At 43.9% G+C, this 144179-nt stretch overlaps 5 protein-coding genes and 1 pseudogene across 6 annotated transcripts in view; 4 read left to right on the forward strand and 2 right to left on the reverse strand.

Annotated features, from left to right (window-relative positions):
* Positions 1–18416: 18416 nt before the first annotated feature.
* Positions 18417–19123, reverse strand: LOC142943730 (gamma-crystallin M3-like). The gene is made up of 2 exons (XM_076085424.1): positions 18781–19123; positions 18417–18695 (listed from the first exon to the last, which is right to left on the reverse strand). Exons 1-2 carry the CDS (start codon positions 19054–19056, stop codon positions 18417–18419), a joined length of 555 nt encoding a protein of 184 aa, XP_075941539.1. The 5' UTR covers positions 19057–19123.
* A 5891-nt stretch (positions 19124–25014) lies between these two features.
* Positions 25015–81387, forward strand: tgfbr1b (transforming growth factor, beta receptor 1 b). Its single transcript, XM_076085419.1, has 9 exons — positions 25015–25129; positions 55560–55811; positions 57074–57346; positions 59200–59430; positions 61880–62047; positions 62157–62313; positions 67218–67342; positions 67554–67684; positions 74677–81387. The coding sequence occupies exons 1-9, from the start codon at positions 25066–25068 to the stop codon at positions 74800–74802; spliced, it is 1527 nt and encodes a 508-aa protein (XP_075941534.1). The 5' UTR covers positions 25015–25065; the 3' UTR covers positions 74803–81387.
* A 5787-nt stretch (positions 81388–87174) lies between these two features.
* LOC142943737 (uncharacterized) lies at positions 87175–88209 on the forward strand (annotated as a pseudogene).
* LOC142943729 (uncharacterized) lies at positions 88078–89593 on the forward strand (the record flags this gene model as incomplete). Its single annotated transcript, XM_076085423.1, has 1 exon — positions 88078–89593. A coding segment is annotated over one exon (1374 nt), but the record flags the coding sequence as incomplete, so codon positions are not given.
* A 10729-nt stretch (positions 89594–100322) lies between these two features.
* Positions 100323–119452, reverse strand: lancl2 (LanC lantibiotic synthetase component C-like 2 (bacterial)). Of its 2 annotated transcripts, XM_076085442.1 has the most exons (10): positions 119251–119452; positions 113766–113883; positions 113477–113684; positions 111979–112126; positions 109876–110022; positions 108920–109102; positions 106346–106522; positions 105404–105476; positions 104878–104934; positions 100323–102492 (listed from the first exon to the last, which is right to left on the reverse strand). In XM_076085442.1, exons 1-9 carry the CDS (start codon positions 119413–119415, stop codon positions 104894–104896), a joined length of 1260 nt encoding a protein of 419 aa, XP_075941557.1. In that variant the 5' UTR covers positions 119416–119452; the 3' UTR covers positions 100323–102492; positions 104878–104893. The 2 variants fall into 2 exon arrangements, with proteins under 2 accessions (XP_075941557.1, XP_075941556.1); XM_076085441.1 differs by lacking the exon at positions 104878–104934.
* A 23836-nt stretch (positions 119453–143288) lies between these two features.
* The window catches only part of vopp1b (VOPP1 WW domain binding protein b), an 18196-nt gene continuing 17305 nt past the window's right edge, over positions 143289–144179 (forward strand). Inside the window, exon 1 of the mRNA XM_076085452.1 lies at positions 143289–143564. Within this exon, the coding sequence (XP_075941567.1) occupies positions 143514–143564 (51 nt within the window). The 5' untranslated portion in view covers positions 143289–143513. The remainder of the gene's footprint in view (positions 143565–144179) is intronic.

Genomic DNA, 144179 nt, shown 5'->3' on the forward strand with positions numbered 1-144179 from the left:
AATGATGGTGTAAATCCAGTCTGCACCTTGTTTCAAGTAATGTGTCAAAGTTAGAAAACAAGGTTGGTACAGGGGTAGTGGACACAAACGTGATGAGTGATCTTTTTAGGAACCTGGTTATTTCCACTATAGTATTTATATCTTATACTGTGCTGTATTTTAACCTCATTTTACCTCACCTTAGGACCTTTTGTAGATGTACCGGTGGATTGACAGTCTGCTAACAGCATTCTGACAACTGGAGGTAATGAAGTACTGGTATGTGTACACAGTAGACTATATGTGGAGTCTAACAGTTCTCTATACGATATTCAGAGCATTAATCTAGCAGTAAACAGCACTTTGCCATGTGTATATATATATATATATATATATATATATATATATATATTTTAGTGGAGTAATGCAGCAGATAGCAGAGAATGAAGTCACTCTGTTTATTGTAATCCGAGTTTCTTTGTGCTTTGTTTGTATAGACTTGTAGTGCACGTTAGTGCATGTCAGCATGCCCCATTGGCTAGCCTTATGGCTGCTCATATGGCGTTTACAGTTTTACGGTATCGACTGAAAATAGTAGTACCAAAAGTTCTCCAGTCAAATGAAGCCCACCACTGATCCTTTCTGTGCCCACTCGTGTTCTTTGATTTATCGTGACGTGTGATTGGCCCAGTACCGCAGCAGCTATAACCCATACCAGACGGGATTTCCTTCCCTTCACAGATCTGAACTATGGTAGTATCGATACATGTCATGCATATAGTCTCATTATATGTTAAAGCCTCATGTGTCATTCACACTTACAAACAACACACATCTCAAGGCTCACCGTCATGGTCAACAAGCCCTCTTCTCAGAAATGATCAACATGTTAGATAACATTTAGTTGAGCCAATGCAGCCAGACATCTCACCATATTGGGTCATATTTAGTGTGTGTGTCATCTCTTGTCGACTCTTGAATTTGCATCAGCTTCTGCCACTACAGAACATGGCGATGGCTGAGCCGACGGCTAGAAGCTAACGGTGCTAACTGCATGAACAGCGCTTAGTAAACACTGTTGGGTCAGGACGTTAGCTGCGGGCCGTCGCCGTGCTGTGAGCTGTGTGGAGGCAATGGAAATGCTCTGTATTTCAAATTAAGCGCCTTTCATTGTGTAATAATTATGAACCAAAATAATAATAAAATCCTAAAATGAAACGAGATGATCAATATTACTCTCATGTCAGTGCATTAAGTGTGGAGCTAGCTTAGCTTAGCATAGAGAGACAGAGACACATTTGTGTTGCTCGTTTTTCTCCCAGTGAGTTTGTGGTTTATTTCTTGTGCTTTACTTTTACCTGCCTGCTGGACCAGCTGCATTGTGGGACTCTGCTTTTCTGTTAGTAAATCATTGAGCTCTGGTTCGGGTCCAAACCTTTTATTTCAGATGCCTGACAGAGAGCAGGAATCTACCACTGCAACCAGCTGCTGAGGGAAAATCTGTCGACATGGCTCTGTCACATGTGACACATGCTGTATAGGTCGTGGGTGCTATTCTACAAGCCATATTCTTTAAGAGGAGTTTATGCCTGCTTTTAATTATTTACATTTCTTCAACTGCTATTGGGAATCAGTGCTGAGCCACAATGAATACTATTATTCCAGACTCAAACCTCGAATCTCTCAATTTCAAGTCATTCTCATCACACCTCTGAAAACTAAAATGGAAGACAGAGTATACAGTGTTCAGAAGGCTGTGGTGTAAAGGTCATTAGTTATATGTCATAGTGCTCTGGTGACAGCGAGAAGCCTCCACTGGAAATTGTACTCATTAATGTGTTATTGCCTATAGTTTGTAGTCTAAATGTTAACCTTTTAGGATATGAGAATCTAAGTGAGCTTCTATTTAGAGCCTGAGCACCGACGTAGTCAGAGTGGAGGACCTATTGTTCTTCTAATGTTTATTATTATTATTATCGTACCTGTTTCGTTGCAAAAAGGAGGTGCTTGGGATACTGGTAAGATTTTTTAATTTGGCATACAAGGCAGTCTGATTGAGGTGTCCAGCTGCGGTATGAAAAATTGGCTCGATAGCGCCCCCTTTTGAGTAGCCCCAACATTGGGTTTCACCTAGCTGTATGAAATTTTGTAGGTATGTGTAACTTGATGGGACGCACAAAAGATTCTCTTAGAAGTATGCCTTAAACCAAACCGGAAGTCAGCCATTTTAAATGTTATGACGTTTTTTGACCATTTCAAGCCTTCGTACTTTAACAAACTCCTAGAGATTTAACCCGATGACTTCAGATTCTGTCAGTATGCTCTTGAGACCTTGGCAGTGAAAAGTTCCTAAAAGATCAAAAAGTTATTGAACTATGTATCCGTGGCATAGCAGCAAAAAAACACCATTCGCCGTGAAACAGGAAGTTGTTGTAACTCGGCCGTACATTGTCTAATCTGCTCCAAATCTCTCATATGTCATAACATCCTGACCACATCTATATGACAATTTAGAATCATAGTAATAGCGCCACCTAGTGGCAACATGAAGTTATAGGTTGTGTACTTTGACATCCTGCTCCTCACAGATTAATCAGATCCCTCTCAAAAGTTGGCTCGATAGCGCCCCCTACAAAATTTCGACGATGCAGCCCTCGCAGTATGTTTCCCCTAGATGTTTAAAATTTGGTAAGCAGATGTATCACATGTAGATTTAAAAAAGTTGTTTTGCCATTTCCAGGTGCTGTACTTTAACGAACTCCTCCTAGCGAATTAATCAGGTCAACTTAGAATTTGGTCAGAACGATCTAAAGACCTTAGTGAATAAAAGTTACTAAAAGCTTGAGGTTTCATTAAACGACATGGACATGGACATGTGGCAGCCATTTTACATGGTTCGCCATCATCCATCAAGGTGTTGTAACTCGACTGTACTTTTTCAAAACTGTCCCAAACTTGACATGCTTGTTGACTGTCATGGCTTTAGGACTTCTGCATGCCAATATTAACTCATAGTCATAGCGCCACCTACTGATAACCATGGCCGTAAGCAGGATTCTATAATTGCAGCGGCCCAAACACTGAACTTATTGAAAGGGTTTGTGGGCACACCATGAGAAAAAGACTTCTCTGATCTAAATATGTGCAAACTAAGATGTTTAGAGAGCAGGAATTGGATAAAAAAGGTTTCCAAATCGCGTTTGTACGTGGAGTTTTCATTAATAGTGAATTTAATTGTTTTTGTTCATTTTGGAGCCAGGCCGTAATGTCAACTGCAAAAATGTTGTATCGGTATTAGATTATGAAAATGAAAAATGTTACAAAGCACAACAGAGTGACAGTTGAAGGTAAAGAAATAGCAGCAATGGCACTCAATGCTAACAACAGCTGAGACTGATGGGAGGATCAATAGTCCTGCCAGTATTTGGTCATGAACCAAAGTGTTGGACAAATGAAAATGTTGATCTGCTGGTGGTGCTAAGGGGAAATGTTAAGGAATCACCAACATTATTTTAATTCATCCTGAGGGTAGTCTGACTCAGCAGATTTAGTAGTCTACCATTGGACTCGCATCTCACTTGGCATTCTCCTCCCCTTCGCCTATCTATTTTACAAGGGCACTGCTGCTGCATCCTGTGCTTAGAGGAGCCCAAGACGACTATGCTTGGTTTTAGAAAATACAAACAAGTCGGTGTCATTTTCCAGTGTCAATGATAATATGTGGAGCCAGACCTTTCTTGTGGTGAACTTTGCAATCCCTTAGTGGCCAAAAACACAGATTAATGCTTCTTTAACTTTACCTTCAGCCAAACCAATGTGCCTGCAATACATATTATATTTCAACTCTGAGACCACAGATTATCCTCCAAATTACCAAAGGGCTCAACAGAGATAAGATTCACCAGTATGACGATGGACATTGACGGCCAAACTGCTAAACATTGACATTGACAAAATAGACATTGACGGCCAAACGGCCAAAGTTGTAGAACAAAAATGATAAGAGTTGTGGGTTCGGCACATGTCCTTCACCGTCGCTGCTGATTGACAGGACATGCATGCTGGGATTCTTCAAATCAAACAAGTCAAATTCCAAAACATTGTGGATAAAAACGTCTGAGTAAGACCAGCAACTTTGAACTTTGGTTCCTGGCTAAATGGGGATTTTGTGTGTCTGATGACGTGTCACAAGCCCACAAGCACACAAATACAAACAAGAACATGGGTCGTTCAATCAGAATTGAACATGATACATATGATGCATCAGAAAGTCAGTGGTCTGTGGACACCAATATTTATCCAGGAAATATCAGACTGCTGTTACCTAGAAACCTTGACAGAAAGAATCCTTGAGAAGACCATCGTCAGCTGCACTAAGCTGACCTAAGAACCTCATTTTTCAATCTTATGATGTCAGATGGAAATAAATGTCAATTTTGAATCGTTAAAGTGAAAAAGAAATGTGAAAAACCCAAACTCATGTTGTTGACTGACCCTCCAGTGGAGTCATATCAATCAGATAAGAATTGCGCAAAACTCCAGAGAATCAAAGCAAAGATAAAGTTTGCAGTTTAGCAACTTCACACTAATGTAAAACCCAGTATTTCTCCCTTTCCAGGATCGTCCCATTGTGATTCAGGGGGAGTCCTGGCCAAGACGGCAGCATATAGGTTTCACATAAATGCACTCATAACAGACTTTTGCATAAAAGCAAAAATAACAGACTGATATGAATGAATTATGAATGAAACACAACACTAAGACAAATGGGTATTTAAGTCCTTAAAGGATAATTCAGGTCTATTACAACTCTGGCTTTGTGGTTTTGGCCATCATTATGGTAACACAGCTCTCACCAAGTTAGCTGCTGATCTGGGATTCCTTTGCATTTTGTTGTAGCAATATCGTTTTTCCAGATCTCAAGAATTACTTTGATGAATATGTTGACATAGCCAATAGAAATGATGGTCCAAACTATAAAATAAGAGCAAAGTTGGAATAGACAAGAATGATCTTTTAAGCTGTGAACACGTTGGCCTTTGGGGCTGCCAGCAGTGTGCTTTAAATGATCATCAGCGTGTTCTCACATGTGCAGGCTGTTTTCTTTGGTGTGAACCACAGCATCTTACAAGGACTCACATGAAGCTTGTTCTCCGGACAGACTTTTAAGACTTTGGCAGCCATGAGGCAATTAGAATGTCACAGGATATTTTATACCAGCGAGACTGTCCGAACTGCGTCTTAGCGGGTCCAAAAAATACACAGTTCGATGAGTAACATGTCACAAAGAAAGCCAAGAAATGTTTATCTGTTTGTATTTGGCTAAACTGAGACAGGACTTCGATAGTGCAAACAGAGCACAGTCCATGTTTGCAGAGATAATCCACACACCTACATTATTCAGTGAGGATGAAGTCCAGCTCTCAAGCAGGCACTGTGACATCCTTGTTCAGAGTCCACCTTCAAATCCAGTTGGTTATGTTCACATTCTATTTTGCGCTAGTTGTGGGGAGAAAAAGGTTAAACAGTGGAACTCGGATGGGAGTAGAGGTAGAGAGCTGAACTGTATTATTAATGCGTTTTCTTTGATTTTGCTCTCTAAATAATGCATCCAGTTAATAATCGTGTAACGTGTCGGCCTTTATGAGAGAGCGATAGTGACAGTTTTCATCCTTCTGAGCGTGCCGTGTGATTTAAAAGCCCGTATGTTCACACCCACACACTGTAGTTGCCTGTATTAGTGTGGTTAACCTGATGATGTTCTACAGACGTGTGGACTAAACATGTCGTTTTCCATCGAAACAACAGAACAATAGCCAGGCTGTACTGAATACCTCCATAATATAGTGTTATATTTTGTATGGTCTAAAAAAAATGTCTATTTCATTATACAATTTAATTTCAATTATTCATTCATGGACAAGGTCTTCAATTTTCAAAGTGCACATCCCTCTCCCCAGCCAGGCCCTTCAACTCTTTCTGAGGCACTCGTACTCATTCACAGGCCATATGGTGCTCTGGGTCTGAGCAGGGCTGTCCTTGCATTTGTCTGTGCCCAGAAAAGCTTCAGAGGGAACCAGGACACATCCTTCACACATGCCCAAATCCCCTCCACTGGCTCCTTTTCATGCGAAGGAAGAGGTGGTTGATGAAAGAGAGCCCAGTACAAATACATGTACCATCTTACCCTCACTCGTGAACAGATTATTATTATACTACCCGATTCATCTTTACCTGACATGTGGACAAGACTTACCTGGTGCATCTTACCTTCACTCATGAACAAGACTTACATGTGCACAATGTCCACTTCACCCATGCTTTACCTTGCTTGCGATCTTTTTTTATAGTTGTACCTCTTCCATCTGAAATGAACAAGGAATTCAGTGGGATTTGAGGATCATAACACTGATAATCAAGCTTAGCACTACCAAATCCCAGTACTATGCCCGGTGACTTTAATTCTTTTAGGGGTTGTTTTTTTCCAATGTATTGCTTTTCCTGATTTGTTTTTGTATTTTGAAGGGAGAACATACAGTGTATCGGTCAGTAGAAGCACATTAATGGCCCTTTGAGAGAGCTACAGTACCTCTTGTACCTGTGTTGTAGCTGGCCTAGCAGCTCAACTGAGAGACGATCACCTATGTGTGTTGGTGTCTATGGGGCAGAGCTCGCTTGGCATTACTTTTCATCAGCCCTATGTACTAATCTATCTAGTATAGCACAGTTATCAGAGGGCCTGTTGGGGTAAGTGCCACTGCACATGATACAATGTCATTTTTCCACCACCGCTCATCAGGCTTGCTAATGCTAATGCAACCAGCATGTGTGAGAGGCACAAACAGTGGTCTGCTTTTTATCATTTGTGCAGCAGCTTCTACGACAGTTTGGTTGTCAAGATACGTCATAGGCCTTGGAATCTTGCCTAGAACAGCATGGTTAAGAAGGGGTGGGAGAATTCGGCTGAACCAATCATTAAAATCCAAGCAGACACATACAAGCTTACTTTAACAGGAAAGCAGTCTTCACTCACAGTATGTGTTTTGTCAGTTCTACCACCATATGCCTACAAGAAGCGCTGTGTGGAGTTCCCTTTGAAGTACATGCTTATTAAACTTCCTTGTCTTAGTCTTACCACCTACCTCAGGTTCAACCACGCCAAACTCTTCCACATTCTAGGACCAATCAGTTGCTACTCCCTCCGGCCCTGATCAGACAAAGCGTGTTTTAGCAGCCTGGGGCAGCTTTTTTAATTGTTTTGTAATCTGCTTTTGGGATTCTGAGAACCTCAGGTTGTCCTGCTCTATGCGCCTCATGTTTTCACAGGAGTTGAAAACACTTCAACCCACAGCAGAAAAGCTGCAGACACATTTTTCTAGATATCTGTAGCATGACTTTAACAACCGTAGTGATCTGAACAGCAGGAGGCAAATAAATGTGGTGGGCTTCTTGAGAGTTCGGCTAAATTATTTTCATTCATTTAAACTGCACTATTAATGAGGCAGCCTATCAGTTACGATAACGATGTAGAAATGGCTGAAATATGGGAACATGATAACCTTTGCAGATCTAAATCAGATGGGCCAAGATGTATCAGAACATTTCAGACTAGAATTATGCTTTCATAATTTATATGTAAATAAGTATTATAAGTATAAAAAAGAGCCCCCTTAATCTATTAAAAATGAAAGTACAAACAAACAACATTAGGGAATTAATACAAACCTTTTGTGTTTCGGGGCGCACATGGTCCATTTCATGTCTATTCATTACAATCAATGTCCTCAACATAATTTATCATCAGACATTTCTTTTCACCGTGCCACTCAACGCAAGACAGGAAGGACACCGTGAGCTGATAGTTAGACACATTCTTACAGGATAAGATGATTAAAATAACTCTTTGAATGAATGCAGTGAAGGGATTTAGGAAATTAAAGTTACTAAAAGTCTAATCAGAAGCTGGAGGACAGAGCTGTTCATGTACTCTGCGGTGGCCTTGGCTCTGGCCTTGGCTTTCACTCTGCTACAGCAACCTCAAATAATCTGCTCTTTCTGTACGCAGGCAGACATGGACTATCTGTGTCACGTCTATCTGTCTGTCATGCCAGGACACAAAAAGCACAAAGATCAGTGGAGCCATGTAACAAAACAATCAATCTTTAACCTACTAGCTGATGAACTCTTTACTTCGCTCAGCTGTTTGGGATTGCATTTTTAAACCCGAACCTTACCATGAACGGCAGTGAATGTCAGTCTGGTATAATGTTTTTCCTGTTTTAAAGGTTATAAGTTTATATTAGATTTTATATTTCAGCTTTTAGTATGTAGGCGTTGGTTTGAATTTAGTTTTCTATAATAGTGATTTGGTTGTTTCAGAGGCTTTTCCATCAGGTCTAGGACACAATTTAAGGAGAACACTGACCCGCAATGTAACATTTTCACTTCCTATCGCAATTGATGTAATACAGGGCAGCATAGTATAATATAAATAAATGTTTTCTGTTCCACCAGATTCAGGAATCTGCTAAATATTATTTCCTTGTGTTTGTTCCAGGAAAATGTATAGACCTCATGTGATAGTGAGTCACTGTAGCATCCAGTCTGACGTCCGTCAAACACAAGAGGATGAAGAAGCAGAGCTGCCCCGAGGGCCTGTCAATCACGCTGAAGATAGGCTACAGGGTGCGTTAAACGCTTAGATTGTTTGTTAATTGGATTTAATCCAAAGTGACAGGAGCGAGAAAATAACCAACATCCCGCCACCAGGAGACTACTTCGCCAGGAGGAGGATGTGCAGCGGCTCCGGGAGTGACCACTGTGACCCCTAGGGCTGGGGATTGCACTGGCTGAATGCTAGCTGCTACAGCTAACCGCTAACTGAAGGTCCCCTACTGGCCCTGAATAAATACTATGGTGCTGCTGTTACAGCCTTTAGAACAAAGCATGCAATAAAGTAACGTTTGTAAAAAACAGTCTGACAAGTCACAGAATGTTGTCTCCCACGTTTTCTGCTGATCGACCCTTCACTAAGTCCTGCCTCTCGTACGCTGACTGGCCAATCATAGTGCAGCATCAGCCAGCTTCGACAACTAACCAGCTGGCTGTGTTCCATAGACTTGTGCAATGATTTCAGATTTTCTTCAGTTTCAGGACTTAGCGGAGGGTCAATTATGAGAAGGCGACTCATCATTATGAGATACGGAAGTCGTAATTACAAGATGAGATCATAACATAACTTATCTTGTCTGACCCTGATGTTAAATCTCCCGAACAGTTGCAATACCTTCCCCTGACCTGAGGTGTTATTGATGTCCTATGGGCTCTTCTAGGTTTTGTCAGACTGCAGTCTGGACTTGGCTAGTCATCCAGGGCCGTGATACCTAAGACAAAGATGGTCCTGATTTTGCTTTCCAATAGAAGACAATAAAAGTATACGACTCAATACATCTCCAGTGCCCCCTCCCCTATTAGCTGCCTCATTACTCACATGTCATCGTTGCTGTATCGCATCTTGCTGCTGGCACGAGTCAACTCCCCCGTGTGGTCGCCACAGCTACATCTTATGACTCTTCCTCTTCCTCCAACATCTGCGATTGCCGTTTTTCCTTTCTCCTCTACCCGCCTGTGTGCCTACTATCGGTGCAGATGACTGGGCGAGGCGGCGGCCTGCCCTTCTGTGAGTGCTAATGGGACCAGCATCTCCATCTGTCCCATCAGGAGCCGCTTGTTCCTCCAGGACGCCATCTGTTGCCAACACATCCCTCACCATCACAGAGATGCACAGGACGGAGGGGAGGAAGGAGAGTTGAGGTAGAGAGAGGAGAAAAGAAGGAAATGAAAGAGAGGGAAGGTGAAAAAAGTGAACTAGTGAAAATAAGAATATACTCGACATTCTGTGGAGGACCATGTGATCTATGTCTCTATTAGTTCAAACATGACGATACCTGGAGCAGCAGTCAATTCACTTCACTACTACCACTGCATAATGTACATCTAGCCTTACCCACTAATGTTTTTACGCTTCTCGTTTTATAGAGGTTCCACTCTTTCATCAGTGGGATCAGAGCTCTTTCTTCATATTCTAGTCTGCCAAGAGACCTTTTAATTACAGACTGCATAAAGATGAGTTCTGCCTCATTAACCATGATTATCTGCTAGAGGCACTGGATATTTGTTTTGTAGCTAACTTCCAGGAAATTACATTTGAAATCTTGATGTGAAAAGTGTGAAATGACACGACACAGACAGCTGTTCATTTCAGCAGCAGAGATGTTGCTGCTTGTAAATGTGGGCAAAACAATCTACCTGCAAGGCAGTATAGAGCGCAGTTGAGTTTTTTATTTTCATTTATGTCATGTCATTGTGCCCTTGTAGCAAAAGAGCCTTAAAGAAGAAGACAAGGAATACGGTTTTTATTTTTTTTTAAAATAAAAAGCTGGGCATAATGTTATTTTACTGTTTCTTTTTATCTGCTTAATAATAAATTAATCAAAGTAATAATCAACACATTAGTGGCACACTCATGTCCTATTTATGATATGCTGCCCATGTGGCCTTGCTTAATAGGTCCGTTATTACAGGAGCAAAAGAGGAGTATCATCGTCTGGTACAGGAGGTAAAATGTAGCATGGGGGGCGCCAAGTTAGCTCAACTGGTAGGACCCCATGTACCAAGGGTGAGTCTTTACCACAGCGGCCTGGCTACATATCAGATCCGTAGCCCATTTCTGCATGTTGCCCCCCTCTCTCCCCTTTCTCAGCAGATGGCCTACGAACGTCACGACAACTTGTAAGTCATTTAGCGTGCAATAACAACGGCATTCTACCTTTCTGTGTCATTTTACATCACGTAGTCTGTAATGAATGCAATGTCAACACATTCGCATGAATATGCTACGATCAGAGCGTGGGGATAGTGTAGAAAGTACTTATAGCAGTTCAATCAGGAGAGACAAGTGAATGATTAGTAGTTAACATTTATTATGACAGATGCTGCGTTAATGAGTTGCACAGAAATTCTTTGGCGCTTGAACTCGACGAGGAGGTTTGTGATCGAGTTGTGATTGCCCAGAGCGGCAACAATATAAATCCCCCCGTTGAGTCCAGACACTGGTGGTGGTGATGGCTGATGAGGTTGATGGAATGATGAGTTGATGAATCTGATGAATCTGCGAAGACTTGGGGAGAAAGCATGAACGTACTGAAGGTAGAGAGGCAATCATATTTAAGAGAGACAGCAGCAAGATGATAGGCTAACCATGTAATTGTGTCGTTGTGCTATTGGATAGAGAGACCAGCTGATCTAGACAGCTGATATCATGATTGACAGCCCCGAAACATAACAGCAAGGAAATATTGAGTGTGCATGCATGAGGAGTGATTGGCAGATGTATGCTTCATGTGGGAGGGGAGGTGAATGGATCAAACAAACCCAGGACTTTCAACCAGGTGTAATGACCCCTCCCATCCACTAGAGGTCTGTGTCCTGTTTGCTGTCTACTCTGTCTTTCAGGATGTTGATTGGCAGCTAACGAGCCCCACCTGAGCCTGCTGGAAGTGGCAGCTATAAAGATGCACCACCTGAACATGATGAGGTGCCTCCCCTCCGACTCTTGTGTAGAGTGGCTGGCAGAATGGCTATTTGATTACTTTTATACTCGTCTTCCTTATGTTGCGGCCTTTTGAGCCGGGTCGTGACATATGGGGGCACGTCCATTTCTGGTTGACACGGTGTCTGCATTGACTTAAAATCAGTAGCAGCTGTAACCTGGTGGGCAGGTGCACCTCGTTTAAGTGAGTGAGATGTGCAGTCTGGTTGTTTGGGAGACATGGACGAGTGTGGTGAGTAGGCTGTTGTCCTGTGTTTGGTTATTGTAGCAGCTGTAGTGATCAGTGTTCCTGAGAGTGTTCGTGTCACTGAGCTGTGTTGTGCTGGTGGTTTTTGTGGAACAGAGTTTAGGTGGTCCTGTATACACTGAGTAAATTGCTGCTGGTCTGTCCCTGTTAGGCTGAAGAGCGGACTCCCTTTGGAGTTCGTTGGGGGGGTTTCTGTAGTGTGGTGTGAAAGAGGTTAGAGCAGTTGTCTCGGGGCACGTCCGAGGCTGCAGGTGGGTTGCCAGTTCATGGTTGCTTTACCGAGCCTGCGGGTTTTAGTGCGTAAGTACCACCACAAGTAGCACCTGAAGACTAGGGGGGAGCTTACTTAATCTCTGGTTAGGCAGTCAGAGGGTAAGCAAGTTGGTAATAAAGGAGGGATGTGGTGAACAGGTTTTTGTGTTTGTACGGTGACAGGCCAGTTGGTAGCTTGGCCTGTTACCTTTCAGGAAAATCAGCGCTACAGCTCATGCCTTGGTTGGGTGAGCTGAGTTGTAGTTGGGTTGCCTCTTTGCGTGTCTGTCAGAGGAACCTTTAGGAGGCTACAGCTTAGCGCTTGTGGTAGTTCTTTTCGGTGTTTTCTGTTAGCTGGTAATTAGGAAAATTCCAGTTCTGGGTGTTCATCACTCGTTCATGCAGCTCATTGCATGAACTGGCCCTCCCAGGAAACCCTGCTTCCCATCATGTGCTGTACCATAGCACTGTAATCTCTCTGGCCTTCCTTCCTTCTCTGCTCTCACTCTTAGATGCTTCTCCACATGTTGGAGTTGCAGAGTGGAGATTGATTGGTGGGCTGGGGAGATGCACTACAACCGGTAGTATGAAACCTGTAAATATGAAATCTGTATGTAGTTTGTCGGTATTCCTGGTGGGAACACCGTTTTTATGGAGGGGGGTGTGACGACCCCTCCCATCCACTAGGGGTCTGTGTCCTGTTTGCTGCCTACTCTGTCATTCAGGATGTTGATTGACAGCTAACAAGCCCCACCTGAGCCTGCTGGAAGTGGCAGCTATAAAGATGCAACACCTGAACATGGTGATGTGCCTCCCTCCTCTCTGACTATTGTGTAGAGGACCTGTTTGTTTAGTTCAGTTATTTGTTCTTAAATAAATGTCTATTTATTAATTTTATACTCTTGTCTCCCTCATGTTGCGGCCTTTTGAGCCAGGTCGTGACACAGGGGACCAGTGTTCGTGTCCAAAAGTGTTGTTTTATTACATTAGTGATTTCCATACTTGCATACATTTTACTTCGGTAGATTCCTTTACTACCACTGCTGGAAGTTACTGCAGAATTTCCGCTGTTGCAGGCATTGTGGCTGAGACTTGCAATGTCAGTTGGGCATGTCTGAGGGAGTCATATACCACGACACACTGATGAAGTTTGGCGAAGGGCTGCAAAAGCATTGCGGGAAAGATGGAACTTTCTTAACTGTCTGGGTGCAAACACATTGTCCTATCATTGTTAGTTGCGCTCTTGGCCCTTGTAGATGCAGACTACCGCTTCCTAGCAATTAATGTTTGAAGCTTTGGAAGCAACAGTGATGGGGGAATCTTCGGAGATTTATCTCTTGCCAAAGAAATGCATGACGGATACCTTAATGTCCCACCGCCAACTGTGCTGCCTGGTGCACCAGAGTCGGGGAAGGTGAATAATGTTGTAGAGGCAGATTCCTCACGAAGCCCTGTCTTCTACGGCCCAACCCAGGAAGACACCAGCCAGAGGACCAGGGGGTCTTAAATTGCTGACCCTCCAGAGCATGCAGAACTGTAGAGAACAGTGACAATTTCGAACGGCAGATCTGCTGGTTGCATTTTGTGCAAAGTGTTGTTTTGAGTAATTTTTCTTCAGTTTCTTCTGCACATAAACTGACACACCTAAACCAGTTCACATAGCTCTGCCATAAAACTGAATCGCTCAGCACTTATCACTAATAACTCACTCAGCACCGCCCGGGCCTGCCAGTCCGTTATCCGCTGTCTTCATCCTAAACACCAAAAAAGTAATTTCTTTTATGATACAGGTAGATTTGTGGCAGTGATGAGAAACATGATGTGACAGATTGTTCGGGTTCAAATCTAAAGTTTAAAGAATGTTATGTATTATTTGTCTCAATGAAAAAAAAAAAAGAAACTCATGTTCCTGTAAGAAGTGGCTGGGGACAGATGGGCAGCTGTGGTGGACGTTGTGACATCAGGTGCTAAAATGAACACTGTATGGACAGTATACGTTTATACATACAATATGTAACATATCAGGGATCTTGAATTGCATGCCATCATGGCCCAAACCTAGAGGCATTGCAACAGTCGTTTGCATGAGGAGGAATCTACAACCGCAATCAGCCGGGCTTTGGCAGTAAACCTGCTGACTCGGGTCTCTTCTTGGCAGATCTCTGCCTTGCGCATTGTTTGTGCATTCCATATTCTCTAATAAACTGCCAACAAGGAGGAACACATGATCGCAGTAGTAGCTGGCTGCAGGGCCGTGGGCGGAGGGCCTTCCTCTTATCAGCCTCCCACAAGGCTTGTCTCTGTGGGAAGCAAAACAAAACCTCGCTGCGAGATATTCTCATTACGGACAGTGATCCTATCCGCTTTTGTTTAATTGCTTTTGGATTCAAAAGGAACACATAGTACCGGCATTTTCCGGGCCAAGTTGACAAACTTTGAGATATCAGGGTCATGGCTAATAGCTGCCGAGCTCCTTCTGAAGGGTCTTTCCATGTGCTTTCTGCACTAGACTGGCCTCCAGGAGCTCTGTCAGTGTGATAATAAGTGATTCAGTTTGACTTAAATGGAAATACTGCTGGCTCCAAGTGGCAGAGAAGCTGTCACCTTAAAATCTGACACAGGCATTGTTGTTGCTGAAGGTAAATGAAAATGCTTTACAGGAGAAAATGAAGGTGTCTACCGTCATGGCAACAGCTCCTCCATCCTCCTGTCTTACCTTTTCTTCCTCTAGCTCATCTGATTAAAGCATAACTTCACCCCAGGTCTGAGCCTAAGTCCACCCACTGCAATCATTTTGAAAAAAAGCAAGAAAAAGGAAGTGGGCAAGGGGCTGAGAGGTAAAACCACCCAACTTCCCTCCACTGGGAAACTCTTCGCCCGGCAGGAGAGCGGGCGCCAGCTGTGGGGAGTACAGTCGCGGCTGTAACAACTCTGATTTAGCTAGAGCTAACGTCAGCGTCTCCGGAGCGGCAGTCTGCTCTCCTCCCGGCTGTGGTCTCCTCCCGGCTGTGGTCTCCTAGCAGCGAGGAGCAGGGACCCAGCGGTGCCCCCAGCCCTCTGATCTGCTCATTTTCTGGAACCAGCGTAACGTTAGCATGAAAACACGGCGGAATTAGCAATCTCACGTTAGCTAGCTAACTAGCCAGCCGCTTAATGGGTAAAATGAAACAACTCATTACATTCTTTTATTTCATGGTGAAACAGTTGGTGGCAATTGGAGACATTTTCAACCATGAAATTTAGATTTTTAGAGATATGGTAAGAAATATTAACACTAGCATTGATGTGCTTCATCACAATAGTCATAACATTTAGTTTACGGCTTTAAAAGCCTGTTTAAGTGTGCAGTAACTCTTAAATGTCTTTGTTGTGCACACTAACCAGACCATCACACCTGTCCAACAGCTCTCACTGTTTAAGTTCAAACCTTATCTCATCAGCTGACCTGCCCAGTGCCCCCCTTTTATCCAACCACTATCAACATACTGTACTATTAGTGATTTCTCTTTTTTCTCAGGGTTTTAGCGGTTATTCCGTTCAACCTGGTCCGATAACCTTTTTCACTGATACCATCTCATAATAGTCCTCTTCACCTGTGATCCAGATTTACAGTGCACACCATTTTGTTTCTCTGTAAATCTGCTGCTTATTTGATTATTTCTCTGATTTTACCCGTTCTGATTTCATCCCGTTCAAACCTCGGAGGAAACAGAGGCAGAGGAAGGGCCAGACTCCCTCTCCCGCTGGGCCGCAGCGAATCCCCGCTACCGCTGGGCCGCAGCCGACTCCAGCTCCCCGTGTCAGGTCGGCGGTTCGACCGACTCCAGCTCCCTGTGTCTGGTCGGCGATCCAGCCGACTCCAGCTGTCGCCTCAGAGCAGCAGCTATCCCCGGACCCGGCCGCCGCCGCCTCGGAGTAGCAGCGACCTCCAGCCCCGGCCGCCGCCGTCTTCGAACAGCAGCGACCTCCAGTCCCGGCCGCCGCCGTCTCCAAACCGCAGCGACCTCCAATCCCGGCCGCCGCCGTCTCCGAACCGCAGCGACCTCCAGTCCCGGCCGCTGCCGCCTCCGCGCTGCAACGACCTCCAGCCCCTTACCCCGCTGGGTCATCAGTCTATCCCCCTGAGCCCCAGTCTATGGACTCCGGTTGCCCGGAGCCCCATCTCCGAGAGTCGGAGACCTGTTCCCCGTCTGATCTCCAGCCCCTGGAGACCTGTTCCCCGTCTGATCTCCAGTCTCTAGAGCCCTGTTCCCAGTCTGATCTCCAGTCTCTAGAGCAGTGGTTCTTAACCTGGGTTCGATCGAACCCCAGGGGTTCGATGAGTCACTCTCAGGGGTTCGGCAGACACACACTGCGGTCAAGTGAGCCGCCGCTTTAAAAATTAATGACCGTCTATTCCTTATGCTGCGTTCACACCGAGCGCTCCGTTCGGTGTGAACGCAGCATAACGGTACGGTGGCTTGGATAGCCCTACGGTGGCTTGGGTAGCCCAAAAAGCACGGAGAAAGCTAAAACTTATGCTGCGTTCACACCGAACGGGTTCACACCGAACGGGTGACCATCTATTCCTTAATTAAGGAATAGATGGTCATTAATTTTTAAAGCGGCGGCTCACGTGACCGCAGTGTGTGTCTGCCGAACCCCTCGGCAGACACACACTGCGAGGTAGTTTACATGTAAAGTCAATGCACAGACGCGAATGGTTGCGAATGACGCGAATTTCCACCGGGCTGCGGGAATGACGCTGGAAGCGGCCGTCATTCAGACGCAGTTGTGCGACTACGGAAAATATCGCTCTCAACGTTTTGGTGTCACCAAATCGTACCATACCCTCGTATTGCCAAGAAAGCCCTTGAGATACTCACACCGTTTGTTACAACGTATCTTTGTGAGCAATCCTTTTCGAGGATGGTGGACATGAAAACTAAGAAAAGGAACACTTTGCTGCGAAAATGATATGAGAGTGGCACTTGCCAAGGTGAAGCCGCGCATTTCTGAACTTGTATCTGAAAGGCAAAAGTCATATTGATTTGCAGTAAATATTCACTGAGTTATGTTTTTGTGTGAAATTCATGTTTTGTTTGTCGACAAACCGATCCTCACAGCATCGTACGAAGTTGCGTACCTGATCGCAAATCATTCATTGAGCTATGTTTTTGTGTGAAATTCATGTTTTGTTCTTTGCACACAGTGATTTTGTGTGCAACTGATGCATGGTTCATTTTGTGCACTAACAAAATATATACCTATGATTTTGAAGAAATCATATTTTATTTTTCCAATTACGAAGGGTTCGGTGAATGCACTGATGAAGCTCGCAGGGTTCAGTACCTCCAATAAGGTTAAGAACCACTGCTCTAGAGCCCTGTTCCCCATCCGGTCCCCAGCTTCTAGAGCCCTGTTTCCCGTCCGGTCCCCAGCTTCTAGAGCCCTGTTTCCCATCCGGTCCCCAGTCTCTCGAGTGCAGTCTCCCTGATCTCCAGGCTCTCGAGTGCAGCCCCCCTGACCTCCAGGCTCTAGAGTTCCGTCCTCCAGTCTCTAGAGTCCTGACCCCCAGTCTCTAGAGTTCCGTCCCCCGGACCCCCAGTCTCTAGAGTTCCGTCCCCCTGACCCCCAGTCTCTAGAGTTCCGTCCCCCGGACCCCCAGTCTCTAGAGTTCCGTCCTCCGGACCCTCAGTCTTCCCAGTCTGGCAGTCTGGCCGTCCCTCCTCTGGACCCCCTCTACCCACCCGGTTGTGGACTCTGACTCTCGGCCTCGGAGGAGTTATTTCATCTGTCCCTAATCAGTTCATTCAGTGCACCTGCCAGTCACACTCACCTCGCCAGCTCATGACTCTCACTTGCTCGCTCTGCCTCCTTCACTATTTAAACTCCTGCCTCACACACACCCACTGCCAGATCATTGTTTTTTCCCTACCTACCCGCCCGTGTTACTCGTCCTGTTCCCGGTTTCCCAGTCTGCCTGTTCTGCCTTGTCTTTGGATTCCCTGATTGTTTTTGGTTTGTGCATTAAACCTTTTTTCACTTCACCTGACTGTCTGCTCTTGGGTCCTCATTATGTCCCGTGACAATTGGCGCCACTTTTCAGACCCAGAGGTTGCCTTCTGATCTCAGACATGCTCCTTTTAAAGATAATTTATCTTGCTCTTATTTCATCTTGCTAATTATTTTAAAGATGTTTTCTAACAGAGACTCAATGTTCCTGCAGTATGTCCATTTCCTTAACGACAAAGAAGAAATACTTATTGCTTTCCTTTTTTTGTTAATAATGCAAAAATGACTTTACTTCGTGACGTTTGATACATTCAGTGAACATTTGATATATGTTTAGTTGCAAGAGTCCATGATGCGCCTCATGCTCATGAACCTGGTGCCGCTCATGCCCATGTCCCTGAAGCTCCTGTACTCTCCGGGCCTCACGTACATCATCCTGCCTTGGTAGTGGGCCTGCTCGTACATCAGCCAGTGGCCGTCCATCACGCTGCAGGACATGCAGTCGGACATGCGGTAGCGGTCCATGGCGTTGTCGCAGTCGTCCATCAGCTCATGACTCTGACCACCGAAGTTCTCCCTCTCGTAGATCTTCATCCTGAACTGGCCCCTGTGCTGTTTTAAAAGAGAATACAAAGGATGCATTAATATCTATTTTTGTGTGCGGTGTCAGCAGCTATGTGCGCCGTTTGATACCTACCATGGGGATCATACGGCAAGACCTGATGCAGTCCCTCATCCCCATCATGCTCATGTAGTCGGCATACTCGCCCCTCCTCATGAAGTACTGGTTCCCCATGTAGTTGGGCCGGTCGTAGACCATGAAGCAGCCGCTCTCCACCCTGCACGAGTGGCACCTGCTCAGGTAGGAGGTCATGTCGGAGCAGTCGTTCATGCACTCGTAGGAGCGGCCCTGGAAGTTCTTCTCCTCATAGAAGATGATCTTGCCCCTCATGTTCATGCCGGTGTTGGTCATGTTGTCCGTGGGTGTGATGTAGCTCCCTGAACTGCCTTCCTCCCTGGTTTAACCCTTTCCTTTTATACCTGACCTCTCCCGCAGAGAACCCCCTTACTCAGCAACTCAGTCTTTAGAAAGACCTTTTTTCAGAAAGCACACAGTGCTCGTAACACGTGAAAGGTTTGTTTTGTTCGAGGGAAACTAAACGAATACGGGACAATGAACAAAGCTTTTTGTAGTTGTCGGGTGTTGTGTGTTGGTGTGTGTGTGAGAGAGTGTTCCACACTGTCAGATGAGGAGGAAGTCTTGAGGGTGAAGGAAGGTGAGGTGGTGAACTAAGGGACAGCAAGGCAAAAGGACATCAAAATAAATCAATGTACACTAATGCTGATACTTCTACCAATGATAAAAGATACGATAATGATGATAACTACGCCTTTACTGCCATGTTTCCAAAATAAAATATTATGGAGATTTGTGATTGTTTTTTGGGTTTATTCAGATTCAGCTCAGGTCCAGCCCCAAATTGAGCTCCAGCTGCTCGGGAAGAGACCAGGGCACGTGTGTGAAAATAGAATATGAATATGGAAGATCATATATTACTCTTAATCTATAATTATTGATTTGCTTTCATTTTGTGTTTAAAACTTTTATCTGCTTTCTTTCCTTTCTTTTCTACTTTTATCCGCTTTCTGTTTTCAGTTATTTTAAATGCAAATTGAATGTGTTCTTAAAGTCTGGTTTAATATATGTGTACCGCTGTGTATAGCACTTTAGATAACCTTGTGTCTGAATAGTGCTCTACATATACTATCGCCTTGCTCTAATCGGAGAGACCTATTTGCTGCATTGTTTTGAGAGTGAGCTTTGTTCTGTGCTTTACCTTGTACTGTACCTAGCATGAGTTGAAGGTTGGGTTGTCATTGAGAATTTATTTGCACAGATTTTGGTCTCAGATTCGTCAACACAAAATGAAAAGTCCTTGCAGGAGAACAAACACTCCATTATATTCAAAATTCTACTCCGGTAAAGGTACAGATGTCATATCAGAAAAATGCCTTTAAATAAAAATGCAAGTAGCGGTTCTGTAATAAAATGTCTCCAGTGACTGATAAAGTATTATATTTCATATTATTAGAAATACTGGAGAGTTAGTTAGGTAGTTTAGTCCAGTGGTTCCCAGCGTAGGCTCTCAAGATAAATCCAGGGTGCTCATGTGATGATTTAGGATTACGATTTCTACTGTTTATCTTCTGGACAGTTCTTTAATCAACCACTGGTTTCCTCTTTAACAGCCTGTTGTGTTTTATAATGTTATAGAATGTTTGTTTTAATACTAACTAGTAACTAAAGCTGTCACATCAATGTGGTGAAGTAAAATGTACAATATTTTCCTCTTAACTGAAGTGGAGTAAATCTATAAAGTAGCATCAAATGGAAATATCCAAGTACAGTACAGTACAAGTAAGCGTAATGAAGAGAGTAAGCTGATTATTGAAATCAAAAAAGCAGCAATAGTGACATAAAATGGCGACAAGCTAACATGCTGATATTTCATTCTTCCTTCTTAATGATAGTCCACTGACTCAACATATGGTAAAAGCATACAAATGTTTTCTAGACTCAAATAATCCAAACTCACTCCAGCATTCAAAAGACATAAAAGTAAAACAAGCCACAGTGTGAATATAAATATTCATGCCCTACCATGTGATTCACTAAACAGCTGTGAGTTGGAATCAAAGCGTCTCTCTTGAGCTGGCATACCCCCCCCCCCCCCCCTCGCCCTACTCACTGTTAAATACTTTTTACACTACGGCGTCTGAGAGCCATGCATAATGTAAATGAGTAGACTGATTACTGATTACCCCTGCTGCAGACCCATCCACGAAAAGAGGTGTTAGGCATAATATGCCACTTTTGGCTTCAGACGAAAAATGACATCTGGGGAATATTGAGATGCTTTTTAGTCTGCCCCCCCCCCCCCCCCCCCCCCCCCCCCCACCCTCCTACTTTGCCCCCCTGCCATCCATCCTCAGACTCTTAATATTCCTCTTCACAATCAGCACAGAGATCCCTCAGTGTGTCATCTAGCGGCAGCGAGGTTTCTAAAGTGTCCACCTCCCAGCGAGGTTATTAGTCATGAGGAGAAGTATGGAAGATGATTCCATATATCAGTTGCTCTTCAAAGCAAGTAACTGCAAAGGCAGCATACAAGGAACATGATCCCATAGGCAAGGACCGTGCCAAGGAATTAATGCCGTGCCATAAAAAGGTGTTAAATGCTCCGCCTGGAGGCTACTTTGGAAGAGGACCCCGTTGCTGCCCGGCAGAATATTACACAACACTGTTAGTTCGGATGTTATATTAATGAAATACTGCAAGAGCCGCAGTGTCTGATCAGAGCAGCGGTTAAAGATGCAAGATAAACAAATAAAGTCCTGCAAGCAGCTTATCATAATCATTATTCTGAGGAAATTGTATCAATCTTGAATTTTTGAAATGTATATATACTTATATTTTTATACATTTGATATTGTGTAAATGTGGAAGATCGGGACAGAAATGCTATACAACTAATATGCAACAGCAAATACATGTTGGAGGAAATGTATCGTAACATGTGAACTGACAACCAGCCTCCCTACTCTGTGGCCGTTCCTAAATGTAATGCCTAATTCACTCTTTCACTCGGGTTGCAAGTGCTCGTCAAGGGGAAAGTTTTGGCCCGATGGTGGCGACACCAATCCGCACCAAATCTCAAAGCAGTGTTGAAATTTCGGGAAAGAATGAATCATTTTTGTTATTAATTGTTGTCTTTCTAGTCATCTTCTTTTGAATCACAGCAATTTTCCAAAATGCTTTGACAGACAAAGCAAAGCAAAAGCAAGATACAAGGCGCTGTAAAGAAAACCAAACAGTGAGGACAACAACAGAGACAACATCACACAAAAGCAAGTCTATAAAGATGGGTTTTAAGAAGTGATTTCAAAAAGATTACTGATTCTGAGAGCCTCATCTCCTCAGGCAGGTCGTTCCAAAGCCGAGGGGTCCTGATGGTAAAAACACGGTCGCCTTTAGTTTGAAGCCTTCACTTTGGAACAACCAGAAGAGCCCCACCCGAGGATCTAAGGCTATGTTGGGGCCAGACCTATACGTGCGTTAAAGTGATCAGTAAAACCTTACAATCAATTCGAATCTATTCCACCTGATTGTTTCAACAGATTATCCGTTTCATGTACTACTGTCAGTACATAGTGACAGTTTGTGAAAATATGAGAATTCTTTTTTTTTTGTAAATTCTTTTTTGAAAATAAATTTCACCAACTGCAGCTTTAAACACAGTGCGCTGGAGGGCCGAATGACCTCAGTGTTCCTAAAATCGTAGTTGTCGTGTCAACGATACTTGGTCTATTTATCGTTTATCATTTATATTTGTAAAATATTGCAGATGTGTTTGAATACATTTTCTGTAGGATTGCAGGAAATAATGAATGGTGTGAGAGTTTTGAGTTCTTTATTCACTTGTGCAGCAATTACAGAGGAGCAGTCCTTGGCAATGAAAGTAGGCCTCAGGCACCCTCCAACAATGCTCATTAAATATGTACGAAGGGAAAATCCTGCAAGTAAAGGCAAAATCTGAACCTCAGACACAAAATAAAGAGCTAAAATATAAACAAATCAAATATATAAATCAAATAATATCAATTTGTTTGGACAAAATTGTGCCGGCAGAGTTGAGCAGTCTTATGGTCTGCAGTCTGAGGCTGTCCCTGAGCCTGGTGGTGTGGGACCGGATGCTGCGGTACTGACAGTGGTCCCATTGATGGAGATGGAGGACGGGTCCTTCTCCCTGTCTCTTCCTGTCCTCCACAATCAGCCCCTTGGTTTTGCTGACGTTGGGATGGAAGTTGTTGTCCTGGCAACAGGATGTCTGACCACCTCTCTTGTTCGTACCAGAATGTAAACATGTTTGTTTGAGCTGTAAAGTTGGACATTTTAACATTCCTCTGTGGGGATTGACTCGCTTATCGATGCCAGCCTCAAGTGGCCATTTGTGGAACTGCAGTTTGTGGCACTTCCGACTTGATTCAAAGCCCGGTCAAAGAATGCATTCCTCGGGAGCAAGACAGCAAAGTGTCCTGTTTCATTATTGTCCCCAAAGCATGATATATCAGGATTATCAATGTGCTCTTTGATATTTACTCTGGGTAAATTATTAGTATATTAATAGGGATTTCAAAGATTTGTCTTGAGCATAATCAATAAATTAGTTGTTAGACTAATTAGACATATTGAAAAAAAAATATCATTAGATGAATCAATGAAAAAATGATCATTAGGTGCAGCCCTAGATGCAGTAACTTATTGCTGGCTAGATAGCAATAGCTGTTTTTCATTGTGCAAGACTACAGTGACAGTACAGCAACAGATACCACGTTTTTTTTTCTCTTTATTTTTTGTCGGAGCATTTAATGAATCGATCGCTGTCGGTATGTAAAGAGAATTTCTACAAATATAATAAAAATAATACTTCTATATAAATCGCCTGCCCTGGCTTTAAGACGGCAGCGTTGAATTTGAATGACGGAGCGTTTTCTACTGTTCCACACATTGCAAGTCACCCTGGATGCACGCGTCAGCTAAATGCCAAAATTGTAAATGCAAATAAGACAGGTACAAGGCCTAAAACATGAGCAGTGTTTGATTACTGCTCAGAGCAGGTGCTGCCTTTGTGAGAGTGTGTGTCTTAGGGGGGTGGGGTGTTAGGGTTTCCTATGCAACATCTGTTTAAGTAAATATAATATTCAGGATTTGAAATAAGATTCTATTTATTTTCTCCTGTTTCTGTTGCTCTGTTCATTTGACCGGCAGCTTAATTCTTATTTCCCATCTTTTAGGCACAACAACAAAATATTTGTATGACAGCGTACCACATTTGTGTGTGTGTGTGTGTGTGTGTGTGTGTGTGTGTGCATGCAGGGCCGTGCAGGGCTCAGTTGGACATCAAATAATAGGCCATCATCAATCCCTGCCACACTCTCCAGGGACTAGGGAGGAGGGGGAATGGGGGCCAGGTCAAGAGCGAGAGTGTGTGTATGTGTGTGTGTGTCTACTCTAAGAGATGGAGTAAATGTGGACAAAACAAAGGAAGGGTTATAGGCTTTAGAACAATGACGAGGGATGTGTGTGTACGCTGCCGAGATAGAGCATCTGCCTCTGTATGTGTGTGTGTGTGTGTGTGTGTGAAAGACTGACATATGGACCATGCACACAGGCCTAGCCACAGCATGTCATTGAATCATATCTTATCTGCAGAGAGCGGCAGCAGTAAGAATGCTATCTCCGTTTTGCTGCTGATGTTGTTATTATGGTATGTTTCCTTCAGTGAGAGCCACTGTGACATGTTCTTTCTGTCTGACAAAACGCGTCATCTTCCTCGCTGACCCCCCCCCCCCACCCACACACACATCACAAAGACTACTTTTCTGTGGATGTTTCTATTTAAAGCAAGGCTGTGTGAGCAATAGTCAGAGAAACATACACATCCTGTATGTTGAGCCTTTGATATGTTGGAGTGTTTCCTATGTCTCCAGACTGAAAAGCAGTAAACCTCAGACTGAAATAGTTAAAAGTATTAAAATTATATATAATAATATTAGGAGTTATTTGTTTTGCTCACAACAAATAACTCCAGTCGTTAAACTAAACAAAACTAAACATGAATCAAAACATAGTGGATTCATGTTTATAGATATTATTATAGAGAAAGACTTTAATATGAATGTAACTTGATGAATGTATACTTTTGTCGTTACAGTGAATAGCAACAGTGTTTGTTTACAGCAGTGGTAGAGTTGCTAAAGTGGGGCGGGGTGTGGTAGGTCCCTCCGCCAATCAGCACTGTTCCTTCACCGAGCTCGCGCTAGGGAGGCGGAACTCGCGGCCCTTTTAGCCAATCAGCGTCTACCTTCCTCAACGCTGGGAGAAGTTAGCAGTCGGCTGCCAGTCCGGTCCGTAGCCACGATGGATGCAATACCATGCCTTCTGTTCGTCCTCCTGTTCGGGACAAGGATACAAGAAAACACCGGTAAGTGCCCCTTAAACGGACAATTTAGAGTTGTGCTTCGTTTTTTTTCTCGCGTCTTTCTCGGAAGTTGCACTCTCGGATCGGACCAGTTCTGCCAGAAAACGCTCTTTGTTCAAGAAGCCTGAAGAAGCGGAGAGTGTGCCTAACTAAGATGGCGCAGGGTCGGCGGCCAGCCTGCTGCTGCCTGTCTGAGGAATGTGTATTGTCTGGGGGGGGGGAGAAAAAGGAGCAGGCAGCTAAAAGTCACATTGGGCTTAAAAAGGGCGGACGGCTCCAGCCCGGGATCAAAGCTGGCCTCCCTTCGGCTGGATTCTGGCTCAGCTTTTGGGATTCTGCTTTGCCAACAAAGAGCACCGCAGCCCGTCCGGAGGAACAGTCCTCAGCTTTGCAACAACAAAGTTGGCAGAATCACAAAGTGGATGTTTGCTTTGTATTTGTTTGTCAAACACTGGTTGTTCAGTTACCTAGTTTTGGGAGCAAATTATCTCGGGGCACGTAGGTTAGTTGAACTGCGCAAGTTTGCGTTTCCTCGGGTCCGAGTGCCTCTTTGCAGGTTCCCGTTATCTCTGCAACATTGTTTCACTTCTCGTTTGCACCTCGGATGCCACGACAACGACGGCCTCGCTCGGCAACGTTTGTATCGATATCTGGACTCTTTCTGAGTAAAGTGGGCGCTTAAATTCCTCACTATGTCGCGAGCTAATGTCGAGAGTAGTTACACGTCTTCCGCCCCGCGTCCCCCCTCTTGTCTAATGAGTGAGTTAACGAGCTGTTCGCAGTGTGAACTGGTGGTTTCACTCGCTGTTCAACTTCACTTCTCTGCACCATCACGTTAGCCCGCTAGCTTTATCGCAGCGTTGAACTATAACGGAGTTTAGACGTTGTTGGTTTTTACATTCCATGTTTCGCTTTACGTTAAACGACCGTTCAGTTTCTCTGAGGTGATGGTGGCAACGGTTCCAACATGAGACCTGTGGACAGCCGCGGGTGAACAGTTTGATGTCGAAAGACGTGCTTCCGTTCCCCAAGTTTAACAATACACAACGACCGGGTGCGCCAAACTTCATTCAAAATGTACCAATTCTGCTTTGCACCATCGAAGTATCGTTTGACGTTTTCCATTGCACTCGGTTGACACCCTTCCAAACGGCACATCGTTTGACTAACCCGTCGTTGGACATAGCCCTACGTGTAGGTGGATGAGGGCTGCGGCTGGCGCGTTTACAGGAGACCCTTAACGCGCGTGGCCTCTTTCAATCATGCCGAATAGGCGAGTCTCCTAAAGGCGCTCGGAGGAGTGTTGAGCCGTGTGTGATGGGGTGTTTATGGTCGCCGATAAGCGCTATTCAATTACCCCCGCAAGGTTTGCGAATTGGACTCTGCATGTGTAGCTCCTCATTAGAGGACGGCACTGATGCAGCAACCACAGCCGCTGCTCCACAATAATGCTCGCGCTCTCATTACGCGGAGATTGCTTTTTTATTATTTTCATTTCGCAATGGAACCGCGTGCGCTTTTCTTTGTTCCAGCGGTCAGCGCATTGCACGAGAATTTCTCTCAGTACAAACAGCAGATAGTGTTTTTTTCTTTTTTCTTCTTCCTATTGACTCACGCGCTTCCTTTGTGTGACATTCCTTTGTGTGGAGAGAGAGAGAGACTCAGAGTGAGTGAAGGAGCATGCTTTTCAAACGGCATACATTAAGATCTTATGAGAACCTCCCCCCTTCTAAAAGCATGAGGTCGTGTCCTCATATACCCCATCGCTGCCTCAGACGGGAGGCTGCTTATGAAATTGGTATGTGGTCTCAAGGACACGTAGGGAGAGGAATGTTCATCAATGGGGATTGCCGTGGCGTGGGTCCACTGTCGAAGCCACATCATTTCCATCACAAAAGAATACGATATTTAAAAAAAAAAAAACGCAGATAATTTGACCCCACCGATGAGGACAATCGGTGGACATTTCAGATGCGCGTCGCGCGGGTCTCCAGGCTGCATATCGTCTTCGATATGTCCATTCACAGGAGGATTCATGTGATTTGAATCAGAGCACCTGGTGCCTTTGACACTTCGGCGTGTCACGTTGCTTTCCAGCGTTTCAGCACCACACCCTGCAGCTTCAGCGGCGTTCACACAAAAGCATCTGCACGTGCTCGCACACATCCTCTCGCTGGCAGCAGGGCTAAATTGGGTGGTGTCACTATTACTCTCCTCATCCCAGCAGCCTCAGTCATCCTCTCGCCTTATAGGCTCATCCTCGCTCTGTCACCAGCCTTTTTTTTTCAGATCTGAGCAGCAGCGTTGTTTGGAGTATCCCTGTTATGTGTGGATGGAAACATTATGTCCTTTTTTTACAGAAACCCACAGCGAGCCCTTATCCCACTTTGAGATATGCCACCTGTCAACATAGAACTAAAACGACAAAGCAATTCCTCGATTAGTCAGCTTTCCACTGCGAGGGTCCGGCTGGCCCACACCACTACCAAAAAACTACACAGTAACCATTGAAGCACCGGCCGGTTAGGTCTGAAACGGATCGGTCGCTCGGGAGGCTTCCCTAACGTCATGGCGGTTAATTGTGATCAGGTTTCCCTATCCATTAATTGAGAAACAAATGGACAGATTAATCTGTGGTGAAAATGATAATCAGCTGCAGCCCTGCTGCGATAGACAGCAGAATGATGTGGCATGTAAAACACACCATCCTGGTGTCTGATCGGTCTGTCTTTGTGGAGCTGCGTCATCAATTCAAGCAGTTAACCGATAAAACCCAAAATATTAGGGTAAATGATAGTCAGTGGATGAACAGGCTGAAAGGATTTGATAAGATACAGCTTCAATTGTGTTGACACTGTTTACTGGGGTCAGCCTGTTTATGAATCAGGTACCGCAGTCTGCGTATAATGAGTGTGTGAGACGTTGAATCAAGAACCTTAATGGTGATCAACAACCTTCACTGTTATGATTGTTCATACCGGTGTCTACTAGTGTCTAGGGATGAGCATCGTTAGGATTTTATCCATACTAGTACTATTAGCAATACTGCTTATCCGTTTGGTTCCTTATCGATACTCTTATTGGTACTTTTTGATTATTTTGTGAGGGAAAAAAAGACAATAATAAAAGAATCGATATTGCTTTATTATTCATACGTAGCCGCACCCGACAATCTACACAAAAAGTTCCCAAATCCTTAAAATACAATTGCCGCTAAAGATTTAGCTGAGTGATTTAGTTTTCATTTATTAGTCTGTACTTATTATCAAACTCTGTATGGCATCGCTAATGTTGCAGTGCACGAGGTAGACAGTAGAAAACTGAGCATTGATGTTCTGCTTGAGGACCATGTTTTGATAGACTCAAATAGACATTTGAGACGACAGTTCTCAGCATTTACTGGCATAAAATGTAGCCGCACTTTCAATCACGCGTGTGCGTGTGTGTGTGTGTGTGAAGCAGGACTCCGCCCCTCGTGCAAAGATTGTTCCACACATGGTCCTCCATGTGTAATGGAAAGCAAAGTGTTCACTCCTTTTGGCAAAGACGGGATGTTTTTGAGGAAGCAGTAGTCATGGGGTTTCTCATCGAGGCCAGTGGGAGCTCTGCTGCTCCTCTCTGCAGGGTAACACAGATATGTTGTGGTGTGTTTTATCTTGATACCGATACCGCAAAAAACTCCACAGAGACCGCTGGGAGTCAATATTTAGCACTTACTTTTCTGCTGCACCGTGCCTCCCTCCCCAACCGCTGGGGGCCATTTTTCTTTTCCCGCGTTCAGTGCTGCTGCTGTCGGTACCGGCAGCGGAGGAATGCCGGGTGACCCCGGATGCCCGTTGTCCTGGCCCAAGGAACCACGACTAATTGGAGGGGTTGCAGCCGTGCCAGCGGCCGGTCGGATTCAAAGGCACCAATGCATTAATGAACCCCCCCCCCCCCCCCCCCCCCCCACGCGGCTCTCCTTCATGGGGAGGCCCGGGAATCACAAGCTCCACTGCTGATTCTAGAGAGGCGAGCGTTATGCTTGTTCAAAAATAATTAGAAGCACTCATAAATGCAACATTACCCTGCTGAAGGCCCTCGTGGTCAGTTATATTTCACTTGGGTGAGGTGCTTTGAACTAAACGGAGGAGAGGCAGCAGCCAGAAATAGTCTTTGGAGCGTTTCTCAAACAGTTAGCCCAAAAACCTCATCTACCCAGAGTGCACCACATCACCCTGCCTGATCTCATCCGTGTGTGCTGAGTACTCAGTCAAGTGGCTGTATTTAAAAATAGAAACTAAAAAAAAAAAAACATTGTGTTAAGTCCCTGATGGTGTGGCTTCTCTGGTACTGTTTCACACGGTGGCCTTATTGAGAATCGGTGTGTTTACATGCACCGACAACCGCATAGTTTTGCAGGCGTGGTGGAGATTCAGCCCATTGTGTTGTCAGCGTTTTAGTTTTTTTTTCTGAGTATCGTATTTCTCGTAGGAGTGCAACGGATCACAAAACGCAAGCTTTGGATTGTGTGTGTGTGTGTGTGTGTGTGTGTGTGTGTGTGTGTGTGTGTGTGTGTGTGTGTGTGTGTGTGTGTGTGTGTGTGTGTGTGTGTGTGTGTGTGTGTGTGTGTGTGTGTGTGTGTGTGTTATTTTTTTGCAGCCGAATCTGATTGCTGATCATAAATGAGCCATGTTTGCTGATACAAATCAGTTCTTTTTCCATTTTTACAGCACTTGGTACAAGTGGCTCCAGACTTGTTCAGCAAACATCTCTTTCAACAGCACATTCTAAATGTTATTCTTTTACTTTATTGTCATCTAAAGCAGCTATTTGCTTAAAAACAAGCAAATAATACGGAAAGTAAAGATTGTATTTTTATTTAATTTGCATTATTAAAATCTTGTCATTAGTAGTTTAATAATTTAATGGGAATATAAACTTCTTATAGCTTATGTTAGGAAATGAAACGGGTCATAATTCCCTCTCTAATGTCTATTTTATTGTTATTATCCCAGATCAACTTCACGGCCCGTTACACCACTCATTTCTTTTGTTTAAGAGTTCAGAGAGGGAAAGCCTCACTGTGACAGCTGTGCATGGAGTTCAACCTCGTATACAAACTCGTTCAATTCAAAGTCTGACTAACGCGCAAATATAATCTAATCAGTGGACTTCCACAGCCGAACAATAGTTTATTTGTACCTCGGATACATGCTCAGTGTCTCCCGCTGTGCCATCAGGCCAAATGCTCTGATTTAATGCCTCAAAGCCAACGTAGAGGTTACAACTCAGTTAGAATGTGTTTTACCGGGTTGTGACAGTAAATTGATGCATTCTGTGATTTCTTCCAACGACATGTTGAATCAGCGGCGAGGGAGACGACTCTCAGTTTAGTATGTTTTAACGTTCATTGTTCACCTTTTCTTACCAGAAGTTGAAGGCACCAGTGAAGCGAAGCTCTGCTACCTTTTAGCAGAGCTGTCGTCACTCTGAACATGTATAACATGGGGAAACTGCAAATAATAGCCGTCTTCCTGCTGCGTCTAGAGATTCCGAATGCAGACATGTGGCTCGTTATTCCTTCTCACAGGGTCCAAGCAGACAGTCAGCCGGTTCACTCCGAGCTGTGACTCAGCTGCTTCAAACGGGCACCATCCTCTCTGGCTTCCATTAACTTCCATCCCACCATCCCTGCTTCAGGGTCTCTCTCTCTCTCTCTCTCTCTCTGTCTGTGTGTGTGTGTGTGTGTGTGTGTGTGTCTCTCTCTGTGTCTCTCTCTGTCTCTCCCTCTGTCTCTCTCTGTCTCTGTGTGTGTGTGTGTTTTCAGCTTTTCTCACACCGCTGTGTAAAAGGAGGGAGGATTATGTTGTGTTTTTAAGTTCAGGTGAAATGTTGTTGTTTCTAAGAACTTGTGCAAATACAATGAGTTGAAGACCCAAAACAATAATGTCCATATTCTGATCGGCCATGACAACAACCGGCCGCTGAGTCTCATATTTCTGAATTTTCTTTTTTTGCCGTGCACATTTACAAACATCTTATGATCGATTTAAGTAAAAAGACTAATATGGTGTTCAAATGTAATCCTGTTTACTCGAATGAATCCAGTTGTTTGAAGGAGTTTTTCACAGCAGCATACAATAGATATTAGAGATGGAATCATTGGAACTCAAATGTCACTAAAAGCAATATTTCACATTCTGGTGTCTTTTATTCGCCACGCTCCCAAAGGCCTGTGGGGTGTGTAACAATAACTGTTAAATGAATTATTAGCTAAGCACAACAGAACACACATCCCTGCATTAAACTTGAATTCTGTTGTTGTACTGCAGCAGTTTGCCTACGTTATAATATCTAACGACACCATGTTTCCAGAATCATCTACTTCGGTGAGTGTTTTCAGAAATGTCCAGTTTTTTTTATTTTTTATAGGCGGCGACACATTTCACTCCAACCTGTCTCCCCCCCCATGCGGACCGTACACGGGTATAAAACCCGTGTAGCTGGAGGCTTTATCAGAAGAGAGATCCTGTTTAGAGAAGTCATCTGCGTTAGGGGGCGTGCACTGTGCACGGTGTCCGGGGTCGGAGCAGCTGTCTAACCTTTTAGATGGAGCTGCTGCATATTTATAAGAGCAGCGGCTCAGACAGATGTCCTGCCTGCTCCTCCCCTCCCACTCGGTCTGCCTCCCGTTTATCTCTTTTATGAAGAAAAAGATGCAGGCTGCACGGCATAAGATGCAGTTGTCAGCAAATACCGCTTGTGTCCAAGTATTCTGCAAATGCAACGCAGGAGAAACGGCTCTACAACCGGTTTCTCTATTTTCCTCACGTTTTGGTCATTACCTGTATAATTTAGAGAATCTCCTCATGAAAGACACACGTCTGTCCCGTCCTACCGCTCTGAAACTCTCAAGTTAATGCCGATTGTTCTGAAAGTGTGGCGTGTCGCTTCACTTCTCTCTCCGGCTACCTCTAGCCAGGTTTCCTGTCCCCAAACTGGCAATCGATCTCACGTTCGCCCGTCGCCCGTGTGTTCCAGTGTGAGTCACAGCTTGGTTTACGCCACGTCACCGAGCTTTGGCTCCGGGTTCAAACAGTTCAGCGGGGCAGATAGCTGTGTGTGTGAGAGAGAGAGAGTGGGAGGCTCATCCGGGTCCGGGGGGCAGTGGGCCCCTTCGCCCAACACACAGAACACATCTGGTATGAACAAAGGGCTGGCCATAATGGAGGTGGATGGGGGTTGGGTAGATGGGGTGGGTGGGTTCATGACCTATGGAAATGACTGTGGGAGCCGAATAAGGGGGAATCAACTGGCTGTGTGTGTGTGCGTGTGCATGTACATTTGCTTTCCTTTTGACTGCGAGCGTTCACTAAATGGCGTTGAACATAAACGTGGTGTGATGTTTTATTGTGCAGACTGTTGCCCAAAAGGAGGGATCACATCTTCACTTAACTTACAGAAGTGAGATTTTCATAGTGTAAATTTGTTATAATATGCTTATATGGAGAAAAAACATGTCTCTTTCTCTCAACATATTAACACTTGGCTGTTGGTTACCACTGAAGTCTCCCTTTTTTGTTGGAAACACAGCTTCACTTTTTCATTTTAGTGACATAACTGCACTGACACAGTGAGGTTGCCAGCAGAGAAGAAGAGAAAGAGAGTCCGGCAAAACTGGTAAAAAAGAAACCAGGCTATCACCATTTAGATTTGCACTGAAATGGCCTTTCATATAGGAATGCATCATGTCGAATACATTTTAGCCGTTGCAATGTAGCTTTGTGCTAATATGTGGTTCACCTCGAGGACAAAATGATTGTGTGGTTGTGGTGACGGCCACACTGCACAAAACCCCCTCTCATCCGCCCTGACAGTTTCAGGACAGATGTTGCTTTATGTTTGTTCAAGGCCTCAGATGGCATGCACTGCTCTTATACCATATACATGTGTATATGTATATGTATAGATGTAGAGGTCTTCTCCTTAGTCTCATCAAAGGAGAAATGAAATGGCAGAAACCAAACCAGGCGCCGCTTCAGCAGCCGGCCTCCACAGTGTAATAATACAAGTCCAAATGAAGCTAAAGAAACAACAATACGGCGTCTGAGCTTCATGCCGTACAGCAGAGACCATCTCTTTGTGGAGATTGTGGTTGCTATGGTGATAAAAGCAATTAATTCAGCTCACGAGCAGGAGGAGGAGAGGTGTGATGCGCTCGTGTGACCGTTTGTAATCGCATGCCTTAGGTAAATGAATTAGTTGTTGCCCCCCCCCCTCAGTTTTATTAAAGACAGCATCAGGTTTCTGTCAGTGGGATCTTCATTAAAGCCACGTCCACACTAATATGTCCACACGGGCGCTCCAGCAGCGTTTTAGGAATGATTTCCGTCAGCAGAGATGGCCTCTTATGACTCCTCAAACAACTCTTCATGTTCATAAGCAGAGATTTGCCTCACTGTTTTATTTATGTGCGGGGAGAAGTTCCTGTGAAGTCCTGTCTCCGCTCTGCCTGTGTTTTATACTTTAGGAAAACAATCTGTCAGTTTGTGTTTATTTGTCCTCGTTTGGACAGACCTGACGGCAGCTTCGTCCACAGGGAGACGTGTTCCTCAAAAGGTTTGTCAGGTTCAGAGGCATCCTGGGTTTGATATGAGGCCAGGCTGTGATCTGAGCTGGGTGACAGTTCAGTAACTTCAGTTGGGACCGTTGTTTAATTCAGGACGGCCGTTAGAAATGGGATCTCACAGAGATCCAGTTGAAGCAAAGCACTGAACATTCTCAGTCAAAGTGACTCAAACTTTTATATTTGCGGGAGCTGAAGACGGGACTTTGTTCCAAACTGTCACCCCGCTTCCCTTTCGTATTTGCCTCACTGGGATGTTTTTGCTCTCATCCAGGTCACGCTGTGAAGTCGACACTATTGAAACGATGCTCACTTGACCTGACTCTGGAGTCTTTTGAGAACACTATAACAAATAAGAGAATACTCAACACTAGTCCATACGGTAATATATTGTATCACTTCACCTTGTGATACGATATCGATACACTGGTGCCAAATATCGATATCGTTGTTAGAGCATGTGGCTGGAAAGAAGCAACCTTGTGAGCTAGGCTAGCATCTTAGCGCGGAGGTGGAGGAGCTGCTCCAAGCCCAGAACCTCACGGGTCACGGGTCGGACTCCAGGGCCCATAAGCAATATATTACTGCCGTTTGCAGTCTCAGTGTTGGTGGGACTGTGACTTGCATTGCTCGATAAAGGTGAATTCAAACTCGTAACTATCTTGTGTAAACGGATGTTTTTATCACAGTTCTAATCCTGTGACTCTTTAAACGGACAGTGAGACACTCGTGGGCTCTCACACTGTTGTTTCAACGTGACGTCTCGCCGGGGTGATGACCTATTTCCCGTCTCCCGAGATTCACCGCTACTCAGGCTGGTTTCTATACCTGCATGGTAACCATGGCAACCGCTCACCACTTCCTCTCTTCCGCGTGCGACACAACCAGACCCGTGGTCTCGTCTCGGGCCTCGCACCACAGCACTCTGTAACAAAGCGCATTTAAGAAGCAGCACATTGTTTTGAAAACAGACTTTAGTGAGGCTCAGCGGTAGCCTACCCGTCAACAGTTTAACCCCTGAACTGTTCCACCGTCGCAAATAGTTCACTGATAAAAACACTATTTACATGTCTGGGGATTTGGTTTTTAGGAGGTCTTAAAAATCTTCTTTTAGAAGAATCAAATCAAACAGTTTACAGGATATTCAGCCTTTGTTTCTTTCTCATGCTTTTAATACTTGACTCGTGTCTTTACAGGACTTGTACAAAGGTAATAAAGTAGACCATGAATATGAGTTTACAGATAATTACAATCCCTCCTCGTCACTGTGAGGTTAGTTTGTTTTTTTCCCAGGCACACCTACAGTCTGTGTGTATGTATATCTATGAGTTACACTCGATGTCTCTGATTCCTCACAGTTCATTTTGTTTGGCCGCCCTCTGGCGTTTGGGAGAGTAATGCAGCACGTAGAGTATAAACGCCTCCGAGCATGCTGGGCGCTTGCACGCCGTCTACTGAGGCTCATGATACGGAGCCAAGCGCCAGTTATTCCTGCTTGTTGCCTAAGTTTTTGTTGTTGTTTTGTCTTCACTAACACAGATATAATGATGTATCACAATAGATGCTTGTCTGGCAGTATATCAAGTCTCGAAGAATCGCTGTATCGTGATACCATCGTTATTGTGGGCAACTGGTGATGGTATCGTGAGTCCCCCTAACCCTGCTGAACACACACTTCTATTACAGTGACTGACACACAGCATGAACGGACCGTGCCAGTAATTTAGTATGCCATTTTCAGAAGTTTTTTTTTTTTAATTGTCCAAACTGAAGCAGAAAAGCCTGAGGTGTCTTGACTTGTAGCCCCTAGTATGGATCAAATTTAAAAAAAAAAACAGGAGCCTACATTTCCCAGAATGCTCCTTTCCTCCACTTTGTAGCACAGACCATGACTCACTGCGTTGACACACGTTGGCATCAACGGGGTGATTGTAACAATCGCTGAGTCACTTCCTTAATTACCACTAGCAGACTGAAGACAGCCCGTGTGTACAGTAATGCTGACCAGACAGAAACATGGCATACCTTATAATTATGTGTCACACAAGGTGCCACTGATTGGGCTTCAGTCAACTGTCCAGGTGACGCTCAAGTTTACCACCCAGGTGATCTGTACCTCGTTGTTCCACCTGTGTTTTGGTCCTCTCTGACTAGTAATGAGCCACACCTGGACTCAGGTAGATACAGGCTCATCTGTCACTGACGAGTTAATGATGCAACACAAGTAAATGCACAATTTGAACGTGTGCAGAATCACGGAGCACGACGAGACGCGTGCAAAGCGCGCCTCTGACGCTGCGCCTCGGCTTCTGCTTTAGATGTTTCAGGAGCTTCTGCTGCAAACAAACCATTCAGCTCCAACTCCCACGCCGTCCAGCATTCAGTCTGGTCAGACCAGTAGACTGATTGGAGATCACACACACACACACACACACACACACCGGAGTGTGCGGGCTCTGTTCTGTGTCATTAACAGCCCATAATTGAGTGTTATTCACCACACAGAGCAAGGAGAACTCTTACTATTTCAGTCGTAAATAGCTGAATCCTGCAGAGAGAAAGAGAACGGGGAAAATAAAGAGTATTTTACTCTGCAGGGTATTTCAACAACAGCAGCGTGAATATCGTCAGTCAAAACCCACTTTTCGTAACGATAATTTCTTGTTTGCCGGACCCAGTGATGGATCATTTAACAGGCCAGTCGTGCTCAGGTTTGGGGAACACAAAGGGTCTGGGGCCCCTAAGGCCTCTGCATAAAGGACTTACTCTGAATCAAGGAGGTCCAGTTTATTTGCTCCTAAACCCAAACGGAGTCCCTCAGTATTGAGCATCTGCTGATGAAGAGTCCTGTCCAGTGAGTTTGGCAATCATTTACTGTCGTACATGTTCCTCTCCTTTCCTCTGAGCCCTGTTTGTCGGAGGGCGGGGCTTATTAAACACTCGGAACTCAGCAGTCTGCTAGCTTTTTGCTGCCTGTCGCTACCAATATTAGCTGCTTCGTTGTCAACAATGTTGGGCTGAAAATCAACCGTGGTGTTGTTCACCCTGTCGGGAGATGCAGTGACTCAAAGAAGGTAAAAGTAGAAGAGCCATAAGTAAGTAACTAGTTCATACAGTGTAAAACACCAAGGACATTCAGGAAGTGCCCTTGTTTCTGTAGATTACATCACACTTGTAATGCTTTAACTTCTCCTAACATATTGGTAAACTGTCTCTGCATTTGATTATTGTTTATTCAAGTGTAAAAATATTGTACATGCAGTTATATCAATGTAAAAATATATTTAAGCACATTTCTGTTATTATAACTTAAATCCTTTTAATTTAGGGTTAAGAAACCCACATTACTCTATCAAAGATCAAAATATTAAAGAAAATAGCAAACACAAATATCAAACAAGTTATTACATTAACTTTGTTCAAAGCTTAAAATCCTTTCAAGGGTGCATTTGCACAATCCCACGTGAAGTATTTCATGTGTTGTAAAGACACGTTTAAAGTAGTCTTCAATGTACTCACAATACATTTCCATGTCAAATACAGGGTAACGTATGAAGAGCTGCTTCTATGACTGTTGTGTTCAAGTATCTCATCACTATGACTTTCTATCTCATAATCATTTTTTTTTGTTGGCGGATTCGCGGCCCACATGAAATGACGTGGCGGGCCGGATTCAGCCCCAGGGGCCTTGCTTTTGACACCCCTGCTTTAGAGGGATTCATGTTTAGTGTTTGTAATGTTCATGTCCTCAGGTGGCTCACACAGATGCTGCTATTGAAAAGATGCAGATTGCTATATCATAGACTGGCTTCTGAAAGCACTTTCTGACTTAAATGGGAGTTTAGATGGATGTGACTGCTTGCATTCATTCTTGAGGAAGTAGCCATGTGCAGTAAAAAAGAAAGTTGAGGTTGAGATGCATCGAGAACCGTCGTCACGTAATCACATGGTGAGGCCAGTGAAGATCCACACCTCTACTCCAAGGTTGTGTAGTTTCTCTAACCTTCTGGGGCTCCAGTTAACTTCAAGCACTGATGATGAAAACGGTAACAGTTGCTTGCATATGATATTTTAAACTTTGGCCAAATTGTGCTAAACAACAGAGAGGAGAGGGAGAAGCTCAGAGCAGAGTTTAGATGGTGCTGGAAGGACTGTCCCTCTTTCTCTGCAGCACTCATCCTCTGAGCTGCAGAGAGCCGTGTGTGTGTGTGTGTGTGTGTGTGTGTGTGTGTGTGTGTGTGTGTGTGTGTGTGTGTGTGTGTGTGTGTGTGTGTGTGTGTGTGTGTGTGTGTGTGTGTGTGTGTGTGTGTGTGTGTGTGTGTGTGTGTGTGTGTGTGTGAGATTGTGATTTCTTAGCGAAGGGGTTGCGGAATTAAATTGCTATTGATCTGCGCGATGCCGTTGCCTGTTGCCGTTCCTCTCGCCCCCTGCAGTGAGTCGATGTATTAGATTGAACTTGGGTCTCCCTTTTCATCTGAAGCGTCTCCCGGGGCTTCCTCCACGCCGATCTGCAGCCATTAAAAGCCCAGCCACGGCAATCCGTCTTTATTCCTTCACGTTTTCTCTTCCCCCCCCCCCCGTCCGTCCGTCTCTGTCCCGGCCGTGTTAGAATAATGGCTTATTTAGCCATAATCGGATTGTCTGGAATGGCATCGGGTTCATTTAGAGGAATTACAGATGTTCAGTGACTGCGCACTACATGCCTCCCAGGACCATGTTTTTATATATTTTTTTTTAAACAACATTCAGCACTGAATACCATACAATTGTATTTTCATTTTTTTTTTTTTGTAAAATATATTGTCAATTTGCTGACTTTTTTTTTTCAGCTCTGGCTAACGTCACTCTCTCCGATAGCACCTGCACATGTGCAACTCTCAGCAGAAGCGACAAAGAGTGATGGAAGGAGTAAGCCATCTCGCTTCTTTCTCATCTCTGTCGAGAGCTGCACATGCGCAGTAGCACTCGGGTAGCAAGCGTCATGCGTCGTTGTCTAAACTCGGTGCACAGGCTATACTCGCCGATACCCGATCTAGCATTTGAGGGTGTGTCGGAGGCATTTCCAATATTGGTATGACAACTCTAGTCCTCATACTGTGTCCGAACTGCACAAAATAATTATCAGGGAGGATAAAAACTAGACTTTGGGACGGTCGCGGATACGGAAGGGAAACCTAGCAAAAGCACAACTTTGTACAGACTGTTGACTCTCCTCCCCCGTCATGGAGAGATTGTGCTTTTCACAAGTGTTAGGCCCTGTCCACATTACTCCGTTTCTCCTTGGATGCAGATTTGTCAAATAGAAACGATCTCCGTCCACACGGGAGTTTCAGCATCATTCTCGAGTTGATCTGCGTCCACACGGCAGCCTTCGAAGGCGGACAGCACGTGACCATTTACGTACACTGGGCATGCGCGTGACGGTGTAAACAGGAAGTGGATTGCTTGCTTAGTTAAAAAAAAAAAATACGACAGAGTAATAAAGTAGTTTTTAATAATGATGGGTTGTATTTGATACTTAAGATCTTCCTCTAAAATCTCCCTCTATAAACTCAAACAGACACAGTTCGTGGAAAGTTTTAGAAGTTTTATTTTTCAGACGTAGTTACAGCGCTGCGGGTCTCTCGCTCCTCTCTATCTCCAAATTTACTTTAACACCAACACTTACACATAAACATTTACTAGATTATGGGTCCATCAATGTGGTCAACACATGTCTCTCACTCGTTTCCTCCGTGTTGTTGATGTCTGTTCTCACTAGTAGCTCTGAAAGTCATGTCCGCCTAGCTAGCTTCTAAGCTAATTTTAACATTACCGCCAATGGAGAAATGCTAACCGCGATTAGCATTACAGCGCTGCGGGTCTCACTCTCTCTCACATCAAATTTACTATAAAAAATCAACCCTTACACGTAAACGTTTACTAGAATATGGGTCCATAAATGTGGTCAATACACGTCTCTCACTCTATTCTGCTCTTCCTTCGTGCAGGAAAGCTTAGCAGATCGCTAACAGTAGATCCGTGAAATAAAGACCATGGAATCCATAGAAGAGTTTCAAGACTTCAGTGTGAATCTTTCTTATTTGTAAAACTGTGGACACACAATATGAAATATGGCTTTACGAACTGTCCCTATACACATTACATGAATACAAAACAACAATCCATGATATAGCCAGCATGTAACATGTCCGCCTAGCTAGCTTCTAAGCTAATTTTAACATTACCGCCAATGGAGAAATGCTAACCGCGATTAGCATTTAATACAACACAAATGTTATACTAAACACGCGAATAGAATATATCTACGTACATCTTTTCATGCTCCATAAATACATACTTACAGACTAAGGTCTCTCAAGGCTACCAAACGGAAGAAGTAAAACGTTAGAGCAGCATGTCTTCTCATTAGAATCTAAAAACAACGAGCTGCTCCATAGGGCTGATGCCGGTCACGCCGCTCGCTAATCACTCCAATAACAGCTGCTTCCTCCACAGAAATGCAGACTTTTACTGCACAACAGCTGCTAACTGCTGCTAGCTGTTGTGCTAGCAGCAACATCATGTAGTTGTTGTGCTAGCAGCAACGCTTGCAATTAGTTATCCATGTTGAAATGAATCGCTGGTAGCCCAGTTTGTTTTCTTCCGGGTACGGGTCACGTGATAGTGAGTGTGACGAATCAGGGACTGAGACGTCATGGTTGCCAAGAACCAATCCAGTAGCGAACAGTAGTGGGCGTAATTTTTTCTAAGCACATCCGTATCCGACCGTCCACACGCAAACGCAACCCCGGAGTTCTCAAATACCTCCAACCTCGGCGGAGTTTTCAGATTCCTCCGTTTAGGGTGCTCCAAAACTCCGGCGTAGTGTGGCCGCTCAGTGTAAACATAGCAAATACGGAGTAAAAACGGCGTAATGTGGACAGGTCCTTAGTCTGTGATAGGAGCACCCTGATAGATGAGGCTTTGCTCCGGTTCCGCCTGGTCCGGTCCAAGGTCCTGGACTAAAGATAAATGGCTGCCTGTTGTCGTCATGCATCGTATGCTTTTATTTCTCACAAACAGAAGTCAAAGGAGTTGTTACTGCATTTGCTGCATCTATAGGACTTCATATCAAATTGTTATATTTTTTATTATACCGGATGTTTTTATGCCTTTTTTTATTTAAAATGCAATAGTGGCGAGATGACAGGAAATGGAGAGCTTAACTCTGCATTTGACCCATCCCTATGTAGGGAGCAGTGGGCTGCCAATGACAGGCGCCCGGGGAGCAGGTAGAGGTTCAGTGTCTTGCTCAGGTACACTTCGGCGTAGCAGCCAAGGATCGAACCGCTGACCTCGCGGTTACCGGACAACCCTCGCTACCCCATGAGCCACGGTCGCCCCATTTCTGAAGTCCGTGATGTGGAGCTGTGACAGGGGGGGGGGGGGGGGGGGGGTGTAGCAGCTCTGCTCATTAGTAACAACCGTTCAGGTTGTTACTAATGAGCAGAGTTACTGATGAGAAACGCAAGATTTCCAGTGGACGAGGATGGACCGAACAGTAGAAACCTGAGCATTTGTGCAGGTTGATGTTCTGCTTGCTGGTCCCATGTTGTGATAAACTGCTGGTGTTACCTCCATTACCCGTGAGAGTTTTATTGCACTTGACAACGAGAGTTCTCAGCCTCTACTGGAATCAAATGTAGCCACACTTTGGATCTTTTCCTTCTCTCTGGTTTTGGGGGGTCATCCCTGCTCTTACTGACCTGAGATCACTCAAGCTTGATGTGGTGAAGGAGACCTTTAGTAAACGGGATGTTAAAACAGGGCGGCTGGTCAGTATAGTATAGTAAGAGCATCGCTTCCAAGCAGCGCTTTACATCTCAATGGGCACTGCTCTCCATTTAGCCTGCTAAATATGTGCCATTTAAAAAAAACTTAAAATACATTGCACACAAAATTACTATTTTTATGTCAAAAAAACCCTCAAAAACAATTTTTCTTTTTCACAAATTCAAGGTACCTCAGGATGAGTAGGTGATATACAAAGGTGTGTATTTCACACGGTTGCTGGAGGACTCAAGGCCTTTTCGTGTTAACAGGAACAGAAATACCAAGCACAGGAAAGACGGGGGCCTCACTTGAAGGCAAAAAAGCAGCGTCTTTGTCAAAGCTCCGATGTGCTCAAAATATTTCAGTAATTAAAACATTCCTGACCCTCAGGTCGGCTGTAGGGAGGTCGATGGGCATTCCTCTGCTGTGCAGCCGTGAAATAGACAGGATTCACTGAGAAGGCGTGAAACTCCCGGTTCTGATCGTGTCGCGGGGTTTGAGTCCCAGATCTCGTGGTCTCTGTAAGGGGTTTACGCTGCACCTCTGTGCCGTAGAGAGTCCTGCTGCACCAAATACTCCCCAGAGCACCACACACCATTCATCCCATTCTAAACAAAAAGCCTCTTTCACTCTGCTTGCATAACGTTTGCTTAAAACTACAATGACCAGCTGATTTAGGAAATGGTAAATAAGAAAATGAAAAAGCCCTTTACAAATACGTTGTTTCATTATCTAAGGAACCAATGGGCTTGTAGACGGACTATCACTGTTGGTTTGGCTGAGTTATCTGAGGCTCTGTTCCCAGTGTGGACCCAGTGTTTGATGAAGATGAACACGTAGGATCGAAGGCTGTGGGGAAAGCTCAGTGTACCTCAGAGGACAGTCGTAGTGCTGCATGTTTAAGTGGTCTCCCAAATCCCTTATGATCACTTCCCCATTTTGATATGTTGGCCGTAGCTCAGGAGCCGGATTTGCAAACCAAAGTAGCAAATCTTTGCAGAAATGGAATTCTTTAATGACTTTTAGGTCTGAATGAATGCAGAAGTGGTTTCATCAGCGTTCTCATTCTGCCGATTGTGGTGTAGAAGTAAAAGACATCTGAACGAGGCTCACCTTGGGACACAGACAGAAGAGCTCCCATGGCAGCAGAAGAGATTCACTGACATGTTCTATCTACGCTGATTGGAATTCGTGAGGGGGGGTCACAGGTCTAGTTACTGCCATCAGAGCTCTTATGATTAATGTCGCATGGTGTATCGATACTGAAAAGGTACCGCGGTACCTGTACGTTAAAAACGATACGATTTTGCATATTTTAGTATCGATACTTCATTAAAATAGCGCGATCAGAGCGCACTCGCTGTTCCGCTCCCTGTCATGCTGCCAGCACGCATTGACTGCAAGGGGGCGGGGCTGCCCCGCGCTCACACAGCAACAGGCAGCGCTCACTCACAGCAGTGATAGCAGGGGAGACATGCATCAAGGTCCGTGTACGTTTTGATAGTCTGTTTTACCGTTCAGTCGAAAAAACGACAATACGGAAATACTATTGTCGTTTTTCGTTTCAAACCAAAAACGGAAGAACGGAAATGGTGGTCCGTGTACGGTCCCCACTGACATACAGAGACCCGTCTGAGAAACGTGTTTCAAAGCCACACAGACCAAGGGAGGCAACACGTCTAACATGGCAAAGCACCTTTCAGACAGACACCCCCAACTTTTCAAAGAACGACAGGTAAGCAAATGGAAAAATAATTATTCCATGAATTAAGATAAAATATGAAGTGAAAATATCAAACTCACTATGCAAGTAAATGAAGCATTGTTTACCCACCCACTCCCACAGACAGTCAGACAGATGCCAGCAGAGTCAGCAGCAACACAGAGACAGAGTTCCCTTCAGCTGTTTGAAAGCCAGCGGAAATATGAGAGAGGCTCAAAAGATGCGAAGAGGTTAAACATTAATATTAATGCCATTTGTTAAGTGTTCAAAAAGCTGGGCAGGAACAAGCTGGTAAAAAAGGGAACCGTACAGATGTTTTATTTATTACTATTATAGATGAATATACCAGTATCGTATCGTATTTGTGGTATCGAATTCTGATATCGTATCAAGTATCGGGTATCGTGATACTTATGGCAGGTATCGTATCGAAGTCATAATTTTGGTATCGCAACAACCCTACTTATGATATGACAAAAGAGTTTAAAGTGCAACAGGAAGAGACTTTTAAATCCAACGCTCCTCATTGTTAACTCATTCCTGCATCAAGACAGAATCCCATGGAGGACGAACTGCACTCCTGTGCATCCCTCTGCTAATGATGCAGCAGATAGCAGTGAACTGCACAGAGACATGATATTCTGTTATATTCACTGTTAGGACTACTGCAACATGGCTGAGTGAAAGAGGGAGGGAGGGCCAGTGGGTAAAAAAAAAAAGACTAGATAAGGACTGCTGTATTTAGGACAATTTGCTGTCAATTAATTGTCCCCAGACCAGGAAGTAGTTCCCATGATGTCATGTGTTTGTGTAGTCCAGGGGGCAATCTCCGGTTCTGAAGAGTGAAGCCGATTCGGGAGTTCCTTAAACCTGCATCCTCTCTAATGTCCACCAGGGGGCGACTCCTCTGGTTGTATAGAAGTCTATGAGAAAATGACTCTACTTCTCTCTTGATTTATTACCTCAGTAAACATTGTAAACATGAGTTTATGGTCTCAATCTCTAGTTTCAAGTCTTCTTCAATACAGCATGATGTTCATTTAGTACATTATGGTCCATTTAGAGTCAAACAGACCATAAAGCAGAGTACGCTGGGGGGGCAGCTACTGTGATTGACAGGTCACTCACTACCAGCGGCGTCTCCACGTCTCTCCTCAGTCAGAACATGATAACTTACGTTGACTGGTCGACGCCTGTAATCCAAGATGGCGACGACTACGTCCACTTCTATACAGTCTATGATGCAGTCTGAACGTGAACTGAATATTTTACGAAAAGCTTCATCAGCGGTTGTTGTAGATTTGGAGCTGGGCGATAATTCAAATGAATTAGATTATTCAGATGTTTGATTTAGCACGATGTACAAAGAGTGTCAGCAAAGTATTTTTGCAACTAACAATATCATACTTATATGATAGCTGGATATTAACGGTGTTCGCCATTCTGCTTGTGTCAAAGTGTTTGAGAAGTGGAGCTTCTGAAGCAGTCTGTTCTCTTTCAGCAGACACTGACGACGTTTACATATGCAAAATATGCAAATATTATATCCACTTAGCTGTTCCATGGCTAATGAAAATGCATATTCCACTAATATTGTGGTTTGTATGCAGCTCTTTATGCTCAGATGAATGTGAGACGGCCTCATTACATACGTCCTGCGGCTACGCCCTTTAATAACTTATATTTGTGCTATATGTCCTCGTCACCGCTCTGCTAATCTGTCGGGCTTTTCTTCTGGTTGTGCATCTCCGGAGACAAACGTCGTCCTCGTCGCCATGGAGTCGTGGACCATATGAATAGACGTCAATGGCAACGAGAAGATAACTACATCCTGTCCACCGGCGCAGACCTTCTCTCCTCAATCATAAAAGCTTTTCAGAGCAAATTGCACTTGTTATAAATGGAATGAATTACAGAGGATTTGAGAAATGTTGATGTCTCATCCTACCGGCAGATTTTAAGCTTTTAACTTCCAAAGTGTCTGCGACTGGCCCTGAAGCTGAATGTCCTTCTATTGTGTTTCCTCTTTATCTGTCGTACTCGTGTCTCACTTACAGAAGAGATCTTGGGCTCAATGAGACTACCTGATTAAATACCGGTTGTATAACTCTTTCTCTCCTGATACTTAACCCATGGTACGCGCCGATGACGGCCCGCTGAATGTAATGACGCCAACAAAGAGATTGTATTTAGTGTGGATCAACGTCTGGCCAATGCCAGTACTGCTTAACCCTCTGAGCCCCAAGCAGTTTAGTGGCGTGTTTTCTTTGCTCCCGTCACATTTTCCTCTCTTTGGCCTTGATTTTCACTCTCACATTAAAGTCCTGAACCTCTATGGAAACAACACAATCATGGCTAGAAGCGGAGAGAACTCAAACAGGTCTTTAGTGCAGTACAACACAGTTACAATGCCATAAATCATAAAAAAGAAAAAAGTTGAATTTCTTTGATTTTATTGTACAAAAATTGGGAAAAAATGTAAATCCAATCTTTTTCAAAGTGTTACCAATGTTGGAAAAAACAGATGCTACATGTGCTGTTTTTTTTTTACAGAATTTGTGGAATTTTCGGTGAGATTTAAACAAGACCTGTAGAATAAAATGTTTCTGATGAAATATCACAATTTTAAGCTTCGTTTTGGCTGCATTTTCGGACCAAAGCCTTTGTCACACATGATGCGCTCAAGGACCATCTGAAAGATGAAACTCTGATGACAATGGTGGTTTTTACAGCTTCTGGCTGTGTTAAATGGTGTAGTTTATGCAATTGTTGAAATATAACATGCGTTTCAAACCCGCCTACTCATAGACACACACTTCTCTCAGATTCCCCGGACCTTACTGATGGACCCAGCACCACCGTGGCCTTTACAAATCATCCCCAGCAGCAGTCCGCTGAAGGAAACATCCCATCTCTTCCCCTGAGCCCCGTCCACCTGGGACGGTGCTCTGCATGAACTTCTCAGGAGCTAGCGCAGCTTCTACAATAATGTCTCTGTGAGCACACACCGTTTCAATCCCACGCCGGGCTGGAAGCAAACGCTACCACAGCCCAGCAGATTACACCAAACTCATTTCATGCTTGTGTCTTGAAATATTGACTCGCAGCTTGTAAATTTATTTTATTTGTTCTTGACTCTCGTCTCTGCATTTTCCCTTCTATTGTTGTAAGACTGGGAGGGGGTAAAAAGGGAGGAGGGAGGGTGTTAATAAAGAGGGAGCGCTAGGCGGGGTGGAGAGATTAACGTGGTTCGGCCCCTGCCGACCGGCGGCTTTGTCATGTATTGTTCCTGCGTTGCCTGGCTACTGCGCAGCCAACAATGCACAGCTCGTTCCGCGGCTATAAAAAGGTGTTTCTAGGGTCCATGTGGTGGAGATGAAGCCAGAAGGATCCTGCACACACTGAACCTCCAGGTAGCTGCAGTTGATTTGCATTCATTTCCACGTTGACTCCAACGTTCTGGGATTCCTGGGCCACATGTAAAGAAGTGACGAGTCAATTAATATCAATTAATTCTGAAACATAAGTCAATAGATTAGTTCTACAACAGATTTGATCATTATTGTCATTTACCTTAAACAATCCAATCATTCTCTGCTTCCAGATTATTTGAAATTAATAAAAAAATAATAAACTGGATATAATCTTCTGCTATTTTATAGTGCAAATCATTACATTACATTACAGTCATTTAGCAGACGCTTTTATCCAAAGCGACTTACAATAAGTGTATTCAACGTAGGTATTCAAGAGAACTACTAGTCACCAGAAGTCATAAGTGCATCTCCTTTTATGAACAAGCATCTAAGACAGTGGTTCTTAACCTTATTGGAGGTACTGAACCCTGCGAGCTTCATCAGTGCATTCACCGAACCCTTCGTAATTGGAAAAATAAAATATGATTTCTTCAAAATCATAGGTATATATTTTGTTAGTGCACAAAATGAACCATGCATCAGTTGCACACAAAATCACTGTGTGCAAAGAACAAAACATGAATTTCACACAAAAACATAGCTCAATGAATGATTTGCGATCAGGTACGCAACTTCGTACGATGCTGTGAGGATCGGTTTGTCGACAAACAAAACATGAATTTCACACAAAAACATAACTCAGTGAATATTTACTGCAAATCAATGTGACTTTTGCTGTTGCCTTTCAGATACAAGTTCAGAAATGCGCGGCTTCACCTTGGCAAGTGCCACTCTCATATCATTTTCGCAGCAAAGTGTTCCTTTTCTTAGTTTTCATGTCCACCATCCTCGAAAAGGATTGCTCACAAAGATACGTTGTAACAAACGGTGTGAGTATCTCAAGGGCTTTCTTGGCAATACGAGGGTATGGTACGATTTGGTGACACCAAAACGTTGAGAGCGTTGTTGTTCCGAAGAGTTGCTGTTGAAGCTGGCTCTGCTGAAGTTCAATGATTTCGTCGAGGCATTCATCGTTGACATCTGCTGTCGCAACACTAAACGTGAATAATATTCATAATATTTTCCGTAGTCGCACAACTGCGTCTGAATGACGGTCGCTTCCAGCGTCATTCGCGCAGCCCGGTGGAAATTCGCGTCATTCGCAACCATTCGCGTCTGTGCATTGACTTTACATGTAAACTACCTCGCAGTGTGTGTCTGCCGAGGGGTTCGGCAGACACACACTGCGGTCAAGTGAGCCGCCGCTTTAAAAATGAATGACCATCTATTCCTTAAGGTGCGTTCACACCGAGCGCCCCGTTCGGTGTGAACGCAGCATAAGTTTTAGCTTTCTCCGTGCTTTTTGGGCTACCCAAGCCACCGTAGGGCTATCCAAGCCACCGTACCGTTATGCTGCGTTCACACCGAACGGGGCGCTCGGTGTGAACGCAGCATAAGGAATAGACGGTCATTAATTTTTAAAGCGGCGGCTCACTTGACCGCAGTGTGTGTCTGCCGAACCCCTGAGAGTGACTCATCGAACCCCTGGGGTTCGATCGAACCCAGGTTAAGAACCACTGATCTAAGAGCATAAACCAGAGCCAACGTACAGTGCAGAAACAAACTTATTAATTAAAGAACTTCAAGAACACTTAAAGAAAAGAACTTTGGACACAAATATTGAAGATGTCCAATTTAAAACAAAATGAAATAAAAAAAAATTAAAAAAAAACATTCAAGAATATTCAATTCTGTTAAGTTTAAGGCAACATGAGGTATGTTGATAGCCTCGTCCTTTGATCAATACTGAAAGAATTTAACAGCCAGTTAGCTAGCTTCCACTGTTTCAACTGAACTGAACTGCTGAATTTCCCCTTCCGGGATCAATATCTTAAAATAATAAATAAATAAATATTTTAAAATGTCACCATAAGCGCATTAAAATGCTTGTTTTCTTCAGAACCAGTGCTCTTGTGGGCTGCGAGGTGTTCAGAGAGCCTTTTCTCTGAATCATTGGAAACTCTCTGGATTAGACTTGAAGAATGAACAACTGGCCTACTTTCCCACTCCGCCCACTCCCATTCTTTCCCCCTATGGTCTATTTCACAGCCTAGTGCATTTAAAGCATGGAGGGGAGAGAGAAATAAAAAGGCTCAGCCTGGCCCGTTGTTGGCTTTAGGACTCGGTTCATGGTATTCAGCATGTTTTTCAAAGGCCAAATACCAGGTGGCTTGCTGTGGGCGGAGGTTTGACCCGCCCCAACAGAAAAGGTGGAGGTGGTTGAGATACGATGAAATCCAAACTCAAACTTCGCGTGCTTGCCTTTATTGTGAAATGGGGCTGAATACTGACAGCGTTGTTTTGTTTCTGTCAAATATCGGTAAGCATTTCAAACGCTGAGTTGTTTCATTTGTTCTCCAGCAGACAGATGTGTGCTGTGCTTTTTTCCATTGATATTAACTCAAGTACCAGTTGAAGGCCTTTTTTTGTGCGTTACTAAATCCACTTTCACAACTCATTTCTCATTGTTGTGGCTGCAGCTGTCTATTATTTTAGTGATAGAGTTCTACCCATTAATCCGCTTTATTAAGGAGCAATATTAAATATACAAAGGAGAAAAGATGTAACAACCAATTGGTTTCCTTTTTTAGGAAAATCTCCAATGGTATTGCTCAAACAGCATCCAAGCTGAACTCACTCGGTGCTAGGGTTGCACGGTGTATCGATACTAAAAAGGTACCGCGGTACCTGTACGTTAAAAACGATACGATTTTGCATATTTTTAGTATCGATACTAATAGTAACGATCAGAGCGCACTCGCTGCTCCGCTCCCTGTCATGCTGCCTGCAGGCATTGGCTGCCTGTTGCTGTCACACAGCAACAGGCAGCCTCACTCACAGCGAGTGATCACAGGGGAGACATGCAGGAGCTTTTGCCGACCGTCCTCGGCTTGTTGAAAAACAAGATGCCAGAAGTATCATCTGGAAGTACTTTGGCTATATTGCAGACAGTGAAGGAAAGCCCACTGACCTACAGAGACCCGTCTGCGGTGTTTCAAAGCCACACAGACCAAGGGAGGCAACACGTCTAACATGGCAAAGCACCTTTCAGACAGACACCCCGAACCTTTCAAAGAGTTCAAAGAACGACAGGTAAGAAAATGTGATTATAAACATGAACACCCCCAAGCTCACCCATATACAGCTAACAGGAGTACCTTAGCCTAGTTTGACAACAAGCCTATATGATGATGAGGTCACAATGCACACAGAAGTGTACTAAATGAAACACAATTGGTGCAAAATGGCTACATGCTGGTGGAGCCTGAGGGTGGATTTTGAGCTAATTCTTTTTATTTTTAGTTAAGGAAAAATAATTATTCCATGAATTAAGATAAAATATGAAGTGAAAATATCAAACTCACTATGCAAGTAAATGAAGCATTGTTTACCCACCAACTCCCACAGACAGTCAGACAGATGCCAGCAGAGTCAGCAGCAATCATGGCACCATGTAGTTTTCATTAATATCTTGCTGTAGGCTAATACTAATATTAATGCCATTTGTTAAGTGTTCAAAAAGCTGGGCAGGAACAAGCTGGTAAAAAAGGGAACCGTACAGATGTTTTATTTATTACTATTATAGATAAATATACCAGTATCGTATTTGTGGTATTGTATCGAATTCTGGTATCGTATCGTAAGTATCGGGTATCGTGATACTTATGGCAGGTATCGTATCGAAGTCATAATTTTGGTATCGTGACAACCCTACTCGGTGCATGTAAGTGCAACATTCAGTCGGGCTCCAAGCTGACCTTTTTCTTCTCCACCACCGTCCTGTTCCGTGGAAGTTTATTTCCCTGAAAAGAATGTTCCTGCTGATTTACAGACGTCTCTTGTCTATATATAAGTCCATGGGGAAGAACTCTTTTTGGGCTCAATGGCATCACATGACTGATCTGTTTTATCTGTCCACGGCGTGAAATGTGCTTTTAAAGCCCGGCTGAGGGCTCGGTCAGACCCCATTGTAAGAGCCTGGCCTTGTGTCCTCTATCATATCACACACTGTACTTAATACAGAGCCACACTTCTTCAACAAGCTGAGAATGCTTCTAGGTCCCTCCTGTCGTATTTCTTTCTCTGTGGCCTTACTTTCTCCAATACAAAAGTCCTGGGCCTCTATAGAAACAGCACAACCATGGCTAGAATTAGAGACGGCTAAAGAATGTCTTTTGTGCAGTGTAACATAATTACAATGCCATAAATCATAAAAAAGGAGAAATGCAAGTTGAATTTCTTTGATAATTTATTTTTTACGAAAATTGGCAAAAAATGGAATCTATTTTTCCAACATTAGTGTCCACAAGTGTTACCAATGTTGGATAAGAAATGGAGGCTTTACGTGCTATGAATATTGAGCTATTCATATTTGTACAGCCTCTCCTCTCTGCTCTGTGTTCAGCAGTTCAGTCATTCACTCAATTGTTGTCACATGACTTTTGGTCTCAGCTGAATTAATCATGGCTTCCTCGTTGAGCTGAGGAACTCAGAATTTAATGTTTTACAGGATCTGTTTAAAGTAAAAGTTTATTTGTGGCAAAATTTTAAATAAGACGTGTAGAATAAAAATGTTTTTGATGAAATATCACAGTTTTAAGCTCAGCTTTGGTTGCTCTCTCTAACGGAAGCGTTCGTCACACGTGATGTATTGAAAGTTACCATCATAAGCTGTATACCCTGGTGAAATGTCAGGGAGGTGTGAAAACAAATAACGAATACCGCGCGAGCCCAGTGTCTAAAGGGGTCGCTAACGCTCAGGGTTCTGGGTTCTCTGCAGGCGCCTCATGTGTAGAAGTGCTCTAATCTGCTGTGTTGGCAGGACTGCAGTCTTGATTAAACAGTGGGAGGGGACGTGTTATTGTTTGGATTATTGTTCAGTTGTTTTATTAAAGCATTCAGTTGTTTGTTGGGGGAAATTGGAAATCTCTGCAGGTGACTGCTTTTTTTAATAAAAAAATATTTCCTCAAAATCTGCTGCTCGGATCGAGCCAGCTGCACTCACGCTGTATGACGGAAGAAAACCAACGATTAGTTAATAAAAGAAGTACTGGGTTTGTTTGACTGTCACTGACTTAAAAGAACCAACAACCACGGTCTCATCTGGAGACCAGTCCGTCTGGTTGGACTCATAACCTGCGTCGGCACCAACTGAGCATCAACTCAGCAGGACACCGAAGCCCCACTTCCCGTCAGCAGGTTCCCTTCAAGACATTCGTGGAACATTCCAGTTGTTTTGTAGTCTAGACATCTGAGACACACGCAGTGTGTGTGTGTGTGTTTGTTTGTAGGGACAGACATATCTGACTGCTTCGAGGCTGAGTCAGAGGAGACAAGTGTCAGCTGGCTTTTATTTAGCCGTCTCCCATCGTCCACTGCTTGATCAGTCTTCTTTTTCCTGCTCCACAACTTGCATTATACACACACGAACACACACACACACACACACACACAGTCGCTGTTGTTTTGCTGTTGTTTTATTTAGTCCGTCTGGAATTCCCCTCCAGACTATTCCATGAATTCCACAAGTGAGAGAGCCTGTTCACTATGACTTTGATAATGCAATAACATTCTCCGGCTGGCAGTGAGTGTCTCTTCTTAGCAGCGTAATGCACTCGTTTTTACTGGCGTTTACTGAATAATTCATCGTCTTAAAACCCCGTGAAGACGCTGCACCGTCGGGGCACGTTCCCACCGGTGTGCATGTCGCACTGTGTCGATGTCAGACACTCTGCAGAGGTGTGCCCTGTTAATTAGTGTGTGTGTGTGTGTGTGTGTGTGTGTGTGTGTGTGTGTGTGTGTGTGTGTGTGTGTGTGTGTGTGTGTGTGTGTGTGTGTGTGTGTGTGTGTGTGTGTGTGTGTGTGTGTGTGTGTGTGTGTGTGTGTGTGTGTGTGTGTGTGTGTGTGTGTTGCTTTAACCTTCACAGCCTCGCAATGTGTCTGAATGACTTCCAGACGAGTTGAGTTGAAACAAGAAAAGGAGAAAGTACACGTAAAGAAACCCCAGAGCATCAAGTGTGTGGCTTATTTCTTCCTCCAGCTGTTTGTTAGCAGCAACACTCGCTGTTAGCGGTTAGCTTTAATTACAGATACACCGACTGCAATTTTCTTGCCCTATATATTCAGATTTCTCTAAAAGTCTGAACTACTGATTCTGTCCTCTGGAAAAATCATTTCAACTGTCCTGAAGATAAATATGTATCTTTTTACTTTAATATCGTCATCTAAAGGGGTTATTTGTAAGAAAATGCACAATTCAAATGAATGAAGAAAGAAATGTGGGCTTATTTCTATACTTAAAAAAAAAACGGGCATGAGCAGTTTTATTGATTTACCATAAGCTGCTTAGAGCTGGTGTTAGGAGTTATAATATATGTTTTATATTGCTGTGAAGACATCTTCAAACAACTGGATTTATTCAAGTTTCTCATCATAAATTACATTTTAGGAGATTTCATGGTCACGTTATAGTTCACCTTTGCCCAATACTCATTTTCACTGAGCATTGCTTGAACCATGGTCTACCTAGCTCCGTGCTAGCTCCGTGCTAGCTCCGTGCTAGCTCCGTGCTAGCTCCGTGCTAGCTCCGTGCTAGCTCCGTGCTAGCTCCGTGCTAGCTCCGTGCTAGCTCCGTCCGTGCTCTCAGACTAGCTGGGATGAATGACAGCATGATAATAGGCTGGTCCTCCCCGCTTATTTTGGACTTGCAGTTCTGACAAAGTGTGAGCTTTATGTCTTCTTCACTCCACGCCCACCGTGTGTGTGGGTGTGTGTGTGTGACGTTTCTGTCTGTGTGCCGATTTCGAACCATCATGTGGCACATGTGTGTAAATGCACAGGAAACAATCGGTATCTATATGAGACCGCCTGCTGATTGATTGGTGCATTAAATGGAAGTGTTTGAATATGACTTTAGACGGGAGCAGCGTTCCTGTGACAGGCCTCTTGTTTATAATATTATCATAATAACATTCACTGATTGGAGGATGTTTGTTGTTTTAGCTCCACACATCACATTTCCATGTATGTCTGCACATGGGACTTGTTGAGAATGAGAACAGCTTAGAATATCTCAACGCTTCCAATGTCTGTTCCTATTCTGTCATTTGCTCAAACATCAGATGTAACAGAGGAGACATATTCGTCTGTGTTAGTTGTTTTCCACAGCTGCCAGCAGATGTTGCCAAAGAGAAAGGATTTATTTTACTGATGCCGCATAGCGTGGTGTTGATTAAATGTAGTTCTTTAAATACGATATAATAAAGTTTAGCCTACACATTGGTAGGACTATGGCCGTCTGCTGGTCCATGGAAGTAGAGGTGTAAAGGTACACCGAGGCCACAGTTCACAACAAATACATAATAATAATTCTTCAAAACAGTGGTACACGTGTCATAGACAGACTGAGGTAGCTTTTTGCCCTCTGGCAACTTTGGTAAACTTGTTTTATGATAGTAATGAGGAACATTTCAAACACTTGTGTATTAACTGTGAACAAACACTTTCCCCAAAGGCAACGGGTCACAATAGGCTGCCAAACTGAGGAGCTTCTCTTATGCTATGAAAGTGAAAATACCAAATACCCAAACATGTAGGCCTATGTGACGATATTCTGTTTCATACGCTGGTGATCGGCACATCTGGGTGACGCCAGGATGCTCATTCCATTCTGGCTGTACGGCGGTGCGGAATGTCCCAATAACTCATAACATATAGCCTGTTTTGGTTCCCGCTATTGTATTCACTGGTAATAAATATTTGAAAAGAACTCGTGTGCTTCCAATCGATGTCCTTAGTGAGTGTGAATAAATCACCATGTAGACTAAGTTGCACTATCCATCAGAGCAGCATCTAGATACACTAGGCTTATTGGTCGGTGCCTCATCTGTATTTGGGTTTTAGTCGAGCACATTTAGATAAGTTAGAGAAGCCATTTTGTTTGTTGATTTCAGAGGTTAGTTAGTTAGGCCAAGTTCTGTTATCTTTGTTTCAATTGTTTGGCACGACCACACCTGTCCCATCCTCTCCCAAATCTTGTGTTGAGACTCGCTCATCTTTCACTGTCAGTGAGCATAATAAATATTGTTTATGGTACACGAGCTATTTGGTTTTCATTTGGGTTGTTTTGTGTTAGTCCCTAAATCCTTCCCCTGGACAACAGAGAAGGGACGTAACAAAGGCTAAATAACAACAACATAAGGCAACTGTGTTAACATCAAATAATACACTGATTAACTGGAATAGATTTAGAATTCATGAACCATTCTTCGCCAACATCAGCAGAGGAAGGCGCGTAGAAACAGCTGTTTGATCTCTCTCTCTCTCTCAGCCCCTCTAGGACGTCATTTCATGTTAATACATGATAATCAATGTCCTACTTTTGCGAGACAGTTTTGCGAAAAGGATGTTTACAAGGCCCGCCTGACCCTCTGGTTCTGTGTGTGTGTGTGTGTGTGTGTGTGTGTGTGTGTGTGTGTGTGCGCGTGTGCGTGTAATGATGTAACGTCTCACATGCCCTCAGCGAGAGTCCTTCCAAACGCCCACGCAAAACATACACACACATCGGGGAGGAGGCGGGGTTTGGTGGGGTTGAGAAATCTCTGATTGGCTTCCAGCCTTAGATTGAAATGTGTTGGAATTTAGTGACAAACAGAACTCAGGACAGTGAGGAAAAGCTTTTCACGTTTTCTCAAAAGTGAACTGCTGGTGTGAAAACTGAAGGCGGCCAAATAAATGTTGGAAGCCCCACGAGAGCTTTTGTTGGATTGTGTCCGTGTCTCAATCGGTCCTCTCTCTCCTCCCTCCCTCCAGCCCTCCAGTGTTACTGTGACCGCTGCAGCGCCAACTCCAGCTGCACCACGGACGGCGTCTGCTTCGTCGCCCTCCGCAAGACGGGCAGCCAGGTGACCACCGAGCAGCGGCAGTGCGTGCGCGACAACGAGCTGATCCCACGAGACCGGCCCTTCATCTGCGCCCCGTCCGTCAAGCATGACACGGGCATTTACCCGCAGTGCTGCAACACGGACTACTGTAACAAGGAGCCCAACCTGAAGATCTTGCCTGGTAAAACACACACACACACACACGGTTCTTTACATTGTGTCAGTTTTTCAGAAAGGCTTGGCTCCAACGTCAATAACAAGTGGCAAGAACCAGAGTATAGTCCCATGAAGAACAGACAGCCTGCAGGTTTTCATACCAACTGATCGCCTCTTTTTGAAGGAGATTTATAATTACATTTAGATGACTGTTGCCCCCCAAAAGCTATAGATTTATAATGTTTAGATATGAACAATATTGACTCACTATTCTAACTCATTGTACCCAGAAATAACTCACAAAATGCCCCCCAAGGCACTTAAAATATGCAACTCAGCTGTATACTACTTACTGTGCACTTCTACTTCATAAGGAAACATCGTAGCTCTACATTTACCTGACAGAGAAATGTTACTGGTGCCGTTGAAGATTCAGATTTGACTCACGAAAAACAAAAAATGTCTTGCATTATTATTCATTAGACTAATCTCCACCTTGAGAAATGCTAATGCACTGTGCTGAGAACTCCTCTCCTTTTCTCCTCACTTGAAGTAAACCTTTGACCGCAGGCCTTTCACTGTGTGGTATTAATAGTTTTACTATTGTAGTTTTGAGTAGCATTCGTCTTATACCACTGAAGACACCAACATTCCCAGTAAGAGAAAAGGTCAAAAGTGAGGCAAGACAGTGTTTTCCTGGGGTCCCCCAAACCACTAAATGTGGCCCTGACCTAGGTCAGGTTTATCTATCCCAGCATGCAATGGTAAAGACAGTAGTAACTGTGGAGGACTCAGGTTTTCTAGGTCATCTGGCCCTTCTGTCTTCAGGTGTATTTAATCTACATTGTCTTCAGTAGATGGATGAATGCATAGTTGCCTCTTTTGTGTGTGTGTGTGTGTGTGTGTGTGTGTGTGTGTGTGTGTGTGTGTGTGTGTGTGTGTGTGTGTGTGTGTGTGTGTGTGTGTGTGTGTGTGTGTGTGTGTGTGTGTGTGTGTGTGTGTGTGTGTGTGTGTGTGTGTGTGTGTGTGTGTGTGTGTGTGTGTGTGTTAGCTGCAGGCCAAATCTCCCATCAGTCTAGCAGATGGAGTGTCCCCCGCACCACTTGGCTCGTGGCTTCAGCCGTCAGTATGCTCAAAGTGAACCCTCCCAACAGTTAGCGGCCTCCTTTGATCTCTCACGCGTAGATCCCCGAGCCAGACGTAACCCTCCACGCTCACCAGGTCACAACTTTTGACCCGTCTCGCTTTCCTAACCTGCTCTGTGTGTCCCGTCTCCTGCCCGTCCAGAAGTCATCCCCGACAAGACTCCCCCTCTGGGGCCCGTGGCCCTCGCGGCGGTGATCGCCGGCCCCGTGTGCGTGCTCTGCCTGCTGCTGGTCCTGGCCTTCTACGTTTGCCACAGCCACAGGGGCCTGGGGGCCGGGGGCGCCGGGGCCCATCACCACCACCACCACCGGGTGCCCAACGAAGAGGACCCCTCCATGGACCACCCCTTCATCACCGTGGGAACAACGCTGAAGGACCTCATCTATGACATGACCACCTCTGGCTCTGGATCAGGTACGATCACAGTTAAATGATGAGGCAAATGTTTTGGGGAATATGCGTATGCACTTCCTTGAAGAGAGTGGGATGAGAAGATAGATGTCACTCTAATGTTTGTACGCTGGTTATGAAGTCGCATAGCTTAGCATAAAGAAAACAGCTAGCCGGGCTCTGACCAGCACCTCCACGCTGTCCCGTTTGTTTGATCCGTGTGAAAAACAGAAGTATAAAAGGTACTTGTGGTGTCTGTAGTCTCCACCGGTCGCCCGGCAACCTCGCGGTGACGTCAGGGCTCCAGGAAGTGACTGCACCCTGCCAGGAAATAGTCTGCGACTTGTGACGTGAGGCTTATTGAATACATTTTGATTGAGGTTGCAGTTTTTTTTTATGTGCTGTGGTTCATTCATGCTAAGATGTAAAGGTCAAACTGCAGCGCAGCACAGCAATGATTACACTCCGCTGCACGTCAGCTAAAGAAACAGCTTCAAGTGTGCAGAGATGTGTGCCTGCATTGATTCACAGAGCTGAGACTCACATTACAGCGTTGGTACCAGCTCAGTCTTCACAGCGCCACTTGTTTCTTCGTAACCAAAACAAACAAGATCCCTGTGACGCGGCCTCAGACGAGCAGACCATGATGGATCTGTGGATGTTTAAAACATCAATAATGTGATAACAGAATTACAGCATTACACATTGTTACATCCAATTGTTAGTTTGTTTGTGTAACTACATTTTTGTGTGTGTGTGTGTGTGTGTGTGTGTGTGTGTGTGTGTGTGTGTGTGTGTGTGTGCACACGCGCACAGACTCTGCAGCTGCACACATCTTAAAGTACAAGTCTATTAAAAAGGCTGGCTGGGCCAGATTCCGGCTTCATGTCTGCATAAACACACACAGACACACACACACACACACACTGTACTGGCAAAAGCTGTTCTCCATGCTAGCCATGAATTAGCACCTCTCTGTGGAGACTGGCACCTCCAACATGCTGCCAAGCAATGACTTGGATTCAGTTTTCTTTTTAGCTATTTGCACCATATTTCACAATATGCAAATGTGTGTGCGCCTGGTACTGTGTGTGTGTGTGTGTGTGTGTGTGTGTGTGTGTGTGTGCGCGTGTGCGTGCGCGCTGTGTGTTTTGGCAGAGCTGCGTGGGTTGTTTTAATCCCAGTGCTGAGTCAGAATCTGTGTGGTGCCTGTTGAAATCGGAGGAGGCTTTCTCCTCTGTCATTTCCTGTCATTTCCTCATCGGCAGTTTCTGGCGATCTGACAGAGTTCCATCTGTCGCAGTATTTCAACTTATTTGCTTGTTGGAAAATGTAACTGACCGAATGCATTTGCAAGATGAGCGAGCTCTACTGCACTTTTTTTTAAAGATTGGTGAACTGCAGCGGTAATACAGATTCATGCACATGACTTTGCACGACACAGGTCTGCTGACTTGTGCTTTTCTTGTTTTGTGGTTTCATTTTCATTTCCTGTTTTTCAGTCATGCAGCGGGGTAAAGTAATATTTGAGGTGAAACAGACATGCAAAGGCAACATTAAGTGTTAATGTATGAAATGTTGCGAGCAGAAAGCTATCCTCATTCTGACCTTTTTATTTTTCATAGTTTTATTGTTTTTGACATCTTCTCATGTTACTCCCACTTCATTCTGGAAATATTCCATCGGTGTTCTCTGAGTATTCGAGCCATGCTGATGCTGTAATTTTAGGTTTATTAACAGAAGTCGTTGAGTCTTCTGGCTCCTACACATCACCTCCCTCCTTTTGAGATGTTTACCAAAGCAAACCACGTGTTCCCTGTCCATCTCGCTGTCTGCTTTCTAAGCGTTTTCTTTCCGGGTCCTGCTTCTCCCTCCAGGCCTGCCGTTGCTGGTCCAGAGGACCATCGCCAGAACCATCATCCTCCAGGAGAGCATCGGGAAGGGCCGCTTCGGGGAGGTGTGGCGGGGCAAGTGGCGCGGCGAGGAGGTGGCCGTGAAGATCTTCTCCTCCCGCGAGGAGCGCTCCTGGTTCCGCGAGGCCGAGATCTACCAGACCGTGATGCTGAGACACGAGAACATCCTGGGCTTCATCGCCGCCGACAACAAAGGTGAGAACCCCCCCACATGGAAGAGCTGGCGAGAGGCTGGATTTTAACATCAGACCGCACACACAGAAGAAGAGAACATGAGTCAGAATAGAGCCAACAAGAATAACTTGAATGTTAACGGATTACTAAATTGTGCAGGCTAAAGTACCAACAAAGAAGAAGGTCGATTTGAGCGTTTTAAATTCCAAACCCTGTAAACAAGATCTTCATCAGGCCGATGAAGGTGAAGCTGGTGCAGGCGGACGTTCACCGTCAATGGACCGGCTGGTAGACAGTGTGGGGGAGTAACAGTCCTCAGCCAAGGCCAAGCACACATTACCACACAGTCTGACTGCTCTGGCACACACACACACACACACAGCCGTGTACCTATATCTTTGTGAGGACACTCATTGACATAAATCCTAACCTTAACCATCACAACTAATTGCCGAACCCTCACTTAAACCTAATTCTAACCTGAAATTTAAAACCAAGTCTGAATCCTCAAAGAGGCCTTTTAAAGGTCCGTCCCAAAAGCGTCCTCACTCCGGCGGTCTAACACTCAAACTCACATGTTTGAGTGTTCATTACAGCCTGACCAACGGGCTTTTTTTGCAGGTTGCTGTCTGTGGGAAAATGATGTAGTTCTGGTTGACACTGTGTATGGACACGTCTACACAAAACAACGCCCCCGTTAGAGCTCTATGGTGTGTGTAGACGAGACCTTTCATTTCAATACCGTCTTCGTGACTCAGTCAAGTCGGAACACAGTCATTTGTACGCAAAGTGCTGGAATCAGGGCCACTCGCTCTCTTCCTGTTTGATGTCCGCCTCAGATAAACATCTGTTGATCCGCTTAGAAATCATGGAATGAATGCGATCCATAGAACTCGTCTTCATCATGTTTAGACGTTTTGTTAATCACTGTCAGCTTAATATTAGTGGAGGCACAGACCCCTGTTTGGGCCCCTTAGAGTCGCCAGCACTCTCACGGACACCCACTGCTTTTGTGTTGCGTTTAGTCAAGCGTAATCTACACAGCTGTCTAAATCACAGAAATATCCCACTGTTTTCTGAACTTTTCAACCGCATCTAAATTGATTTAAGGGGGAAATAAAATCGATATGTTACTGTTGATTTTGTTGATTTCTGGAATCAGGGTGGATTTATTACCTCTCGACTCCGTTGGGGATCCCAGTGAGATCTGGTGCAGTGGGAGAAATAACCGTGGGGTTACATTGCTTTCTAATTTGTTGAGCTAGAAGAAACGGCAGGCGGCTGCACACGCTTGATATTATTATATATCGGATCTATTTACTTGTTAATCGAAGGTGCCTGAACGCTGTTCCGGATTGTTCCGTCCCACTTTAACCCCTGGTTATATCTGTAGAACATTCAATTATCTTCTGCCTCTGCCACTTCATAGACAGATATTTGTGTTGAAAACCTGCGAACACAGGCTAAAACATCCCAATAAGTTCAAACTGCACTCATAGTTCTTGAAAACTGTTCCAGAGCTCGTAGAGTACCACTTACAAACAATTGATGGCACATCTGAGCAACCTAAATTATTCTAATGGAAAGCAGTACTAAGGCTGTGGCTGCACTTTTAATCAGTCTTTGTCCTCCGATCACGCATTTACTTTCAAGTTTGTACCGTCTGAGATCGGACCGTGTTCCCCCTGGGATCCGATCAGCCAGACCACCTGCTGAGATGGTCTTTGAGTTAGGATCTCATTGAGGTATGGACAGCATGTGGTTACAATCCAGACAATTTATCAAACGAGTGGAAGGAACCATCACCTTCCTCCCACACTGGAGCTCCTCTACAGAGGAGAGCAAAGGGAAGAGAGGAGGAACCCCGGGGCTGGACGTCCTGTTGAGTTCCTGCTGATGAAAACACATTTCCTCAGTTTGCTGCTTCAAAATAACACAGCTTTTAATTGACAGAATCATGTGACTTTTATTTTGATGTATTCAAAAATGAGTTCATTAATGAATTAGCAGAGCTTTGTTAGCGGCTATTCTCCAATACAACAAGTCTGCTAATACTGCAGGGAGGAAGAGTGAGCAGCGAAAATAACGGGGCTTTTATTGTGAAATATTTCTATAAATGTGTATCTCCGAATGAGCGGAGCTTTGTTTGAGGCTATCTTTGAATAAAACAAATACTGTAAAGTAAGTGACAAAAATAACAAGGGGCTTTTATTGTGAAGGATTTATAGGAAATTAAATTGTATCCACCGTTTTACAGCCACACCGTTGACCATAAAATATATCCGATCAGGATGTGGACACACATACGCGGACACAACTGAGGCATCCGATCACAAAAGTCGCATGTCCATCGACATTTAAGCACTATATCATACCAGAAGATGAGTTCTTTGTGGGAGAGCAAAACCAGGAAGAAAGCAGCTTGTCGTTAACCCTTTGTCTCCTCGCTCGTCTCCCTGTCTGTGTGTAGATAACGGGACGTGGACTCAGCTGTGGCTGGTGTCAGATTACCACGAGCACGGCTCCCTGTTCGACTACCTGAACCGCTACACCGTCACCGTGGAGGGCATGATCAAGCTGTCCCTGTCCACAGCCAGCGGCCTCGCCCACCTCCACATGGAGATAGTGGGAACACAAGGTGAGACACACACACACTCTTCTATTTGTCCCATACACATATTGCACATCTTCCTACAAATCCGTGCAGTCAGCCGGCTTTTGTTGAACGCACAACCGTCTGTCTCCAGGGAAGCCGGCTATTGCGCACAGAGACCTGAAGTCAAAGAACATTCTGGTGAAGAAGAACGGGACCTGCTGCATCGCTGACCTGGGTCTCGCCGTCCGCCACGACTCGGCCACCGACACCATCGACATTGCTCCAAACCACAGAGTGGGAACCAAAAGGTACCTGCATGCCGCACAGAGCCCTTTGTCATGTTTCTTTAGAAGCAGTTAAGTTTGCGGTGGAAACCCTCTTCTGTATCCATCGTGGTTCTGTCAGGACGTACATGGAATTGTCCGGCTTGGTAATTTTGTCCTCCGTCGGGATGATTTCGTCGGGGTGATTTCTGTCGGCTAACCAGGATGTTGGGATGGAGCCAGTATCCGATGCAGTGCATGAAGAGACTAGGCATGTCCCAATCACGTTGATTTGCCCCTAATCCTGATAAGTCATTTCATACTAAGCATCTACCAGTGCCAAGCCCCGATCCGATTCTTCTTAGATAGATAATAATAAAAAAGATGTAGTGTAATGTCTACCTGAGCAGAGAATGAGGTCGTTCTCCCTCTGTGTGTGCTGTAATCAGAGCTTCTTCGTTCTTTGCTGACATAGCCGGGCCAGCCGTGTGTGCTTTAAGTGCATGTTCATGCCTGTGAGCGTGCCCCAACGGTCGGCTCACGGTCCCCACTCTGGACTGCTCTCATACGACGGTTACAGCCGATAGTCATCGCGGAATGCGTACCACCCACCTAGCTCTGTCAGCACTGATGTCGTGGTTTGCACTAAAAGCGCTGTTAGCAACGTTAGCTGCTAGCCGCAGACTCAGCTGTTGCCATGCCGAGAAGCAATAGAAATGCTCCCAATGTCCTGTATAGCACCTTTAAAGTTATTTAAATCAATCCAGCTTATCCGCTTTACAATTGGATAGCTCTGCATTGCATTAAGAAGAAACAAGCCTGTGTTCAAGCTGTTCATCATGATTTTTTATTAGAATTTTTTAAGAAAATAAACAAACCCTCTCTGTCACCCTTTTGCCCTGTCGCTGTCTAGAGGGAGTTTGTCTCTCTCTCCAGTCGTTGTTGTTCGGTGCAGCCTTTGCGAGTTACCTGAATAGACTGTAATCCGACGAGGGTTGTGATTGCATTAATGAATGACTAATTGTTTGCTTGCAGTGCTTTTGTTGCAGTGGCGTGGTGAATGTGGTTGAGACAGCATGCACCATAGGTGACGGCAACACGCGAGAGACTCACACTGAGCTGAAATGAAAAAACACGTTAACATACATAAACACTTGCAAAGTTCACTCTCTACAGGATAGTGAAAGAGTTGTTACACAAATAACCACTATAGATGACAATAAAAAGTGAAAGACATTTAGAATTTTTTTTATGTCCTATTGTTCAAATCCCTGTCGATTGTGTTCATCTTTTTAGTCGGCCTATATTTGCCATTTTGGACAAGTAAGTTTGGCAAGTGAAACATCTCAGCTACTTGCCCAAAGGGCCAGCTGATGGTGTGTGTTGCTCTGGAGCTCAGCGCTGTGGAAGAGAGACAGACGGCGTTGGAGAGTTGACGGTGGCTGCACTCGTTGCATTGCTGTGCACGAAAGCTTCGCGAATAAAAAGCCCCGCGTGACAGCTGACATAAAACAAAGCATGGGATCGGGCTCAATAGTTCAATATAGCCAACACGGTAAAAACAAATGCCTTCATCGGCCCCTAAAGAAATATTGTAAACCCAACAAAGTCACGTTTAAATAATGATAAAGTGCTACTGTGTTACAGTGACAAAACAAATAGCCATGCATCTCTTCCTCCCTTCTTACCCAGACTGCACTGCTCCAGACTACACGTGGCTTCTCACTTTCCGTGTGTGTCTGTCCACATGTCTCTTGTTGTATTATGTAGACTTGTCTAGCTGCAGGGTTGGAAAGTGAGCAGAACATTGAGGGCAGCACTCTCCTCCTGCCCACAGTGATATCAGCATAGCTTTCATCCAGCTCTGTTTTTCTCTCTGACTTTTTTTTATACTTGTTTATACTTGCCTTCGTGTCGGGGCCGATGGTTTGATGCTGCAGGCGTATTCCAGTGCCACTAAATGATTCAGTGGGCCTCCGGTCAGTGGAGACTAAAGCTCCGCCTTGGCTGAAATCCATGTTACACATTGATGATCTGATCCCACTAGAGTGTCTTTGTTTTATTCTTTTTGTTTTCTATCATCACGCCAAACTGCCAGCAAAGAATAAGTTCAACCCAAACGTGACTCTTTATTAGACGTGTCCTTTTGTGTAAAATGAACGCATATTGCTTTCATTATCTCCGCCAGGAGGATCATGCTGTCGGGTGAGTGAGTGAGTCTGTTCACGGATAATCTCTCATTCTGCTGCAGCAAACTGCATTATATTGTTGGTGGGCAGTTATTGCTGCACGCTGAAGGTGGTTGTGGTGACTCGCACTTTCTCTAAACACCTTTTTACTCTCTGTTTTATACTGCTGTTGTCTGGCTGCTGACTCCTCACTCAGTACTCTAAACTGGCTCCCGGCCACTAGTGATAACACTGCTGACCCAGGCGGCAACCTCAGGTTCTGCCGAGTGAAGCCGGTGCAGAAGTGTCTAAAAACCTGCATTCTCTCTAGTGTCCACCAGGGGGCGACTCCTCTGGTTGTATAGAAGTCTATGAGAAAATGACTCTACTTCTCTCTTGATTTATTACCTCAGTAAACATTGTAAACATGAGTTTATGATCTCAATCTCTAGTTTCAAGTCTTCTTCAATACAGCATGATGTTCATTTAGTACATTATGGTCCATTTAGAGTCAAACAGACCATAAAGCAGGGGACAGGCTTACTGTGATTAATGTGTCTCTGCACTTTGTGAGAAATAGTTAGAGGACTGCGTCTTGTTTGGTAGCTACTGAGGAGTCTGAATGTGTTGTAGATTACCGTCTTATCTACTGCATTAGCATCGACGTGTCACCTCCATTTCTCCTTTGCTTGGAAGTCCTTGACAGTTATTCTCAAATGACAAATTGAAAAGAGAGTAACTCAAGTTTGCTCCGATTCACAGGAATACACTCTACTTGATGATGTTCAAACACAATCTTGGATCAAAGCACAAATGCAGTGTGTGTGTGTGTTCTTTTAATACAGATGTAGATACAACCAGCTTTCTTTAGACATTGAATGAACTTCCTTGCTGCTCGCCACATAATTACACTTTCTCTGAAGCTTTTTAGAAAATATTGAATGTTTCTGTGTTGTCATTTTTGCGCCGCAGCAGTTTGCTTCCCGAGGCCCTCCATTCATTATGTGTTCACCGCTCAGTTCAAGCGTTAAATTAAGAGTTGCTCTCTCGTGCCCAGAGTGGGAGCTCTGTTGAATCCGGCTCTTACAGATCATCAGCGGCTCAGCAGTGCCCACAGGTTTAGCAGAGATAGAGACTCCACGGCACCCTGCTGTTACGTCCACATGATTCAATCAGGGCTCTGTGTAATTGGAGGCTGCGGAGTCATCGCTCACATCTGTCCTGCTGACTTCAGATGGCTGCAGGGATTTAATGAAGTGAGGGGAAGGATGCTATTCATGTCACGGATAAAGACTCTGATAATGAGCTGTTTATTTCTAGGTTGGTACTTCTAAACGTGTCCATGCTTTCACAGAGTTTATGAACATTTGAATTCACTTTAACATTTTTTACCTTAAGCCCCGCTTATTCCTTTCAAGTATGTTTTGCGCTTCTTGACAGAATTAGGAAAGACGTGGCTCCAGTTTCCCCTATAACCATTTAATATTGAGATAAAAGATGTTTTCAAACACCTGAGGATGAACAACGATGTGGAAACTGCAAAGGGAACACAGGAAGGTGGCATATCAGACCGAGGAGATTAGAACACAAGCATTCTTTACTCGTCAAGGAGAGTGAGGGCAGAATGATGTCGACCAACTGACCGATCTAAACCGGTCAGGTTACAGCCACATGGACAGTTTGGCACAAGTCATTCAACTCGTCCATTTTTTTAAGATTAAAAGGGTTTGTAGAAATGTACTTTATGATCAGATTCATCTTAAGAAGCTTTTGGCCCAATGTCTCACTGTACAAACGCAGTGGAAGCGTCTGACGCTGGCGTTCTGGCGTGTTTTTAACAGGCCGAACGTAAACCAAAAGCGTCATGAGGCGTCTCAAACTGCTTTGACGTCTTTGATGCGACCTTGTTTCGATTGTGGAGCGTCTAATGAGGACTCATCCAGCTGGGGTTTTACCTGTACCCGCTGTAGCTGTTTGGAGAGAGCTAAAGGGAATACAAATGGAGTGGATATGGATTTGTTTCCCCCCAGAGGACGACATTTTATTAAAGAAATCAATTGTTAGTTAATATTGATAATACTACTTTTGCTTTCAGTGGTTAAAATGACTCGGCCTACTACCGTTAAATCAGTTTGTACCTTGATGGCAGACCTAACTGAAGCTTTGTTGTTGGTTGCAAAGATTGTTTTTGAGGTAAGAGAAGCTCCCCACTGTACAACTGCTAGTGGAGTGTCTTTGTATGGTAAACAGACTTTATTTGCATTTGTATAGTGCCTTTCTAGTCTAGCGCTTTAAACTAAATGTCGTCATGCGGACTGGAGGAGCCAAGACTCGAACCACCCAACTCCCGATCTGAAGACGACACGCTCTACCTCTGAGCCACAATAACTCCCGTGATACGTTTTCCCACTAGTGGATATTTGTGATGCCGATTTCACATATATACAGTAGCTGAACTCTCATCCACATCACCTCTTTAGACTTCATAGTTCTCAACGTGTACCATCATTATTAAGATCAAGTCAAATAGATTAAGGGGTGTCTGTAAAATACAGCAATGTTGCCTGAATACAGACCTTTTGCTTAAATACTGCTGGTTCTGTGTTGGCGTTTCAAATCTGACGCCTTCAGTACAGGTTGGGTGGCTATTCCCTTCGTAAAGCGTATGCGTTTATTTGAGCAACACGTTCCATGAAATAACATCCTTTTTCTGCCATGGTACAAACAATGCCTGCGTAAGCAAGAACAACTTTGATAACGGTCTCTGGTCTTTCCGCTCAGGTATATGGCTCCGGAGGTCCTGGACGACTCCATAAACATGAAACACTTTGAGTCTTTCAAGCGGGCTGACATCTACGCCATGGGCCTGGTCTTCTGGGAGATCGCCAGCCGCTGCTCTATGGGAGGTGAGGATCCAATGACTATTCAATTCATTTTCTATAGCCCAAAATCACAAATCACAAATTAGCCTCAGAGGGCTTTACAATCTGCACACATGCGACATCCTCTGTCCCGGGACCCTCACATCGGACCCTCACTCTTAACAGTGAGAAAAAAAGAGGAAGAAACCTCTTTCTATTTTATTTAAAGCCACGTGTTTTGTTTTCTTCCTGTCAGGCATCCATGAGGACTACCAGCTGCCCTACTACGACCTGGTTCAGTCCGATCCGTCGGTGGAGGAGATGAGGAAGGTGGTTTGTGAGCAGAAGCTTCGGCCCAACATTCCCAACCGCTGGCAGAGCTGTGAGGTAGGACACGCACAGCTGCCTCTTTGTGAAGTCGGAGTAGATGGATTATATATATATATATATATATATATATATATATATATATATATATATATATATATATATATATATATATATATGCTACTACATGTCTGAAAATCACATGACGCATGTAAATAATTGAAAATAATTCCACAAAAGGAGAGCGCATGAACATAGTGGTTGCTTGCCGTCAATAGTGCGGTTCTGTAATATTGCGGTTGCTGTGACAGCGATACTCTGAGTCCTTCTCAGTACAAACACACGGGCAGGCCGGTTCCCACAGTCCCCAGAGAGGAAGCAACCACTCAGCTGAGACGGGGGAGAAAGTGTGTGTCTGTGATCAGTCTCTGGTTTCAGTTTTCACTGTATTGTACTCTCTCACACTCGCACCACTACACGGAGTTGCTTACTGCGCTGGGAGTCGTTGCCGTTTATTTCGAGCTTATTGAAGTGAATGAAAGCAGCAGCACTGTGAAGACGGATAGTGAGGGTTTGGAGAATGTCTGTCAAACATTCTAAATGTAATCCTTTGTTGTTGCCATCTGTCGGGGTTATTTCCATAAAACACAAATCTATTTTATATTGCTGTGAAAACATATCCTTCAAACAACTGTGTTTATTCAAGTTTCTTTCCAAAAATGTAGTTTTAAATAGATTACATTTGAACGCATCGTGATCGTGTTATAATTTACCTTCGACCAATACTCACTTTTACCGAATGGAGCTTTAAAGCATCGTAATGCAACCTGCGAAAGTTAGCTCTTAGCTAATGTTAGGGTTAGAACAAAGGATGAAGGAGCCTGCAGGCCACAGGTACTCTTCTGCTGCGAGCTTCTTACTGCGCACGGGCATCAGAAGAATGAGCTGGACCCGGTCCAAAATTAAAACAATATTTAATGTACTACACAAAGTTCACTTACAAACTGAATTAACTATCAATAGTAATGTTCTCGAGAGCAGAGACCACATACACGCATCTCCTCACAGTCCGGCGCGGCCAGTTAGCTGAAAATGAGAGCTGCAGTGATCTGAGGGAAACTCCCTAAAACATTGTCTTTTGTATCCCCTGAGAGTCGGAAAGTGTCCGATACTGTCATAAAACGTGTGAATGACCCTCCGTGGCGATTAGTGATTGGCTTCATTTGAATTCTGCCCCCTCCCATTATCGATCCCTTAGCAAAACATCTTGGCTCCTCGCAAAACATCTTGAACTCCTCCTCTCTGTCCTGCTGGTCAGCTTGGCATTTGACCGTCCCACTGGCCCCATCCTCCATCGATGAGGTCGCCTCCATTTGCTGCTGCATGTCTGACACCTCACTCAGAATCCCTATCTGACCCTCAAGACTATTCTTAGTGTTTTAATACCTACAGTGACTATACTTCTATGATTTAATACATTCAATGAGTTAATATACTGTAACATATAATATCCTCTATAAGTAAGAATATTGTAAACCTATAATACATTCCATATGGAAACATATTGTGACTAACATATTTATTATTGTGACACTTCTACTCACCACTAGGGGTGTTATTAAATCCTACTAATAATGCGTTTAATACTGAAATTCTCCACACTAGCAGGACTGTGCAGCCAACCGCCCGCTAAAGGCTAATGCTAACTAGCTCTCCTCCTGCTGATTTCAACACGGAGAGTGTTGTTCACAATGGTGTGTAGTGATAGTTTACACATGTGCAGTAGCGATCGGGCAGGATGTTCGGGTTGGGTGTGACAAGTGGCACGCGTTGTTGTTGTTGTTGTCGTTCTTTCTGTGTAACGTGAATGAGCTGATAAATGATATGATAACCCGATTCCTGATCCAGCTTTTTAAACTGTATCGGAGGCCTTTCTGCTAACCATCACTTGTGATTAATGGTTGGACACTATTAGGTAGGGTCCAGCGTAGGTCAGCACTAGCTCTGCTCCTCAGCTATTCCCCAAAACCAATGCTACATGATGACACGAGATGGTGATGATGATGACCCTGCTCCAGTGAGACGGGACCACAGAGTCTCCAACTCTCAGCTGTTCAAACCAGACGTCTTTGTAAACGCAGACTCTCTCATAAGCAGCCAACTCTCCTGCCCACACACACTCCTTAAAGCTGGAGCAGACACACTCCTTTTACCGTTATTGCAGAACTCACATTCTGCTGTGATGTTTGACGTCGGCCACCTTTTGTCTGGCAGCATCCAGACGGCCGTGATATTTGTGGATCTGGAATGAATCTGCCTTCTTTTTAGCGATAAACATTTTCATTTGTCTTCCATTTTAATCCCCAAGCCTGGCTAGTACCACAAGGATCATGTTCCCTCTGCTCCAAAGAAAGTCCTGGGAAACCCCTCTCTACGCGTGGGGTGACGAGACCTTTCTGAGCCAAGGGCAGCGTGGTGGTTTCCCCGCCCAGCTAGCTCAACAGAGACCTGATGACAAGCTACAGCACAATGCTGCTGTTCTGTCTATAATCCCAAATAAATTGTGGCGTAATAGAGCATTGATGCGTTCTAGACTAGGCAGTACCTTCTGTAGGTGTAAGCCCAGCTCCTCTGTTATCACCACACATGGTCCACGAGGAGTGCTGGTGGGGCTCTCTACCCTGCCTGTGAAGAACCACAGAGTTCGGCAGTTTTGGGTTTCCCTTTTCATTTCTTCAGATCACTATCGGCTATAGTGCCGTGTTGATTTACTTGTTTCTGCTACATATTGTTGGTTCACAAAACAAACAAGTGTGACCTTTTGCAAGAAGAACTATCTTAATGAGCTACCAGACTTTATCGAGGGTGCAGAAGTACAATCAGTGGCTGTCATGCAAAGTCATTCTGAGAATATCTTGTACCACATGTAGCAACGTTTCAACAAGTGAGAACTCTGTGAAGTACAAACACCAACGCTTTATAATCTCTGCACGTAGACATAGTTCACACAGTGCACAGCAGACCTGTTGCTCTATTAATCAATGGTGTCACAGACGAGCACACAGGGACCAACTCAAACTCGTGCTGCTTGCTGGAGGACATTATAGATTTGTGATCAAGCAGTATCAATGATTGTAGTAGCTAAACTTGGAGGAGCAGCTTGTTGCTAAGATGAGAATATAGCTGGTCCACCTCACCTTGCTAACTTTAGTGCTTACCTCCTTCACTTTAACCAGCAGGTAGCAACTCAGACACGGGGACTTGGACTTGCCAGTTGCCAGGTCGCATTGGCAACCAATTCTTTGCCTTTGGTTGCCATCAGTGGCAACCAGTTTAGATATGGTGATGCTACATGATGTGGTGTTGGCTCTCCCAGTCTCTGCAGCTGTATGTGAGAGAGGACTCAGCTGTCAATGGATCTGTGCTGGGAATCAGCACTACGGTCTGGGAAACCAACAAGTGATCCAGGATCTGTGAAGAACACTGCTGGTATTTGTGTATACCAGGAATTGAGGGTGGAGTCGTTGACTGATAAAACTTAAGATTCAAATTCTGTAAAGTATCGCATAAAGCACAAAGTAGATAGATTAAAAATAATAATAATAAACATCCCTGATGCTCAGAGAACTAGGTGCTAGTCCTTTCTTTCAAGATCCGTATAAACCAAAAACATGAACCATGTAGGACAGATTGTTGCTGTTGCTGAATAGCCACGGGTACAACTGTTACTTTCCCACATGGGTCCTTGTGACTAAACGTCATCAAATGGGACTCCATGGGGTCTAAAGTGGGTCTGTTTGAGGATCCTTGACAGAAAATGAAGACCCCGCCCCGAGTGTAAGAACCACTCATTCAGAGCCACGTCTTGTAGAGGTGTTGGTCTGTGTTATTGCCAGGCGCAAACTTTCTTTATTCAGTCAGCTCGCCATAAATCAGGATGACTGGTTAAAGCAAATTGAAGCGGCATCTGAAAGCATTTCAATGTGAAAGCCTCGACATAAGACATGAGCTTCAGCTAGCTCTGCTGAAGGAGACGGTGGTAATGTGAAGTGTGTGTGTGTGTGTGCGTGTGTGCGTGTGTGCGTGTGTGTCAGATTACGTGGCAGTGTAGAGTTGGCACTAATCCACCTGATGAATGGAGGACTGGAATGTGTCGGCCGCCATAATAAGCACTCTAGGAAGTTCCGCGGATGCGATCGATGTTGTCTCACCAGACGGACGCTGTGAGACACAGACAGACATATATATACAGGTGCTGGTCATATAATTAGAATATCATCAAAAAGTTAATTTATTTCACTAATTCCATTCAAAAAGTGAAACTTGTCTATTATATTCATTCATTACACACAGACTGATATATTTCAAATGTTTATTTCTTTTAATTTTGATGATTATAACTGACAACTAAGGAAAATCCCAAATTCAGTATCTCAGAAAATTAGAATATTACTTAAGACCAATACAAAGAAAGGATTTTTAGAAATCTTGGCCAACTGAAAAGTATGAACATGAAAAGTATGAGCATGTACAGCACTCAATACTTAGTTGGGGCTCCTTTTGCCTGAATTACTGCAGCAATGTGGCGTGGCATGGAGTCGATCAGTCTGTGGCACTGCTCAGGTGTTATGAGAGCCCAGGTTGCTCTGATAGTGGCCTTCAGCTCTTCTGCATTGTTGGGTCTGGCATTTCGCATCATCCTCTTCACAATACCCCATAGATTTTCTATGGGGTTAAGGTCAGGCGAGTTTGCTGGCCAATTAAGAACAGGGATACCATGGTCCTTAAACCAGGTACTGGTTGCTTTGGCACTGTGTGCAGGTGCCAAGTCCTGTTGGAAAATGAAATCTGCATCTCCATAAAGTTGGTCAGCAGCAGGAAGCATGAAGTGCTCTAAAACTTCCTGGTATACGGCTGCGTTGACCTTGGACCTCAGAAAACACAGTGGACCAACACCAGCAGATGACATGGCACCCCAAACCATCACTGACTGTGGAAACTTTACACTGGACCTCAAGCAACGTGGATTGTGTGTCTCTCCTCTCTTCCTCCAGACTCTGGGACCCTGATTTCCAAAGGAAATGCAAAATTGACTTTCATCAGAGAACATAACTTTGGACCACTCAGCAGCAGTCCAGTCCTTTTTGTCTTTAGCCCAGGCGAGACGCTTCTGACGCTGTCTGTTGTTCAAGAGTGGCTTGACACAAGGAATGCGACAGCTGAAACCCATGTCTTGCATACGTCTGTGCGTAGTGGTTCTTGAAGCACTGACTCCAGCTGCAGTCCACTCTTTCTGAATCTCCCCCACATTTTTGAATGGGTTTTGTTTCACAATCCTCTCCAGGGTGCGGTTATCCCTATTGCTTGTACACTTTTTTCGACCACATCTTTTCCTTCCCTTCGCCTCTCTATTAATGTGCTTGGACACAGAGCTCTGTGAACAGCCAGCCTCTTTTGCAATGACCTTTTGTGTCTTGCCCTCCTTGTGCAAGGTGTCAATGGTCGTCTTTTGGACAACTGTCAAGTCAGCAGTCTTCCCCATGATTGTGTAGCCTACAGAACTAGACTGAGAGACCATTTAAAGGCCTTTGCAGGTGTTTAGAGTTAATTAGCTGATTAGAGTGTGGCACCAGGTCTCTTCAATATTGAACCTTTTCACAATATTCAAATTTTCTGAGATACTGAATTTGGGATTTTCCTTAGTTGTCAGTTATAATCATCAAAATTAAAAGAAATAAACATTTGAAATATATCAGTCTGTGTGTAATGAATGAATATAATAGACAAGTTTCACTTTTTGAATGGAATTAGTGAAATAAATCAACTTTTTGATGATATTCTAATTATATGACCAGCACCTGTGTATATATATATCACCTCAAATATCCTGGTTTTACCGCAAAGTACAAAGGCTAAAAGAAATGCTGCTCACTGTCCAGATTAAGTGAACTGAACTCATCTTCTACATTTTAGATCCCTGTAACACCTGTTTTCTCAAGTCTTTGAGAAAACAGGGGTTACAGTGAAATGTAAAACACTCCAGGACCGTAGACGCTTGGGCACCACGAGTATTTTATGAGCGCCGACCAGCTGAGAGACCTAAAGGGACCAGTTAACTTGCACAGAATCACCGATTCCCCGACCTAGGAAAAGCAGCTCACGAGGATCCAGATAAATGAGTAAATCCAGCACAGACTAGTCGCTACATTAAGCCACATTTTCGCCAAGAAACGCCCGGTGATTTTAGTCCGGGGACTATTTTTCAAGGAAATAAAAGGTTTCTTCAGCGTATTTTCTGCGTTACCATAGACAACACTGACGAGGGCTGCTGGAGATCACAGAAGTATAAGCACACTCTGTAGCATCAGTGTTCCAGCTTCATCAACTAAAAAACAGGCTGAAGACAAAATGTAACTTGGGTTTTGTCTCACTGCAAAGATGTTCACTGCTGCTTTGTATTTACTGAAGCACGTTGGATGCAATGGATGAAATGCAGAGGGGCACGATGAAACATAAGAGCATCTGCTTCCACAGTTCTCTGCTGAGTGTTGGATGGTTATTTATTTGGGCTTTAGAACGTGACCGCCATGAAACAATCCGAAAATAACGACGCCTCACTTTGCTTTTAATGTCTACTAAACTGTGTATGTTTTATGAATGAAGCGGGACACCAGTTGAAGCAGCGGTGCTGTGTGTTTGACTGATCCAGCGACAGTCATCCCTGCAAACCTCTGCCTGAAAATGTCCTGTGCTTATGAGGGCTACCCCCTCCCCCCCCCCCTCCCCCGACCAGCTCCTGCCATCGAGAAGGGGCTTTAGAGCGATCACGAGGATTTAGAAATACATAAAGCTGGATGTCGTTAACTAACTGACGTGTGTTGATTGCAAATATGATGGGACCAAGAATAGAGCTCTAAAACAGAAATGTAGAGTTCAACAAGTCCTCAGCTGTCTGACTTTAGACGTACAACAGCAGATGGGTGTATTTCCCAAAACAGGAGCCTGTCCCAGCATGGTGTTTTATTGAACCTTTGTCTCCCTCTCCTCTGCAGGCCTTGCGGGTGATGGCGAAGATAATGAGGGAGTGTTGGTATGCCAACAGCGCCGCCCGACTCACCGCTCTCCGGATCAAGAAAACCCTGTCTCAGCTCAGCCAACAGGAGGGAATCAAGATGTAGACATAGCTACCAAACACACACACACACACACACACACACACCTCTGACTGGCATCCATATCCTTAGCATTATGAGCTTCATTACCATCATCGACTGTTCCTCCGCTTTTACTTTGAAGAGAAGTGAAGACGTCTTTTCCCCTTGTGCTCTTTTTCTTCTCATCGCGTTTCATTCATTGACAAACTGCTGAGTCGTGCACCTGGAAGTGAGGAGCCCTGTGTGTATGTGTGTGTTGCACTGGGCTGTCGTACACACGTGAACGGCTGGATGGTTGTGCCTAAACTTCATCTTCACACAAAGTCTCCGAAAAGACCAATCGGGACAACTGGTGTCCATCTCAAGTCCCGCCTCCACCACTCATCACGCAACAAAAAAACCCGATACACGCTCAGACCTCATCAGGTCAACAGCAGGCCAGCCAGGCTGCTGGGAATTAACCTGGGAGGCCTCTGAGGTGTCCTCACATCTTCATCATCTCCTCCATTTGTATATTATTATTTACTCTTCAGTAGGGCTGCAAGTTGCTCATTTAAATCTTTGATTAATGTTGTGAATCATAGAAACACTGTTATTGGGTGAATTATCACAGTCCTCGTTACAGAGAGGGATGCACTCTCATGGGGGTGAGTGAAGCATTTCAGGGGATGGACAGTTAAGACAGTTTGTCTTTTCTTTGGGTTCAAATCTAAAGACAAGCAAGCTTTTTTTTTCTTTGGAAGAAATGCTTTCCATTTTGCACACAATTAGTTTAAACGCTGCTTTGTGAAATCCACAGAGCGTTGGAGATTTGTCCTCCACTCACCTCTCGGCTGCCGGTCTCCTGCAGGAGCAGCAGAACAGATTCGCCCTCAATCTTCGGCCCCGATCGGGTTTATGTCAGAGAGTCGGGGCGATTCGACAGAACGGTTTTCGATGTGAGGCGGTTTGCAGCCCTACTCTGGAGGCGTGTTCCAGTAGCATTGGGAACTGAAGCTTGGACTTGGTGGGCGTTACGGGACAGGTCCGTAAGCCGCCGCCCCCCCGTCGGGTCCAGACAAACAATGGTCTTCAGCTCTTCTTCATCTAGTCGAGTTGTGAACAGAATCTCTCATCTCTGCAAAGACTTTTTTTCTTTTTCTTTTACTGTTATATAACCTCGTCTCCCTCCGTGTGGTCAGGGAGTCAGACGGGTCAATTTAATTTATTGTTTTGGTTTATCTTTCTGGTGTCAGGTTTTTTATTTTTTTTTGCAAAACAAAACTGGACACGATGACCTCATTCATTATTTTTTTTGGCGAACATGCTGCAACATATGCAATATACAGTAGATAGATGTGTATTTTCTATACTCTGCTCTGATAAACCACAAACCGCAAGAACAACAACACCGACAACAATCAGCTGCCACCATGCCTTCCAAAGCCAGCTGTAACCGGAAAGTGCCAGCGCTTTAACAACCCAAACTCCTCTCTTGTCAGCCGCTGTGGTCTGTGTGTGTGTGTGTGTGCGTGCGTCTGTGCGTGTGTGTGTCCGAGTGTCCGAGAACGGCGCGTACAGCAAGCTCGTACTATGTACACCCCAAGAAGTAGGGACAGAAAGCAAGGAGTGGCGCACACACACACACACACACACACACACACACACACACACACACACACACACACACTGCTGTCGCAGCACCCACAAGCGAGCCGACTCTCTGGTGCCATTTTGTCAACCCCCCCCCCCCCCCCCCCACACACACACACACATGGACACTCGACCACCTCAGCAACAACTCATCGTACAGCTTCTCCTCCCAGCGGGACTGAGTCTGGAAACTGAGCTCCAGCACCTCTGACTGTGTTCAGTTGGAAAAAATGATGCCACCAAAAAGCCCCCCTGTGGCTTTTGGGGGGGAAAAGAGAGAAAAAGGACACAAAGACGTGTAAGCATTACTGATGTTGCCCTATAAATGTAAACTCTTGGATCTCTGATTTTATTTTTTTGTTCTTCTCACGTGTTTGCCGCTGTCGCCGCAAATCGACCTTTTGAAGCGTTTCCTTCTTTGTCGGATAATCAACAACGATGAGGTGCATTCATTTAAAGATATAGCAAACGGAGATTTACTAAGCCATAGATTTTCCAGGTTGTGTATTTGTTCTGTTTGTTGTTGTGGCGAAGGACTTTTTCTACTAGAATGTACATTTACGCAAAACAAAAGATACACGTAAAAAAGACAATTTTATCATTTCAGCTTAGCAAGCCTTAAGGGACCAACGCATAGAGTCAGGATCTGCTCTTATGCTTTTCTTTATTTTATTTTTTAAATGAAAAAAAGATATATATATATATAATTGATTACTATGATAAAGGCAGTGTCATTATTCTATCTAAAGGACAAAAAAATGTATGTAGCACCTGATTTAACAGTTTGTTTCAGTCAAGTGTTCGTCCTGTTCCTACATTGCCACCCACCTAAACCCACTCGGTCTTATTCTACGGATTGTCTTGTGTCCGAGTTCCACTGAAAGCACTTGTCTTTTAGCACACAAGTCCACAATTAGATTCAGTTTGAATGCAGAAAGGGTTAAGCTTTCAATAACAAAGGCATCCAGTAAACAAACAGATGTGCCGGACAGTGATTTGCTCAGAGAGTCTCGATTGTTCAGTAATAAGTGCACTTCTGAACCACCGCGGGGGTTTACCTGTGTGGCAATTTGGATGTCTGTGTGGTCAGTCTGCCTCCCGTTGTTTTCTTTATGGATACATGATGTATTGATGTGCTGCTACTTGGTTGTCCGTCTCGCTCTGCTTGTGGAGGCGAGAGCTTCCGTTGGATGTAAACCCCCTCAGATCGCCCTGAATCTGATCATTCTGTGCCATGTCGCTCCGGCACAGGTCCGGCCCTCTCCGAGATCCGCTGGAGTCTGTCAGCTGCTCTAGTGTTGGCTGATAACGAACAGCACATTGAAAACCACTGTGCCAATCTATCGGTCCTGTTCCCGCTGAAATGCAGCGATACATGTTTTCAAGTGTAGCGGAGCGAGTCGGAGAAAAGTCCTCCCATTACTTTTACGGTAGTGATTTGTTCAGTCAAAAGTAGTTCCGTGCGCTTGTTGTAACTGTAAAAACAAATGCATAATGTCGTCATTTGTCAAAGTATACAAGGCTGACCTCTGAAAACCTTTTGAGCATTTAATGTCACATCAGTACTAATGAAGCTCAGTGCCCATTACTTTGCAGGCGGCACTTCTTTTTTCTTTTTTTTTTTTGTTCACAATTCATGGTTTCTTGCAGCCCATCTGGAATGATCAAAATCCTCTTTTCTTTTGTTTTAGTTCTTGCTTCAGTGGATTGACATTATAAAGCAGCACTGAAATCAAAGGAAACTCTTTCACATCAAATTGAAACAAACCCAAAGAGAGAAGTCATTTGAGCGCAACGCGTTCATTTTGAGTCTCCACTTGGGGTTCACTTTCTTCTGTTCTCTGAGCTTTCAACTGTATCACATGGTCTTCATCAAAGTTTGCTCAGTTAACATGAAACTGTTGATGGCCAAACTTTCCATTATTAAGGCCGTCAGGGTCTCAACATGTACGGTTCCATGTTGACTAAGGAAGCTTCAGCTTCTGATGAAGGCTGAGTGAGTGGACCTTGAGTACAGATTGCTAAAAGTGAAAACATCCTGAAATTACGTTACAAAATCTGCATTTATCGTTGGCTGAAACCGTAGCCTTTTAAACTGTACAAAACATTTCTAATGTTGCATATCTATTTTCATGAAAATAACTGTTTATTCAGTGATTCCCTCGTCATCCTTCTAGAAAATTGAGATTTGTTTTCAGAAAAAAACCCAACAAAGAGTAGACGCGTTGTGATGTACCCACCTGTGTACTTCCACTGTAAATGAAGTGTCTTTAAATGTGTAGAAACGGTCAGCAGTGGCAGTACAGTAACATATTGTAAATATCTTGCAGAGTAAACAAAAGAACGCTGTTTGAAGAATTGAATGTTGCTGCTATATTAAATACAAAAAGGGTGACAAGCTATGCTGAATTCAGTGTTAAATGTGTACAAAAGTGGCCAAACTAGTAGAGAAAACAGGCTGAGATCTGACGAAGCCATGTGAGGTTTGGGTTTGGGGGGGGGGGTCAGGCTAGCTCTGCTGGGCCTCTTGTATGTGTATTCCATTAGAAACATTAGCCCAACAGCACCTCTGGTATGCCTCTACTAGGACAACTTCATTCTGTCTTAAAGTCACCAGCAGCCTTGTACTTTTCTTTTCTTTTTCAGAAAACCAAGATGACTTAACTGTAAAGAAAAGAGCAACCTTTGTCCTCGATGCTATCTTGCCTTTTATTTTCTCTCGCCATTCCATGTTCTCTAATTGATTAAACAGACGTCTCCTCGCCACAAGGGCCACACTTCACTGCAGCCGGCTTCACAGCTCCACACCGGGTCAACCAACCTCGCATCCATCCTGCCTACTTTAAATCTCTCCAAACTGGCATCTTGAAATCAAACCAGTGTGCTCCACGCAATGAATCTTACTAATGGGGATAACATGGATAAATACATGGCGTTGCACTCGGCTCTACACGGAGCAAGTGACGCAAAGTAGTTAGCGTGGAGAATGGACCGGCACATCGGTTGAAGTGCGCTAATGATCAGACTTCACACAACTCCTAAAGGCAGTTTACTGCTTATTCACAAATCCAATAGAAACACTTTGATTTGAGTGAAAGTGGACTTTACGTCCCGGCTCTGCTTGTCCGGGGCGCTTGTTGGATGGCAAAATGCGCGCGCTCTCCGAAATAGTTTGTACATTTCTGAAACCACCAATTGGACAAAGACGGTAAACACCATGAAAGTGCGCTCTGTTATCTCCGTATGTGAACCATTGCCGCATCTTCTCCTCCTGGCAGTATGCAACGGACGGAGCCGGGCGACATGTGGTACAAATCGGTCTGTTTGAAACGTATGTTGGCCTGGAACCCGTAGATCCTGTCTTATGCTGGTCATTTGGGTTTGGTCAACGTTTTTTTTTTTTGCTTAAGTATTTAGATTACACTCGGGGGCGTGGCCTATTACCTCATCTTTGAGAATCTTACCTTGCCTTCTCTCTCCTTAGCTCGGGTCAAAGAGGGTTGGGAGGCCACTGTTGACATGCAGCCACCGTGCAATTTCAAAAACCTCGCTTCACTGGTCAACACGGCTGACGGTAGCAGCGGTGTGGCTGAGCCGTTTCCTGACTCGAACCCAAATCAGCGAGTTCGTTAGGTCTGGTCCAATATGCAGCCTTTTTCATGCTTTTTTTGTTGTTTTTTTACGCCCAGTGTGCGATGATGGAGGGCCGAAACAGGGAGGTAACACAAACTATGCCAGCAGCTCTACGGCTCCAAACCACGCACTGAGAAATCCCCACAGCTGTGAATGTACCGAGTTTCCAACCGATCCGAGCACAACTCGAAAGTCGCAACTTCGCGAGCATGCAAACACCCCGGGTTCCTATCCGCGTCTCTCTCTCTCGTTATGCAACATGCGGGCCGACCGCGTCCGCCCGCTCAGTCCCTCTGGATCACACGGGTCCAACCGGCCTACCTATGCTAGCGCGATCCACACACTGACGAAGAACGCCTCCGGGCCGAAGGATCGGCAGGTTCCCCCTTTCACGGTTAGCCCTCCATCGTCTCGGAGACCCCGCTGCATGCCGCCGAAGCACCCGCAGCGCCTCAAGTGTTCAGGTGGAGGTGACGGGTGGTTTGGGTGTCCCCGCTCCGGTCCCATGCTCCGGCCAAGCCCTCTGTGGCAAGAAAGCTTTATCATGTTTTATTTGGTGCCTAAGTTTGACGAGACTTCTTTTCGCCGTTCACCTCGAATGACAAGACCGCATGCGATTGTGTCTGCGTTACCTGCTCTATAGATGTCATCCAGAAGCTGAGAAGTATCTTTAAAAAAAAAAAAAAAAGAAGCATAATTACCATATTCAAAAGGTCACTTAAAGAAGAAAATACCTCCTTTCAAAGACCACCAATGTGTTTTACCTCACTGTGTATATATTCTCGATTTGTTTACTCCGAGTTTGCAATTTATCTTTCTCTTTTGTTTCTATGAAATGCTTACAAAAAAAAAGTTGAAGAGAATATTTTTTTCTTTTCTTTTCAACGGTACCCGTTTCTTTTTTTTGTCAGATGGCATTGTATTGTTTGTGTTGTGCCCAAGCAGTATACTCTTCCTCCTCTACCATGCTCTGTGTATGACCCGTTGGTCGTGTTCTGCGTGAGCTGTACAGTCAAAGCGCTCTACAAATGTCCACGCCCTCTCTTCTGAGCTCTGGTACAGATGCCTTGTTCAATATGTTATCTTTGTTTAATGAAAAAAAAAGAAAAAGGATTCAAAGTGGGGGGGTGGGGTGGGGGGGCTGCAAAATGCTGAACCCTCCTCACCTCAACCCTCTTGGATTTCTAAACATATTATAATCTTGACTTTTTTTTTATATAGTGTGTACAGATGATTATGAATGAGAGATCAACATAGGAAGTAGAGGATTGACACTTATGTTAACTTCTAACATAGCTGGAGTAGAAAATGGTGTGAATAAAGAAACAAAGTTTCACTACAGAATGAGTGTTTGTCTGATTTATTTGTTTAGCCAAACTGTTTTTTGTACCAGTACATACGTACTAATACATGGAGACACGAGAACAAGATGTGGAGGATCCGATACTTAAGTACCATAGTTATATAAAAACACTCCATTAGCCAATATTAAGTATGAGTCCTGAATTCAAAATGTTGTAAGTGAAGGTAGGGAGGCGTTATCAGCAAAATGTAGCAAACATGATCAAAGGTAAAAGAAGTCATCAGGTATAATACTGTGCATTAAGTTATAGAAGCTATTATTCAGTTTCTATCACTGACAAATACACAAAAGAGCATGTTGATGTTTGAGTTCATCAATGTGGAGCCGATCATAGACACTTGGTATACTGTGTTTATATGTAAAGAATCAGAATCAGCTTTATTAGTGGGGAGTGGTCTTGAAGGTAGATGGGTTGTCCTGCTTGCAACATTTCCTCCTGTGCCCGTTGGTCTGCTCTGTCTTCCTGCTGGACCGCAGCCTGCCTCATCCTTTCCTGGGCATTCTCCACTGCCACCTGCAGTGTTCGCTGATGCTCCCGGACCCAGTTGCAGACTTCACCTGCAGTTGGCTCTTCCACGCGGCCTAGCAGGAAATCTACGGGCAGCTGAGGTTCACGGCCAAACATCAACAAGAAGGGGGACTGACCTGTAGTTTGGTGGGGCGTGGTGTTGTAGCTAAACAAAACCTGTTGGAGATACTCCGGCCATCTGTGCTTCTGTTCAGCTGACAGGGTGCGTAGGAGGTCATGGAGGGTCCTGTTAAAGCGCTCACACTGGCCAATACCCTGAGGGTGATAGGGGGTGGTTCTAGACTTCTTGATGCCGTACAACTCACACAATTGCTGAACTATTGTGCTTTCGAAACTGCGCCCCTGGTCAGAGTGCAGTCGAGCTGGGACCCCAAATTTATAGAACCACTCCTTAGTTAGCACGTCTGCCACTGTAGAGGCCCGCTGATCTCTGGTTGGGACAACCTGGGTAAACTTGGAGAAAACATCAGTCGACACTAACACTTGTTCCCTCCCATCTCTAGCAGACTCCAGAAATGACAAATCAATGGCCAGGATTTCATTAGGTCTGGAGGCCAGCAAATGGCCCATAGCAGCTTGAACCTGTGGTTGCATATTTTTCACAACACTCCATCTCCCACATGTTTGGCACCAGTCTTTGATCATTTTCCCCATGCCCGGCCAATAGCACCTTTACCAAATCAGCTCTGTGGTGCACTCGTTACCTTGGTGACCGTGATGGGTGTGCAGCTGCTGAAACACTTCTTCCCTTAGGCTCTCTGGAAGCACCAGCTGGTAGACACACTCTCCACCATCAGGCCGTTGGTACATCCTGTACAGTAGTCCTTTTCTCATGGTGAGATGATCCCACTGGCGCAGCAACCCTAGTGTTGCAGGATGGAGTCTGTGTCTCTCTTCACGGCCTGGCATCCGCTGTTGCTGACAAAAAAACAGAACCGCACTAATGGCTGAGTCAGCTCCTTGCAGTGCCATCAGGTCATCGGTCGATCGCTCTGGAACATCAGAGATGTTGGGCAATTTCCCCTATAGTCACAACAGTTCCTTGTACAGTGTCTGGCACAGAAGTTCAGGGCGAGCCGGAATGGCTACTGCTTCGCCGTGAGACGGATGTTTCCTAGACAGGGCATCTGCCTTCTGGTTGCTACGTCCCGGGCGGTACCGCACGGTGTAATCAAAGACTGCCAGCTCAGCCACCCAGCGCTGTTCTGTAGCCCCCAACTTAGCTGTGCTTAAATGACTGAGGGGGTTGTTGTCAGTCCATACCGTGCACTTGTGGCCCAGCAAATACTCACGGAACTTGTGTGTTATCGCCCACTTCATGGCCAGGAACCCAAGTTTCATGGAGCTGTAGTTTTTCTCTGCAGGGTGAAGGCTCTGGCTGGCATAGGCAATGGGTCTAACCTTGCCATTCTGCTCCTGGGAAAAGTATCGCCCCCAGACAGTCATGACTGGCATCCACCTCTAAAATGAAAGGAAAGTTGAAGTTAACATACGCCAATACAGTTGAAGACACCATCTTTGCCTTGAGTTCTCTGAAGCTATGTTCACACTGGGGGGTCCAGGCATCCCTCAGGGCCACCCCTTGGCCTCGGCGGTTTTTCTTCCCCGTCAGATCAGCAACTACTTTGTGAAGGGGGGCAGCCAGCTTAGCAAACCCCTCGACAAACTGTCTATAGTAGCTGGCAAAGCCCGAGAATGACCCGAGTTTGGGGACAGTACCTGGGGTCGCCCAGTCAGCCACAGCAGCAATCTTCTTGGGGTCTGTGGAGACACCTGTGGCAGAAACTACATGCCCCAAGTATTGTACCTCCTGTTGGAAGAAATGGCACTTCTCAAGCTTAGCCTTTAATCCCTCCCTCTGGAATCGGCCCAAGACTAGGTCCAGGCGACTGAGGTGCTCATCCACTGTGGAGGAAAACACAACAGCGCCATCGAGATAAGGCAGCAGGGAATGGCAATGTTGATCACCAAACATCCGCTCCATCAGTCGCTGAAACGTACTGGGGGCATTGCATAAGCCAAACGGCATCCGTTGGAACTCGAATAGGCTAAAGGGGGTGCAGAAAGCTGTTTTCATCTTGTCTTGCTCTGTGACTGGGACCTGATGGTAACCACTAGCCAAGTCAATGGTGGAGAACCACTGGGCTCCTGACAGGGCGTCCAAGGACTCCTCAATCCGTGGTAGGGGAAAGGCATCCTTCCGTGTTTTGCCATTTAACAGTCTGTAGTCCATGCAGAGTCTTAGGCTACCATCCTTCCTCACCAGGACAACAGGAGAGGCATAGGGGCTACAGCTTTCCCGTATAACCTTGCTGTCTAACAATTGACATATGTGGCCCCTAACTTCGTCATAGTCAGAGTGGGGAAGTCGCCTGTACCTCTGCCTAATAGGAACACTGTCAAGTAAGGGGATGTCATGTCTCACAAGGTTAGTGCAACCAAGGTCCAGGTCAGAAGCTGCAAACAGTCTCGCGTTCAAGTAGCATGGACCTAACCTTTCTCTGCTCTAGCTCAGAAAGTGCAGATAAATCCATAGCCTCAAGTTGCTCTCTGACTGGGCTGACCTGAACTTCTTGAGTGGAAAGCGTGGCTGTAACCCCACTTAACTCATGCTCTACAGTAGAGACCCCCTCTGGCAAACTTACAATCTGAGCCTGACTCAAAAGCCCTATGGGGCGGCGTGGATGTAGGACATCTGTCTCACCTACATTTACCACCGGCACGTACACTGTACCTTTAGTCACCGTGACCATTGCTGGGGAGATCAGCACACACTCAGAGAGGGACCGACCATCGTCAAGAGGCTCAATCAATGCAGCACCTGTGGACTCACTAAAGTGAGAAGAACATGTAGCAGTAACCCACTTAACTGTACCCCCAGGTATAGTAATGGGCCTACCTCTCACCCAGGCCAATCCTGTCTTTGCTTGAGTTGCATGAGACTGAGCATTGTGGCAATGTTGTAGCGCCTGCTGCCACAAAGGAGGGGCCTGCTGCACTATGGGGAGGTCAAAGAGGTCAGGGCCATGTTGACTTAACAACTGGTGATAGCACTCCCTAATTACATTCATGCCTAAGACACCGGGAGTGCCTGAGGGGGCATTTTGGCCTGGAGGGTCCTTGATGACCAGAATACCTCGCTGTGGTATGACCTTGCCGAAAACCCTAGCTCTAAATACCCCACATAGGGAATTTTTAGCCCGTTGGCCGCATGCAACTGAAGCCAGCCCTCGGGATATAAAGCAAATGTTGAACAGGTAAAGGCTCATTGGGAACAGGGTGTTGTGAACTAACTGGGCTATCAGGATCTGAATCCGACTGGGGTGAACGGGCTACTGCTCGCTCCTGCAGCAGCTGCTCCTTTTCAGCCCGCAGCTGCTGGACCAAGTCTGTCAATTCCTGTAGCTCACTGGCCATGGCTGAAATGAAAATGAGTCAGCAAAGGCACCGTCAATGGAAGCACTTTAACTTACCCCCCCCTCCCAACACTACACTGCGACATACTGCCCTAACCGCTCCAGTGAAGATGGCATATCTGCAGCTTTTAATACAATCATCCCACAAAACTCGGTAATAAAACTGGATGGAAATTGGGCCTGAGCAGCCCCCTCTGTAACTGGCTTCTGGACTTCCTCACAGACAGACTCCAGGGCCGATTTACCTCACGGCTGTGTCCTGAGTCCACTACAGTTTACTATGATGACCTGTAACTGTTCACGACACAAACCACATCATAAAGTATAAGGATGACACAGTAGGACTCATCAGGGACGACAAGGAGCTGGCTTACAGGAAGGAGGTTGAACAGCTAGTGGACTGATGCAACACCAACTATCTGTCCCTGAATGTCAACAGAATGAAAGAGAGCGTTGTTGACTTCAGGAGGAAGCATTCAGATCCCACTACACTCTACATCAGTGGCACCACTGGGGAGTCAGTCAAGAGCACTAATGGTGGAGATCCAACAAATCCGAACAGAAAGCCGTGACGGAACCCTGAACGGTCCGATTTTTGAACGGGTTGATACCGGCCAGTGGGCGGGGATGTATACAAGTACGACACATGCTTTCCCCCCCAATCCTACTACATGTCTTCCCAGTATTATAACTACTTTTTGGCAGGGCATGAGCCGTCTTTGCCATCATGGATCGTAGGAAGAAGATCATTGCAATAATCGCTCTCCTTTACCGGCGGGGATATTTCCGCCATCGCAGGCGTTTCTGTGTCCATCCAATCCACCAGACTCGCCATCATATGGGGCGAATATACCACCGGTTGGTACCAGAGCTTCGCCTGGATGAAGTATTGTTCCCGCAGTACTTCAGTCTGGCAAAGACGCAATTTGACAACCTGCTATCCAGTGTTTCACCGAGGACTGCAGGATGGACACTAGCTACAGGGAGGCTATTGGTCCAGCTGAACGCCTCGCCATCTTCTCCGGGTAAAATGCATTGATAGTTTTCTGGTAATGTGAATAGTGAAGTATAAATTGTGATTTGCTTTAATGATGAGGTGCTGTAGTATGCTATATTAGAAAAAATATGATGCATTTCTCTGTTGGTATTATATTGTATTATTTATTTATTATTTCTATTATTGTCATATTTCTATTATTATTATTATTATTATAATTATATTTATATTATTATAATTATATTTCTACTATCATTGTTATCATCATATTTCTATTCTATTATTGTTTTATTATTATATTTTCTATTATTTATATTATCATTATATTTCTATTATTATTTAAGTTATATTTATTATTGTTTATATTATTAATCTTATCATTATTATTATATTGTATTATTTATATTTCTAATATTTGTATCATTATATTTCTATTATTATATGTGTATTATGCAGCGACAGAGCGGCAGCGCGAGAGCGGCAGAGCAGCACATCACCAGCCTGTAGTGTGGTGTGAACTGCAGCTGAGACAGCGTGGAGGCCATCGGATCACACACACCTTTACGCCTTTCACTCGCCTACCGACTTCTGCTACATACATTTGTTTGTTTGTTTTTTGTGAGAACTTCTGAGCAGAGCCATCACCTTTTCCCTCTCATTTCAGATAAACCGGAAGCAGGAACTTCCAACATGGCCACTCGGCCAGGTATGTGTGGAGACTGCAAACTCGCATACTCGCAGTTAAGGGACGATTTTCACCGCCTGGAGTCTGAAGACCGGAAAAGGGAACAGCTGATCGACAGAGTCGTATCCGTAGCGGCAATCTATGCAATCTCAACTTGTCTCGGACACTGCGGACACTGTTCCCTGGCTACCCGGCCCTGCGGACGGGGAGTGTAGTCGGTCCTCCGACCACGAGCTGAGAGGACCTGCTATAGACCCGACCCATAGCTCCACTCCGAAACCGACATCCTGGAAGGAAGTGGTGCGCCGCGGCCTCCTGAGAAAACCAGCTGGGGAGCTTCCGTTAAACACATCCAACCACTTCGCAGTCCTGACGGAGAATACTCCCTCCCGGGCTTCCTCTACCCTTCACCCCTACTCGTTGGCGCAGACGGAGGTAACTCAACGGTTAGATGCAAGGCTTAGCGAGATAGAAGTACGGCTCCGCACCATGGAAGCTAAGACGCTGGTGACTGCGGGCGTAGCCGGTGCGGCCCAAACAGACGTGGCTCCCGACTCTGGTCATAGGCAGCTCTATTCTGAGAAACGTGAAGCTAGCGAAACCAGAGGCTACAGTTACATGTATACCCGAGGCCAGAGCAGACGACATTGAGTCCTATCTGAAAGTACTGGCTAAAGATAACCGTAAATACAGTAAGATTGTTATTCATGTCGGCGGGAATGACACCCGACTACGGCTCTCTGAGATCACTAAAGTTAATGTGGAATCTGTGTATACATACGCAAAAGCCATGTCGGACTCGTAGTTTTCTCTGGCCCGCTCCCGAATCTGACCAATGATGAAATGTTTAGCCGCATGTCATCGTTTCACCGCTGGCTGTCTTGGTGGTGCCCAGCAAACAATGTGGGCTTCGTAGACAACTGGGACACTTTCTGGGGAAAACCTGGTTTGCTTAGGAGGGACGGCATTCATCCCACTTTGGATGGAGCAGATCTCATTTCTGCAAATCTGACCCAGTTTCTGTGTGGACCTGGTCCATGACAACCCAGAGTTCAGACCAGGAAGCAGAGTTGCAGTCTTACACACTCCTCTGCGCTTCCATTAGAGCAGTTACTCACCCAAAACCACATAGAGACTGTGTCTGCCCCATGGCCACTTCAACGAATTAAATCAAAAATAAACGATCGAGGAGTTAAACAAAATAACCTAATCCAAGTTAAAACTACCGCAACAGTGCAACAAAATAGGATAATTAAATGTGGACTCTTAAATATCAGATCTTTGTCATCTAAAGCTGTATTAGTAAATGAGCTAATATCAGATAATCATATTGATTTATTTTGTCTTACTGAAACCTGGCTGTGTAATGAAGAATATGTCAGCCTAAATGAATCAACTCCTCCAAGTCATATTAATACTCACATTCCTCGAGGCACCGGCCGAGGAGGTGGAGTAGCAGCCATCTTTGACTCAAGCCTATTATTAAACCCTAAACCTAAACTAGATTATAACTCATTTGAAAGCTTGGTTCTTAGTCTTTCACACCCAACCTGGAAAACAATACAGCCAGTTATATTTGTTATAGTGTACCGGGCCCCAGGTCCGTATTCTGAATTTCTATCGGAATTTTCTCAGTTTTTATCAAGTCTAGTCCTTAAAACAGATAAAGTAATTATTGTAGGTGACTTTAATATTCATGTGGATGTCGAGAACAATAGCCTCAGTACTGCATTTATCTCATTATTAGATTCGATTGGTTTCTGTCAGAATGTACAGAAACCCACTCACTGTTTTAACCACACTCTCGACCTGGTTCTGACTTATGGCATTAACATAGAAGATTTAATAGTCTTTCCGCAGAACCCTCTTTTATCGGACCATTATCTAATAACCTTTGAATTCCTACTAACGGAGTGTACACCGGTAAGCAAGAGTTACTACACTAGATGTCTATCTGATGGTGCCGTAGCTCAATTTAAAGAAGCGATTCCGTCTGTATTTAACTCAATACCATGCTTCAATATAACAAAGGACTCCTGGGCTAACTTTAGTCCTACCCAGATTGATCATCTTGTCGATAGTGCTACAAGCTCACTGAGAAGGACACTAGACTCTATTGCTCCTTTAAAAAAGAAGTTAGTAAAACAAAGGAGGTTCGCTCCATGGTATAACCCTCAAACCCGCAAATTAAAGCAAACATCGCGAAAACTTGAAAGAACATGGCGTTCCACTAACTTGGAAGAATCTCGGTTAGTCTGGCGAGACAGTCTTAAAACGTATAAGAAGGCCCTCCGTAATGCCAGAGCAGCTTATTACTCATCGTTAATAGAGAAAAATAAGAACAAGCCCAGGTTTCTCTTCAGCACTGTAGCCAGGCTGACAGAGAGTCACAGCTCTGTGAGCCGAGTATCCCTATAGACCTCAGTAGCAATGACTTCATGAACTTCTTTAATGATAAGATTATAATTATTAGAGAGAACATTAATAATCTCCTGCCCTCGACTAGTACCGATCTTTCCACAAATAGAGTAACCTTAGAAACAGCTGTAAACCCTGATATATGTTTAGATGGCTTTACTCCCATCGACCTTGACAAACTGACTTCAACAATTTCTACGTCTAAACCTTCTACCTGTCTCTTAGACCCTATACCGACTAGGCTGCTTAAAGAAGTGCTACCATTAATTAGCACGACTTTATTAGATATGATCAACCTGTCTTTACTAACAGGCCATGTACCACAGTCCTTCAAAATAGCTGTAATTAAACCTCTTCTTAAGAAGCCCACTCTCGATCCAGAGGTGTTGGCCAACTATAGGCCGATCTCTAACCTCCCTCTCTAAGATCCTTGAGAAAGCAGTTGTGAATCAGTTGTGTGACTTTCTACGTAACAATAGTTTATTTGAGGAGTTATTTTCAGTCAGGATTTAGAAAGCATCATAGCAGAGACAGCTCTGGTAAAAATAACTAATGACCTTCTAATCGCATCAGACAAAGGACTAGTCTCTGTTCTTGTCCTGTTAGACCTTAGTGCTGCGTTCGACACTATAGACCTGTTACAGAGACTAGAACATTATATTGGCATCAAAGGAACCGCACTGAACTGGTTTGGATCCTATTTATCGGATCGCTCTCAGTTTGTTTATGTAAACGATGAAGCCTCGATGAAGACAAACGTCAATTATGGAGTTCCACAAGGTTCTGTGCTTGGACCAATCTTGTTCACCTTATATATGCTTCCTTTAGGCAATATTATCAGAAAACACTCTATAAACCTTCATTGTTATGCAGATGATACTCAATTGTATATATATCGATCAAACCAGATGAAACCAATCAGCTTGCTAAACTGCAAGCATGTCTTAAGGACATAAAAACCTGGATGACCTGCAACTTCCTGATGTTAAACTCAGACAAAACTGAAGTTATTCTACTAGGCCCAGAACACCTCCAACATCAGTTATCTAATGATATAGTTTCTCTAGATGGCATTGCGCTGGCATCCAGCAGCGCCGTAAAGAATCTTGGAGTTACCTTTGATCAGGATTTGTCTTTTAACTCTCAGATAAAACTAATTTCTAGGACTGCCTTTTTTCACCTACGTAATATTTCAAAAATCAGGCACAGCCTGTCTCAAAGCGATGCAGAGAAATTAGTTCATGCATTTGTTACCTCTAGACTAGATTACTGCAATTCCTTATTTTCAGGCTGCTCTAATAAGTCTCTGAAATCTCTCCAGCTGATCCAGAATGCTGCAGCTCGTGTACTAACAAGAACTAAGAAAAGAGATCATATTACTCCTGTATTAGCTTCTCTGCACTGGCTCCCTGTACAATCTAGAATAGAATTTAAAATCCTTTTGCTTACCTACAAAGCCCGAATTGGTCAGGCACCATCATATCTTAAAGAGCTTATAGTACCATACTGCCCTACTAGAGAGCTGCGCTCCATTAATTCAGGGTTACTTGTGGTTCCTAGAGTCTTAAAAAGTAGGATGGGAGCCAGAACCTTTGGTTATCAAGCTCCTCTTTTGTGGAACCAGCTTCCCGTTTCAGTCCGGGGGGTAGACACACTCACCACATTTAAGAGTAGGCTTAAGACTTTCCTCTTTGATAGTGCTTATAGTTAGGGCTGGCTCTGGCTTGCCTTGGACCGGCCCTTAGACAAACTGGTATAGGCAAAAACTACAGGGGGACTTCCTTAGGATACACTGAGCACCTCTCTCCTCCTCTTCTTCACCTCTGTCTGTATGCATTGATGTCCCATTAATGCTCATTACTAACTTTACTTCTTCCCCGGAGTATTTGTGCTTTCTCGCCTCACAGGTTCCCATGACCCCAGTTTTATCTGGACACTGGTCCTTCCACCCGCCATGGCCCTGCTGACACCTACTACGATCTTCATTATTAACATTATTAACCCTATTACCGATACCATTAATGCACAGTACTGACTTTGTCTCTTCCCCGGAGTCCTTGTGCTTTCTCTCCTCACAGGTTTCCATGTAGCATGGTTTCATCTGGACCCTGGTCCTTCCTCCTACCATGGCCCTGCTGACTCCAACTGCTAATATCACTTTTATTATTACTCGCATTACTATTTCATATTACCGATACCATTAATGCACATTATTGACCTGCTTCTTCACCAGAGTCTCTGTGCTTTCTCGCCTCACAGGTTCCTGTGTATCCGGGTTATACCTGGACCAGGTCTTGCCTCCTGCCATGGTTCTGTCATACATTGAATGTGCTGTAATTACATTGAATGTGTTGTAATTCACTATCCTGTTCTACACATGACATCTATTGCACTTCTGTCCATCCTGGGAGAGGGATCCCTCCTCTGTTGCTCTCCCTAAGGTTTCTTTCTCTTTTCTCCCTGTTAAAGGGGTTTTCTGGGGGAGTTTTTCCTGTTCCGATGTGAGGGTCCTGGGACAAGAGGATGTCAAATGTGTACATATTGTAAAGCCCTCTGAGGCTAATTTGTGATTTTGGGCTATACAAAAATAAATTGAATTGAATTATGTTATTATATTTTCTATTATTTTTATTATTAAAGTTATATTTATTATTGCTTATATTATTAATCTTATCGTTATTCAGTGTGGCTTTGTGGCACAAAGGCAGTAAAACTGCCTGTGCCAAAGCACAGAGGCAGTAAAACTGCCTGTGCCAAAGCACACCGATTGTAATCCTGCGGGCTTAATAATAATAAGAAAATTTAGAAAGAAATTTTGACAGTGTGGCTTCTACTGCCCGAAGACATCGCAATATATAGCTACACACGCTGATGTCCGGTAGTATCGTTGAGGTTCGATTGAGATATCGCTTCTCTCTTTTCTGCATTTTAGATCCATACTCTTGGATTGAATCTTGTATTCGTGATGGACAGTCCACAAATAGCTCCCGTCATTTCTGTACAAACCTCATTCTGAGCTTCATGTTAAGATAGTTACTCTATGGGGCTTTTATTTTGAAAGGGTTGGACTGGGTGGGGGAGAGGAGAGATATTCCTAATGTTTGACACACAAACAGGTTATTAAATGACGGGCTTCGTCACGAGCATTCCAGTTAGAATTCACTCTCTGGAGCTTTTATTTTGAAATGGGAGGGGGGGGGGGTTCTCTAAATATATCTAAAACCTGAATGACTGTATGATAGAGAGAGAGAAACAAAGACAGAGTGATGATTGAGAGACAGACAGAGAGGAGGTCTAACAATGCCTTTGACTGAATATCTCCGTGTGTGTGTAGAGAGAGAGAGAGCCTGCGTGTGTGTGTGTAACTGGTTGCCATGGTGAGGACGCACCTGGTGTTAGAGGCAGACTGATTAAGAAACGTTGCAGTAATCAGTGATTTTGAACAAAACCCCTGCCTCTTTTTAACAAAAAGCAGGAGTCTGAGCGCCAAAATATGGATACCGTGAGAAAGATAAGACTCTGGCAAACGCGCTGATGTGTTTATGTTTGTGGTGTTAATAATGTGAGCTCCAGAGCAATAGACAAAACTGGTACCGTCTGCGTTCTTTGAGAAATTAGTGGTGAGATTTAACATGGAGTCTAATGGAGCAGTTGGTTGGAGTTCATGTCGCTCTGCGGCTCTTTGAGCCAAATGTGTAAGTCCGTTGGATTCCATAGACACTTGACTGCAACCAGCACAACATTTCCAAGCTTTTGGGCCAAAAATGGTGTATAAAGAGTAAAAATTGTGGGAGCTGGAGCAATTTGTTTGGAAAAATCACAAGATTTTCCTGCTCTGCTCCACTCTGACAGTTATGCTCTCACTCTAGCTCTTAACGAGCCGTGCAATACACACCCATTATAAAATCTGAAACGGACCCAAAATTTTCCTGAAACTTAATCTGTGACTTCATGAAAACTGTGCTAGCTATCAAAATGTCCCTTTGGCTCAATAAAGTGCAGCGTTTTGTCTACGTTTTAAACTTTTAATCATGTTTCTACGTCAAAGTATGGCTAGTCAATATGGGCCCAAAGTTAAGTGTTTTTTTTAGCTCTCTTCACGCCGAAACCCCATTCAAGTGAATGTAGAAATGTTGCTCAGTTTTTGGGGATTTTCGGGAAAACTGCTGGGCGAATCTCTCCGAAAAATAGATAGCACACTATTCATGATCAGGCCGCACGTTTTGTTGTATTTTTCACGCCGCTGATGGCAACGCTGTGTGAGGAGAAGCGCGCCAAACTTTTGGATAAAGATTAGTATGATTAAGCCCGATGGATAATATACAGTCTGCTTTGTAGACTACAAAGCCACACTGAACTAGAAAATTCCTAAAGAAATTTTGACAGTGGCTTCTACTGCCCGAGGAAGCTACACACGCCGATGTTACCGATAGTGTCGTTCAGGTTCAATTGAGATAGCACTTCTCTCTTTTCTGCATTTTAGATTCATACTCTTGGATTGAATCTTGTATTCGTGATTGACAGTCCACAAATGGCTCCCGTCAGTTCTGTACTGGACATGTACATCTTTGTTTGAGAAGCCTTTAGAAATGATGGGAGCTAACGCTCACGTCATTTCTGTACAAACCTCATTCTGAGCTTCATGTTAAGATACAGTTACTCTATGCAGCTTTTATTCTGAAAGGGTGGGACTGGGTGGGAGAGGAGACATATTCATAATGTTTGACACACAAACACAGAGGTTATTAAATGACAGAGTTCATCACAAGCATTCCAGTTAGAATTCACTCTCTGGAGCTTTTATTTTGAAATGGGAGGGGTCGACCCACAGGGCAACAACCATGTGTTTGGTCAAACTCCCTTATTTACCACACCAACCATCACCCACCGGAGCAACCTGGACTCTGGAATAAATAAAAGTGGCAAGGAGATAGTGCATCTCTGCCGGGCCTTAGGCCTGTACATAGTTAACGGTAGGTTCAGAGGGGACTCTTTAGGAAGATTCACATACTCCTCAGCTCTTGGATCTAGTGTAGTAGACTATGCAATCACTGACATGGACCCCTCCACTATCAGTGCATTCACTGTCAGACAACAATCCCCCCTCTCAGACCACAACCAAATAGATCTGTTCTTTAAACTCTCAGGTCAAATGAATGACATAAAAAAAGAACCCAGTAAGCTGTTTAAATTAAATGCTACTTACCGATGGGCCCCAGACAGCGGAGACAAATTCATCATGGCCTTGAACTCACCTGATCTGATAGATGACATATCAATATATCCACACCAGAGATGGTTAAACAAGGCCATTGATGATATCAATATGATATTTCACAAGGCAGCTATTAAAGCTGACCTTGTAAAACAAACACGGAAGCCTGTTGTCACGACCCGGCTCAAAAGGCCGCAACATGAGGGAGACAAGACGAGTTAAAAGTAATAAATAGACATTTAAAGTACAAACTAACAGACCTAAACTAAACTAAACCAAACAAACAGCCAGGTCCTCCGCACAGGAGACAGAGAGGAGATGCGCAGAGAGGCCCAGCCACAGAAGAGGGGCAGCCTTTATAGCTGGGACCAACCCAACTCAGGTGTCGCCCATCAGTGGCCGATTAACATCCTGGAAGAAAACCTGAGAGGAAACAGACAGACCCCTGGTGGAAGGGAGGGGTCATCACACTGTTAAAAGGCAAAACACGGACAAATGGTTTGATCAAGAATGCAAGAGCATCAGAAAAGACCTGAGAAAAATAGCAAATGAAAAACATCACCAACCAAACAACCCAGCCCTACGCATTAGGTACAATGAAATTTTAAACACGTATAAATGTACAATTAGGAACAAAAAACAAAATTATACCCACATGAAACTTGGAAGATATTGAGAACGCCATTGATCAAAATCAATTCTGGGATATGTTGAACAAATTCAACACAAAGCAGCCACAGGCATTACCCATCCAACATGGTGACATCTGGAGAGCACATTTTGAACATCTGTACAAAGACATACCAATAAATCAAACTAATTCAGATCAATATATTACAAAAGAAAAACATTAGAAGAAACAATTAAAGACAACCAGAACCCCCTTGATTTCCCAATTACTTGGGAAGAACTGAGCACACAGACAAAATGTCTCCAGCCAAGGAAAGCTTGTGGTCCAGACAGCATCAAAAATGAGATGCTCAAATGCAGCACCCCAGAGATGCAGGGTGCAGTGTTGAAGTTGTTCAACATTATATTACAGTCAGGATGTTTTCCTGACCTCTGGAGCAAAGGGCTCATTTCACCCATTCATAAGAGTGGAGACAAGTCAGACCCTAGTAACTACCGGGGCATCTGTGTCAGCAGCTGTCTAGGTTCATTATTCTGTAGTATTCTCAATAAAAGAAAACTACACTTCCTTGACGAACACTCCATCTTGAGTAAAAATCTAATTGGCTTCCTCCCAAAACACCGGACCACCAACCATGTATATACCCTTCATACTTTAATTAACAAACATGTCCACCAAACAAAAAATGGTAAAATATTTGCTTGTTTTATTGATTTCAAGAAAGCTTTGGACTCTATTTGGCATGAAGGGCTCTACTACAGACTTCTACAGTGTGGGATAGGGGGCAACATGTATGATCTGGTTAAATCAATGTATTTGGAAAATAGATGTGCTGTTAAAATTGGAGACAAACAAACTGAATCCTTCACCCAGAAAAGAGGTGTTCGTCAGTCCGACCTTATTTAATATATATATATAAATGAACTTGCTGTTGAGTTGGATCAATGTGCTGCTCCTGGGCTCTCCCTCCTAGATAGAGAGGTGAAGTGTCTGCTTTATGCCGATGACCTGGTCCTACTGTCGCCTACTGAACCAGGACTACAGCAACAGCTGGACATAGTGCAACAGTTCTGTCACAACTGGGCCCTGGCAGTAAACATGAAGAAAACCAATGTCAGGATTTTTCAAAAACGCCCTAGATGTCAGGAGAACAAATACCAGTTTACCATAAACACCAACATGATTGAACATAGTATGAGTTATACCTACCTTGGTATAACCATAACCGCATCAGGGAGTTTCAACATGGCAGTGAATGCACTAAAAGAAAAAGCTCGAAGAGCTCTAAATGCAATGAAGAGAACATTTCATAATTCTCAAATCCCAATTAAAATCTGGCTCAAAATCTTTAACAGTGTCATCCAGCCCATTGTGCTGTATGGTAGTGAAGTATGGGGTCCACTCAGTCATCACAGTTATACCCGCTGGGACAAACATCCAACAGACTCTCTACACGCAGAAATTTGCAGATACATTTTACACGTACACAGAAACACACCAACAAATGCATGTAGAGCAGAACTAGGCCGATACCCACTGATCACTAACATTCAAAAGAGAGCACTCACATTCTTCAATCACCTTAAATCCAGCCCCTCAGACACCCTCCACTCCAAAGCCAAGAGCTGAGCCCAGAGAAGAGTCCCCTATGTCAGCTGGTGCTGAGACTAGCTGCCTCCTCTCAGACACACGGGGACCAGTCTCACAACAACACTGCTCTCCAAACAACCAGAGTAAAACACATTGTAATGAGATGTAAAGAAACCGATCTGGAACACTGGAAAGAAGAAACTAAAAGACAAAGTAGATTAGAATGTTATCTGGCCCTAGAAAGAATTAGAAGAGTATCTCTCTACTGTCAGAGATATAAAACAGAGACAGAACCTCACCAAGTACAGGCTCAGTGACCACAAACGAGATTGAAAAAAAGTCATGGCAACCAAGAGAGAATAGAACATGTGGTCACTGTGGGACCGGTGAGGTTGAGACGGAGATGCACTTCCTCCTAAAATGCTAAACATTCAATAAAATTAGGAACATTTACTTAAAAAAATTTGACTCTCAAGTGACATCTCAAAATTAAAAATCCTCCTAGAAGGACATAGGAGACAGAGCATACCTTGCTGCCCAATACGTATTAACATGCCACAACCTGAGGGACAGTGAGTGACCTGCGTGCGCACGCACACTTATATATATATATATATATATATATATAATTAATAATCAATCTAGATGTTATATTAATGTTTTTGTGTATTACTGTTATTGTGTATTAATATTATTGTGTATTAATGTTATTGTATATTGATATAATTGTATGTTTAATTATTTGATGCTTTGGCAATACCGTTTCTAAACGTTCATGCCAATAAAGCAAATTTGAATTTGAATTAGAATTTGAGAGAGAGACAGACAGAGCGACAGACAGACAGAGCGACAGAGAGAGCGACAGACAGACAGAGCGACAGAGAGAGCGACAGACAGACAGAGCGACAGACAGACAGAGCGACAGAGAGAGCGACAGACAGAGAGAGCGACAGAGAGAGCGACAGACAGACAGAGCGACAGAGAGAGCGACAGACAGACAGAGCGACAGAGAGAGCGACAGACAGACAGACAGAGCGACAGAGAGAGCGACAGACAGAGAGAGCGACAGAGAGAGCGACAGACAGACAGAGCGACAGAGAGAGCGACAGAGAGACAGAGCGACAGAGAGAGTGACAGACAGACAGAGCGACAGAGAGAGCGACAGACAGACAGAGCGACAGAGAGAGCGACAGAGAGACAGAGCGACAGAGAGAGCGACAGACAGAGCGACAGAGAGAGCGACAGACAGACAGAGCGACAGAGAGAGCGACAGAGAGACAGAGCGACAGAGAGAGCGACAGACAGACAGAGCGACAGAGAGAGCGACAGACAGACAGAGCGACAGAGAGAGCGACAGACAGACAGAGCGACAGAGAGAGCGACAGACAGAGCGACAGAGAGAGCGACAGACAGACAGAGCGACAGAGAGAGCGACAGAGAGACAGAGCGACAGAGAGAGCGACAGACAGAGAGAGCGACAGAGAGAGCGACAGACAGACAGAGCGACAGAGAGAGCGACAGACAGAGCGACAGAGAGAGCGACAGACAGACAGAGCGACAGAGAGAGCGACAGACAGACAGAGCGACAGAGAGAGCGACAGACAGACAGAGCGACAGAGAGAGCGACAGACAGAGCGACAGACAGAGCGACAGACAGAGCGACAGACAGAGCGACAGACAGAGCGACAGACAGACAGATAAACCTGATTATTATTATTAATCCCGCAGGATTACAGTCAGTGTGCTTTGGCACAAAGGCAGTTACAAAGGCACACTGAATAAAGTTATTTTAATCAAGTTATATTGTCCAGCCATCCATATTCATGTGGGAACAACCCGGTGGAGGATCGTCTTCACTGGTCGATTTAACAGGCTGCATTTGACGGGTACTGCTTTCAGGCTTTGACTTCTTCCTTAAATGACGGATGAAGAAACCTTTGAATTTCCTCCAAAGGGAAACGTTGGGAGCCTCAGGGCAGACATCTTCCTGCGGGAGAAGTAATCTCTCCCTCTTGTCCGTCTTCTCTGCTTTTTCTTTCTCCACTGCCTCAAAGCACAGATATGGCAAAGAATGTCTGGCAAACTGTTTCGGGTACTTGATTATTGGCTTGAGTTTATTTTTCTCTATCTGGAGTCCATGGATCTCTAAAAGGAGTTCTTTGATAATCATCTGGAGTTCAGCGTTCTGTATCTGCAGTTTATTGTACTTTGTCTGGAGTTCAAATTTATTTGTCTGGAGTTGATAGATCTTTGTCAGGAGTTCATGCGATTTAACATCCTGCATTTGACGGGTACTGTTGTCGGGTATTTGATTATTGGCTTGAGTTTATTTTTCTTCTTCTGGAGTTCATCGATCGTTGTCAGGATTTCATCGACCTTTGTCGGGACTTCATCGCTCGGTGTCAGGATTTCATCGACCTTTGTCGGGAGTTCATTGCTCTTTGTCGGGAGTTCATCGCTCGGTGTCAGGATTTCATCGACCTTTGCCAGGAGTTCGTCGATCGTTGTCAGGATTTCATCGACCTTTGTCAGGAGTTCATTGCTCTTTGTCGGGAGTTCATCGATCGTTGTCAGGATTTCATCGACCTTTGTCGGGAGTTCATCGCTCGTTGTCAGGATTTCATCGTTCCTCGTTTGGAGCTTATCGCTCTTCGTCTGGAGTATGTCGTTTTTGTTCTGGAGTTCTTTGTTGTTTCTCTGGAGATCCTGGTTTGTTTCCAGGAGAATGCTGTATTTGAATCGAAGGCCTCCAAGTTCTCGCTGAAGGTCCCTGTAGTTCACCTCCATAATATCGTCTTTTACCCAGAGGCGCTTGTTTTCTGTCTGGATGGCAGCTTTCTGGGCACGTTCGTCCTCAATGTCTTTCAGGCTCTGAATCTCTACCTGAAGAGACAGATTTCCGGCCCAATTGGCCATCTGTTGGTCTTGTGAAAAGTCGTTGAATTTAGTTATACTCTAGTTTTTGGGAGAGGTCCTGATTAGATCTATTGGCTTCCTCTTGTGAGTCTTCAAAGGTTTTCTTGAATTTATCTACGATTATTTTTCTAATAAAACGGGTTGTGTCCTGTTTATGGTTGCAAAATCTGGGCCTGATTGGAGGTTGCAGATGAGGGCCCATTCTGGCAGAGACAGCCGGACGAAACTGTTGTTGTAGCTGCTAGAACCAGCTCCAACCTTAGCTGGTCTTGCTAGATTTAGCTGTTTGGCCAGCTTATTCAAGTTCCTGTGATCAGCTGATAGACCAGTTTGGTGGAGCTGGTGGAGAGGTGAGCAGCCAGGTTGGTGGAGCTGGCGTTACTGGTCAGATGTTTTCAGACCGGCATCGCTATGCTGGTGTAACTATTCAGAAATGTATGAAGGTATATTTGTAAAAATAAAGCCCACAGTGTAAAAGTGATGTGGCAATCGAGACAACAGACGATGAAATTAAGCAACAACAGTGTTCCTGTAGCCAGGGAGCTCTTTATTCACCGTTACAATAATTAAAAAGCAAAAGCAGCATGTGTAGACATTCAGTATACCTTCTGTAGCTTGCGTAGTGCTAACGCTATGCTAATGTTAGCTCCACAGGTTTCTACATAGAAATGTGACGTTTTAGAAACACATCTCCTTCCAACCTCTCCAGGTAACGAGTATCACTGTTACGCAACGTTTAACCATGACCAGCTCCAAATCCTTTAAACCAGCCTGAACATGAAGAACATCTGAAACTGTTGCATGAGAGACGATTAGTTGTCTGACCATGGTCGGAGCCGTCTTATGCTACCCTATGATTGGCCAGTCTGCAGTCAAGGGGCGGGACTTAGTGATTGGTATTTGGTGGTGGTGTTGATGGATTCAGAGCCAAATTTAGAAATTTCAGTGCAAAGTATTCTACGTATTCAACGTCTCCCAACTCTAGACTGTAGAGAGATGAGTATTAGTGAAGAGTAGCTGTTACCCTTTCATTTAGCTAATGAATTGCTCATGCTAATCCCTAGCATACACATAACTAGCACTACTGTTAATCCCTAGCATACACACATCCCGGCCTTGCATGTAAACTCAAATTCACAAATGTTTGTATGAGTTTATACTTTGTCACTATAACAGAACCTTTAAAGCTCTTACCTAACACTAATCATAACAATAGTTAGCATGCTAGCGATTAGCAGCTAAGCTAATTGAAAGGGTTACAGTTGTCACAAATGGCAAGTTAAAAGTAATAAAGTCCGGCTACGTACTGAAGTTACGTAGACCAAGGCCAACAGTTCATGTGGTGCTCTTTTATATTCTGTAGAACTGTAGCAAATTGCTGCACTGGTAATGGAAAATTGCCTAAATTAGATACAACTGGGTGTGTCTTAAGTCTTTTCCATCTTTTAAAACCTAATGCATAAAATAAGAGCTATTCGAGTGTTGGTATTGGGAAGTTGATTTACTGAAAAATAATTATCCGTTAAGTTACCAACGTCTCTTTCCCAATCTAAGTCTATGGGGGAATGGCATCCTGAGAGGGCCCCTGAAGTTACAATCCCACCGTTTAGCCACTATGTACAATTTGCTTCAAAGCCGCTCGTCCTGGGCACTTGGATTAGTTACTCCTCAAGTTTGACTTAACAGCTGATATATTGGTTAGCTTCTATTAAACCTAGCACTAAGCTAGTTGACTTCTTCATGAAATGAAAGAGGACAGAGAAACTTTCCCCCCCACTATGTGACAAATACCTGGAGAAATGACACACACACACACACACACACACACACACACACACACACACACACACACACACACACACACACACACACACACACACACACACACACACACACACACACACACACACACACACACACACACACACACACACACACACACACACACACACACACACACACACACACACACACACACACACACACACACACAGGATATGAGGCGCCACGAGCCAATTACAGTGAGCATGCAGAGGCATAAAAATACCACAACCACTTTAGTTCACTCCACACACATCTGCACACCCTCTTTTCTTGGCCTGGGTGCTGTGATATTAAAGGCTGCGGGTTAGAGTGTGTTCTTCTGTGTCCATGCCAGCTGGCAATAACTTGTAAAAGGGTGAGGAAGAGACATGGGGTCCTCGTTCCAACACTCTGGAGCGTGACAGGGGACGTTTTGACAGCAGTCCTACGATAGGCCCCACAGGATGTCCAATCTTCAGGAAGAGAATCATCCATTAACAGTCCTCTTCAGTCCAGCAGCTGCTTTTATGTTCACTGGATCATTCAACCTATAGTCCTGTCCAAAATGTATCTCCCATTTATCTTTTGGATTCAATTTCACAAACCAAACCATATATATACCAAACCAATCAATTGCACTCACTCTTCTCAGTTTTCAGTGTAATTTGGTCACTGCTTACTCATGACCAAGGCTGAAAGCTGCATCACAATGACATCCTTGTCTAGCTTTCCAGCAAAGACGAGAGTTTTGTCCGAAACAGCTTGTCCCCGTACCCTTTCCTCGTCCTCGGGCCCCGTCAGCTGGCGGGTCAAAGTTCAAAGGCAGGGAAGCAGGAGGCTTCGGGGTTTGCCACCTCTGACAGGTAGTAGATGGCCCCTGCCATACCTGAGAGGAGAAACACGTCCATTACTGCCAGCTACAGGTTTCGCTGTCTATCAGTCAACTTTGTAGTTTCCTGCTCTCTCACTGGAGACATTATGCAATAATAAACCATTGTTTGAAACATGTGTGAACTAATTATATAGAAGTACAACACTGGTCGTTGGTACTGTATGTAAACTGCTTTCCCTGAGATTTTGATTGCGTATATATTTTTGCACATTTCTCTCCTAATCCATACTTTTTTTTCTGTCCTTGTGCTGTTGCAACACCAGAGTTCGCCCTCTGGAGATCAATAAAGGTTGGTGGTGTAACAGACCATTGTTGATCTGTGATCCGTATGGGTCCCCCCTCATGTGAACCACGGATTAATTACAAGGTCTGACGTTAATGACTCCGATCCGGACCATGACGTTTATGATCTGTTGCACCACTAATAAAAGTTAATGTTTTCAGTGAAAGACTGTTCATTTTAGCAAATTGCTTCTTTGAAGGGATCTTACGGGTATTTGACTTTCACATCTAACATTGTAAGAGCTCTGCTGTGTTAAGTCTTTCCTTGTCTCTCCCCCCTGTGTCACGGTGTGGGTACATCTCACTGGCGCCAGGAAACGTATCAGAATACCCTTATTTTATTGGCTAAACTGCATCACGTGACATGATTTACAACGCATTGGTCGGTGTTTTTCCTGCACCGCTGAACAAGTGCCGTAAATGCTGGAAAGGAGCGTGAATAACTCCGCTGCATAAAGCAAAGGCCCGCGACCCACTGAAAACGGGTCCGCGATGAACCACCAGTTGAGAATCACTGGTCTACAGGATCGTGACGAGCTGTGAACAGCTGTTTGTGTGGCGTGTCTTACGTCTCTTCCTGTTTCCTTCACCTACATTCCCCTGGGTCCTAAGCCCCTCCCTGTACAGCTTATATGTACCAACGTACATTTATAACAAATACCACACATATTACACGGTAATCAGCGTTGCATATGTGTCAAACTCTATCGGTGCATCTCCGGTCTGTCTTTGTTCTTCGCTCTGTTCTGTTCTTTAATGTAACGTTAATGGAGAGACGGAGCCTCTCCCAGCTGTCAGCAGACTGTTGTGCTAGCAGGCTCGCGAGTGAGCTGTACCCAGCATGCAAATTGTTTATGTGTCACAGACTGTTGTGTCGTAGTGTTTTGCCCTGTTAAAGAGCGTTAGTTGTGGGTTGTTAATTGTTGTGCTATAAAATTGTGACCATGACTAGGGTTCCCTCTCAATACATATAAGAGAACTAGCTCCGATAGCAGGGCTTTCAGCAGCGAACAATACATTTAGCTGCCTGTTGAAGACAGACAACAGTTGTTTCAGCTATGCTCCGGTATGATGGTGTATGAAGAAGTCATTTCATACGGTAAATTAAAACCGGTATACTGCCCAGCCCTAGTATTTATTTTAGTTTGGACAATTTTGTACCAATATTTGACGGGCCGGATCAAAAAGCCCAACGGGCCGCATATGGCCCGCCGTAGTTTGCCCATGCCTGGGCTAGAGTGTGGTCACTCTTCCAGCAACCACATAATAATAATAACTGGTAAGGGCAATCACCAAACACTACCTGGCTAAAATGTATTGTAGGATTCCATAAAGTCAACACAGGTTAAGTTAGCCGAGTTAACACTAAGTTAATACAGGCTTTACAACACAAGCTCGTTCTAAGTATTGACACCTTCTGACAGTTAATATGATCGTTGTGTATCAGACTGAACCAGCTAACAAAACTATCTCACTAACATATGAGACGTTTAGAGTGAAGAATGTAAGAGGTAATATGAAATATGGTCGACACTTCTGACCCTACACTTGACTGAAATGCTGTTCAATAAGGATGTAAACACGGAAGTAGCGTCGAACATATCCAGGCTCAGGAAACATTGCCTACATTTGAGGTATTGTTTTTATTCAAATGTCATGATGAATTGTTGTGGTTTTAACCTGTATGTCTTTAGTCTTGTTTTTATTGCTATGGGCCCTTTTGTGAGTCAAGTTTGAATTGAACCGATTGCCTTAAGTGCAGCGCTACTATTGGTTTATAGAAACTGATGTACACAATTAAGGTCTACAACAAGCAGCAACCGCCGGGTCTGAAAAGTGAAGCCAATCCATGTGTTAAAGCTGCATTCTCTCTAATGTCCACCAGGGGGCGACTCCTCTGGTTGTATAGAAGTCTATGAGAAAATGACTACTTCTCTCTTGATTTATTACCTCAGTAAACATTGTAAACATGAGTTTATGGTCTCAATCTCTAGTTTCAAGTCTTCTTCAATACAGCATGATGTTCATTTAGTACATTATGGTCCATTTAGAGTCAAACAGACCATAAAGCAGGGGATGCTTTAGGGCGGGGCTTACTGTGATTGACAGGTCTCTACCACCACCAGAGTTGGAAGCATGAATGAATCCAATCAGCTAATGAAAAAAGTATTCATCATTAATACACGTTTCAGTCTTCCTATTTGCAAGTTATTATGAGAGAAGTTCTTCCCATATTTTAGTAAAAGAAGACATTGGTTATTTTGAAAAACAAATAAGTAGTATTCTGCATCTCCATAAGCCCATGTGGACTATCAGAATTAGACCTGCTGCTTCTGTGTCGTCAGTGGTTCATTACTGGGACTTTCTGCTGTGTTGTGCTGCTAGGCAAGTCCTTCATTCTTTCGTTACAGCTAATTGAAAGGCCACTCTAACAGATACACAGGGTGCTGTGTAATTGGCCTTTGATGGAAGAATAGCTAGCAGCAGACTGTGTTTCCCATCACAAATTGCAGGCCCGCTACTACATCGATTCAAAAGAGGGCGGTTCTTGAAAGGGAAGCAAAATGTCAAAGCGGATTTGAAATCGGTGTGGTGGAAAAGTTGCATGATTAATAGTCGGTACCTTCAAATAGAGAGTAGGGTCTGTCTGGGATGCGACAGCCGTGGGTCCCGTAGGCCAAACACCACTCGGCAAACTGGAAGGAGGAAGGTAATATCAATGTGTTTATAGACATCAATGCAACGATCAACCATACACGTTTGAGAATATGCCAAAGAGAAGAAATAAAATGAGGCATCAAGTTATTGCTTGATTAGGTCAGTGCCACCAACAACACACGATGTGTCCTTTATGTCAGCAACAAGACATCGGTTCTCTTTAAGCTGTGGACAACGTGACACTCGTATGCTTTACTGCTGAGATTTTGGGAAGGAGGCTTGTAAAATGATGCAACCCAATCAATAGACAGTAGACCATTAGGCCTACTGGTTGCTAATGACTGCTAATGCAGTCCTGTTATGTAATACTAATATGTATTGTATGACAAGCTTATGTAAACACAGTGCAGCTCCAGCTGCTTTCAGAACCAAAATAATATATTAATTTGTGTGAAGGCTGTTAGGTCTCAACAGAAAACTTGAATCAGCAGCCTGTTAACCAGCCCCACCTTCTTCGTCTGTGAGCATCACCCTTTGCTGATATCTCAACCTTTTAGCCGACGCCTCAAAAGAGAACTCTGCAGATCAAAACATCAAACTCAATGGAACAGAACAAGACGCATCGACTTCTTTATTTCACGTGTTCTTCTTACTCTCTAAAACCTGGCGCCTACGTTACCCACAATGCAACGCAGACAGAAGCTAAAGTAGCCTGCAGCAGATGAGCTCTGTGTGAGGTCACAGAGGTCTGGTAAGGTCACTTATTTCTGATTCCACACTTCCGGAGTTTTGTCATTCTCAAACGCCGCTGACTCAAGTGACATCACTTGAGGACATGACCCAGACTTCACATAGCTGCCGGTGGTTTTTTAGCTCCTCCAAAAGCAGCCCAACACTTCGTTCCTACCTTGCAGACGCGGTACAGGTATTTCTTCTCCCGGGTGAGCTTGTACAGGGACAGGAAGGCGTAGGCATTGCCGGCGGTGCCGTGGCAGATGCCGTAGCCTTTTCTGAGCAGGCCCCGCTGCCAGATCACCTCAGCGCAATCTGCAGCCTCCTTCAGGTACTTCTCCTCTTTGAACACCTGGGGAGACACGGATGAAGCCAAACCATTAGTCACACTTGGGACAAAGGAGTAGCTCACAACAACCACTGTCAAAATGCACTTGCACTTTAAATTCATGGCAAGACGTCAGCGCTCATCACAATTCATAATGTTGTTCAACAACTTGTCCACTTTGGATTGGGAGTCGTCTTCTCAGCTTGTTTCCTTATATTTCGGTTCAAATTTACAAAACCTGCACAATTAAGACTAAAAGAAACGTGTAAGTGCACGAGCTCTCAGTGCTTCTGTGCTATTTGCACGTATTTAAATGTAATATTTGCAGATATTTGGCACAGAAATCAGGCTAATTCACAAAAATCTGCTTGGATAGTCACAGTTACAACGCTCATATATTTTGGGATGCTGTGAGAAAAAACTAAATGGATAAAGCTCCCCTGCATGCCATTTTGGAAAATACATGAGAATTTCTTCCTCGTGGTTGTATGCTTCCACCAACTAGTCAAGTTGCAGTTCACATCCATGTCTGTCCAAAACTGTCATTTGATCCTATTAGATTGTGTGAAAATGTCATAATTAGCTAATGAATTGTGAGGTCACGGTGCCCTTTGGCCACCAAGTTCTAATCAGTTCACCGTGTGTGCCAAATCTGAGAGCTCCTAAAATATTGCGTTCATGAGAATTGAGCGGACGAACCCCAAAACATAATCCCTCCTCCCACGGCTGTTGCAGAGCCATTACAAAAACGAGGTTAGTAAATAAACTAATTATTTCTTCACTTTACATCTGTAAAAAAAGGGCAAATTGCACTCGGCTGCAAAAAAAAGTGGATCTGATTTCAATCAGGACATTAAATATCAACTATTGTGATGAAAGACTAATCCTTCAAACTAAAAATACAAAACTTTTTCAATGGAAATAAGTGATAGTTACAGCCTGAAACACAACTTTAGGTAAATAATAATAATAATAATAATAATGAAGCTTCTTTGGCCCAGATCTCGATCAGTCTTTTGCATTGGGCATCTGATCCAATTATTTTCACCTAAATGTGGATTAAATATCCATCTCACACTTCTTCACTTTCACAAGCGACTTGATCAAAACACTGGAGGTCCTGATTTAAAGCTGACCAACTTAAATTATTACTATAACGTGAAGGAAGGTCTAACTGGAAGAAGTCGTCTCCCAAAACCGATGTGAAGCGCTCGGGTAGAAATAAGACGCGTCACTCTGTTGGATTTGTTGGAACCACAGAAGCACGCGGTCCATTCTCTGTGAAATCCTGCAGCTGTTAGGAAGGAGAGGATCAATTATTATCGGCTTTATTTTAGCCCATACGGATCCATCAAAACATGCCACGGTGGATCCCGATACTGACTCCTAAACATCTCCAGTGAATAGAACAAACCACAGAAGCACTCACTGTCAGATGCTCTTGAACGAGACCATCTTAAATTGGGATGAAGCCTCTTCAGCTGCCTCAGAGTCCTCTTTTTCCCACTTCAAGTAGAATTTTCACCAACTCTCTCTTTTCCATGTACTGTATTGAAACGATATTATCCCCTTTGTGATTTGAAGTTCTGTTCATGCTGCACTGCACAACAACCCTGGACGTGACCATGGCCCACTGATTATTGTATTAATCTCATTAAAAGACGAGACCTGTTTCATAAGGGAAATGCATCATACACGGGAACTTTAAGGTGAGCGAATGAGTCGCATAGCCGGTACGGCGACAAGCTCTGTGTTGCATAGCAACAAGAGTGATGTGGCACTCCCTGCAGCCTTCCCATATCTTCCTGCGCTACCGCCGATGCTGCCAGCGTTACGTGAGTCTGAGACAATTACAATGCTTTAACAGTTTGGAACTTCTCTCTGTAGTCACACATTCCAACAGTATTATGAACATGCTGCCACCATGCAGCCTCAGGTTCACTGTACATCACAGTCTGGTGAAAAACAACAGATCTACGGTGTTCTGTTCATAGTGAGACGGTGATGAAGAGATTGTGTCTCCCACTGTGCTTTGTTCTCCGTGCCGTCTCTCTATTAGTGAGAAGAATGGGGATGCCAAGATATTAGCCCATTAGCTGCTAATGTGCCAAGAAAAGAAGAACTCAGCCTACGATGCATTACTGCAGTGTGTGTGTGTGTGTGTGTGTGTGTGTGTGTGTGTGTGTGTGTACGGCCATGCTATTCAAACAAAAGATAGCCGGTGTGTAGGAGGGGAGTATTTGTGTTCGATCATCTTTTCAGACGGTGAGCATTGACAAGATTAAGTGTGTGTTTGATTCGACCACATTTCTAAATATAGCGTCCATGCACAGCCTGGTCACAAGGTGTCAGTGTCGGACCAGGGTGGTTTCCCAGAGCGAGAGCTTTGACCACACGGCACAATGCATGAGCAGGTCTCACCTTATAAGCCATGATGAGCATGTGGACGACACCGGGCGCTCCGTGGCACCAGTGAACCAGCCGGTCGCTCTCGTTGCTCAGCGACGACGGGAAGTTCCCCGTGCGAAACCTCTTGTGGCGGACGTAGTCGATGCTGGGACGGATCAGCTCCGACAGAACGTCCGGGTGGACCTTTGCTCCCGGCTGGAAAGAGAGATAGTTTTAATTATCGCTGGTCCTCTCCGTCAGAGTTAATACACAACCAACACATAAAAGACAAGACGCCCACACTCGGCGGCCACGGCAACTCAAATTAAGCCGGCACAGAGAGTCCCAGCAGGCTGGTGTTTGGTTGCCTATACGCACTATTGACAACACGTCGTATGAGCTGGTTCACAACCACCTCATGTCCACTGAATGTGGACATTCTTTAAAGGGGAAATGAAAGAATTAGGGTTGGAACACATTCTGGTGTTTACTGGTCTTCATTTTAAAAAGTTGGCAAACAAAGTACCAGAATGCCGCAGCAAACTGCATCATATTTTGGGCGGCCAGTTACTGCTGCACGCTCAAGGCCCTCTTGCAGTTTTGGTGACTCACTCACTTTCTCAAAACACCTTTTATTGCCTGTTTTATACTGCAATCGACCGCCTGCTGACTCCTCCCTTTCTACTCCCAACAGTCCCCCGGCTGGTAGGGGCCGCTAGGGATAAGACAGCCGAGTGCCTCTCAGACCCCCAGCTGCTACTCTGTGTCCCAGAGACACAGAGGGGGAAACAGTTTATTGTTTTGGACGGTGTGTTTACACACACACACACACACACACTTTGAAAGATACAAATAAACAAATATCCAAATAACAAATAGATATATAGGACAAATAAATCTAAATTTGACTAGCCTGCACTAGCGTCGTAACTACAGATGTTAACCATATAGAAATTTGCCGTCGGCCAGCCACTGGACCCCCGTCTCACCTGCATGAGCATGTAGAAGATGCCAGCCAGGCCGTGGGCAGCGCCGATGTACTGCTTCTTGTGCCATTCATAGAGCAGGGGGCAGCGCTCCGTCTTCTTCTGCTCTGCCGACATGTTCTTCCCCGATTCCACGATGGCCATTGCCACCTGAGGATTGGTGTGGGAGGAAAAGGTTTTTATAGTGGAGAGGACTGGTCTGACAGCGTCCTGGCAGAATGTTAGTTCTCTTTCTGGGAACTGACTTCCTACGTCTTGCCAGCGTTAATATTTGTGTCCTCTGGTGTTTCATGTGGAGAATGTCCAAAGAGAATTTAGCCCACAATCAAACCTGCTTATTGGATCAAAATCCTTTCAAACCCCTCAGCAAATCTAATTATGTTTAGCTTTTAACATTCATACATATACATACACACACATATACAGGTACATGTACAGTATACATGTATGTGTATGCATGGTTGCGTGTGCGTGTCTTGCGGCTGGAAGTTGGGAGTCAGCAGTTTATGTTGTCCCCAGGCAAGATGGAGTGAATGATAAAGAAAGGCAAACTGTTCTGCTGCAGCAGCACTGCCTCCTTAATGACAGAGCAGATTTATAGCCCGCCAACTGTTCATTTACACAACGCTTCACTCCTGGTCATCTATACTGCCATCCCGCCTCAACACACACCTTCCCTTTCTCCAAAGCACGATTTCATCTTTATATATGTATACAGTATATTTGCATCTTGCAGAGTTGTGATGATACTGTATCTCTTTTGACCAAATCTGTCCACAGACAGAAATACACACACACACACACACACACACACACACACACACACACACACACACACACACACACACACACACACACACACACACACACACACACACACACACACACACACACACACACACACACACACACACACACACACACACACACACACACACACACACACACACACTGTTTGGTATAGCGTGCAGAGTGCTGCTGTGTGTGTGTGTGTGTTGGTGGTGGTGACGGGTATATGAACAGCAGAGCGGTGCTGCAGGGAAACTGGAGCTTTACATTCGTGTCCCTTCATCAGTCATAACAAAGCCTCTATCGGAAACTCTCTATCGGAAACTCGTGGGAGCCCACTACTGCTGCCTACTCTCTCAGCCCTTCTGTCACACTGCGTGTGTGTGTGTGTGTGTGTGTGTGTGTGTACACAGTATATGTGTTTTGGCCTGGCACTTCACCAAAAGTGGACAGCTGGCCCTGCAGTTTTCTGCAGCGAGTGTGTGTGTGTGTGCTTAAATAAATAATTAAAATAGAGTGTGGAGAGATTATTATCCACTGTATGTGTTTGTGTCCTCAGTGCGCTGGTCCTCATCCACTTTTGTCCCAACTCAATGTCTTACAGATGGTTATTACAGCAGCCTCACAGAACAAAACAAAGCCTGCCGTCTAGAGATACCTTCCAAGCAGTTTCACCTCCTCTTCTATCGAGGGAAGAGCAGAAACTCAAACACCGTCTATGCATGTACGAACATTAGAGCCTGGCCAACATATAGAGTACTGTATATACCTCCTCAACAGTGTCTATCAGATTGTAAATGAACTGACAAGCTGTAACAGTCAAAGAGAACTAAAAATAAAAGTATGAAATTAGACACTTCTGCTCATGAAGTCACTTAAGTGGACGTAAACTAGAGGTATCGGCGTATATTTTGGCCAATAAGTGACAAGAAATTCCAGTACAGAAATGCCATGTGCACTCCGTTACACATGCTGACTGAAGCCTCGGGTTTCTGTTGACTACAACTAGACCAAAGCTTGCGATGATGAAATAACTCAAATGTGACAAAACTGTAAAAAAAACATTCTCAACAATGAACCCTGTGGTGGCATATGGTGGCTGATGTCACTGTGGTCAGCCTCCAACAGAACAGATATCAACATATCAGCTGTAATCAGAGACATGAGCAACTCGTGATAATGTCTGATTTGATAGGATTTTTAAAATTATTTCCAGATCAGAGCACCCTTAGTGCTGAATTGCTTGACAATGCAATATGCTTCAAAATACTTGGAGATGAAAGATGGAGACTGTAACTGTTAAACTAAGGGAGTTACCGTGGTAACGGTGCTCTCATCCACCGTGTCAGCTCCCATCTCTTTGTTGACGTAGAGCAGAGCGTAAAGGTAGCCGGCGCGGCCGTACAGCAGCTCATCCGGCATCTCGGAGTCTGGACTCAGCACGGACCGCTGCAGCTGGAGGAGCCTGACACACACACACACACACACACACACACACACACACACACACACACACACACACACACACACACACACACACACACACACACACACACACACACACACACACACACACACACACACACACACACACACACACACACACACACACACACACACACACACACACACACACACACACACACACACACTTCAAAACATCAGAACTCAGTGTTTCACACACAGACTGTAGTTGGCCACAATAATATTATTAAATATGTTTGGAGGTATTCATCACTAAAACACATCCCTGCAGCTCAGGATGTCGCTGTGAAGGAACTTCCCCTGCGGTCGTGATGATTGGCTCACTTTCACTTATTTATTTTGCAAATTTATCCTGATGTTAGTGGTATATAAATGAGCTATTGTTAGGTATATTATTGCGTTGTAAATGATTAAGAGGACACGGTTTTATTGTTAAATGCAGAATACAGAAGGGCAATGAGCAGCGTTTTGTTTTGTTCAGCTGAGACGCACTGGTTGCGTCTGGTTGCTATGATACCGAATATCCGCCAAAGTAAGTCAGCCGTCGCTCTGGACGAAGAGGAGAGGAGAGGAGAGAAGGCTGGCCTGTCTATGTGTATTCATTTGACTTGTCCATAGGACTGTATAGCGGGTTTGGGGTTATTGCGACGGCCGTACTGCAGCATTTCTCCACACAATACTTCAAACTCATTGGCTGTCGGAAAAAACATTATCTCCATTCTGCAGATGTAGATTTTGATGAGCGATAGCGGTGAGAGTCACTGAGAAACATAAAATAAACCCTCCCGCATCTACCACTTTCTGAAATATTTACATTGCATTTGCGTTTTGCCAAAATGTGCAGCGGTATCATGAAATGCATGTTGTGGTGCTCCCGTAGATTGTATAAGAAGTGGACGATGTCATCGTAAAGTCACCCATTGGTTTGTGGACTAACGTTTTGAAGTCTTGAGTTCGGTGATTTCGGTGAGCCATCTTGGATTACGGCCGTCGCCATGTTGTTGTTATTCTTTGCAACCAATAAACAGAAGTGACCATATTCGGAGTGCGGAGGAGTGACGTGCTGTATTGAAGAAGACTTGAAACTAGAGATTGAGACCATAAACTCATGTTTACAATGTTTACTGAGGTAATAAATCAAGAGAGAAGTAGAGTCATTTTCTCATAGACTTCTATACAACCAGAGGAGTCGCCCCCTGGTGGACACTAGAGAGAATGCATTGGCTTCACTCGGCAGAACCAGAGGTTGCTGCCTGGGTGCTACTCATTTAAGAAGGTGACGTGGTCCACATTGGATGCACGTCCAGGTGAGTGTTGAACAACCACTCACCTGGACAGGCAGTCTTGGCTGTCAGCAGTGTTGTTCAGTTTGTGGTGAACCACCGCGCCTACTGCCAGGGGCCCTGCGTCGCCGCACAGGAACGTCACTTTACGGCCGTTCAGGATCCTCATGGTCCGCTTCACGTAGTCCAGTGCCCTCTGCAGGTCGGTGGCCTCTTGGGACACCCGGTGCAGCTGGAGGTACAGCAAGGCAATGCCTGTGGTGAAGATAGTATGCCGGGGATCAGTAAACCTGACACAAGGAACAGGCGCACAGTTTTATAGTGCTGGCAACAGACCTGTCCATCCGGTGTAGGTTGAGAAGTCATGGGGGTCGGCGGTCCTCAGGCCCTCCTCCATCTGCTGGAGGAGATCTTTGATCTTATTCTGGACCTTCTTCTGGAATGATGCGCTCACCTGAGGAGGAGAGAGAAAGCACAATTATGAACTCCAGCCACCTCGACAGAAACAAGAAAAAAACTCATCAACGCCAACATTGATAGTCCTTCCACTGTTCCAACAATCACCAACTCTGGTTGTGTCGAAATAAACTCCTTAATTCAAAGAGTTGGATGTGAAAAGAAACAGCCATCATATGCACTCCTCAAAGCTACCAGACTCCATGGGCAAGAAGAGTCATTCTATCTCGCTTTTAATTGTGAAAAACACTTCAACAGAAACAAAATAAAACTCATCAAAACCGTCTCTGATAGTCTTTTCACTGTTCGAACAATCACCAACTGTAGTTTGACAGTTTGAAAGAGAGACTGAAGGCCTAAACACACTGAAAGCATCTAACGAGGGAAGAAAACCTTTTGTTTTAAACAGACGAACAAGCACCAAAAGCGTTGTATCAAGGGTCAAGTAAGGACCCAGCAGCCAAAGCTGCAGGTGCAGTATGCTAGGGGTTAATGCCCAGAGGACGTCATTTTATTAAAGAAATAAAATTAAAATATAATAATAAAAAAATAATATTTTTTATGATATTTCAGTTAACCAGCACATAGTAGCCTAAAGGAAAGTACACAATGTATAACTTGTTAACACCTTTTGCTAGTTTTTTTGCGAGCTGGCTGTAACAATGTGGGACGTAGCTTAATTGAGCACGCTAACTGAGGAGATTTGATTCCATTCATCTACCTCCATTTATTCTTCATTGCAAAACATTTCTTTTATAAATGAGTTGGTCACTTTAAACCCTAAGTTTGCACACAGCCCACATTGTTGGTTCTAATCTTCTCAGTACCTTTCTCCATTCGTTAACTTGCTAGCGAGCTAATTCACCACATGGCACACACCACATTTGTATTTGACAAATTGATGGATTCATTTGGCAATATAATTGATTTTTGTCTTCAAAGAACGTTCTGTTTATGAACAAAGGGCTTACTCTTGTTAATCAATTGACTAATATACAATATACAGCTGGCACCACGCGGTTACTAATGGCTTGATCTGGTGAGCGACAGAGACTGTTTTCATCTAAATCGGTTGAGTGAACCTGAGAGCAGCAGGTCCACATTTGCCTTGCAAATTCCAGAGGTCATAAAACGCCCGAAAGTGTGTTCTGTCGGTCGTGTTCTGTCAGTGAGGGAAAGCCTAATCACTTCTCAGATATCACCCAGGAGGTTATGACCCAGACTCTCCATCATCAGGATTCATCTCAGGAAACACACGATGTTAATTGGGTTATTTTCCACAAGGCTCAAGGCTCTAATTACCCTTTACAGATTTAACCGGATAGGTCAGACCATGCTTCAAAGGGTGGTTTAGTCGTGGATATGGAGTTAATTCATTCTCTACAAGCTCCATTCACATTCAGCCTACACTGTGAAGTGTAGAAGAGGATCTGGGGAGCCACAGAGGTTTCAGCCAGAGTCTCTCACGAGCCACCTCTTCAATCAAACACCGATTGGGAGTCCGGCAGTGCACAAAAAAACGCAGGAGCTCTTTGTTGGACTCCAGGCCCATTTTTCTCCTATCCACTGGCCTGATAAATGAACAGGGACCGCCTAGAGAACAGGTATCTCAGCTCTGGCCAATCTCTGCTGCTGCTAGTTCAAGCCAGTCGCGTGCACAAGCTAGTACCAGACTGCATCTGCAGCCATCATTTTACTCCCCACACGGGATACACGGTTGGGTACACTAACAGAGCCCTGCACCAGCAGTTATTGTCATTGTCAAGTGTTAGATGGCTGACCGTTACGGGTAGGGATTTTATTTTGGGTGGTCCCTGCTGTTAGCTTTATTAATCACTAACCAGTGGTTCTCAGATCTAGAAGCAGTACGGTCGCTAGGACTTTAGTTTACTTTATACCTTACCTATAGTATAGTGTTGTTAGCTAGCTGCTGTGTGAGCCCGACAGCTGAGCAGAAGCAGCATTGAACGACGTGCAGATGAATACAGCTTTAAAAATGTCAACTTTATACAATTGGACGTTACCCAGCATCCCCCACTCATTCTCTCTCTACACACAAACACACATGCGTGCGAGTGATGCGCCTATTCGGGTCCCAAAAATGAACATTTCTGGTTAATAGTGAATAGGTTGCGGGTGCGTGACATAATAAGTCATTAATGAGGAAAAACAATAGCTCACAAGATTTCTCAAAAACAATCACTGCGGGTTCTGGAGTGAAACTCGTGTATATTTGCGATGTGTCACCAGAAGGCTGCGCTAGCAGAGTAGAGCTCTCCATCCGCTCCCAGCCGGCGACCTCTCGCCGCCACAAGTTAAAAGATCTTGGATGGCGTCGTTCTCTCGGACAGATAAAAACGATTTAAAAGTCTCCAGCAATAATCGGGCGGCTGTTAAACTAAGCTAAACTCCATTGCGACCGGTCCTGGCTGGACTTGAACCGGCCACCCTCCCAACGGACTGAGCTACTGCCACACAAAACCAAAAACACAAGATAGATAGGCTTCGTTATAAACGTATTGCTATGCTCCAGGAAACATCGCCATCAACAGTCCGCTCTAGTTTGCCTTCTGCTCCAGATCAGCTGCTTGTCAGTCAGAAAATCCTTTTCACCTCCAGTGCAGTACAAACAGAACAAACAGTCCTAAAGGCTAAAACCCAGAGAGCCTGACCAGAGTGTGCCCTCTGTCCTCAAACAGGAGGATTATGACGGAGTCGTTCTGTTCTCACTGCTGCAGTCATCCACAGACGAAGGACAGAACAACGCAGAGTGACAGACGGGATTGTTTCACATGAATAAATGTTACTGTTTAGCATAACAATGGTACGTTCAGCAAAGCCGAGGAGAACGAGAAGGGTGCGACTAAAAATGACACAAAGCTCCGCCTGCAGCTCCTACATGACACAGTACTATACACACGTAATAAAACACAATTCCTTGTTAGTACTATTGGGGTATATTTTTACACAGTACTAATGTTGGTTGGAACCAAAAAAACACTGGTAGTGTTGTTCTTCTGAGAGCCTTGTCAGTAGATACCTCCAACAAAAAAGCTTTCCTGGATCCCTTTTCATTGGCTCACCGGCACCTGAAGTGACACGCCCCCACGCTCTCCATCAAAACAACTCGTGTTGCTGTTTGAGCAATTATGTGTCTAGACAACAAACGCTAAAAATCGAAAGTTCTGTCTCATAAAGGCACATATGGGACCTCATCGTGTTCCACTGATATTCATTTTCATTTTTCACAAACTACAGCCTCTAGACCAGGGATTCCCAAAGTGTGGGGGTGCGCGAGCTGCCTCTAGGGGGTGCAGGAGAGGAAAAATATAATGGTGGTCTAATGGTGCAGCGCTGTCTCCTAAAAATTACGTTCCCCCAAAACTAAAATGCATTCTCAATTACGTTTGACCATAAACGTATTTTCTCCCTGATTACGTTTGTGTTTGACGTATTACAAATAGAGGTATTGTGGAGGTATTGTAGCCGCGTAATGTCCCTCGTTGCTCGGCCTGGATGAGCGCGTTTCTGCTGGAGACAGGCGGGGTGTTGTGGTAGTATTCTGACCGCGTAATAGTGTGAAGGAGAGGCGGTGGTGGAGAGGGAAAAAAGTGTTAAAATGTTGATTAGAAACGTATTTGTAATAAGTCAATGTAATAAGTCAAACACAAACGTAATCAGGGAGAAAATACGTTTTTGGTCAAACGTAATTGAGAATGCATTTTAGTTTTGGGGGAACGTAATTTTTAGGAGACAGCTTGTTGGTGCAGTGAGGTTCTGGCTAACAGCTGTCTGAAGCCCTCTTATTTACGTCGCCACCTGAACACCAAGCATGCCAGTGCAAGTCAAAAGCCCCTTACATTGTTTATATCGAAATTGGAGGAGTTACAAAACAGCCCAAAACAACTGCAGTCTCATTCATGTGTTGGGTCTACAAAACACGCACTACGGGCTTCATATCTGGTCACAGAATAGCAGGAAAGGGGCTACCTCACACAATCACCAAAGACGTGTGCTCGCCAGCTGCCAAAGAGATGGTGGAATGTATGATGGAGAGAGAGAAGCAAAAAAGTTGGACATGATCCCGGTGTCCAACAACACTGTCGCACCGCATCGATGCTTTGTCCGAAGACATCCTGGCTACATTAGTCAGTTGCGTGAAGAAGAGTGAGTTCTACTCTCTGCAAGTAGACGAGCCTACAGATGTGGCTAATCTGGCCAATCTTCTGGTGTACGTCCGTTACCTTTTCGAAGGCACGGTGCAGGAAGATTTTTTGTCTTTTTTATCTTGTAAACAAACGCCACGTGCGAGCAAACTGTTCTCCGATTTTTATGCGGCTATAAATAGGTTCTGTTGCTTTTTTTAAGGTGTGGGGGATTGGGGGTGCGTGAACCCGGTCGGGATGTAGAAGGGGGTGCGTGGCCTAAAACGTTTGGGAACCGCTGCTCGAGACAAATGGACCAAGTCCAGATCAAAAATACTACACTACACTCAATAAAGTCATATTTAAATATGCAATAAATTATCCCAGAAAAGCCAACAGCACTTTAAATCACAGTTTCACATTTGTAAAAAGATGTTTTCTGTTTGTGAAAATGCAAACAAATGAATTAAGATTTCACTGCATATTTCACATCCAGTATACTTAAGACAGGTCAAATACATTTGATCAACAATGTCCTCAATGATACAATAGTATATATATATATATATATATATATATATATATATATATATATATATATATATATACATATACATATACATATACACACACACACACACACACACACACACACACACACACACACACACACACAGTTTTGGAAAAAGACCCGGACCAATGTTGGAGACCTGGTCTAATGTGGTCTACATGTGAAAAAACAGACTGAACCCCCCATGCATTTTCACAAATGAATAACGTTTTCACACCTCTGAAACTGTGCGGAAGCTAACTTCAGCGTCGTAACGCTGACGTAATGTAACGTAAAGCAAACGCCTGTGACCTGCTGTATTCGGGTAAAGTTACTATGATACGCAGTAACTTTACTTTTACGTCCACCAACCTCAACCAGCGACATTAATGTTTTCCATCAGTATCGTTAGCCTGAACCTGTGAGTCTCAAGACCGGTCCTCAATGTCTTCACATTGCATTAACTTGGGCTCTGTTCACTAGCAACCATTCCTCTAAAATGCTCCACATACACTCAAATCATTGCGGAGACGTACAACAAATAGTGGGAAGTCTCGTGACAACTAACTATGACAGAAGTGCAAGTCTGAGCTAAGCTAGCTCAAGTTTATATTAGCACGTCAGCAGGTGTGTTATTTAAATAAATGCTGCAAACGCAAAAACCTCTCACCTTTCCTTCTGCATCAAATGGTTCATTGTAATCTTCCTCTGCTCCGGAGCCGGAGGTGAGGGCTCCTGGGTCCCAGTCTGGGTACGGGTTTGGAAAGGATCGCTCCTCCATCTCTGCCTCTGTAGCCGAGATCAGCTTCAGCCGCTTGGACACGTTATCTCCCATCGCTACGGCGGCTCGGCAGGGATAAAAAAGAAAGAAAATCCTCAGGCACACTGTAATAGGGGAAATAAGAAAACGCGTTTGAGAAAATGACATATCAAACTAAACCACAACAAAGTGACGTGAATAAATAACAGGACAATTGGGAAGTGGTTATGAAAATGGGTTTTAATGGGTTTAAAATTTGTCGCAGAGGCAAAATTATATCTGCTCCTCATTATACAAACGAAAGACGGAAAAGCCTTTATAACTATATAAATAACTATTCCTGTTAGCTAGAGAATGGCTTAGCAGCAATATGCAAAAGTGTAGAATAGTCTATAGGCTACTTTCATTTTGAAGAGAATAGAATGCTGTATGGCCATATTATTTCAAAATGCTAATTTGTCGTCTGATCGTTGTCGTTTCTGAGGATATTCACGTCTTTGTCAGGATCAAAAGCACAATATTTGTCATTCCAGGTTCCTTATTGTTATTTAACCAGTATAGGCTAAATGATTTGGGTTGTGGTTCACATATTCAGACTATAAAGACACACGGTGCTTATAGGAAATCCGTTCAGCTCAAACTTTTAAATATATTACTAACAAATGTAAAAATAGAAAATAAAAAACAGCTAAAGCTATTGCCCTTTATTGAGGCATAAAGTTTAACAATTGAGTGTAAAAAAAACATTGGCTGACGAATGTCACCTTGAGCTAAGCTTTCCACACAGGCCCCGTAATGGTTAATATATACAATAAAATAAATATCCAAAACATTTTAATGCTGAATTTTTAAATCCCTTCTTTTGTTTTGGTGGCTTTGTCTCTATAGAAAAATATGTGAAGGTAAGATGAGAAGAATGAAGTGCCTCAATGGAAATACAGAACAATTGTTGCTGCACTGTGGCTGCAGGATCAGTAGATTGCTAAAACAACACTGCAGGTAATGACAGGTGGGGCAAGAAGCGGGCTTACCAAGAAGCAATGTGATCAAGCAGGCTATCCGATCAGCAGTCTGTGTAGTCCCCCGTGGTCTCTCTTCACAGCTTGTTTATGTGGATCCTGGTCGGGGGGGGGGGTTTGCGGCAGCCTCCAGCCTCCAGCCTCCCGGCAGCGTCTCTCAGCATCTCAGTGTTCCGGCAGCCTCTCCTGTTCTCCGGGTGAATGGAGAAAAAAACAAAAAAAAGCGGACGCCGCAGTCAGTCAGAGCACGCGGGCTACAGGCTGCCATGTGTCGCCGCATCACCGTGTCTGTCTCTCGGGCTCTGCTGCATCCTTCCCCTGCTGCTCCTCTCTGTGCGCGCCGAGTGCTGCCGATACTGTTCGGTATCTCTCTCTCTCTCTCTCTCTCTCTCTCTCTCTCTCTCTCTCTCTCTCTCTCTCCTCCCACCCTTCCACCGATCTGCCCCGCTGTGGTCTGCACAGAGAGTTGCGGAGGCAGATCACGGCCCAGCCATAATCCTCCACCATACCCGCCTGTACTAGCCGGTACCCGTCGGCACTTGGCGGATCCGGTCCAGGCTGCTGACTGATGACAGATGGTGTTGGTGTGTGATGCTGCCGGGATTAGGCAATATTGCCCCCCCCCCCCCCCCCCCATCTTTTTGCTTTTTCCATCCCTCCTGCTTTCCCTTTCGGTCACTTTCTCCGGCTGCCTATTGCATATATATCCTGTCATTGTAATTTTGAGTTACAAAACGTTGGGGATCTACCTTTAGTTAAACATATTCAGAGATTAAAACTTGAGTCATATTCTACGTGATTCCCCAAAAAAGATGTAATACTTTTTCATTTTTTAGAAAGGAACACATTATAGCTAATTATAGCTTCATCTCAATAATAATATTTCAAGAGCACTTTACATAAATGCTTTCCTGATTCGCTTCTTTCCAAGCAGGCTGACCACTACAACAACTACTGAGATCAGAGCACTAATGGCCTTGGATTTTATTCTATTTCCTATATGTCCACACTTGCCCTGACAATATCTCCAGAGCAGAGTCGCAGTAATCCAGTCAAATATACAACAGAACATCTAAAAAGCAGCAGCCTGCCCTCCAGTGAGGCTCTCAGTCTCTTATCTGGTCTCCTCATGTAACCCCACTCTCCATCAGAGGAAATGGAACGAGCGCTAGATGAATATCCTAAACAAGTGGGATTTATATAAGTATGTATAACGCCTCCTGTTTGTTTGCATGTGGCTGATATTCATTTAGTCAGAAAAATTATTCAATTAGTCTCATTGTTTTTCCTAAAGGCCGATTAATATGCAAGATCTATATGTTGCACCTTGATCCCAGAGAAACACTCTCTTTTTCTACCTTGCACAGGGGTGTATGGTAAAATGACAAAAAATGTAGTTCTCGGTATAGTTTTCCGACATGCTTGAAAAGGGAGAGTTGAGTGGAGGTATTTGGTTAGTTGCAATCTGGAACCTCACCACTAGTTGGCACTAAATCCCACGCACTGCTCCTTTAAGTAAGGGTGACTCAAGTGTTGGCACTTGGAAGCTCTTTCCTGATGTAAGTCTATGGGGAAAAGGTGTTTTTGGGACCTAATGACATGTGACGGACCCAGAAATCCAAATTCCAGTTTTTGCGATGATGTAAAATTTGTGTCGAAGCCCGGCGCTTTTTCTGGAGTCTTGGTAACACAGAGGCTAAACTCTGTATGGCGATCGAGCTGCATTGTGAGTATTGACCACAGACTGTATTTAAGAAGTGGACGTAATCATCGTGAAGTCACCCGTTTGTGGACTGCCGTTATGAAACCTCGAGTTCGGCATTTCTGCCGTCACTATCTTGGACATCTTTGCTTTTTTGCAACCAATGAACAGAAGTTATCATATTTAGAATGCGGAGGAGTGATGTAGAGACACCGCATACGGCTCTCACAGTAGCCCCGCCCTAAAGCATCCCCTGCTTTATGGTCTGTTTGACTCTAAATGGACCATAATGTACAAAATGAACATCATGCTGTATTGAAGAAGACTTGAAACTAGAGATTGAGACCATAAACTCATGTTTACAATGTTTACTGAGGTAATAAATCAAGAGAGAAGTAGAATCATTTTCTCATAGACTTCTATACAACCAGAGGAGTCGCCCCCTGGTGGACAGTAGAGAGAATGCAGCTTTAAGACACTTCTGCATCGGCTTTACGCGACAGAACCGGAGGTTGCCACGTAGGTAGCACAAGGCCTAATCTCCCACCAAACTGTAGGCTCTCGAGATGCATCATGGGTATTGACAGGGAGAAGGAATGTGAAAAGCCGAAATCCTCTGCTGCATTGAGATTATTTTTAATAATTCTTTTAAATAAACAGTGCATCGTGAGTCAGACAATGTTATAGGAGTGCAGTAATAAATCAGCGGAGTGCTCTTTTAAGGTCAGGGAACAATAAGCCCTTTTCACAGCAGCCATTTTGACATGTAATTGCAGGGTAAACACAGGTGTGATTAAAACAAATTAATTATGGCTATGTTCCATTTAGGTGGGCTGGGGCCCTGGTATTGGGCTGTAATGGTTTTGACACTAAATAGAATGGGACCTTTATCAGTTTTATAAATGACACCTGTGTCATAGTAGGAAAAGCACACTTACTGAGAACACTAACGATGGCTCCATTCCATTCAAGTGTCCCAGCGAGAGTGACAAGTGAGTCAACATGTACAAAACCAGGACCCTGCGTAAAAACAGCTAAATTGATTTCATTATTTACCCGTGTGCTTACCCTGCCGTGAAAAAAAACCTATTGTGTTCCTTTGTTAAAAGAAACCAACGTCAACTGTCTCTAGAAAATGAAATGCAAACAGGAACTCCACGACTCTCCTAACTAATGCTGTCGTTTGTCTTGTGAGGACAGTCTTCAGGAGCCTGTGCTGGTATCTGACTCACATGTGCACACACTTCATGAGAACACAGCAGACGACTAAGAAGAACAGAAATGTAGGCTAATTTAGCCCAAGGAGGTTGATGAAGGGGACTATAGAGAGCGAGTCACGTCTTTGAAACATCTGCTGGTTGAGCAATTAACACGGTTCACTTGCTGAATTGATACAGCATTCACCACATCCTACTATAAACCGAGTGCTATACTGCCGCTTTATATATATCGCTTTATACTGTGTCCCCCCCCTCGATCCAGTTGATGACAGCACAGGGGGCAGTAATGATGCTCAATCCTCTTTCTCCACCTCCCTTATCTCCAGCTGGAAGCACTTCAATCTACTTTCCCCCCTGCATGACACATTACACAGGTTAAAACCGCCGTTCAATTGTTCCAGACACTCCACATCTGTGTTGTCTGAATTCAACACTATTCATAGTCAGAGCCTGGCCTAACTTGACAATGACTGAAAACAGGGTGAAACTGCTAGCATGAATGCTTCAGTAGCAACAGTAGGACGTTTAGAACGTATGGTGCAGTTATTGGGGCTATTTCTTGCTCAACAAAACCTCACCAATCCCACCAACTAACCTATTCGACATATTTGGAGATGTTATAAGGTTTAGAAGGCGAGCAGTTTTCCGCCTGTGCTTCCAGTCCTTTTGTCAAACTAGACCAAACATATGGTGAGCATATCACTAGAAGCGGAGAATTATGATTTTAGTACATTTCTTTCACTAATATGACTCATTTAGAGTGACATTTGTAAGACTACTGACAAAATTGTGACATGAGTTATTATCATTCGCTCTCTTCCAGTCTTGCCCCAGAGGGAAAGGAGATCCATTCTCATCCGTGCTCCTCTGCCACTGACGATACATTTGCCTTTCATTTCCATAAGAACACACAGCTCTTGCAAGGCGATGGCCAGAACTGCAGCCTCAGCTTTTTCTCTTGCTGAGTGTGCGAACATGAGATGATGCCTTACCTTAGTAATCTCAAATATTTCTCTTATTTCCCGGCTAGACGTGACATCTGGGAGCGATTGCTGCAGTAATAGCATGAGAAATGTTCATTTTGCTGTTCTTGTTTTCAGATCTAGCAGAACAATGATTTGCAGATCAGATGGATGTGCTGGTAATTTGAGAGAAACAACAACAACAACGCAGAATTACGGCAGAGCTTCAAATTGCTCATTACCACGCTTCACTGAAGGCTAATGCGTCAGCCTGGCTTGCCAAGCACAACTGTGCCAGTGAGCACTTCAAATAGCGACTCGGTAAAGCTGTTGCTTTTTTAAAAATTTGAAATTCACATGTTTCATGAGGCAAGGCAAGTTCATGTGTATAGCACCTATCAACAACAAAGTGCTTTACATAAGGCATAAAAGGGTAAAACATGACATTAAAAAGTATTAATTATTAGGATTTAAACAGAAGAACTGAGAGTTTCTGGTTTGTTCCACATATGTGATGCATAGAAACTCATTTTTTCTAATTATGCAACAAATTATATACACATGCACTACATGAACTACTTAAAGCAGCAACAACAAACTGATGTGTTTCATACAGAACACTGCTGTCTTTAGTACTTTCTAAACCTTTTTAATTTCCTCATACAGGCTTCAGTGAAAGATTGTTCCAGTACAGAGCAAAAGGTGATTGCAGGACTAATGACGGACAGGTGAAACTGATCAGGACGGGGCAGATAATTAAAAAAGAAAAACTCACAAAGACAGGAAGTAGAACCAGGTGGTAACCTCCGGTTCTACTGAGTGAAGCAGATGCAGAAGTGTCTTAAAGCTTTCATTTTCTCTACTGACCAGCAGGGGGCGACTCCTCCGCTTGCAAAAATAAGTCAGATTGTTTGGAAGTCTATGATAAAATGACTCTACTTCTCTCTTGATTTATTACCTCAGTAAACATTGTAAACATGAGTTTATGGTCTCAATTCTTCAATACAGCATGATGTTCATTTAGTAAATTGTGGTCTATTGCGAGTAAAATAGACAGGAATAGCAGGGTACTCTTTAGGGCGGGCTTACTGTGACTGTGATCTCTACTAGAGATGTGTACAGCGTCTCTACGTCACTCCTCCTCATTCCAAATATGGTAACTTCTGTTCATTTGTCGCAAAAAAAACAACATGACAACAGCCGTAATCCAAGATGGCGACTGTGAAATCGCCGAACTCGAGTCTTCATAACGGCAGTCCACAAACCAATGAGTGACGCCACGATGACTACGTCCACTTCTTATAGTCAAACCTGTAAAAGCTGCCAAACATGACACACGAGGAGTGAACTTTCATAATGAAACAGGAAACAGACTAAAGAAAGTCAATGTATTGGTATGGTAAGTGGGAAATGGACTTGCTATTTATATAACACCTTTCTAGTCCTCCAACAACTCAAAGCAGTTAACACCAAGTGAATATTCACCCATTTACACACATTTATGACTGAGATTGCCATATAAGGTGCCTCCTGCCCATCAGGATCGATACTAATGCTCATTCACACACACTAGCAGAACGATGGCGCAGACTTAAGGAGCAATTTTGGGGTTCAGACACCACCTCCATTGTTGCTAGCAGATTGATTGATGTAGATATGTCATGATATTACTGGTTGTAATCTATCTCCATTTTACCCTCACTCGTCAACAAGACCCTGAGATACTTGAAATGCCTCACTTGGGGCAGTGACTCACGGCCAACCGACTGGATGCAATCCACCATTTTCCAGCAGAGAACCATGACCTCAGACTTGGAGGTACTAACTGTAATCCTGACAGTTTCGCACTCGGCTGCACACTGCCCCAGTGTTTGCTGGAGGTCACGGTCTGATGTAACAAACAGAACCACATCATCTGCAAAGAGCAGAGACAAAAAAACTGAATTGATGACAAGGGACCCCTTGCTGAAAAAAATACATGCTTGTGCGGCTTTTTTAGGAGCGCGACCAGCATGATTATTCATACAACCCTAATCCAGAGGATATACAGTTATTGGAGCTCCATCTGCTCTGTCTGCTTCCTGACCAACCCTCAGAACTCCATGAACCCCAGACCGACACGCTAGCCTCCGTCCAGAGCTCAGAGATCTGATATGTGTCCCAGGGACTTTGTTTCATCGAGATGAGCTCATCCAGCCGCTGCCCTCGCTCACTTTATTGTTTTTATTGTGGCGATGTTGAGTTATGAGGGTTACAAAAGCTGTAGCTCGACTGACATTTACTGTTCTCATGCAGACAACATCAAGGTGACTGCATTTTGCCTTTCAGGACTCCGCGCTGAGTTTTTACATACACGCAAGAGTGAAAAGATACAATTAAAACGGTTATTTATACAATTTCAGTAAATGCATTTATTGTTTACAATAAGCATTTATTGGATATTTCTTCAATCATTCATATCAATGCAATATCGAATCTATGAGTCAGAAAAGATACTGTGGTAGACAAGCAATGCATAACACTACACATTACAGTTCTGCATGTGAAGATCAAAACCTTTCACTTTGGAAGATAGACCTTTCATTTTAAAAGTCTGCACTGCATTTTCACAGAAAGATGATCTTTGACTTCGACAGGCAAGTCAAATGTCCATGGAAAGGAATTTTCATATCGCAGAGATAAGAATGGAAGCAAGTGGCTGCCTGGAAAGGGGGAAAACACAATCAAAATATTCTACAGAGAAGAACAATTTACCGCTATAGAGTAGCATGTGTGGCTCAGGTTCTATCTGTTTGTCGGCACCTGGAAGTTGTTCAACGTCCTGCCAGATTCATATTTTGATTCCTTCTTACAGTCTTTCCATAATTGTGTCATCCTGATAGTCCATACTGTAATTTTATCATGTTGGTTATTCTTTACACAAGACATCTATTGCATTTGTGTCCGTCCTGGAAGAGGGGTCCCTCCTTAGTTGCTCTTTTTTCCATTTTGTGGGGGGAGTTTTTCCTTCTCTGAATAGAGGGTCTAAGAAGAGAAAGTGTTGTATGCTGTAGATCAGGGGTGTCAAACTCATTTTCACTCCGGGCCACATCAGCATCATGTTTCCCTCAAAGGGCCGGTTGTAAATGTAAGACTGTATAACTGTAACTACTCCTAACATATTGTTAAATAACTCTCTCTGCTTTTGATTATTGTTTATTCAAGTGTAAAAATATTGTACATGCAGTTATATAAATGTAAAAATATATTTAAGCACATTTCTGTTATTATAACATAAATCATTTTAATTTAGGGTTAAGAAACCCACATTACTCTATCAAAGATCAAACTTTTAAAGAAAATAACAAAGACAAATATCATCAAACACAAGTTATTACATTAACTTTGTTCAAAGCTATTTTTGTCACCTCTCTGCATCACTAATGTCCCTGCCGTCGTCCCGTGCATGGCAGCTACATCCAAGAGCTCCTCACTGAGGTCAGGTCTGCCTTGAGCCTCTTACAAACACTGATAGATGATGTATCTCGTCTCTTAGCTAGCTGTGTTGTTAGATTGCTGCTAGTTCCTGAACTCGGTCTGCGATGGTGTTTCTTCACAAACTGACATTTGTAAAAGTCTGTATCTGATCGGAGCTCACCTGCTCACATACCTTTAGCAGCACTGGGCTGTAGCTTCTGTAAATATATTCTGCTGTGATTGCACTCTGCCTTTTAATTCTTGGACAATTTGATGTTTTTCTTGGAGGCTAAATTTAGCTCCATGTTTGGTGTCAAAATGCCGACGTGAATTGTATCCTTCATCACCGACACGCATCATAACACAGAAGACAGACCCGTTTTTCTCCTTGAAGCACAGACATGTATTCGCTTTCCCATCTTAAATTACATCTTCTTCCCTCTGCATCAATTTTTCTCTTCGTGGACATTTTGGGATTATTTGTCGATCTTTTTCAACTCAATCACTTGTTGGAAAACCTCTTTACGGGCTGTTGCCTCTCCTGTCCACCTGTTTAAAAAAAAAAAGGTAATAACTAATTAACCATATTGTTGTTACCAAGTGACTGTTAGGAGGACAAGTAATCAATGTCCAGCCACGGTGATAATACTTCACAACATGCTATCTCATAATTTCAACTTTCTATCTCATAATTTCGACCATGGGGATATTTTTATTTTCAAGTCTAACTTTAATTTTTTTTTTCCAAAATTAAAAAAAACAACTATTTTTTTTTTTTCTTTTTTTTTTTTTGCTGGTGGATTCGCGGGCCACATAAAATGACGCCGCGGGCCGCGGGCCTCGAGTTTGACACGTGTGCTGTAGATCAAAAAGCTCCTTTAAAGGCACATTTCTGATATGTGACACGGGACCATATAGATACACTTGAGGGATTGAGACCACATTGAGATTTAAATAAATGTCAGTCAGTGATGCTTAATGTGTCATACATTACCTTGTGATGTGTTTCTGAAAATACTTTAAATTGTCATCGTTGGCTATGTTTAACATTCTCAATGTAGCATTATTTCTATTCATTAAACTGCTGTAACAATCCTGTCACAGGGTCCAGTGCTTTTCATCTATATTACCTGCTGTTGTTTATCAGCTGCATGTTTACTGCTGAAAAATTACCTTGTCAATAGTCAAGTGAAGTGAGCCATATCTGTAATTGACAATATGCATGAAAAGACATACATGCGTGCATAGATGTATATGAATTAATTGGAATTGACATGCATTGATAAAGTAAAGACTGAACCTAGGCCCTCTACTTTCCCGGCAAATACCGCCTCGTCCAAAAGCACCGTGATCTCAGTGTCTGTAGATGAGAAGAGGGAGATTATCACCGTGGCTACTCGCTATATGGCCTTGATGACACGGGGCAGGAATTTTCCGGAAATGTGCAGCAGCCAGTTGACCTTACGACGGGATAACCGGCCGTATCCTGCCATCGCTGCTTTATGCACAAACACACACACACACACACACACAGAGGAATTAATCAGACAGAAATGTGGGTCGCCTGCTATACGCTTAGCAGTGAGACAACGACCTCTGCCCGGTGGTCTCTCTCCAGGCCTGGACATTTCATGACATTGACATTCACGTAGTCTGAGAGTGCTTGGATGCCTCTCAGCAACAGGAATAATCTTGATGAACTGTCAAGTTAAAACCATCCTGCTTTGTGATGATTTGCACTGAACTGTGATGGTGTTCTGCTTCTCTGCTTTACATACAAGACTAGAACAGTGCACTCTGTAGAGAGCAGATCTCCGCCAGGCGTGTCTGCAACGACTGCTGCTGTATTGTGTGATTTAATGAATACAACCAGTGCTGTGGAGCGTCGTCAAACAGACTTCACTCAAAAACAAGCCACACAAACTGGCTGAGTGGCGGCGAGGAAAAGCAGTGTGTGCACTGGTAGTTCCGTTAGCAGTTAGCGGTTAGCCAAACACACGGTCCCAAAAAATATATATAAAAGTGAACCGCAAAGCAGCAGCCGAGAGGTACTCAGTGGTGTGTACTGGTAGTTCTGTTAACGGTTAGCCAAACACACCGTCCAAAACAATACAAGTGTGCAAACTGTTTCTGCCCCACTGTGTCTCTGGCCGCAGATTAGCGACTGAGGGTTGTAGATGCACTCAAATGTGTCATCACCAGCAGCTCCTACGGGTCGAGGACCGCTTAAGAGTACAAAACAGGTAATAAAAGGTGACTTGAGAAAGTGTGAGTCAACCCAACCACGAGAAGTCCTTGAGCATGCAGCCGTAACTGGGCACCCAAAATATTATGCAGTTTGCTGCAGCAGAATGAGAGAGTAGCTGTGGACAGACACAGAGGTGCACACTCACTCAGTCGCGGACGCACAGACTCCAATGGACAACCCCGACCACCTCCCCTGTGCAGGAGCAAAATGTAGTGGTTCATTCACTCACTCAAAAACAACAGCAACACATTGCCTGTGAACATGATCCAGGCTATATCATGACAATATAATTGAGAAAACAAATAAGTACTAAATAAATGTTGTATTGTAACATGTGAAATATGATGTACTATTACTGTGATAGTAAATTAAAAGCCAAACTCTCCTCATTGTGGTTGTCTAAATCTAATATGGAAGGCTCTGCTCTAAAGATACACATGGTCTGTTTCTGCATCCTAAACAATACATTTAAATTATATTTCATTCTATCGGCTGGGCGACTTGTCATTAAAACCCTACAGGACTATGAGGTGCTTTCTAGAGCCTTATCAGAAAGACTTAAATGTGCTCAGTACAACATTCAGAGCATTAATATAGTGGCAAACAAATATTTGCAACAGTATTCATTATATTTGCTCACAAATTACAAAAAAAAGGTATGACGAATAGCTCACTAATTATTTTACAAAATGGACACATTATATTGATAAACTACACCACCCTCATTCTCAACTGCCGTGCCCACGTGCTGCGTGTTGGCTCCTCCAGATGCCATCCACATTGATTTTATAATGCTGGTGCTCCAGAACCTGATATGGAGAAGGCAGAGGAAAGTATCTGAAGCTTGTGAGAAGTACCCTCACGCAAGAAAACAAATCATGGTCCTGCAACAGATTAAAAAGGGAATTTGTCACCGCCATGACAACAGACAATGCTATCAATTATGTCAGTGCAGTACATCTTCAAACAGTGAATATACCATGTGTGGCACAATTCATCAACTTGAATGTGGGTAAAGGGCTCGGGGTCAGGGCCACTGAAACACTGGTGAGCAGGCTGAAAGTGGCCGCAGCCCATTTCAACAAATCTACCACAGACAGCTAATGGTCCCTCATGGAAAAGATGAGCTCAGAAGATGAAATTAGTCTTTAAAAATAGGTAGAATGGTCATTTTAAGCCACGGTAATATTGTTTAAGTGTGCAGGAGAACTAACAAAAATGTGAAAAACGCTCTCTAGAGCCAGTGTTCAGTTTGTCCGTTCTGGGCTACACATGGCAGTGCAACATGGTGGACTCCATGAAGAGGACCCACCCCCCATGAAGGTATTATGGGCTCATTCTAAGGTAATGCAATTACAACAATTCTTATTTTGAGGTGATTATACATGAAAGAAAACCTATTTTTAATATGATTTTCCATTTCTGCCGATAGATCCCCCTAAATTCAACACACTGTGACTTCATGGGACTGTACAAAAATCATCGAGGAAGGAAAGGGGGGTCAGAAAAGGGGGAGGGTTATGAAAAGACCCTTTCTCAGCCCAGGGTGAGATTTTGTATTCTTGAATTAGAAATATCCAGTTATTACACAAATAATTTGATATTTGTCAGTTGATCAATATTGCGTCTGTATCAGGGGGTTATTCTCCTCATCAAAATCAACTGCAAACTACTAAAACTCAGTTTTGAAGTCAGTTTTGAGAGTTAGTAGTGACACACAAACGCACAACATTTTGTTATGTTTTTCATAATGTTGGCAATAGCTAATTCCATTCCTTAAGTTCAATTTGGGTGCCATGATAAAAGAAAAATACTATTGCTTTAAGGTTTAAATTAGAGAGCATCATCACCAGCAAAGGGAGTTGTACCAATGCACTAGTGTCATATTATGTTGAGATATTTTCATATTTAGTTGCACTGTTACTATTGCTGTAGCTGACACAGAATGTGTTTTTCATTTATTCCCCTATTTTCTCGGTTCTTCACTATTTATGTTCTTTTTTCATCATTCTTATAAATATTCACTGCTGCCATTCGCCTCATTTCCGTTGATCTGAAGTTGACATTTCAGTGCATTGCTGTTCCTGATTAGATCACAGGGGCTGAATAAAAGCTCATCATTTGCGTTGAAAGGAGCACTGAGGACAAAGAGGCTGATACACAGACTTCCAATTATGGAAACACTTCCAAGAAGCTCGACAATTTATAGTTTCAGCAGACAGCGCAGCTTGATCTCTCATCGAATTACAAATGACACTGCTGCGGCTGCTACATAATCATATTTATAACCTGCCACACACAAACACACACGCTCATCCCTTAAAGAAGCTTGTTTGATGTTTTTTTTGTTTTTAACAGAGCAGGGATTCATGCACATCGTGGAAATACAGTCAAATTCTGCCATTGTTGACTCGTCATTTTCCACACACCCATAAGACACCTATTTCCAATGTTATCAGGCCATGAAATGGCCATTATCAAATGTCATCACTACCATTCTAATGCTTCAGACAGGCCAAACCACACCAAAACAATGGAAGTGAGCAAATTTCAAACTGAGTGGCTTCAATGCACTCATCTGTGTGATCACTCAAACCGACCAGGGGCTGGTCAAGAGAAGTGTGTTAGTCAACGAAAGTGTCCAACAGGCAATAAAAGGGGTTTTGAGAAACAATGAGTCACTGCAACCTTGCACTCAAAAAGGAGCAACCAAGTCAGTGTGCAGTTTGGTGCAGCAGTATGTGAGCTGAGCCGTGGACAGACACAGAGATACACGCATACACTCACTCACGCACGACTGATCTCATGATCCCACGGCAAAAATAATAATTATGGATAATTCTACAAGGGGGGTAAATATAAGTAGACTGACCCTTTAAATGAAAGTCACTGTCTTACTTTGGTGCCCCCCAGTGGTAGTGTCACAGAAATCCCCCTGGCTTTTTTTTTGTTATAATTTCATTAAAAAATATACTTATAGTGGATTAGATGAGTCCAGAGCTGTGGACATCTCTTTGTTTTAGTATGGGCCTTTAAAGTCATATAGATAGATAAAAACAGGGCTGAGTGGGGGGGGGGGGGGGGTAATGGAGTTGAGAAATAATGAATATTAGTAAAATATTATTCACAGCGTGCAACCTTTAAATATGTGGAGGGGAAAGGGAGGCACACGAGGGAAAAGGACAGTAGGAGGGGATTGCAACCAAATGTTCCTTCCCAGGGATCAATGGAGAGGGAGAGGAATCCATTTTAATCTGTTCCTGACCAATCCAATCAAATGGCAGGAAGGGGTGGGGGGGGGGGGGGGGGGGGGGGGGTGAGGACAGATGAAAGAAGAGAACAGGAGAACATCTGTCTTTTTCATGGCGGGAATGTTGACATGTTATAGTAGAAAAGGAACAGGTGTGATTAATAACGTTAATATTGGCAGCGTTCCATTATGCATGCTGACTCCCTGCTGTTGTTTACTGGGACAAGTTATATCACAGTATGAGATTTTGATATCACATGGTTTTCACTATAATCAATTAGAATATTTCCATTAAAGCTATTACTAAAGTATCTATCATCAACATCAGCTATATCCAGTTGATGATGATGAATCGTTTTGTGTGAGTCTGTGTTTACGTGCAGATTTGTGCTCTGCTGATTCTTCAGGGGAAAATAATGTTTAGCTTGATAGATGTTGACTGATTGGTGTGTTGACTGTTTTTATGAGCTGCTATTTTACACAATTTTTGTGGTATTACTGAAGGGTCAATCCCACTCCACAGAGGAGAAACTCCTGGTCAACAAGAGAGTTGTCAAAGATGTGGAGAAGCCCCACTACCAGACATCATCACTGGAGGCTTCCACAGCTTGATCCTGCATTTCACACCCAAGAATGTGGTTTTCACTTTCATTTCATTCAGTCCACTGGTTACCCCGTGTTTAACGTCACATTGCAATGATTTGTGGGTAATACCCTTAGGCAAAGTCAGCATACTATGCTGACTTACGGTAAGGGTTCATAAAGGGCTCAAAATGTCTGCACGAGAGCCCTCAAACCCTCGATGATTTGACAGTGGGACATCCCTAAACCCTCACGGACTTCACGGGAGCGCGCCTCAAAGTCCGTGAGTCCGTAAGGGGGGACATTGGGATTAGGCCTAAGAGACTTGGGATGTACCCACAGACAGGGCTGAGAGAGGTTTCTGGCTCTCAAAATTAAGCCCAAACTGCTGTATTTGGATGTATTGAACACCATTAGTGATATACAAGTGAAATATATAGTTATATAGTATAGAAAATTCAAATGGGACACATGGTGCCAAAATGACCATTTTGGAGACCTCGCCTGACCTCTCTGTACTAAAACCTCTCTAATTTTATTCTGCTTCACTTTATCAAAGTCAAACTTTGCAGAGAGACTGTTCACATATTGTGCTATGATTTGGAAGATGTTTAGACCTGCAGCTGCATGATTCCAAAGAGATAATCATCCTGAAAGGGCTTTTTTTGTTTTTGACAAACCTGAACATTTTTAATTTGTGCTGTGTGCCATCTTCATTTACTCTTAACCAGTAACATATATACTGATATTTACACATCTGAACAAATCTCACAAGTGTTCCCTTTATTATAACAACAACATTATTAAAGTAGACCTTGCGGTTGCAGAGATATACTCTTTTTAGTATGGGTATGCAATTTTCGAGCAGAGGCCTAAATAGGTCAGTGTTTGAAAGGTTATCGAGCTGTTTGCCCTAACGTTGCTAGGCTAAACATTTCCAGGGTCCCGGGTTGACGTTGTGCACTTTTTTTTACTGTTGATCGTAACAACAATAAGTATTAAAGCAATAGAAATTAAAACAATGAATTGTAACGTCCCATCAGTCATTAGCGTTAACTATTGTTTACAACGGCGTACACGGAGCGACATGCAGAAGTTAACTATCGTTACTTCTATAACTGCTTTGATTTTTACACAGAGGACGAGGCCTGAGAGACATAAAGGAAAGCAGACAGAGAGAAGAGGCGCTGAGGGAGGAAGTCAAACCAAATGGAAATATATGAACCCTGTGACGACCCTCCTCCTCCCATATACCAGGTGTCCCTGTGGAGCTAATGATGTGTTGCAGGTGCTGATTGGAGGGTCGTCAGCTGAATGAGCCACACCTGAGCCAGTGTGGCTCGGCCTTAAAGACCCTCCTCAGTTGGCAGCCTGGGGGCTGGAAGGAAGACCTGTGTTGACGGGCTCACCACAGTTGCTGCTTGATTTGTGAAAGTGCGGTTAGTTAAGTGATCTTTAAATCAGTAATAGATTACACTGTTAGATACCGTCGTATTTTCTTGGCAGCAGACGTCTTCAACTTTTTTTTTTTTTCACATTTTCTGCAATTTTAGACCTAAATAAGAAAAGAAACAAAACTTCAGTCAGTCAACAAAACTGTCTGGAGGGAGGAGCAGGCGCTCAGACAGAGCTTTCAGACGGAGGGTAAAAAGAGCTGCAGCAGGACAGCCAGAATGAGAAAAACAAGCATCAACACATGTAACCATGTTGTAACAGTAAATTGGGATAAAAAATATGCACCTGAAAAAGAGCATAATAGGTCCCGTTTAAGCAAACACTTTATGAAAAATCTAAATCAAACCAACTCAACCAATGCACATTTTCGGGAGCTTTCAGCTGTGTCTCCTGGCCTTTGCTCACTTGTTTGTGAACACCAGACAAAACCCACTCACTGCATCCATTACGAAAAGGGCAAAGGTCAGTGGACGACCAAAGAAGAAAGGACATTCACATCTGACACCTGAGGCCATCTTTCAACAGAGTCAGGAGTCACCATCTCCACCCAGATGCATCCACAACTCCATCTGCTGATAAAGATGCGACTGGAAGCTCCAAAAAGTAGGGGATTATTTGTGAATGTATGTGAATCTATTAACAAGGTCAACAATGGACCGACAAGCTCATCCAGGATGTTGTTAAGGTGTTGTGTTGTTATTGTGTTTAATAGAAACTGATTGTAGCCTCCTTCTGTTAACATGTAAGGACATGCCTTTACAGACCCTGACTATCCACGTTACTTGGCTACAGCATTACCACTCAGGACCACTAGATGGAAGCAACACTATCTATATTAGAAGCCATGTGGAGATGTGATCATAATACTTCTTGAATGGATTTTCCTACGAGGTGGAAAGTTATTTGTACAAATTTAAAAGAGTGATGGTTTCAGCATTTTAACACCTATATGTTTAGGATCCCCCAAAAAGAAATGAGTTATTTTTTGCAACAAGTAATTATGGCACAAGTCACCACAGAGAGAAAAAACTACTTTTGATTTATTTGTGCCCACAAGATATAATTTGGTCCCTCAGTTCAATTAAAACGTTCCCATATTTTTAGTTAATTCGCACGGACGAGTAAAGTGTATTTACAGAGAGCCAGCATAGTGCACCCCACTGCACTCTCTGACTGGAGAGGCATTGATGTCTCATCTTCGTAGGGTTTAGAGATCACTGTAGAGTTTAATTTGGACAAAAACTGCTTGATATTGAGCATCACATTACCAAAGAATAAACAGTTTTTACCGTACATACAAACCTCGCCATTGTGCTGCTTTAATGTTTCCAGAGAGGCCAGACTTTACCAGCAGCAGCACACTGAAATACAGACAACACAAGGTCCACAGAGACCAACAGACAGCCGCAGAGATAAAACAATAACAGATTTAATCAGCTTCACAACGGGGAAAAAAAACTGAAAACACAGTTGAACTACGGATGAACCCGAAGGCCACAAACAATCCAAAATGTGAAGAATGGCAGCAGAGAATGTGAGAGAAGAGAACAGATCTCTTCTCAGATGGAATCACAGCAGTGTGGTACATTTTCACCTGCTTTTACTGAGGCCTGCATATGATGGACGAATGGACCAGGGAGGTTTCTGGATATGTTGGTGTCTGAATTCTATTGGTTTCCCCTGAGGGGACTGATGTTTTCATTGTGATATTTCATGACAGTCATAATAGCTGTAAGGTATTTTGTTATTTCAAATGTAACTTCACTCAACTTGTGGTCCGTCTTGTGTCGTCAACATCCTCAGTATATTACATCAACTCAAGCCCCTGTCATGTCTCCTGCTTTTGATCATATTCAGATATGGACCATCTGTCAGTGTGATTCTCACGCTATCCAGGCTTCTCATCATCTCTACAAGAGTGTCATTGACTCCTCCACATCCCAGTCAGTCTACGCTGAGGTGCAGTTACCGTCCAACTTTCACTCACTTATCATCACTTATGATCCAATATTTATTCTAATTCTATTTGTGAACATTTTTTCCCTCATGATGATTTGTTAAAAATTAGATATGTTATACAGCAGAGGAGCTCTGCATCAAGAACATATACCATGCTGGCTTTCTATAGCCTAACGGTTTCTATTTCCTAACGGTTTCTTTCTGTAATACACTCTTAGAAAAAGAGGTGCTACCTAGAACCATCGGGGTTATTTAGCTTGTCCTCAAAAAAGAAAACCCCTTTTGGTTCCTGTAGAACCTTTTGTAAAGGTTGCACCTCAAACCCTTTCGGAGGGTTCTGCTTAGAACCCAACATAAAAGGTTATATCTAGAACCATCTGTGAATGGTTCCACCCAGAACCCTCTCTGGTGGTTCAATCCAGAACCCTTTCACCTTCTAAGGGTACAAACAAGAATCCACCAAGAAGCGTTCAAACAAGAGTGAGAACCCGTTTATATACCAAGGGTTTCATCTAGAACCCTCCCAGGGTGTTCTACCGGGAACTCTCTTATATTCCAAGAGATTTATCTAGAACCTTAAAGTGCCTCTCTGAAATGGACTCAATTAAATTTTTTTATTGTCAGTGATGGAAGAAGTCGTCAGTAAAATCATCAATAAGTTAAAGTAAAATAAGTCCAGACCAAGTAAAGTGCATTTGAAATGAATACAAGTAAAAAAGCATTACCAGCTGAATGTAGTTCAAGCAGTGGTGGGCCGTCAGGGCCGGCTAAGCCTTCTCTGCTGGCCTGAACACAATCACAAACTTATAGCTATTTTATCATCTCTTATCACTCCTGTAAAATTTGCCTAAAACGCCTATCCAAGGCGTAAACTGACAGCTCTTATTGAAGCATTGGGAGTACATGTATGGTTTTAGTCTCTATTGTACGGTAACACTCTGAAGTTTCTTCACAAATAGTCAGAATCACTGTAAGTGCTACTAGCATTGAGCTATGGAGTTTACAGCACACTGAAAAAGAAGGTTTTTATTTCCGCCTGGATTTGTTTTGGCCAACAGATGGCAGCAGTTATCTATGGCTGGGACTTACAGGCTTGAAAACAGACTGGTACGACAGTATGGGGTCATGATACCTGGTACAAGTTACAATTTGACAATACAACAGAAAATGCATAAAAACACATCTGGAGGCTCGTGTCACCACGTCAAAATGCATATACTACATGTCCAAAATTCAAACTATAGTTTATTTATGTCGATGTATGGTTAACTATATCATATTTAACCATTGCCAACTTTCACAGATTCTTGACAATTCTCATGAACCAGACTTTGCTCTTGATAATCGGTCTCACGTACCTGACTCACGGTTTAGAATTTCAGTTTTGAAAATCTGCATATCCTTGTCTTTGTAATTTCATTGGCTATATGGAGCCTGAGTTTGAACAGGATCTGTTTCATGAACATGAAAAGTGAAATTATGCCCGAAATATGATCGCGAGTTATCATATCTGCTGGCTAATTTGAAATGATGCAACAGCCCCCCGTGGGTCTTTATGGACGTACTAATGTGTTTTGGACTAAATCTTTTACTGGATTCGACCGAGTGGACCCTTAGCCACCTAGCAAGACCGTTTTTGCTGGACTAGCATGCACAGGGGGGACGTTATGAATCATAATCGGTGAGTCACGGCGATATTTTATCAGCTATTTTTGGAGTGCTTGTTTGACAGAGATGTTAACTGTACCTGCTGTTGTTATTGTATCTTGAAATGGTTTGCATAAATCAAATTACAAGAACTGTAGCTTTCTAATGAGATATCACATTAATACTCATCGTTACAGAGCAGTTGTGTACATAACACTGTACATAACACTTTTTCACAAATACACTACATGTATTATAATTTCTCTTCCCCATTATCTTATTTTCTCATTGCACAGCTCCTGTCTTCCTCAGTTGCTCTGCTTCCAGCCTGCAGCTTGTTTTAAGGAGAGCTTTTATCCAATCAGATTCAGCCTCTATGTCTCTAGGTAAGAGAGAGGCCCTCTAGGTAGACTTTGCAGATTAAAGTAAATGGGGACGATATTGTTGATTGTCATAGTCTTCAACCAATCAGATCTTTAGTTTGACATGTTGGGCGTATTCTTTGACATGCCAGTGCTACCCAGGTAGCCTGCTAAGTACGTCTGCATTAACGTGCGCCGTCACAGTTCAGCTCCACACCCTCCTCACTCTACTTGTCAGTCACTCCCTCCTCATCAGTCTAAACTCCCTTCACCTGTTCACTCACCTGCCTCTGATCAGTAATCAAGCCCCTCTATAGACTCCTGCTGTAATGGTAAAGTATGTATTAGCATCATGAAAAGTTTTTAAAGAACACAGTGTGACATCTTGGTATAATGGAGAAGTAAAAGAGGCCCTGAAGACACATATGTCAGCACCTAAAGACCCGGTTTCTTAACTGAAGACATGTTCACATACTCTGTTTCTCGGAAGGGTAGTTTAAAACAGGAACATAGAAACCACAACCGACTCACAGTTGAGCCTTCATGGGAGTCATGTGGGGCGGAGGTCTCTGTAGGTATAAAAGGATGTTGAATGTTGTATCTCGTTGAAGCTCACACCACAGACAGCTGAATGAGTATCTGTGGTGCACTCTTCCCTTGCAAGCAAATAAATGGACAAAGACAACTTTGAATCTTTTGAAGACTTTGTTATTGATTTGTGAACAACTCTCTCTTCTCCCGATTAACATAGAAATCTTCCATCACACTGCCTCCCAGACACATTTGCCAGATTGTTCTTCGGTTTTCAATGCCAGACTCTCCAGCACGCTCTCACGGACTGATCTCCTGTTACCCACCCTGCCTGCCCCGGTTCTACCCGCCTTGCCTGACTCCCGGTAAACCCACCAGCCTTCTGATCCTGACCCTGTTTAAACCCTGCCTGCTGTATCTGGAAGTTTGTAATAAAAGCCAAAGATCCCTGGAATCTTGTGTGTTGCATTTGGGTCCATATACAACCGGTTACGTGCGCAGTGATTGGTCAGTGGGCCAGCGTGACTTTTGTCAAACAGAAAGCTAGCTAGCAGATCTTAGTATTTACTAAGAGTTCAGGTTGAAACATATGTAAGAAGTTATGACATTTTTAGCGTTTTGCTTGGTGTAGATTCTTATTTTATTTTACCTAGCTTTGTTTTTTTAACACTCAATGGCTGAAGGAGGAGGAGAAATGGATTTGTGAGTTACTGACTTTGTTAAGGGGGGGGAATGTAACTTTGGTGGAACTGCTAATAATTAATAGATGTTCGAAATGTGGCAAGGGATGCCATTTTTTTTCTTTGTAAGGTGTTACCAGCCAAACGGGTTGGAACCACCAACTAATCTTGGTCTAATCTTTAAACAAGTAAGCTTATCATACCACATCTTCTCTCTTGTCCTTCATCTTTGTATCTATCAAGAAATATCAAGGAAATCCCAGAACAGAAGGATCATTGTCACTAGCCCATAAGTGATTCATTACTGGGGAAGGATTGTGTCAAATAGGGAAAACTGGATATTTTCTTTTGAATTTTGTTTTTAAGACGACTCTGCCGTTTGTCATTTTATTGTTTGACTGTTGTTGTGAATCCAAGTCAAACTTGCAAAACCTGTAATAACAGTGAGCATGTACAAAATAAATGTTAAGTTAACGGTTATTATTTATGTTCCCTCCGTGTCATTCACATGGCGACAAACAACCGCATTCCCTGAGACTGAGAGACATAAATCAAACATTTCACGTGAAGGTTGTGACGAAGAGCCCAAATCATCTTAAGTGAAAAAAATCATCTTCAAGGTCACATTCATCCATGCTGCTGCTGCTGCAAATATTGTCACTTCTTTTCATTGGTTGAAAAAAAGCCAAGATGGCGACGGGCAAAGAGCCAAACTCGAGGTTTCAAAACCAATGGGTGACGTCACGACGACTAGGTCCACTTCTTATACAGCCTATGGTTTATATTGGAGTGAGTTGCATGTAGACACTAAAGGGTGACGCATTGGGAGCGCAAACGGCAGCACAACAGGGTCCGTTTTGCTGTTGGACAGGTTTTAGTGTCAGTGTCCAAAAAATATATAAAGATCCTCCTCAGACATGCAATTAAAATTATGTTTTGTAGAAAATAAAAAAGTATTTAACAAATACACATGCCAGGCTGTCAATCAGAATCGTACCAACATTTACCTTTATCACTTGGTACATGTAGTGGATGAATCACTTTATCACGCCGTAGTACACATGGACCTCAGATTTTAACTCTTGGTCTGCTGTTATACAGACGACCATGCATGGCCATCCCAAAGGTCTCACAACAACGTATAATGTGAAATCGTGACGTTATACGCAGATGTGTATGGTGATTGCTCTCTAGGATGAGGCAGCTGAAGATGATTGGTTGGTGTGTTCTGTGGTTCGAGCAGCATGCTGCTCAGTTTAACACACTTAAAAAGCTAAAGTGGCAATTTAGCTCAATTATTTACTTACAGGGAATAAGGAGGCGTCGGCCTTCCTGCTAGTATAGTATGTATAGAGAACATAGCACAGTCCACACCGAGATACTGAGATGAGAACAGTGTTAAGAGATGCAAATGTATATAATGTACTGATTTATATACGTGTTAACGTATCATGAGAGGGAGTTTGAATTGAGGCTTCCTTCGTTGAATGTTGAACATTGTCCAGCCGTTATGTTTTTTTTTTACCCACTGTATTAAAGGTCCACAGCTTTTGGAGAGTTGAGATGTCTTTAAAGTTGTTGTTTTTGTTGACTCTCCAAAGAGAATCATAAAAAGTCAGGTTTTGTTTGAAGAAATCCAGCTTTGTGAATGGGATGTTTTGCCCAAGAGACACAGCCCTTTTATCAAAAAGAAGAGTATATTCTTTAACTCTTTTGTAAAGTCACTCTGCATGTAACGAGTGGAAAAAGGACATGCCGTCCCTGCCACGTCCAAAACTGGACGCTAGAGGGGAACATAGTTTGATGCTTGGGGCCACTGACCAAGCGGCGTATTCGACGAGTTGGGAGTGAGAAAGTGTTGATTAAAAAAAGAGACAATTTGAGACTAAAAGTTAACTGAAAGAGTACAAAAATGAAATAATGAGAGAGAAATCATACAATGGACCTTTTGCACTGGAGACAAGTTGAGATGAGACAATAGGAAAAGCACAAAATTAATGGTGAACTCCATTTGACAAAGACAACGTTTTTTGAGGGACGGTGTGTGTCTAGCGCTGTGCAATGCCGACTGTGGCCACAAGGTCAAAGTACCCCCCCCCTACCCGGGTTTTCTGGGCCGTTTGGTAGAACACCAGTTCTCCTGTCCTCTTCTGTTTGACCAAACACTGCTGTGTCTCCTGTCAGCAACTGTCCAGCTGTCTCCGACCTTTTCAGCTGCTTGGGGCAGCTTGGGTACTGTCCATGGTGCTGAATCAGAAACACAACTGGAGTGCCACAACTGGCATATGAAGTCTTTCAGAAATACATCTGCTTGCTTGGGTACATTGAAAAATGTATTTGACAGTGAATAAAGCGATGCACAGTAACAAGTCATTACCACAGCAGCAATCATTATTTTTTACTTGAAATGTAGGCCTTAGGTTCATTGTTCCAGAAATCCGTTTATTCATGGTATGGTCTGTTTTCCATACAAGCTCAATACATTTTGTTGAAATGTCATGGAAATACACATTGTTGACTTAACTTGATAGACGTAGTGTAGGCTATCGGACGCAATTTAGACATCCGGTTCGGACCCTCATGGGAGGAAGTATTTACTGGACTTTGAATTTTAATCGGATGCCCCTGCTTTAGACATTAAGGCAACAGTTTAGGAATATGCGTGGGCTTAGTAGTTTTTCTTTTTTGTGTTTTACAAGACAATAAATGTGACAAATAGGAATTATTCTTAAGTAGGCCTACAATAATGATAAAACATTATTATATAGAGTCAAAGCGTGTGTGTTTGCGTGCGCGCGTGCACGCGCGTGTTTGTTGGGCGGAGGGGCTCGTAAAGGGGCGTGGAATAAGCCACCATCACAGGCTAATGCAGTGTCCCAGCATGCCATTAATCTCCGTCTGTGGACCGTCTGACTGACACCAGGTTGCCATCATCCTTCCTGTCAGCCGAAGTACTCAGTGACGTGCCGGCCACATCCACTTTCTGGGCATCATCCCCGGTAACGGGATGAAACCGACACTTTGACAAAGGAGCATCTCCTCCGCGTCTTTCTCGTCTGCACAAGCGGAGCTCGGCTTCCGCTCTCCCACCGGCGGAGATATGAGGAACCCACTGGCCGGTTTAGCCCTGACGTTCTGGCTCTTTCTAGAGGTGAGCGAAGCCTGCCATTGTTTTGTTTTTTATGAGCGACGATAATTTCCATAGTTTCGGTAGACACGCGCGTGTGGTTGAAGGGATAGTGACGCCCTTTGAGTGTCTTGTTGTGTAGAGACAATAAGTCGGTTTCGTTTTGAGGCTTATCGGTTGCTAGCAGGCTCCCTTTGATGTAGCTCCGGTACGTGCCGCCTGGTATTGTTTTGTCCAAATTCAGTTCAAAAGTAGCGTCATTAACAGTGCTTCGCTTCATGCCAAAGTTCCACTCATCGTAGAGGACAAATTGAGATCTTTATAAAATGAATGACAGTGTGCGGTAACTTCGGCACGACTGACACATCAAGAAACACTTAATAAATATGTATATCTCAAATCTGAACTTTTATTTTGATAGCACGCCGTTCCCTCTAATGTGAAACAATAGATATCAAAAAGAACAAATAGATATGAAAAGAGGGGCTTGATACATGCTGGGAAGAGGAGTGGAGACAGTCCTGTCTAACCGATGAGACCAGTGAGAGGCTCTGTCGGAACGCCAAGTAGGCTACCTGAGATCCCGTCATCCTTTGTCCTTGTGCCCAGACCCCTGAAACTACTCATTGGGTTACTGGG

This window comes from Anarhichas minor, unplaced genomic scaffold (assembly GCF_050575085.1).
Source record: "Anarhichas minor isolate MPS153535 unplaced genomic scaffold, ASM5057508v1 ptg000155l, whole genome shotgun sequence".
In the NCBI taxonomy this organism is placed as follows: Eukaryota; Metazoa; Chordata; class Actinopteri; order Perciformes; family Anarhichadidae; genus Anarhichas; species Anarhichas minor.

Bases quoted from the DNA above. Each gene is read 5' to 3' on its own strand.
- LOC142943730 (XM_076085424.1), bottom strand. From the start codon at position 19,056: ATGACCAACACCGGCATGAACATGAGGGGCAAGATCATCTTCTATGAG. The intron at 18,696-18,780 runs GTAGGTATCAAA...CTTTTAAAACAG, and splicing joins CTTGCCGTATGATCCCCATG to CACAGGGGCCAGTTCAGGAT.
- tgfbr1b (XM_076085419.1), top strand. From the start codon at position 25,066: ATGGATGCAATACCATGCCTTCTGTTCGTCCTCCTGTTCGGGACAAGG. The intron at 25,130-55,559 runs GTAAGTGCCCCT...CCCTCCCTCCAG, and splicing joins AAGGATACAAGAAAACACCG to CCCTCCAGTGTTACTGTGAC. The intron at 57,347-59,199 runs GTACGATCACAG...TTCTCCCTCCAG, and splicing joins CACCTCTGGCTCTGGATCAG to GCCTGCCGTTGCTGGTCCAG.
- lancl2 (XM_076085441.1), bottom strand. From the start codon at position 119,415: ATGGGAGATAACGTGTCCAAGCGGCTGAAGCTGATCTCGGCTACAGAG. The intron at 109,103-109,875 runs GTGAGACGGGGG...CTCTCTTTCCAG, and splicing joins TCTTCTACATGCTCATGCAG to CCGGGAGCAAAGGTCCACCC. The intron at 106,523-108,919 runs GTGAGACCTGCT...GTGTCTCCCCAG, and splicing joins TGCTCATCATGGCTTATAAG to GTGTTCAAAGAGGAGAAGTA.